This window comes from Boleophthalmus pectinirostris, unplaced genomic scaffold (assembly GCF_026225935.1).
Source record: "Boleophthalmus pectinirostris isolate CB_2022bp ecotype Guang Dong unplaced genomic scaffold, ASM2622593v1 HiC_scaffold_13, whole genome shotgun sequence".
In the NCBI taxonomy this organism is placed as follows: Eukaryota; Metazoa; Chordata; class Actinopteri; order Gobiiformes; family Gobiidae; genus Boleophthalmus; species Boleophthalmus pectinirostris.
In genome coordinates this window covers 28,508,061-28,652,239 of record NW_026571036.1, presented here as the reverse complement: position 1 = coordinate 28,652,239, position 144,179 = coordinate 28,508,061, and the positions used below count along the sequence as shown (strand labels likewise).

Sequence of the window (144,179 nt, the reverse complement as noted above, 5' to 3'; positions counted from 1 at the left end):
CTTCTTTGGTGTCAGCAGAAACACCTGAAGTTTTTGAGGTTTAATCGGAAAGCACCATCTACAGCAACTTCAAACAGTCTAGTAAACACCTGCTTGTATCTGGCTCTGCATCAGTCTGTCTAAATACCACCCAATCTTGTTCCTACACACACAAGAACTGCTCTGGGACATTTGTGGCCATGCTTACATCTCCGACATGAAGAACTAGACTCTGTGGCTCTTAAGGGGGAAACCCAAAGGAAAAGAAGAGAGAGATCAGGTGAGAAGTATGCGGTTTTGGCAAATAAACACAACATTCATGCAGGTGGTCCTTGACAAAAAGACATCTTAGAATCAGAGGTGCAAAAACAATGCAGTGGTATGCTCCTATCTCCTCCTTTAATGATTAATCTGATCACAGGGTCTATCTGTCGACGCCGTTGTTTGAGGACTCATTTGGACAAGTATTAACAAGAGCTGTTGTGTCTCTCGGTCCGACTCAGTCTGTCTCTCACACACTGCTCATATTCCACACAAAAGAAATGGTTTTGCGCTGGAAAGTTATCAAGACTTTTTTGGCATTTTAGGGTAACACTTTGTAATGACTGTAATTAGCCTTATTAAAGCACAGAGAAAGACTTCATTCATAGTGAACAAGTACTGAAATAATACTGTAACCTCAACGTCTACCAAACAAAACCTGAATCATTCTTAAAGGTCATACAGTATATCACGCAAAATTGACTCTTGTGTGCTTTAAACCATGTTGTAATGTTGTTACCTCATTAAAAACATACCTGGAGTTGTGTTTTGTTTCATTCACACATGTCTGAGTAATCCTTTATTATCAGTCTGACTACATCTCCAAAGCTCAGAATGCTTTGTTCCACCTTGTGATGTCATGAAGCGGTACTTTTCAAGTTAACAGCTCCTTTTACCTTTTGTTCACTAGGGATTAGCAGTTCCAGAGATGAAAAGAGCCAAATGAATCCATGTATCATTCGTTCATTCGTTTTTCAAAATAAAACCAAAAATAAGAAAACCAAAAAAAAACAACTATTTGCATTATTTGTCTCCAAAACCAAAATGAAAAAACGGAAAACGATTCAGTTTTCAGTTTTCAATTTTGTGTTTAAATGAACAATGGAAAAAATGGATAACAGCCGTTTCTCGTTTCCGTGACTTAAAATGCTGGACGGAACCAGGACTGGACCAGGACTAAACCGGTCTCAGTCCTCTTCTCAGTCCTGATCACCTGACAATCTATGCAGGCACACCTCCGGGTCCGTCTTGACACTCAGTCCTGGTTCAGTCCTGGTTCAGTCCAGCATCACAGTTTAAGTCACGGAAACGAGAAACTGTTGTTATCCGTTTTTTCCTTTTTTCATTTAAACACAAAACTGAAAACTGAAAAAAAAAAAAAAAAAAAAAAAATCATTATCAGTTTTTTCATTTTGTTTTTGGAGACAAATAATGAAAATAGTTTTTTTCTCCTTTTCTTATTTTTGGTTTTACTTTGAAAAGCCAATGAATGAATGATATACGGATTCTAACGATTCTAGTGAAGGTGTATGGAGTGCAGTGCAGCACTTCCTCTATTCACATGACATAAGTATTTTCAGTTTGAGAAAAGAACTCAGCCTAAATATGCAGGGTTTGTGTGTTTAACATGTGTGAATGAAACAAAACACAATTCCAGGTCTGTTTGTGATGAGAACATAGAGAAAAATCCCACACACCGTCGTGTGAACTGTGAAATTGTGAAATTTATTAGGACATAAACAACGTTTCGGCACTAGGACTTCATCAAGCAGCTGGCTGCTCTCTTTCCTCCACTGCACCCGTTTCAAGAAACTGATGTGTAAAGTTCTCATTCCTTTATAATGTTTGTGATGAGGAAACATTATAACATAGATCAGAATCGCGTAATATGGGCCCTTTAAATAACCCCAACTTCTAACCCTAACATCTTACATAGTTAATAAGTCAGAATCATTCTTAATAAACTATTTGCACATTATAAAAAACTGCATAAAAAGGGCTATAAATAGTATAGTTATTATAAAGTGTCCTGAAAAGTGCAGTTTGGTTGAACAAATTCTAAGTTAGTATTGGGCCAATCCTTCTTTGCTCCTGCTGTTTAAGACTCAGGAAAAAGGAAAGAGAGGAGGAAAGATGTTGAGCTGGTTTGTGAAGCTGCCCGGGGACTGCAGATGGAAATCAGCTTTAGCTAAATCTGGTGTCAAGTACCTCTTCTTTTATAAGATGCCTGTGTTTGCACATGGTCTCTGTTAAAATAAACAAATAAACTAAACTAAACTAAACTAGTTTCATGGTCAGTAGAACCCAGACTGAATATTAGCCTTTTTATTGTACTTTGCAAGCTTGACAAATCTCTCAAAGCACTACACTGAAGTACTTTTATGTTCACTAGTGGTGGGAAGCTTTTTCTATAGCCACAGCTGCCCTGCTCTTACAATCATCAACAATCACTCATGTAAACTCCATAAAGAACGATCCCAAACAGCCCAGAAATCAAACCCAAGTGCTAACTACTTTGCCACTGTGTCACTCACTGGAGAATTGTTGCTGGTTAAAGTACATTTTATTATCCTCATATTGACCCATCAAATTCATTCATTCATTCAGGAGGCGAACCATCCACAAATCTTGAGCTAGACTTGTTCAGAACCATAGACACTCTCGTCACAGTCCCTTAAGGCAGGAGATTTAAGGACAGGAGAATTTGCCCGAATTTGGCTGTGATTTGCTTCTCCCCGAGTTTGAGTCGTTCTTTAAAAGTAAAAAGGCAAGAGTAGCTCCTCACATGTGTCTGTTTACAACCACACAGCACACGGATCGAGGTGAAGCTGCAGATTAGCAATAGTGACTCTACTTCCTGTGGACTTTATCAATCTTTCCAATCTTCCATGCTTTAAAAATCATGTATCTGAAGTATTGCACCACATTTTACAAATAATAATAACAGTTTTGACTTGTATCTAAACTAGAAGTGCAGCGCTCTGATCTTTTGAACACTTAAGAGTCTCAAAGCGAGTGGTTTTACTGTAGACAGGAAACATCTGACACGATCGCGCTCACATCTTTACATCCTGTGGTCCTGCTGCAGTCTTTGCGATCGGAGATTTTAAGTCACATAAGATTCTTCTCGTGTCTGTGGTGTGCGCTTTTTGTCGCACATTTAAAAAACGTTTAAGACTGAAAAATCCTGTAGCGTGTGGCGGCGTTTAGTCCACTTCTTTATACAGTCTATGGTCTGGACTGTCATAGCTGGAGAATTGAACCTATTGTGCATTGTTTAGTACATGGAAAAAACCCACCCACAAACTCCACACAGAAACATCTTGGCAAGAGCCGAACCCACAACCTTCTTGCTGTGAGGCGAGATAGCAAACCACTCAGCCACCGCGCCACGACACATCCTGTTAAATCAGTTTCCAGCTTTTCCTTTTCTTCTCCCTCCTCAAAGCTCCGCTCCTCCATTACAGCTGGGATTGGCAGCTTAGCACTCACTTTTCACTTGTTCCTGTGCAGCTTCTGGGCCTGTTCTGTTTCACCTCTCCCCCCTCTTTCCCTCCTCTTCCTCCTCTCTTCCCCCTCCCCGAAAGGTTCACGTCTAACTCCGCGGACTTCTTTACCGGCTCCACACGAGATATGACATTTCTGCCCAAAAACGCCGCTCTCAGCACTGATGTCTGTTCGGCACGCAGGACCCCAGACGGCGCTGTGAAAGGTGAAACAAAGCCCGGTTTTGTGCTGGTTCTGGGAGGCCGCGTGCTCTTGTCATGTACATGTGAAATTAATTAGGAGGAAATACTAAAACACTTGGGTGGAAATTGCCTTTTACCAGATGTGCTACATATGAGCAGATATGGGTTGGGTAGAGTAGCTAAAAACTGTACTTGAGTATGAAGAGTACTGTTACTTCTAGTGAGAAATAGATCGAAATATGAGCCAATTTTTGCACTTTTTTGAATACTGGCTATCGCATTAAATCTCCAGCACACACCGATATTTTGTTTTGGTCATTTGCTGCTTAAAATATGCACATACACATTTGGTTGGGGGTCCGTCACCTGCTTGTTTCTATGGATATGTCACTGCTCTGCCCAGAAAGTTCCACAGTATGACATTAAACAGCTCTACCTTACCGTCTTTACGGGCTATTAGATGCACTCTTAAGCCTCCAACCCCATCAAAAAACGACCGCACACCCCGCAATCCAGAGCGCCCTATACACGAATCCACTCGGGTGTCCCAGCACGACTTCAGTAAACTACAAAGCCGCACCACCCGCAGCGCACGCAAACACACACGGAGCAGACAGCGACCGCGCGGCGAAACACACCCACAGACACACTCATCACTCCACGCCGACAAGGAATGGAACGGAGGAACGAACCGAAAAAGTGAGTGCAATGTGCCACTCTGAGCCACAACTGAACAACTGAGTCACTGCGAACACGCCGACAATCCAGCGGTCCCAGACAGCACCCTCCCTACACGCCACAACTGAACAAACCCAAGAGTCACCGTAAACACGCCAAACAAAGTCCCACTGACCCATCCAACTGTTGTCTCCTTCAATCCAAGCTCCTCAAAATTCCTGAACTTGTACAATATTATACACTGGTAATTTTATTCAGAGCTTGCAATAATTTACTACCACGTAATATTCAAAGCTTGTTCAAAATGAGAGAGAACATATAATTTTAGAGGGTATGGAAATTTCAAATTGCCTAATGTACGAACTACCCGTAAAAAGTTTCTGTGTGTCTGTATGTGGTGTAAAACTCTGGAACAGTCTGGATACACGTCTCAACCAATGCCAAAATATCCATAAATTCAAGTTGTTATATAAACGTATGGTCTAGTCACAGTATATGGGGAGTGGGTCATAATATTAGCGCTGGTTTATGTTTGTTGTTTTCTTACCATTGCTGGTCTGTGCTGTCCGTTACATTACTTGTATTTGTTGTTTCTTTACCATTGTTGGTGCACTTATGTTATACTACCAAGCTATAACAGTGACTCTTTGTCTGCACTTGTAAATAGTTCATATAGTTTAATTCAAAATGTCTGAAAAACGCAAAAGATAGCTCATTGTGTTAAGATTATGAAGAGTAAGGGTGGGATTAAATAAGTTTTCTTCTTCCCACTCCTTTTTGGGCAAAATAATAATAATAATAATAATAATAATAATGATAATAATAATAGTCTTTCGTTTAAAGTCTGGTGCGGTTTATTTGTGAAAAAAGTTAGAAAATAGACCATTTACTGACAGTGCGCCTTATAATCCAGAGCGCCTAATAGCCTGGAAAATATAGTACATTTAGTCAACTAGTGACAACCCTTGTGAACCCACTGCTCCTGACTGGGTGTCCCCATAGTATTGAAGGATCAGTCAAATGCAGAGGACACATTTCCTACAGGAGCTTAATGTTAGCACTTTTGGGATTCATTCAAGGACAATATTAGACATCAGAAACGTACTTAAAAGATTAATAATTGAGGTTAAACCAGTACTGCACAAAAGGTGAATGGAAAATCACTGTATAAATGCAGAGCCGGCAGAAGATTTACAGATTCCAAGTGTAGCCAGAGATAACTTCAGAAGTTGTCGCTGGCTGAGATTCCAAAAGTTGTTTATGTAAAAAAAAAAAAATCACTCATTTTACCAGATCTTTGGCATTTTTTGCTCTAACAACATGAAACTTGGCAATGCTCACACCCGTCCCATTAGGATGAACCCCTCTGAATTTGAGATCAGTTGGACGAGCGGTAGGAGAGTTATGTGTTTGAACAGACAAACAGACACGCAGACAGACGTTCTTTGCATTAATAGATAGATTATAGGCAGGTTCATAGCTGTACACTGTGACTGTGAACAGGGTCGCCTTTCCACAGATCTGACATGTAACTTGGTCTGGTTTGGTCTCCATGAAGATAGAAAGTTTGAGTACCATATTGTGAAACATACAAAGCAATAACATCTCTACGGAGAAAAGTATCTGAAGTACCATTAACCAGACATGTTACATAATGCACCTTTATAAATCCAATATTACATATTTAGTGCATGCTTTTGAGCATCTAAGATTAAATAAAGGTGTGATTGCTCATTTTACAAATGCACATATTTGAATTATTCACTGTACTGAGCACCAGTCTATGGCCCTCCATCAGCCCTTGATCTGCCTCTGCTTCGTCTGTCTTTTGACACTTGGCCCTTGATGAAAAAAGTTTGGACATCCCTGTTTTGGTGCAAAGAAATAACTGCACATGAAAATTACGAGGTTTTATGTTTGTTCTAATACAGCTCAAAACCAAACCAAAAGCTCAGATTTGCAGCATCGATATTGCTCAAATGAGTATCTAGTTTCGATATTAGTTTTAGTGTCAATTAGTATCTGATTTTAGATGCTTTTGACAACCCTAGTTACTTCAAAATAATACTAATATAAGAAGAAGTAAAAAGTAGTTGTTCAAGAAGAAGTAGTACAGTTGTATTTGGGACAACTACCGGTACATGTTAAGTTGGAGTTATTATAAAAGTAACTGTCAGGAAGTAACATCTGATTTATACTTTGAAGTTAATAAAATTGGAAGGACAAAACAGTAAATAATAGGCAAAATCTGGTAGGACAGACACAAAAATGAGACGCACTAAATCATGTCTGAGGAGTGCTGCAAGAAAAACAAATGTTCAAATCATTTGATATTGTCCTCATAAAGCTTTTGTCACTTTATACTCCCTCACAGTAGGAAGAGGAACCAAAACAATAACTTAAAGGTGCACTCTAACTTTTTAGTTGCTTGTTTCTATGGATGTGTCATTGCTCTGCCTGGAATGTCCCACAGTGTGACATTATACAGCTCTACTTTACTTTACTTTACTTTACATTACAGGTGGTTTTATAGCTCAAAAATACTTAGAAAAACAGGCATTCTGACTGTGAGTGGGGTCGCCTTTCCGCAGATCTGACCTGTAAGTTGGTCTAGTTTGGTCTCCATGGAGATAGAAAGGTTTAAAGGTGCACTCTACAACTTTTCTGGGGAAGGGTCTGTCAAATGCTTCAGATCTTCATGATGAAATGTTTCGTGTATCTCGTCATTCAAGAATTCGTGTATCATTCGTTCATTCGTTTTTCAAAATAGAACCAAAAATAAGAAAACAACAAAAACACTATTTTCTTTATTTGTCTTCAAAACAAGAATGAAGAAATGGACAATGATTCGTTTTTACAGTTTTCAATTTTGTGTTTAAATGAATAATGGAAAAAAAACAATAACGACCGTTTTCCGTTTACGTGACTTAAACTGCGATGCTGGACTGAACCAGGACTAAACAAGGACTAAACCAGGTCTAAACCAGGACTGAGACCGGGACCAGACCAGAACTAAGACCAGGACTGAAATGGGGACTGAGACCGGGACCAGACCGGGACTGAGATCAGAAATGAGACTGGGACTGAGACCAAGACCAAGACCAGGATTGAGACCAGTTTAGTCCTGGTTCAGTCCTGGTTCAGTCCGACATCTCAGTTTAAGTCACGTAAACGGGAAATGGCCGTTATCTGTTTTTTTTATTATTAATTTAAACACAAAATTGAAAACTGAAAAAACAAATCGTTATCCGTTTTTTCATTTTTCGTTTTCTTATTTTTGGTTTTATTTTGAAAAACGATTGAACAAATGATACACGGATTTTTCAGAGTATGGAATTAAACCTTTCCATCTTCATGCAGACTGAACCAGACCAAGTTACAGGTCAGATCTGTGGAGAGGCGAACCCACTCACAGTCAGGATGCCTGTTTTTCTGTGTATTCTTCAGTTATAAAACCACCTGTAATTGAATAAATGTAAAGTAGAGCTGTTTAATGTTACACTGCGGAACATTCCAGGCAGAGCGATGACATATCCATAGAAACAAGCAAGTAATAGACCCTCTACCACAAAAGTTACACAACAAACTGTACACTGTAAAATATAGTACTCGTATAGGGGTACAAGTACGGTGTTATTAAAAAGTTACTAGTAAAATGTGACGGAGTACTACCCACTTCATTTACTTCATATTAAAACCATGTCTGTGTAACTTTTTGGCTTGAAACACAATCACCCACTCAAGGTTGTACGCTACTGTTTCTCCCACTTTATGGACTCTTAGGTAATGTGATGACTTAACCAGGGTCAGGAAAATAGCATGTTTCATTCTGAGGTAGAATTGGACAAGAGACAAGAGACTCAGTGTTCTTCAATGATCCGAGTCTAATTCGAAAAGTAAAAAAGCAAAGAAGCCAAAAAATCACCCATAAATCTCTGTCGGATGTGAGATAGCCATCAAAGCTCAAGTGTGGTGTTGCAGTATAAACAGTTCTGACTAAAGTTTGATGAGGAAAAGGCAGATTTTGAGTCAAACACAATGTCATTTTCAGCACACAATGTATGGTTCTTTCAAGGTGCACTATGTAACTTGCTTTGCTTTCTATATTACACAGTGCAGCATTAAACGTTATCTTTTTGATGTGAAATCATTATAAGAAATCAGAAAATCAAATCCTGCATATGTAGGTGTGTTCTTCTCTCAAACAGAAAGCACTCTGTTCCAACATGAGTGGGAACATGTGGTAGAACAAGAAGTTCTCTACAGTGTTTTTAAAATCCAAACACCTTCACTAGAATATTTGGATTATTTCAGACCTGAATTTTCCAATCTCTACTGATCTAAAGGTAAAAGAAACTGTTAACTTGAAAACTACCACTTCATGACTACAGGATTAGAACATTTTGAGCTTTGGAGATGTAGACAGACTAATAATAAATTACTCAAACATGTGTGAATGAAACAAAACACAACTCCAGGTATGTTCTTGATGAGATAACAACATTATCACCAGGCTTAAAGCTCACAAGAGTCACTGTGGTATAGTCTAGGACCTTTAAAATGATTATTTACCATATTTTTCGGACTATAAGTCTCTCTGCAGTATAAGTCACATCAGCCAAAAAATGCATAATGAAGAAGAAAAAAACATATATAAGTTGCACCGGACTATAAATCGCACTTTTTGGGGGAAATTTATTTTATAAAATCAGAGACTAGGAACTGATATTTCATCTTGAAATGCAAGTTATAATAATAACAACAGAAAAGAGAACAACAGACTGTTAACGTCACATATGAACAGTTCTTCAGATAAACTATAACATAAACAACAGAACAAGTTTACCAAACTCTCCATCTCACTCCAGATCACTAAATCCATTCAATTGTTCATCCTCGGTGTCACTTCTGAGCAACTCCGCGACCTCCGGAGGTAAACATGGAGCGCCACTTCCTCTTGCGTAGCTGTCGTCAGACTCAACATTAGTACTAGTTAGAATTATTCCAGCATTTCTGAATCCCGACTGGATGGTTTCGGTGTCACTGAAGTTCAGGCTTTGTCCATCCATCCAGTGACTTCCAGGAAAGTTACATGGCACACCTGCCCGGTTACCGTGAAGCTGTGTTTTCTATCCCCGCCTTTCTCCAGTCCCTCACAAGTTTCGTGCTCACTCCGAACTTTCTTTCTGCTGCTTGATTATCCTTTTCGGCTGCAGATTTCACTATTTACAGCAGGACAGAGGCTCTTTCTGCAGGAGACATGCACAGTAGAGCCAAGTGACAGAGGTACAGAAGTAATAATTGTAGCAGATACAGACACACAAGACTAGAGCGCCCTCTCGCAGCTGTCAGTGTGAAAAGTTTAATATACAAGTCGCACAAGAGTATAAGTCCATAAGATCAGTATAAGATCAGTCGAGCATAATCTAAGTATAAGCCCACTCAAACCATGAAAAAAGTGTGACTTATATTCCGAAAAAATATGGTAAAAAGATAGTCTCTCCACATTATGAATTAAGTCTTTGTTACTTTATTACGCTGAATTTAAGTGTTTAGTGTGATTTAAAAAACATACCTAGTGTAGTATAGGTTTTTGTCTAACATTAGTATGTTTTGGAGCAGCTGTCTTCTCATGTGCGTTCCATGTGTTTTGAGTGTGCTCTGGAAATGAACCAGGCTCGGCTCAGGTCTGTTTGCGGTCGGCCTTTGCGGATATAAAGTTTTTTAAAATGACAAGGCGGGAGCTGGAGATGAAGGGAGATCACACAGTTTCATTTGGTTCCTTGTGTTTACATTACATCGCTCGACTGCACCGCGTCAAACATGTGAGGAGCGGGGGGACTACAGCACAGCACGCATCACTGCCAGCTAGACATGTTCAGCTTTACTCTGCACTTTTTAAATACTTCTGGACAACTTTGCATTTGGGTTTCATGTATTAAAACCTAAAATAATGTTTATGTACGGAAAAAAAGCCATGGTTTCAGTTTTACCTGCAAGAATCAACATAATTAGCCATACCCAAATTAAAATGCTAAAAAGGTCACATCAGAAACAGATTACTTTAGTTTAGTCAAGTAAAAGAGACATTGGACACTTTTAATCTTCTCCCATTAATTGCAAAGAGTTTTGGCACTTAAAGTTGTATTATGTAACATTTCCAGTGGAGGGCCTGGTTGTCTCCATGGGGAAGTTATTGCTCTGCCTGGAATATTCCACAGTATGGCATCAAATTAATAAACCTTCAACATGCAAAGTTGTATTTTTTTATCACTAAAAAACCTTTAATTGAGTTAATATAAGACAGATCAGTCTAATGCCATACTGTGAAACATTTGAGGCAAAGCAAACATCTCCATAGAAACGGGAAGATCGTAGACATTCTACTAGAATAGCTATATAATGCAGCTTTAATAGAAAGTGTAGGCAATAAATAACTTTAAAGGGCCTATATTCTTCCTCAAAATGTACTCTTGTGAGCTGTAAGGCTTGATCTAATGTTGTTTCCTCCTCAAAAACAGACCTGGAGTTGTGTTTTGTTTCATTCACATGTGTTTGATTAATCCTTCATCTTCAAACCTCAAAATGCTCTGTCCCACCTTGTGATTAGATGTGTGCCAAAATATTGAAATATTGATATATCATATAATTTAATGTGAATATACAGTATTGATATCGTGGGTTGCTGTATTGATATATCACCAAGAGTTTTTTTTTTTGGTATATTTTACAAAATGATTTTGTTACAGGTCTACAGTTTTGTTGCTTGTTTAGAGGAAGGAAACGTGTTTATGAGACACATTTGACATTTTCACTGTTTTGATGATTAAAAGGTTTGTGTTTCATATTAACTTTACACAAAAAGTAGTTTAATAAAGACTTTTAGTTTCATGGCCACAATTGATTTAGCCATTATTTTTAGTGAACCGTATCAAATCCATTTGAAATATATTGTATTGAATTGTATCAAATCATAAGCTCACTGTATAAAGACATATATCGTATCATGGCCTATGTATCAAGGTATGTATCGTATCAACAACTTCTGAATGATACCCAGCCTTATTGTGATGTCATGAAGCGGTAGTTTTCATGTTAACAGTTGCCTTTTACCTTTAGTGGAGATCGGCAATTCCAGGGCTGAAATGATGCGGATGAATCAAGTGAAGGTGTGTGGAGTGGAGCACTTCCTGTATTACCACAAGGTGGAACAGTGTTTTCCAGTCTGAGAGAAAAACACAGCCTAAATACGCAGGATTAAACACGTGAATGAAACAAAACACAACTCCAGGTCTGTTTGTGATGAGAAGAAAACATTATAACAGATCTCAAAAATAGTTCAATATAAGTCCTTTAAATTATATTAGCTACTACAGCTTAGAAAAGTACTATTTAAACTACTCAAGCTCCCTACTATTACCACAGACGTCCTCTCCTAAAGGAAACTGACACGGGAGTGAGAAAAACCTTGTATTTGAATTGCACTGGGTTAATTGACAAACTGCTTAATGTACACGCTTAAATCATCAGGCTAATTCCCCTGTTCCTCTGTCAAAAACGAATACACAAAAAAACGTCAGCTCTCCCCCCACTGGCTTCTGTTTATAGCCAGGAGAATCTGAACCATCTGGATAGTGTTTAGTATATTACAAATGACATATAATGGTTATCTGGCATATGATGAGAGGGGATTTGAATTACAGGCAGGGGGCACGGGCATTAAACTTCATTGGATTTGCTTTAAGGATGCTTAATTTCAGGCTACACTTACTTGATCCACCTGAATATCATTACAGTAAGCAGTATGACACGGGTAAACAAAGGAAACTAGCAATTAGAATGCATTCCAGAAAAGATTGGGGGACTGGCTGTATACAGAGCAGTTAGTTTAGCGACATAAATATTTACGAAAAGTGCCAGGGATTAAGACAAATGATACCAGGAAATAGCTAGCGTCGTGAGGGGCCGAGCGAGGGCTTGTGTTTAAATATATTAGCTGTGTTTGGGTCTGTCTGTGATATTTTTACAGGTCCTATATTACACAAAATGGATTCTTGTGAGCGGTAAGACATGTTATAATGCTGTTAGCGCCTCGAAAACACACCCGGAGTTGTGTTTTGTTTCATTCACACATGTTTTGAGAAATCCTGCATTATAAGTCTGTACATACCCAAAGCTCAAAATGCTCTGTTCCAACTTGTGATGTCATGTAGTGGTAGTTTTTAAGTTCACAGCTATGTTTTAACAGTAGAAATGGGCAATTCCAAGGCTGAAATCATCCAAATAATTCCAATTATGAAGGTGTATGGTGTTTAAAAACATAATGAAGCACTTCCTTGTTTAACACAAAGTTCAAGCTCAAAAAGTTTTGTTAATTCTTCATACGAAAAACATATAAAGAATTAAATAAATGCGTATAAATAAATAATTTGTATTCAAAAGTAATTCAAAGTGCTTTCCAGAATATGAAATACATTAAAATCACAATACAAAATATATATAATCATCAAAAAATTAAAAAGAGAGAAAAAGAGTGTAGAAAGAAAACACAATGAAGCACTTCCTTGTAAAACACAAAGTTCAAGTTCAAAAAGTTTAGTCAATTCTTCATACGAAAAACATGTAATGAATCGAATAAATACGTATAAATAAATAATAAATTTGTACTCAAAGTAATTCAAAGTGCTTTCCAGAATAAGAAATTGATTAAAATCACAATACAAAACATAAATAATCATCATGAAATTAGAAAGAGAGAAGAGTGCAGAATGAAAACCCTTCAGTTACCACATGACATCACAAGGTGGAACAGAGTTTTTTTCTGTTAGAGTCAAAAACTCAGCCTAAATATGCAGGTTTGTGCATTAAACATGTGTGAATGAAACAAAACACAACTCCAGGTCTGTTTGTGATGAAGAAACATTATAACATGGATCAGAAAATAGCATAATATGGGCCCTTGAAAGTTATTTTGAATGACACTTGTAGTGGTTTTCGTTTTGAATGTGGTGATGGGGACAGTGGAGTGTGCCTCCTGTGCACACTGGGAGAGATGGGCGGAGAGATGGCTCGTTGCATCAGACCCTTTCTACACTGCAAAAAAGAAAATGTGCATAGAAGTTAAAGGTGCTATAATATGTAAAACTGCCTTTTGTGAGCTTTAAGTCGTGTTATAATACTGTTACCTCCTCAAAAACAGACCTGGAGTTGTGTTTTCTTTTATTCACACATGTTTTGAGTAACCCTTTATTATTAGTCTGTGTACATCTCCAAAACTCAAAATGCTCTGTTCTACCTTGTGACATCATGTGATGGTAGTTTCCATGTTTTCTAGTTTGAGAGAAGAACTCAGCTTAAACATGCAGGGTTTATGCGTTAAACATGTGTGAATGAAATAAAACACAACTCCAGGTGTGTTTTTGAGGAGGTAACAACATTATAAGACGTCTTAAAGCTCACAAGAGTCTATTTTACGTAATATAGGACCTTTGAGTTATGCATCTACTCCATTTCTGAGTGCAGTGGAGAGTTAAAGATACATACTACATGCAGGGAGGAGATGTCAGTTCAAATGTTTATACAGCTGCTCCCAAGATTATTATTATCATGAAACCACACGGCTATAATGTCATTCTGTTGATGCCAGAGTACAATCAGGTCCTCCCTATAGCCCACTAACCTCCTGTGTTCAGATACATGCAAAAAACTAGAATCAAGTGTAAGGTTATGTGAATAATATGAGAAGGGCTGAACAATAGGCTGTGTAAAGAAGTGGAGTAAGGGAGTATGGCCTTGTGAGCTCCAGTCAAATGAAGCTCACGAGGCTAGTAGTTATAAGAGAGAATTTGGAGCCACTTCTATATTAGGAATAGGAATTTATTTACAGAAAAAAACTGTGAAATAAAAACAGCAGGATAATGTACAACGGGTTAATACGAACAAACTTTGGAGCCAGAGTCAATGGAGCCGGAAGTGCTCAAATGTTCACTTCCTATTGGGTTAGCTATGTCCATTTATATACAATCTATGGGTTGAATGATTTGGGGAAAATATCTTGTTATATTGCAAATTTTGTTACAAGCACTGCGATTGTGAGTAGATTTGTGATTTATGTTTTAATAATGAGATTGTGTTCAAAGTTCACATTTCAAACACATCCAGAAGTGACAAAAAGACAGAAATATGAACGGACAAACTAATACAAGAATCACATTTCAGAACATGTTTGTACAGATATCAACTACAGGGTTAGCCGTTTTACGCAGAAAATATAGGAAAAGAAAGAAACCATGTTAAGGTAAGCCGTGGTGTTAATTGGTAATAATATAATTATCCGGGGCCGGGTCACGGGGGCAGCAGCCTGAGCAGGGACTCCCAGACTTCCTTCTCTACAGACACTTCCTCCAGCTCTTCCGGGGGGATCTGAAGGCGTTCCCAGGCCAGCCCAGAGACAAAGTCCCTCCAGCATGTCCTGGGTCTTCCCCGGGGCCTCTTCCTGGTGGGACATGCCCAGAACAACTCTCCAGTGAGATGTCCAGGAGGCATCCGGAACAGATGCCCAAGCTCCTTACCATATCTCTAAGGGAGCGCCCAGCCCCCCTGCGGAGGAAACTCATTTTGGCCGCTTGTATCCGCGATCTTGTCCTTTCGGTCATTGCCCAAAGTTCATGACTCAGCTCCCTCTTTACCACAACAGTCCAATACAGCGACTGCATCACTGCCAACGCTGCACCGATCCACGCAGCGAAATAGTAGGGTGTCAAAAGTATTCAAAATCAGATACTAATAAAAACTAAAACTACTATCAAAAATAGATACTCATTTGAGCAGGTATCAATACTAAAAAAGTCACATTCACAGGACAAAAATGAAAAATAACACCACATGGGAATGCAAAAAAAGTATTATTACTGTGTCACTTTCTGGTTTCTGCATGTCTTCATGGAAATGTCCCACAGTATGTTATTAAACTTATCTATTTCCATGGAGACAAGCCTGCATGCCTGCAGGCCAAGTTACAGGTCAGATCTGTGAAGAGGTGAGCTCAGTCACTGTAGGACTGCATGTTTTTGTAGTATTTTTGTGCTGTAAAACACCTGTAATGGAATAAATTAATGAATAAATTAGTTTGATGCAACACTGTGAGACTTTTCAGGTAAAACAATAACATCTCCATTAAAAAAAGTTTGTGGCAGACTCAAATCACATTCTATGGTCTAAATAAAGACTATTTATTATGATCATTGTGGTATAAGAAATGTTACCAAAACTGACTTTGAAATGTTAGTATTATGACAACAGTGAGTAATCCTATACAGCTTTGTTGTGTTCCTCTTACTCCTTGTGTTCTAACCTTCTCTGTGTGAAATCACTGTCACCGCTCGGTTTCCTGGGTCATGGTGTGGTCTGATCTCATATCTCCTCTCTGCGGTTGAAATTGTTTTTGTCAAAGTGGCTAACATAAAGGGACAGTGTGCTGTGTTATTGCTTATGGCCTGCCAGAGAAGATGAAATATATACTGTATACTCCAGCTCATTTTGTCCTGAGACCAAATGAAAACCGCCTTCTGTTTGCTCCTTTCAAGGTCACTCCCCCGCTGGGATGCTGACCAATTTGTATATTCTGCATTTAACAACTTTTCACAAAAAATGAGGAAGGCTTTTGAAAAATAAAGTGGAAAAAACGAATAAATTTGTAAAAAAAAAAAACTTGTTGCTTTGACAATAATCTCCCATGTGAATGAATGAATGCACACTGCAGAAAGCCTATATAGATTTATTGCAATAGAAGACTTGTTTTGTGTGTGTTTTTCTCATTACTAAAATCCATCTGTCAATGTTTGCTTAAATTGGCAAAAAATTTATTAAAAACAGACAATAAAACATGAAAAGTAGTGCTTCCTGTTCTTGTTGTAATAGTAAGCAATATTTTGAAGAGTTTTTCCCAGCCAAAAGATATATTTTATTTGAAATTGTTGTTAAATTGTAAAAGCATGTTTTTTTATTCATTTGGGCTGAAAAAACTTGAAGAAATGCATCCTTGCGGTGAGCAGGCTTGCATCTCCACAAACCTGACTCTTATTGTACTGTTAAAGGGACCATATTACACTATTTTCTCTTCTCTGTTTTAGTTTTCTCATTACAAACAGATCTGGAAATGTACTTTATTTTATTCACACATGTTTATTTTAACACACAAATCCTGAGTTCTTCTCTCAAACTGAAAAACTCCCTTCCACCTTGTGATGTCATGTGGTGATACAGGAAATGCTTCACTGTGCTTTTAAACTCCATACACCTTCACTAGAATCATTTGGATCATTTTACCCCTGGAAATGCCAAACTATACTGACCAAAAAGTAAGATGTAGCTGTTAACTTGAAAACTACCACTTCATGACATCACAAGGTGGAACAGAACATTTTGAGAATTGGATTTGTAGACAGACTAATAATAAAAAAGCGTAAATGAAACAAAACACAACTGCAGGTCTGTTTGTGATGAGGTAACAACATGGCTTAAAGTTCACCAAAAGTCAATTTTGCGTAATATTTTCCCTTTAAAAAAATTGCTTTAAAAAAAAAAATCACTCAAATCTAGACTCCTATTCCGAACTCTAGTGATTTTAACAGTTGCAGCTCGTGGGTTTTTGCAGTGCGTAAAGTGTTGTCCTTGCTTCCTCCGCCTGTAAACAGCTGCTTGTGCTTAAGCTGTAAAATGTAAATCTCGAGTTGGCTGTTTACGTAGCCCAGGCTTCTAATCATGCAGACGTATAATTGAGTGACGCGTGGTGTCTTTATGAGTGAAGCTGCATTCAAAGCCCTGATCCCTGTAGTTATGCATCTGCGCTCTCTGCAATGGGAGCACAGTAGCCCCCTTTATCTTGTGTGTTCAGATGATTCATTTTACCACTTAATTTCCCTCGCTGAAAGAATTAGGTTTTTATAGCTTTGCGGTATTTTAACAGTTATGTGCTGCAAAGTAAACACTATAATAGCTAGTGATGTACTGATTATAAAGTACAGGTATAAGAGGTAAAGAATAAAGCCTGTGTTGCTAGATCAAAGATGGGTTTTCACAGGAAATTCAAAGACAAACCAATAAATGCCATGCAAATTTTGCCAAATAGTGCATAGCCTCCAGGATACAATCAAGTCAAATAGTGAGGAGTAAGTAGAACATGCAAAATAGGCTGATCTTACAAACCTAAAGCACTCCTAACCTAGTTTAACCTGGGTCAAATGCAAAAATAATTTCCCTATAATTACAATGCATGGTAACTTTTAGTTGGGGGGCCCGTCACCTGCTTGTTTCTATGGAGATGTCATTGCTTTGCCTAAAATGTTCCACAGTATGACATTAAAAAAAAATCTACTTTACATTTATTCAATTACAGGTGGTTTTATAGCTCAAAAATGCCTATAAAAACAGGCGTTCTGACTATGAGCGGGGTCGCCTTTCCACAGATCTGACCTGTAACTTGGTCTGGTTTGGTCTCCATTAGCATCAAAAGGTTTAATGCCATACTGTGAAACATTCCAGACAAAGCAATAACATCTCCATGGAGGCAAACATTTGACAAACTCACCACCAGAAAAGTTAATAACAGATTTTTAAAGGATGTAACAATAAACAAAATATTGTGATATCATATCGTCAGAGTTCTCTCAATAATATCATGGAGCATCACAATATATCGAATTACAAGTCTCTTTGCTTAAATGAAAAGTTATGGTGCAGCAATAGCTAAAAATAGATAGAGGGAACTACATAGACCATGATCCTTTGCTCCATTTCAGTGCAGACTACAAGAAGAAATAAGAGTTCTGACACTTTTAAATCTTCTTCTTTGGATTAAGTCTCATCAAGGCATTTTAAGAGGAAAACGTAGCATATTAACAGTTTTGTCAGGCTCCACAAAATATCTCAATAAATATTGGACTGTGAGATGTATATTGTGAAAATATCGCACCAAGAGATTTACCGTATTTCCCACACTATAGGACACTCTGGATTATAAGGTGCACTGTCATAGAATGGTCTATTTTCAAACTCACAAATAAACCGCACCGGACTTTAAATGAAACACAGCAGTTAGATGGGTGAGAGGGACTTTGTTTGGCGCGTTCACGGTGACTCTGGGCTTTGTTCAATTGTGGCAGTGTGTTGTGTTCGCAGTGACTCAGCTGTTCAGTTTTGTCTAGAAGTGGCACATTGCACTCACTTTTTTGGTTCGTTCCTCCATTTTGTTCCTCGTCAGTGTGGAGTGATGAGTGTGGCTGTGGGTGTGTTTCGCTGCGTGGTCGCTGTCTGCTCCGTGTGTGTTTGCGTGCGCTGCGGGTGGTGAGGCTTTGTAGTTTACTGAAGTCGTGCTGGGACACTCGAGTGGATTCGTGTATAGGGCGCTCTGGATTGTGGGGCGCGCAGTCATTTTTTGATGGGGTTCAAGGCTTAAGAGCGTGCCCTATAGCCTATTGCATCCCTATTCATGAGCCTCCCCACCGTATCATGAGCTTTCCCACGATATCGCAATAAATATCGCACCGTGAGGTTCAAAGATATCGCATTGTGAGACTTGGATATTGTTACACCCCTACATTTTTATTTTTTTATTTTTTTCATACAGTAAAGTGATTTTTAATTTTTATATTTTGTTATACTTTTTCATCAGTGTATTTATTTTGGTTTCCGTAAATGTAAGATTTGTCATTTCAGTAGCATATTGTAACAGGCATAACAAGGCTTTTATAAGGCTGGGCTCCCGATTTTCAAACCATGAAAGCAGGAAGTAAGTTTTAAAATTACCTAGTCGTGACACAGACAGCCACTTGATCGCTGATTACAATTTACAAGTCTAAAAGTAGTGGAATTAAGCTCTCATTATTTGATCAAAGCTGGTTATTTTCACAGGAAATTCAAACACAAACAAATAAACGTTGTGCCAATTTGCCAAATCGTGCACAGCCTCCTCCACGCATCTGCAGGGAGGACCAACCCCAGTGCACTCAACATTTAAAACACGCAACTAAAAGCCCTGTAGACCCCAGCGTCTGATCTTAGAGAGGCCATATAATCTGTAGGTGGACTTGTTACTCAAATTAGTGGGTACAGAAGTGTGCCACATGTTCAGTATCCATAAATATTGACTCTGGCTTTGGAGCTGGCCGTCGCTGACCTTGGTGGGTTTCCATTTTAGGAGAGACCTATATGAAATGTGTCCCGTTTGGCCACAATCTCTTTTATGCCGCATGTGCACGTGCTCTGCTCTGCCCCGAGTCGTGCTTCTGCTGTCAAACACATGTGGAGTGATGAAGTTCAAACTGGTTTTCAAATTATAAAGACAGCTCCCCGCACACTGGAATTACAGATTCAACCATTAATTGAAATCATGTGTAGGAAGGAATTTGAATGTTCATAATTTTATCAAACTGCAAAAATGAAAATGAAATATGTTGCCTTCATGGGTTTTTTTGTAAACATGGTCAGGGTGCAACGATATCCAAGTCTCACGATACGATATCGTCACGGTATAAACCTCACAGTACGATATTTATTGCAATATTGTGGGAAAGCTCAAGGTATGGTGGGAAGGCTCACGATTAGGGATGTAACGATATCCAAATCTCTCTGTACAATATTTTCACGATATACATCTCACGGTACGATATTTATTACAATATTTGGTGGAGGATAACAAAACTGTTAATATGCTGCTTTTTCCTCTTAAAATGCCTTGACAAGACTTAATCCAAATAACTAAGACTTAAAAGTGCTTAGAACTGTTATTTCTTCTTGTAGTCTACACTGAAATGGAGCAAAGGATCATGGTCTACGTAGTTCCCTTTGTCTTTTTTTAGCTATTGCTGCACCATAACTCGTCGTTTAAGCAAAGAGACTTGTAATTCGACATATTGTGATGGTCCACGATATTATTGTGAGAACTTTTACAATATGATATCACAATATTTTGGCTATTGTTACATCCCTAATACATGGGTTTCATAAAAAGTCTGAAAGCCATCAATTAAAAAAAAATAAAAATAAAATAAAAAAAAAATCTTAGAAAATATCACGATGAAACAAAATGCTCTTTGAAAGTCCTCAAAATGGCACCAACAAATTGTCACCCATGAATTAAACCTACACTTGTTGTTAATACCTATATAGTAGATTTGAATTACTTTGTTTCTACACCTCACTGCCTGGAATATTCCACAGCATGGCATTAAAACATGAAAAACATGAATTCTTACTGTGAGCAATAATACGTGTATCATTCGTTCATTCGTTTTTCAAAATAAAACCAAAAATGAGAAAACAAAAAAAAAAAACTTTTTTCTTCATTATTTGTCTCCAAAACTAAACCAGGACTAAACCAGGACTGAACCAGGACTAAACCAAGACTAAACCAGGACTGAACCAGGACTAAACCAAGACTAAACCACGACTAAACTGGTCTGAGTCCTGGTCTTGGTCCCGGACTCAGTCCCGGTTTCATTTCTGGTCTCAATCCCAGTCTGGTCGTGGTCTCAGTCTCGTCTCAGTCCTGGTCTTAGTTCTGGTCCTGGTCTGGTGCCGGTCTCAGTCCTGGTTTAGTCCTGATTCAGTCCGGCATCTCAGTTTAAGTCACGTAAACAGGAAACGACCGTTATCCGTTTTTTTCCATTATTCATTTAAACACAAAATTGAAAACTGAAAAAAAAATTAAAAAAAATCTGTTTTTTCATTTTTGTTTTGGAGACCAATAAAGAAGAAAATTGTTGTTTTTTCATTTTCTTATTTTCAGTTTTATTTTGAAAAACTAATGAACAAATGACACACGGAGAAGGAATGACATCTCTGTATTTTTTTTATATCACTTGGCCTAGAAGTGATAGAAGCTTGTATGACGCCATACTGTAGAACATTCCAAACACAGTACTAACATCTCCACGGCGACAAGCAGATGACAATTCCTCCACCCGAAAAGTTACATAGTGCATCTTTAAATTGCAATTCATCTCGTCTCTCTTTTCAGTTTAATGCTCTTACATAATAAACATAATAAAATGATAAATTCCAACTCGTGGCTCCAAACTGTTCACTAGTCGAACATCTCTTAGATTACATTCGATTACAGGCGTGTTTGCATGTGTTCAAATACATCTGTCTTGAGCTGGAGGAATGCAGGGCTTGGGTCTGGCCAAGTTACTGTTAACAGCAGGTGAAAGGCTAATGGTTAGATCTGCAGTGTCATCTGAGGCTTCGTCTGCCCCTGACTCCTGGAATGCACTGATGACAAGAGCCGGCCACAGTCCACATCTCCACAAACCCCACAGACCCACGGAGATGCACAAACTCAGGCACGCTCAAAATCACCATGTGCACCACCGCAGTGAAAAGACGATTATAATGTTTTTTTTCTTCCTGTGCACCTATGTATTAACAGGGAAGTAAGTGTTCGCCCACCAATCGGATGGTGACCGGTCTGAGTCTCATTTGAGTGCATGCTAGTAGAACAAAAGAAAATATATTTGTTTATTTTTCCTAAGTAACATTTCTACTATTAGCTTTCTGGAAGAGTCCTGGGTCCTAAGTCTAGGTCATGATAACAATTTTTGAAAAGCACTATAAATCTGATATCAATGTCTCTGTATTTACATTACTATATTTCTATTTTTTACTTTACCTGCACATATACGTTTATGTAATTATGTCTTATTTGACACCAGCCTCTTGCAATTTTTGCAACTTACTTAGAATGTATTATTACCATTTCTCTTTGTAATCATTATATATTGTGATGTGTGAACTACTGTGTTCAAATAATAGTGGACCTATAAAGTTTTTCTATGCCATAGATTTATTGATTTATTTTTTTATTATTTATCAGAATTATTCACAAAAAATGTGCAAGTGTATATGTGCAATATTGTTATATGTTGCTGAGCTGTATAAATAAAATACAAAATGCAAAGATTTGTGTAGTTTTAGTTCATACTGCAACCTTCTTCATTTCCCACTATTACAAAGAAAAACTACCCACAATAAATACAGACCATCTCCAGCTCTAGTCTTGGTTTGGCCTACCTTAGCAGCAGGATTTAGGCGGAAACCACAGTGTCCAGAGGATACCCAACCAGACACAGGGAGAACATGCAAACTCCACTCCACCTATTCAAAAGACAAAAAGTATAGGCAATCATACTGGTACCATGATGTTTCCACATTGGATTTGCCGCCATCAGTCTAATGACCACAACCACCACAACAGTCAAGAGGAGATTTAAACCACAAAAACTATTCTAAATCCATGATATTGTTAAAATATTATGAGCTGCAATACAAAAATAGCAGAATTAAACACTATAATACTGTACTGTATCTGTAATGAGTCATAGAAGTTATTAATCCAAACTTCTCTGGCTCAAATCTCATCATATAACCAAGAAGTAAACAACATTTCCCGGAAGTGCAAATGATAAATATTAACTCCACAAAATATAGTTCCATCGATTCCATATTGAAAGATAAATCAATATTGTAATTATTGTGAGAGGCCTAGTATGGCATCAAACTATTCTCATCAAATACTGAATAATAAATAATACTGTCACATCGCAAAAGTGATAGAACTAGGGCACGGAATCACAGTGTGATTAACACAATACTCAATACATGGCTCACAATATGGCAATACATGCAAAAAAAACTGTATATTGCACATTATAATCTGTGATATATTGCTGTTTCTTAAGTACAAAATACTCCTTAGCAAAATATTTCTTTGTTAAACCACTACTTGTACAAAGTTGATATAAAATACATCTATTTTAATCATCAAAACAGTGAATATGTCAAGTGTACTGCATAAACAAGTTTCCTTCCACTAAATAAGCAAGAAAATTGTAGTGCGGTCACATAAACACATACACAAAAAAAGTTGGAAAAAGTTAAAAGATCCCCCCCAAAAAACAAGATATACAAATACAGCTGCCCACGATAACGATACTGTATCACCAAACGTAGTATAACGATATATCGGTATATCTATATTTTTGCACACCCCTAAATAGAACCAGCACAAGATGGTGGATTTGGGATTGTTGCAGCGGTCTGGACAAAGGATTTCCAAGAAGCAGAGTTTGAGCTGATAAACACAGCCTATAGCTAACCACTGTTGTGAGCCTAAACAGCTGTTCTAATGCACTGTTTTCTTTAGACACGCACAGACTTGAGGCGGTTTTCAGATCAATATTACATTAATAGTGACAGTTAGAGTTCATGACTTTAGCAGCAGATTTAAAAAATAAATCAACAACCTGAAACAAGTCAAAAACAGCAAGCTCATAGGGAATATTATACAGTAGGGTTGTACAAAAATATTGAAATATCATGATAATAAATTTGGTGATACAGAATTGTAGTCACGTATCAATACATCACTATATATATCGAGTATTATTATTGTTTTGTATCTTTTAGCATTTTTTTGTGAACACATTACGGATTTGTTGCGTTTTTGTTGGAAAGAAATGTATGTATGTATGTATTACACTTAAATATTCACTGTTTTGATGATTAAAATAGATGTTTTTCATATTAATTTTGCACACGTAGTGGTTTAACAAAGAAACATTGTTGTTAAAATGTGTTTTGTTCTTAATAAACATTAATATATCACGGAGTATCATGTGCAAAAAAATAAGGACTTTCACATGTATCCCCATATCGTGATAATATTGAGAGCCATGTATCGTGTATTGTATTGAATACTGAGGGACCCTGTGATTCCCAGCCCTACTTTATAGTATAAAAAGGACAAAACAAATGTGGTTACTGTAATAGCATTTATCCAGTCCACTGTCTCTGTTTTTAACTTCACTATTTGCTATTACAAAAAATATATATAACAAATACAATCATACTAAAACATAATAAGTAAAAACAATAAAATTTATTTAAAAAATCTATGGAAAGTGGGCCTTGACAAAAGGTCCTGTATTACGCAATATAGCCTCGTTTTAGTGAGCCATGTTATAATGCTGTTACCTTCTCGAAAAAAACTGGAGTTATGTTTTGTTTCATTCACATGTGTTCAAGATGCTCTGTTCCACTTTGCGATGTCATCAAGTGGTAGGGGTAGTGGTTTTCAAGTTAACGGCTTTTAATTTTAGTTCAGTAAAGATTGTCAATTCCCGGGTTGAAATTATCCAAATGATTCTAGAGAAAATGTGTGGAGTTTAAAAACACAGTGGAGCACTTCCTGTATTACCACATGACATCACAAGATGGAACAGAATGCTTCTGTTTAAGAGAAGAACTCCTAAATATGCACGTTGTGTTTGTGTGTTAAACATGTGTGAATGAAATAAAACAAAACTCAACCCCAGATATGTTTTTGATGAGGAAACAACATTATAAAATAGCTCAGAAAACAGCATAATGGGCTGTTAAATCTCAATTTTCTTAAGTTTAATCGAAAAAACAGTGTAACAAATCACTAATAAAGATTCCAAAGAAAACCACAACATTCTATTACCTTGTCTTGACCTTGGGGTTTTGGCTGTACCTTTCACTACTGTTGAAAGTGTGAATAGGCTGTTTGTGGGTAGACAGGTTTTGCTGACTCAGTATCTAAAGAGCTGTTGATTTCCGTGTCTGGTATCTAAACTTGTACTTTCTTCTTGACCCATCATGTTGTCCTTTCAATCAGAATGTAATTGGATCATCCCTGTTGATAAGATAAGTATTATGTACCTGGTTTAGAACAAAGCTAAATAGTGTATCAAAACCCCGTATGATCTTCTATGGACACTTGGAGAAGCAGCGATAAAGTCCCTCAACAGCTACAGTTAAGACGCATTCCTCAGAGCTGTGCCAAGACATGCACCAAAACAATGTGAATATTATAGATAGTAATATCATAATAAAAGTGTATTCATGTTACATAATCAGTTAATGCAATATCATATAACCAGCATCTATAATGATAAATAGACAAAAGGTTAAAGGGCTCATGTTATGCTATATGATGTTGTTTCTGAATCACAAACAGACCTGGAGTTGTGCTTTTTTTCATTCACACGTTTAACACACAAATCCTTTATATTTAGTTCTTAGTACTTTTCATAAACAGGAAAAACTCCACTTTCCTCCTCCACTTTGTGATGTCGTGGTAATACAGAAAGTACACCATACACCTTCACTAGAATCTAGGGGTGTAATGATATCCAAGTCCCATGACATATCATTACAATATGAACCTCACGAGACGATATTTATTGCGATATTGTGGGAAAGCTCACGATATGGTGGGGAGTTCCACGATTAGGGATGTAACAATATCCAAATCTCTCAGTACAATATTTTCACGATATACTTCTCACGGTACGATATTTATTGTGATATTTTCTGGAGGCAAACAAAACTGTTAATATGCTACTTTTTCCTCAAGACTTAATCCAAACAACTAAGACTTAAAAATGCTTAGAACTGTTATTTCTTCTTGTAGTCTACACTGAAATGGAGCAAAGGATCATGGTCTATGTCAGGGGTATCCAAACTTTTTTCATCAAGGGCCACATATCTAAACACAGATGAAGCAGAGGGCTGATCGAGGGCCGTAGACTGGTGCTCTTTATACAAGCTAAGATCCTTAAAACCACACACTAAATATTAAATATTAGCTTTATCAAGGTAGATTTTCAAAAAACTTGCAGTAAAAAGTAAATTTTTAATTGATGCAACATAATTTGGGCCAATTCATCTGGAAGCCTGAGGGCCAAGAAAAATTTGTCTGAGGGCCGCATTTGGCCCACAGGCCATAGTTTGGACATGCCTGGTCTATGTAGTTTCCTCTGTCTTTTTTTTAGCTATTGCTGCACCATAACTCTTTACTTGTAATTTGATATACTGTGATGGTCCACGATATTATTGTGAGAACTTTGACGATATGATATCACGATATTTCGGTTATTGTTACATCCCTACTAGAATCACTCAGATAATTTCAGCTGTGGAATTGCCAATCTCTACTACATGTTTGAGTAACCCTTTATTTTTATTATTAGTCTGTCTACATCTCCAAAGCTCAAAATGCTCTGTTCCACCTTGTGATGTCATGAAGCAGTACTTTTCATAGTTAAGAGCTACATTTTACCTTTTGTTTAGTAGTGATTGGCAATTCCAGGGTTGACATTATCCAAATAAATTTAATGAAATTGTGCAGAATTTAAAAACACAGCGAAGCACTTCCTGTATTGCCACATGACATCACAAGGTGTACCTCACACCAGCATTTTCCGTCTGAGAGAAGAACTCAATATAAATCTGCAGGGTTTGTGTGTTAAACATGTGCGAATGAAACAAAACACAGCTCCAGGTCTGTTTGTGATCAGGAGACAAGAGTATAACATAGATCAGAAAATATGGGCACTATAAACATAACTTAAAACTAAACAAAAGTAAAAATAGCAACAACTTTTTCATATCTTGCCCCTGTAGTGTATGCGCATGGTTTTATATAGACCTTTCTTCCACCCACATGCATGCACAGTACTGGAGGCGTTCTCTTTCTAATCCTGTGCGTGGGGTAATTAAAGATACTGGCTGCTTATCCCCGAATCTAAACCACGTAAATACTATGTAGCTTTTACCTAGCTTTGGTTTGGCTCATTAGATTAAGCAAGGGCTGTTTTGGCAACATCTGTATCGCAACTGTCACTGGCAAAAATGGAGACCTGATGAGGCAAAGTATAACTATGAAATTATTCTTTATGGCAATGAATGACAAGAAGATTACTGGTTCGAAGCCAAAAAGTATGGGTGGGATTTTTGGGGAAAGACCCATGGACCTTGTACACTATCACTTATGTTAGCGGAGTATAGCCACCTCTGTATTTTAATTCCTAAGTAGATGATCTCGGATAATCCCTCATAAAAATGTTATTGTGCCGACAGAAGACAAAAGTATCTTGTGATCTCCTCTGGATCTAATCTATTACCATCTCTTCAAACCAAAGATAAACAGACTGGCTGCTTTGGCCAAAACACAGCGGCTGCCCCACCATCTTCATTTCATGGAAATCACTACATACTGGCTGAATGGGGTTTTCTTATGCAGATGGGGCAATCATTAATACTGTTGACTACACCCAGGGGCTACAGAAACACAAAGGTACTGGTCAGTGTACGCAGCAAAAAGGACCCCATTAGAACCCTTAAAGGTCTACTGTGTAACCTTTCTGTTTTGGGGTCAGCTCCATGGAGATATTACAGTGCTGTCTAGAATGTTATGCAATTCAGTATTAAAGCAATCGAGCATTTATTCAATTATAGGTGTTGATTGATTTTACTTGCAACTGCTTGTCTACATGGAGATAAACATAGACTGTATAAAAAAGCAAACTGAGGGAGTGTAACGTCACCTACAGCATTCAGCTCCAGTCAAATGAAGCTCATGAGGCTAGCAGTTATAGAAGCAAAATAAACAACAAAATAAAAACCCCAGGATCACGTAGAATGGATTAATACGAACATTTCAAAACTAAAATGACGAGGCTCACTGCACCAGTTACAGAGAGAGGGGTGACCATTTTTCAGTGTAAAAAGTCAATTGGAGTCAGAAGCGCCCCCATGCTCACTTCCTATTTGTAGCACGGTGACTAGTGGCTTAGCTCTGTCCATTTATATATACAGTCTATGGCAGACCTGGGCATTGTGCAGCTCCCCGACTACATACAGCCCTCTGGTTGACTCTGACCGGCCCATTTAAGCTCATTTGGAATCACAAAATAAACATATTTTATCATTTGACCTCATGCATGGACTAAAGCTGCATTGCTTTTATTTTAGAGGTGTTTTTATAATGAAATGTTTTGTAAGTCAACCACACTTTTTCATTGCTTAGTCATAACATAAACTCTTGCCAGTCTTAACAGCTCGTCAAAACAAAACTATTTACTGCTTTTTATAAAGAAATACTGTTAATATTATGCAGAACTGAGTTAAGCATTTTGGTCCGGCCCTCCACAATGTTTTCTGTTTCTCATGTGGCCCCACGGAAAAAATTGTTGCCCACCCCTGGTCTACAGCGATAAATAAGCTTAATGCCATAATGTGGAGCATTTAAAGAAAAGCAATAACACTTTTGTGGAGTCAAGCAGGTGGTGGACCCTTCACCAGAAAAATTACATAGTGCAGCTTTAACATATTTGAGAAAAAAATAAAAGTATTGTTTTGAAGGATGTGTGTCCTAAAAATCACAAATCACAAAACTACGCTGTCATATTCTGTTAGTTTGTCATTTTCTTGTAAATATTTGGGCCCAATGTAAAGAAATAAAGCGTAATCGGGACTGGCCAACAGCACAACAATTTTAAAAGATATAAATGAATAGAAAAATGGTGCCAGATTTGTCAACCAAAAATCTCCATTAATAACTTTGGGAATACCACACATGTACAGCTACATGACTTTTGGAAAAAAATCTCTCTCTATTTTTTCTTCTAAGCGCTGTGATTGCAAATGTAGTGTTCAGTTCAAAGTGAATTTGACATTTCACACATTTGCGAGAAGCCTGAAATATGAACTCCTAAACTAACACTAACACAAGACTCCCGTGCATTTCAGAACATGTTTGTAGAGGTCTAATAACCACTGGGAGAGCAAGTTTTTCACATAATCAGGATACATCACAGGATATTTTGTTGTTTGGAGAGGAAATTATGTAATTGCAACCAACGCGATTTGTTAATAGTAGTTTCAATTAAACAGCAATAAATCTTATCTTGCAGCCCTAAGCACAAGTTATTTGAGTCTTGGGGTAGGTAACTGTATAAAAGTTCAACACACATTTACCACACCTTTTCATCCAATAGTTACAACATAAAAAGGCTCATGTTACGCTTTTTTGGTCAAAGTTATAATGTTGTTTCCTCATTCCTCATGACAAATATATCTGGAGTTGTGTTTTGTTTCACTCCACACAAATCATGCATATTTATAGCCTGATTCATCAGACGGTTTCACTTCGCAGAAACTGTCTGACCTTGCAGTGTTAGAATTTGTTCGCTTGACAGTAGGCGGGTACTTTTTTCACCAAACTTTTCCCAAATCCCATAGGAAGAAGGGCAATAACGTCTTTCCCCTTGATTAAATTCACCAAACATTCTCTTTGTTCCGGCTTCAAATCCTCGATCTCAAGAATCGTTGACAACACAGAATATATGGCTCTTTGCTGATTGGCTGGTGCCCGAACTCGCTCTTCCGGGGTTTTTGCGAACCGTCTAGTGCAGGGGTGGGCAAACTTTTTGACTCGTAGGCCACAAAGGGTTCGAAAATTTGACGGAAGGGCCGGACCAGGAGCAGATGGATCCTCATAAGAGAAAAAAATAACATGGGATATGTAGAAAACATATCAGATCATTGAAAATCATTACAAAGCATCATAATAAAATATCTGTCTTTCAAGTCCCACGGTATTTAATATTTATTGAAATTACTTTAAAAACAATGAAAATTATTATTATTCAAGTTTGGCGGGCCGCATTAAAAAGATTAAAGGGTTGCATATGTACTCCGGGACGTAGTTTGCCCACCCCTGGTCTAGTGTATTCCGATTCCTGACCTAGTCGCTGGAGAGAAATGAAATTGAGCTGAGGCACTAGGTGGCGCCAGCCTGGTTAGCATATTTAGACTGAGTTCTCTCCAAGTGAAAACACTCTGTTCAACCTTGTGATGTCATGCGGTAGTACAGGAAGTTCTCCATTGTGTTTTTAAACTCCATCCACTTTCGTTAGAATCAATTGGATCAGTTCAGCCCTGAAATTGCTAATCTCTATTGAACTAAAAGTAAAATGCAGCTCTAAACTACTGCTTCATGACATCACAAAGTGGAACAGAGCATTTTGAGCTTTAGAGATGTAGACGGACTAATAAAAGGTTACTCAAACATGTGTGAATGAACTAAAACAACTCCAGGCATGTTTTTAAGAAGGCAACAAAATTCTAACACGGCTAAAAGCTCAATTTTATATAACATAGGACTTTTAACTGATCCCAATGTATATACTAGTAGATAAGAGGAGTGCATATGGACCTTGCAAGGAAAGCAGACTTGCAGTAGCTTGGACTTAAAATGAAAAGATTAATCCAGCCACAATAAAGCCTAAATCATCCTGGGTCACACATGCACACACGCCCACACAAGCTGGGGAGGAAGCGCTGGATCATTTGAAATCTGTAACCACAAACGCTAACACCCCAATGCCAATATTAATTACTTCCTACAAGTTCAATGCAAGAATGTATTAGTGAAATTCAAACTTTTTTATAAACAGTTTGACTCAGAGTACTTGTGAAAAGGGTGTAGCGAGATTAGTCAAGGTGTTAAAGGTTTATCCGTTGAAAACCACTAATCTTGATTCTATTACTACTATCTATTGGACTAATAATATAATTGTCAGCTGATTAAAGAGATAAAGTACTATACAATATCAATAATGTTTACTTTACTGAAGATACTAGGCTAGTCTTAAGTGTCATCACAAGAAAGAGAAAGGCAGATAGAGACAGACGGATGGAAAAACAGATATGATCCATATATGAAAAAAATAATAATGTGTGTATTTATGTCTTATTTATTTACTTGCAAAGGGACAGCACATATTAATGAGCATTTAAAGTAAATATGTAAACATTATAGACAATGTGGCTAATTTCCATCTTCAGTACAAAACAACTAATTAGTCTATACCTTATATAAATAAACTGATTTGAAGTGTGGGGTAACAATAAGTTTAGATGTGTTATAAGTGGAAATATGAATTTTGAGTTTTTTCAGTTTCAGTCAGTTCTCATGTAGTTTTGTACTTAAAATAAACTGAAAAATAAAAATTCCTTTCCATAGAAGACGAATGATCCAAAATCCATACACTCTAACAGTGTTAATGTGAATATTTCCGGCAGGGACATGTTTGAAGCCCTTGGTACGGCTTTATAGTGAACACATGATTGACAGCCCCTCGGTGACATCACGGCACGACAAAAAGCAAAGAGGGGGAAGAGAAAGCACCAATCAATTGAGGCACTTCTCCGCTGCGCACAGAGCCGAGGCGCTCCCTGACGCAGACGCACGCACGAGCAACCAGAAGCAGTTTCGCTCAACTTTTGCCAGTCTTTTTGAGGATGTTCAAACAAACTTCTTTATACTTAGACCGCTCCTGCCTACGCAAAGCCGCTTCCTCGTAGACTTAACATTTTTTTCTCTTTACGCGTTGACCAAGACTTAACCCGAAGTGCAGCTGGTGAGAATATGTGCGAGAGGCGAACGGAGCAGGGCACGGGCTGTCTTTGGTCCTTCAGGGAGAAACAGTTTGGACTAAACACGAATTAATGTGGACTTTATCGGAGCCCAAAGGCGGAACGACGACCGGACACAGCGCTTCCTCGTCAGGTAAGTGGGATCTCAAAATGTTTTACCCAAAAGTTTTATATAAGCTACGTGCGTGTGACAACTCTCCAGTCCGAGCGTGCGCTTAAAAGATGTGTTACGCGCAATGTGAACTGTTTAAACAGAGCATAGCTTAGGCTTTTGAAGTTATATGGTAGTGTCCCGGGCTACATCTGGCGCTGGTGCGTACGTCAGATCTAACACCTGCGAGCTTCTTCAAGTAACCCTATCCCTTGTGATTATACATGACCGTCAAAGACTGCAAATAGGCGCTTGTAGCAGTCTGGCTTTAGTTTTGGACTGTGCTTTCAGCTCTTTTCCTCAAATTACTTTGGGATTTCTCTGAAACGGTTCCCTATGGAATGGATATCACTCACAACTTTTATGCTGTAAATAGGCTATTGCCTTGTGTACACTTTTAACTGCAGCCAGTGTATGCAGTTTAGGGCTTTAAATGCGTTTTAAACAACTTTTCCGTGAGACTCTTTTCGCTCATCACTGCTAAGTGTGCTTTATCTCAAACGTCGCCCGCGGCATCGTTATTCACAGAGGCTTTTAGCTGCACTTCAAAGTGGAGGTGTCTTTCCTTTTAACCCGCTCGGTCGCACCGGGGGATCACTCTACCTCATGTCTGAGTATTCACGCCACTTTCTCCGCAGGGACTGACTGATCATGGTCGCCGTGGTCCGCTCTCTTATGGTACTGCTGCTGGCTCAGGTGTTGCTGGGAGGTGCATCGGGACTTATCCCTGAGGTTGGCCGGAGGAAGTACAGTGAATCCGGGAAGCAGAGTCCACAGCAGTCGGAGAACTTTCTAAACGAGTTCGAGCTCCGGCTTCTCAATATGTTTGGACTGAAGCGCAAGCCGAACCCCAGCAAACACGCAGTGGTGCCGCAGTACATGCTGGACCTGTACCATATGCACTCAGCCAACGGAGAGCACGGCACCAAGCGGCCCCGGAGCATGGGGAAGCACGCGGAGAAGGCCGCCAGCAGGGCCAACACGATTAGAAGCTTTCACCATGAAGGTGCGTATTAGTGACATACCTTTAGCTGTCAGCTCTCTCAGACAGCTCTAACCTGTGTTTAATAGTGACTCAGGGCGCTTCACAGCGTTAGTGTTATATGGAGCCTTACTCATTTACCGGTGACACGCGCATAACGTGTTGCTAAGTGTTTAATGTCCGTACCAAACAAGCAGACCAGTGTAATTAAACAAATTGATGGGCACTAATCAGCTGAACTTTATACACGCATTTCCTCGCTGCAGCCACTTGACTTCTCGTAGAGGGGCGGAGGTATCACTCGGGTAATTTGTTACTTAATAATTGATGGTGTTTGCGTGGGCACTGAAAACAGTTTTTCCAGACACGCACCACAGGAGCAGGATAAAGGGCGGTGAGCCTGTGCGCAGGTGATAGTCATCGCTCCATTGCTCCAGAAAACACGACATGACACTAGACCAACAGAACTATGACCAAGTCCCATCAGTTCTGAGTCACTTTTAATAGCAGCCACATTAAAACTAACAGTGGAGAGAGGAGGGGGTTACGTGCAGTATTCTTTCCAAATTGACCCTTTTCAACGTGCTTTGCGCCATTACGCACGTTCCAATAACACCAGAATAGCTCACTTATGCCATGTTTATTGACGCAGAAATTGTTGCTTTAGTTCAGTCACTCTACCTCCCAGGACGAATACGTAACTCCCAAGGATATAATGTTTTAGGCATTGTTTTAAAAATGTTAAATCCATATTATTTCTGTACTTGGGTAAATATAGGTAGTTTATGGCCTTGTGTGTTTATTCATCAACGTCTCCACCTTGAAGCCACATGTAGGCAATTTTTCCATTTAGTATCAGCTGACAGCTACTGCATTGGTCCATAGGCGGTGGGGAGAGAGCTTACAGAGTCCGGAGTGTTTTACTGGGAAGTTTCCACCACCAGGGCTGAGTCAGAGGGCTGGTTGGGTGCTCTCCAGAGACCTAGCGCAATGACACCTAGTGGTTGAACTAACACACTGCAAATTTAGGGATTTTGGGCCCAGTTAGGATTGCCCAGGGGGATAAACCTGGATATGCAGTGTGCCAGCTTAAGCCACTCCACACCTAGACACCTGCAGCTATTAACTCTTAAGTTTTGAGTCTAATCTAAACTCTGATTTAAGTTTTTCAAAATATCATAGTGAATATCTTGGGTTATCAGTGTCATTACAAAGTTATAGAGTTGAGTTCTAGTTAAGTCCTGGTTTAATAATGTTTATACAAGTCCCAAGTCCTGGTTTAGTCCAGATTGGAGACCTGGTTTAGTTCCACATTAAAGTCCCAATAGTCAATGGTTTGGTGTTTTTTAGTTTTGATCAAGTAAGTTCTTGTTCAGACCTGGTTCAAACTTAAATATAGCAAGAACTACTTGTATAGTCCAGATACTATTTGGAGTAAAAAATTTGTGAACAGTGGGCTAGTCTTGTCAGGAAAATTGATAGCAAGTAGTGCATAAAATAAACTTGTTTCCGCACTTGTAAGTTTTACACATCAAAGTCAAAATATTTAATCTTTCATTCAATCTGTCTCGAGGAACTGGCTTTTTTGCAAGTCAATTGGTCTAACTGCAATTTAAATATAAGCGTGTTCTTTGCCAAATAGAACATTTCCACTATTACATACACAGGAAGTGGCGAGCATAGACAGCTCTGTGATGAATGGCCCGGGATTCGGCTTTATCTTTAACTTTGGCATGCAGCGCAAAAAGAAATTAGGAATGTTGATACACTCATATCTGAGGTTCACACGTTTTTGACAAGCTTCGACTTGTCCACGCAGTAGTTTTACGGAGAAAACATAAACGGAGAGAAGAGAGGAGGAGAGAAAGAAGCAAAGGAAAGGGGCGATAGAGAAGGAGGAGAAGAAGAGAACAGAAAAGAGGATTTGGAAGCAACAGAAGAGAGTGGATTTAAGGGACGACTTTAAACTAAAAGAAAGGATTTAGGAAAGAGAAGAGGGAACCAGAGGCAGGGGGCTTTCCCACATCAAATGAGCAGAGATAGGGCTAATTGAGGTCTTTGTGCCTCTGGAGGGAGGTTTAGGATGAGATGGTGGAATTTCCTAAATGCTTCTTTTGAAAGGGCTGAGTTCAAAGTTGTTGTTTATTTGACCACACCAAACAGAGTGTAATGCAGGCCTATACCTCCATGCACTTCAAGGTGGGACTGCTTCAAAGAGCACTGCAGCTATAGGCTATAATATGTGTTAATGCAGTAATGTTACAGATAATGATGTAGTGACAAAATCTGCCACTGTGTGCTATATCTCATCAGTAATATTACCTGTGGCATTTAAAGACATTTAATAAAGGTTAATGCATACAATGTTAAAGTTCATATGATTTGAATATTTCTGTTCAGTCATGTGTAAAAGATGTGTGGAGCAGGGTTGTGTGTTGTTGCTTGTTGGGCAAAGTGGCTTTTGGAATCTGCATGTCTGATCTTATCCATGTAGGTGCACTTTTATGTTTCAGCATAAAAATAAATGTATGAGATTCTGACAGTAGTTTTACATGTCTGTGATCATATTGCAGTAATTATATCTGCTAAACAAAGTGTTGATGTGTGTGGGTCTAAAGTCAGTTTGTCTTAGTTCAAAGATGTTTTGAATAAATGGCTAATACTATGATGTAACTGTGTGTGTGTCTCTTGCAGAGGCCATGGAGGCGCTGGCCAGCCTGAAAAGCAAAACAACTCAACAGTTTTACTTCAACCTGACCTCAGTGCCTGAGGAGGAGCTGATCACGTCTGCAGAACTACGCATCTACAGAAATGAGGTCCAGAGCCCCCCCTCCTCCAACAGCAGCAGTGGGCAGAGCGCCCCCTCCTCCAGCACCAGCAATGGGCTTCACCGCATTAACATTTATGAGCTCTTTGGACACGCGGGCGCAGACCAGCCTCTGGCCCGTCTCCTGGACACTCGCCTGGTGCAGGACTCTGTGAGTCGCTGGGAGAGTTTCGACGTGAGTCCAGCCGTCGCCCAGTGGACTTCTGGGAAAAGTCACAACCGTGGCTTCATGGTGGAGGTGCTTCACCCAGAGGAGGGGGAGGAGCACAGACATAGACATGTAAGGGTGAGCCGGTCCCTGCACCAGGACCAGGACTCATGGGCTCAGGCACGCCCCCTCCTGGTCACATATGGACATGACGGGCGCGGGGACGCTGTGCTGCACAGGCGGGACAAACGCCAGGCCACACTCCGCAAACAGAGGAGGAAACAGAACAAAGCCAGCTGCAGGAGACATGACCTGTACGTGGACTTTAGTGATGTGGGCTGGAACGAGTGGATAGTAGCTCCTCCGGGGTACCACGCCTTCTACTGCCAGGGGGAGTGCCCCTTTCCTTTAGCGGACCATCTGAACTCTACCAATCACGCCATAGTTCAGACTCTGGTGAACTCAGTCAACTCAAACATTCCCAGAGCCTGTTGTGTGCCCACGGACCTCAGCCCCATCTCTCTGCTCTACCTGGACGAGTACGAGAAGGTCATTCTGAAAAACTACCAGGACATGGTGGTGGAGGGCTGTGGCTGCCGGTGAGACTACCATAGACACTAGAGTGGACCTCAGAAAAGACTTTAGGTTAAAATGGACACCCAGTTTCCCAATGAAGACATTTATTTATGAGAAAAACTATACAGAGCTATCAAAGAAGAAATATATATCAATATATTTATGTCTAAATGTAAAGTTGGGAAATTTTTATCAAAGGAATATTCCTTTACTGGTTTTAAAAATGTATTTCAGATGTACATTTTTAAATAGGGTGCAATACCACATGAAGTATATTGCTGAGATTTTTATTTTGTATTTATTTCTATAATAACCACTTTGTAAATAAATGTGTATTTATCATAAGACGCCTTCACTCCAATTAAAAATACACTTTTGTAGTAAAGACCAACGCATCTGTGTCACTGGAACCAGGGCTGAACCATTTCGCAAAAATATCTAAGATTTTTCAGACAAGCACTGAAACTACTATTAGAAATGTGCAATATATGTTTTAACAGTAGGCCAAGTTCAAAGTTCATATTCCAGAAGCATGGACAAAAAGACTGAAATAGGCCTATGAACCAAAACTAATGCAAGAATCATGTATTTCAGAACATGTTTGTACACATCTAAACCACGGGGTCAAACCTTTTTATGCAGAAACATATATTTTGCTGTTTGTGGAAGAAATAATGATCCTTCAAAAATGGCAGCCTTTATGATTTGCTACTTGTACCCATTCAAATTGTGATTTCAATTCAATTCAGTTTAGTTAATCTTACATGGGTCTGTAACAATAACACATTTTGAAGCACAATATATCACTACAGAGATATACAAAATATTGAAACTACTTTATGCCTTTGACACAATAAAAATAATGCACGATAATCCCAGTAAACCATTTTTAAATAGACAGTATCATTAAAAGGCTTGATGTGCAACAAAAGCATAGCAGAGTGAACCAATAATAAGAAATAGAAGTTATTTATTCAAACCTTTACAGCTCAAATCTCCTCACTTTTACAAAGAAATAGTACCCACTCCAAAATATGTGGTTCCATCTTTCATATATTGAACGATAAGATGATATAGTAATTATCGTGACAGGCCTGAACTGGAAACTAACAAAAAGTCAAAGTTTCAAATTAGCTGCAAAAATAACCAAACAAAACAGGACACGAGGCTCATTTTTCTAACTGTGATTACAAACTAAGAGTTACAAAATGAAACCAAATACGAGTGACAACACGAGTGAGGAGAGAGCCGTGACTGGCGGGGTCAAGGTGCCACTGCTGTAATGAACCGTGGTGGGGGATGGGGGGGGCTATAGTGGGGGGGTAGGGTCACTGGATGGCAGAAAGTTACAAGCAGCAAATGTGATCAGCTCCTGTGGGAGGTTTAGAAAAACAACCCAGACTGTTTTCATCCATTACATGTCAGTGCAAAGATCCCTGGGAACTCTTGTGTTTTTCTGTCTATTACAAACACTCTATGCAAAGGTGTAAGTCTGTCAGGAGAATTACTATATCTATTATTTACATAGATATTTTTTTAAAGGTCCCATATTACACTATTTTCTGATCTGTTGTAATGTTGTTTCCTCATCACAAACAGACCTGGAGTTGTGTTTTGTTTCATTCACACAAGTTTAACATAAAAACCCTGCGTATTTAAGTTCTTCTCTCAAGTTTGTGGTAATATACGAAGTGCTCCAGTGTGTTTTGAAACTGCATACACCTCAACTAGAATCATTTGGATAATTTCAGCCCTGGAATTGCCAATCTCTTCTGAATTAAAGGTAACAGATTTTAAATTGAAAATTGCACAAGATGGAACCGTGCATTTTGAGCTTTGAATGAATGAATAAAACAAAACATGACTCAAGGTATGTTTTTGAGCAGGTAACAACATTATAAAATGTCCAACAGCTCACAAGAGTCAATAATAATAATCCTGCTTTAAAGTTAGAAGTTCAATATTCTAATTTATCGTCTATATTTTCTTCAGCTATCGTGACAGGCCTGTGCAAAGGAAAACTTGTGGGCTGTGTTATTGTTTTGCTTCTGGAGGAAAGCATGACATCCCGCCGACTATATTTGTAATGAGATTTGAGCCCATTCAAGAGAGACCAGCCAATAGGCCTGCAGCAAAAAGAAAAAAAAAAGGTTCACTGGCATTTTAATTAAAGAAGACAAACAAACAGCTGCACCTGTCTACACAAGGCACATGCTCCAACACATTCTCCTCACCAGCTCTCCCTTGTAATCTCTGAGTCATCCACCACTGATTTATTTGTGAATTTGAGAGGTTAAAAAAATAAGCTTTAACACGGGACATTAGCAAACAAAACAATCATTAAGAGTGACCTGCAGCATGGATACCCCACCTCTACAAGTTCAGCATTTACTGCACCAAAACCCAGGTCTAAATAAGGGCTAAAATGGGGCTGAACATGGCTGAGCTCGTAGGGCAGGATTGCAATCAAATATAAGCTGACACCACAAACTAGTGCTTATTTGTTTTAAAGTAAATTATAGTTAAAATGGCATTGAAATAGCTTTAATTTAAAGGTCTTATATTACTTAAAATTTACTCTTGTGAGCTTTACGTCATGTTAGAATGTTGTTACTTCTTCAAAAACATTCCTGTAATTGTGTTGTCATTCACATATGTTTGAGTAATCCCACATCTCCAAAGCTCAAAATACTCTTTTCCACCTTGTGATGTTATGAAGTATGTCAGTAGTATTCACGTTAACAGCTACTCTTTATCTTTAGTTCAGTAGAGATTGGCAGTTCCAGGGCTGAAATCATCCAAATGATTCTAGTGAAGGGGTATGGAGTTTAAAAACACAGTGCAGCATACAGTGAAAGAGTGTTTTCTATTCGAGAGAAGAACTCGTCATAAATAAGCAGGATTTGTGTGTTAAACATGTGTTAAGGAAACAAAACACAACAGAAACATTATAACATAAATCAGAAAATAGTGTAATACGGGCCCTTTAAAAGTTAAGTTTATTTACTAAAATTAATGAGATCTCTAATCTGGTGAAGTTAATGCTGGTTTATGCAATCCAGTTTAAGCAGGAAGTAACCATGCCACACTCAATGTCCAAACCAGGACTATTCGAGGACCAAATTGAAGTTCTTGACCTGGATTAACTCAAGAATTCAGTTTTTTTATATATTAAAGAATTATTCACTGCACACTGTTTAAGGTGGAGGATCTACCACCTACTGATCTTTGACTGCAATGTTCTGCTGTATTGCATTAAACTTATCTATCCCAGTAAGCAGGTAACAACCGTGGGCCAATTTAAATGTCAGGTTTGTGGAGCGGTAACCACGCTTACAGTAAGAATGCATGTTTTTAAGAGTAGTTTTGAGCAATAAAAACACCTGTAACTGAATAAACACAAATTATGTACAAAGCAATACATGGCAGACCCCGAACCAGAAAAGTTACATAGTGCACATTTAACTAAAACCGCACTTTCTTTGTGGTGGCATTTCCGGTTAAGTGAGAATCCCATTTACAACCAAAATATAAAATAAAGTAGGTTTATTTGTGTAAAATGTTTAAAGTTCATGTGCACCAACAAGTCAACACCAAACCAATTCTCTGGGAGGCTTTAAAACAGCTTTGTGGTCCAGATAGAACTTATTTACTGTGGAGAAACTGGAGATGGGCAGCCCCATGCAAAACAATACAACCACAATGACGATGGCAGCGCCCACGGCAACCTCCGGAATAAGGTGAATTGTGGTGACTTTTACAGAAGAATACGAGCGGCTTTAAATATTAGAGTGAGCTGACTGGGCCTCTACTGACAAATTGGTGGTGAACCCTAGGGCACACCAGAAAAGTTACACAGTGTAACTTTAAAGGTATTACAATGTTTTTTGATCTATGTTTTAATGCAGTTTCCTCGACACAAACATACCTGGAGTTGTGTTTTGTTTCATTCACACATGTTTAAAACACAGACCCTGCATTTTTAGGTGGAGTTCTTCTCTCAAACTGAAAACACTCCAGCTTGTTCCACCTTGTGATGTCATGTGGTAATACAGGAAGTGCTCCATTGTGTTTTTAAACTCCATACACCTTCACTAGAATGATTTTAGATGATTTAAGAACAGGAATTGCGAAACTCCACAGAACTAAAGGTAAAAGCGTACTTTTTAACTTGAAAACTACCGCAACATGACATCACAAGGTGGAAGAGAGCATTCTGAGCTTTGGACATGTAGACAAACTTGTGTGAATGAAATAAAACACAACTCTAGGTATGTTTTTGACGAGGAAACAATATTATAACACAACTTAAAGTTCACAAGAGTAAATTTAGTATAATATAGGGCCTTTAACTGAAACAAAAGTTATAAAAGCAAAATACAAAGTAAACTAAATACAAGTGGTTTAAAATATTGCAGTGAGGAAAGTGAGCTGAACTGCCTGAGCCTGGCTGTGTTTGCATTAGACAGGGTTTGGAGGGATCACAGGGGCAGCTCAAAAATAGAATGTTTTTTATATGAGTGCACATTGGGACCCAGGAATGTTGGTTTTCAATCTCAGACACATGCATACGCTTGCATGGAAAACCAATGCGGTGGTTGTTTTTTAAATCATCTATTCAAAGGTTTCCCGGTGGGCTTTTTTCTCTTCAAAAACAAATGAACAAAGATCGACTTGTTTCTCGTATAGAAAATGTAAATCAAAACATAAAGAGGCCATCGCATTTTATTCACAACAACTACAACCGAAAAAAGATGTGTTTTGCCACCTGTTTCTGATCAAGTCCTTTTAATGCAATAACAGTTTTAGAAATACAATCACAAGTAAATGAACCATAGATGCCATTAACTGTCATATTTTGAGGATCTATCATATTATATACAGCAAGTAATGGGAAAAATACTTTGACATTGTATTTAGTTACAGAATACTCATTAACCTGCATTAAAATTAATTTGTAACATATACTAGTACATGGTCCAAACAGAGTACTACTGTATTCTGAATACCAGGAATCACATTGAGTCATATTATAGTGTAAAAACATGATATATATAATTACAAACAACTATTTTTGTGGCTATGTGTTAATTTAAGTCTGATTAAAGAAGGAAAAAAATCACACACACTACGGGAGCTGTGTTTTTTCACTAATACTGTGCAGTTCAAAGTACTGCCATGTATTCCTTTGATTTTAGAAAAGTAACTGGACTCAATACCACCAGATAAAAGGGTAACTATACCGGAATACAAGTACTCAAAATTAATATTCAGAGTATGAATTTTCATTACTTCTCAACACTGTATATAGGCTTTTTGGGTATATTCCAAACTGGGTAAAGTTGTATAAGTTCAGATCTGGCAATCCCAAGTAAGGAACTCTTTCTGCTTTCCGATTGGACAACCTGATTCACAGCCACATAAATGATGAGTAGTTATTGTACATAAAGTATTATAATTGTTATTTGTGAAACAGATGGTACCATTAACTGGATCTTTTGGATACAAGTTCTGGCAAACACTAAGTGAAGAGTCAATTCTGCTTTCTAATTGGATAAACTGTTTGAAACCAAAACAACTTTTCACCAACAATTATTAAATGCGAATAAACTGAAAATGAATGGTCCCATATTGAACAAAACTGACTCTTGTGAGCTTTAAGAGAAGTTATAAAGTTGTTACCTCACCAAAAACATATCTGGAGTTGTGTTTTCTTTCATTCACACATGTTTGAGTAAACCTTTATTGTTAGTCTGTCTACATCTCCACAGCTTATAATGCTCTATTCCACCTTGTGAAGTAATGAAGCTGTAGTTTTGAAGCTAACAGCTACCTTTTATTTTATCTTTAAGGGCCTATTTAGAATGCTTCCGGGTAAAAATGACAAAATATTTTATCGGAAGTGCCTTTCGTTTAGACAGTTAATGCATTTTTGGGGGCTTAAAAACACAAAAATCTGAAACCACCCTCCAGAGTGTTGAAAAGTTGAATACGCTCCGCCGTAGCGTTTCCGTCTACACTGCTCAAGACACAAAACTCTGGTCAGATCTCCTCACGTTGCATACGCGTTTACGTCACATACATACAGTACACAGAAACAAACACATCGGATGATATGCATACCCAATCAAATTCCACACACTTTTGCATCACCGTATGCACACAGATTTCCTCCCAAAAACCCTCCTCTAAACGTGGAATAAAAAATGAAGATACAATGCCACTTTTACGTCTTCTATTCAGACCATTATCATATAAACATAGCCTCAGAAGAGATTGTCAAATCCAGGGCTGAAATCATCCAAATAATTCTAGAGAAGGGGTATGGCGTGTAAAAACACAGTGGAGCGCTTCCTGTATTACCACATGGCATCACAAGGAGTGTTTTCTGTTTGAGAGAATATGCAGGATTTGTGCATAAATTAATGTATGTTTTTGATGAGACAACATTAGAACATAGCTCAGAAAATAGCATAATATGGGCCCTTTAACAACACAGTTTACAGCTACTAGGCAGACAGATTGACAATGCTTATGAAAATTCCGACATGTACTTTTACTCTTGGGTTATCACAGCCTGTTGACAGCTTTGCCCTGTGCGCACATGCTCTATTACATCCCAGTTTCAATGATCTGCATCTGCCATTGCTTTTTACCACCCCTCTCCACCCCTTGTTCCCATCTGGTCCTCATTTCTCCGCACACAGGGCAGCACAAACTTAACTTCGCCCTAAAATTCCCTAACGAACTCCGAGCGGAAGCCAGTCTGCTGCTGCACTTAATGACATTTGATAAAACCAAACTTTAAAACATTCAGCATTTCAGGAGTTGATTGAAAACGAGATTCGGTGTTAAAAAGTGTAGGATTTAGTGGCTTGGCTGTGTAGTTCAAGTCTATAAAGCTTTCATTGCTTTGGGTAGAAATATAGCTCCCTGGGTGGGTGACATGGGCAGCGCTCCCCCTATGTGATTTAGCTGCTTTTCCGCCATGTTTTTAGGGGTCTCTGGCAGAAAGGAGGTGCTCTTGTTTCCGCTGGGAGTCATGCTAAACTCCTCGCTAAGGACAAGGGTGAAAGGTCGAAGCAATAAGGAGCTATTACGTCGACCATTACCAACAGAGTAAAGTGAAAAGTGCTGGACCCGGACGCGCGATTCGTGTGGTCACTCATTGGTTTGGACTGAGGCTTTTTATGCTATAATGGAGTCAAAGGCGCACTGTGTAACTTTTGTGATGGAGGGTCCGCCACCAGCTTGTCTCCATGGAGATGTTATTGCTTTGCTACAGTATGAGATTAAGTGTACGTAAATTCTTGAAAACGTTAAGACATGTTATCAAATCACCAAAAACATACCTGGAGTTATGTTTTATTTCATTCACACATGTTTTGAGTAATACTTTATTTTATTGTATTTTATGTCTACATCTCCAAAGCTCTGTTTCACATTGTGATGTCATGAAGCGGTAGTTTTCAAGTTAACAGCTTTAACCTTTTATTCAGTACAGACTGGCAAATGTAGGGCTGAAATCATCCAAATGATTCTGGTGAAGGTGTATGGAGTTTAAAAACACAGTGAAGCACTTCCTGTATTACCACATGACATCACAAGGTGGAACAGTTTTCAGTTTGAGAGAAGAACTCAGCCTAAATATGCAAAGTTTGTGTGTTAAACATGTGTGAATGAAACAAAACACAACTCAAGGTCTATATTTCACAGGGAAACATTTTAACATAGATCAGAAAATAGCGCAATATAACTAATTTAAATTATTTATATCCTCTCAGTGCAATCGATAGTGCTGTAAAGTGAACGTGAAAGTGTGTGTGAAATATAAGGAGACAATACTAAACTTTAAACTATGTCGGTATGAGACAAAACCAGCCCATGTTTGTCATCATGCAACCTCAATAGAAAGAAATGTCATCTTGGCAGCCTGATCTTCACCTGCTCCACAGACCTCTCTCTCTCCGAAGTCACTGCTAAAACAGATTTTCCTTTCCCCGCTCCACGAACATCTGGTGCATGATTTTAAGGTGTCCTTCGATGTCCTTGTTTACGCACAAACACACAACACAGCGGCCGCACAGAGGAGCAGCCTACACCGTGGCACCACTCATTCGTTTGTTTAGTTTGCACCAACCACATTAAACTATCTGCAGCAGCTAACAATTAAAACTGCACAGACCAACTCCAGATTTCTTCTACCCCAAGACTAGCTAGTATTTTGGTGAAACAGGGACTATGGAGATTCTATAGTTTAAAACATCCTATAGCATACAAAATTGATTCTTGTGAGCTTTAAGCCATGTTAGAATGTTGTTACAAAAACAGACCCAAAGTTGTGCTTTGTTTCATTCACACACTTTTGAACAAATCTTTATTCTTAGTCTGTCTACATCTCCAAAGCTCAAAATGTTCTGTTCCAGCTTGTGACATCATAGGTAACAGCTACCAATTACCTTTCATTCAGTAGATATTGGCAAGTCTAGGACTGAAATTACCCAAATAATTCTAGTGAAGGTGGACAGCAGCTAATTAAAGCTGCACAAACTAACTCCAGATTTCTTTTACCCCAAGACTAACTAGTACTTTAATGAAACAGGGACTATAAAGACTCTATGAGAATGAAATATATTAAAATATAAGTTCTCTTACTTTTTGGTAATTTGGTCACATTTTCATAGAATGCAAAGATTAGATAGAAGATAGAATTCATATATATATTCAAAGCTCTTTACATCAAAGAACCACTCACCCATTCACACACACACTCATACACCAGCGTACGCAAAACTGAGGGTGAAATGGGTTAAGTGTCTTGCCCAAGGACACAACAACAGCATTCATCAGTGAGAGTTGGAATCACAACACCAACCTCTGATGTTTATGTCGCGAGTCGAACTGCCAACCTTCGGATCTGTGGACAAATATCAACCAAGCTTCTCTATTGTTACTTATTAGTCTATCTACATTACAAGTTGTATTAGCAGTTCCGGGTTTCATGTATTGTACGATATAGTTAGTAGATATAATAATTAATGGCAGACCAAGCTGTTACTAAATCTAATATTATCCACTAATAGCAAACAGGGTGTGAAAATACTAACATGCCACTACCAAAGATGCACTGATGAGATGCAGAAAACAAAAGTATTCAGAAAGTAGCAATTTGTCAAACTAATGCAGTGTATCCCATTATTACAGAAAAAGAAGGTCATGGGGGACCACTGTAGTTTAAAGGTCCTATATTAGACAAAATTGATTATTGTAAGCTTTAATAAATGTTAGAAAGTTGTTACAAAATAAAAACTGGAGTTGTGTTTTGTTTCATTCACACATGTTTGAGTAATTCTTCAGTATTAGTCTGTTTACAGCCCAAAAGCTCAAAATGCTCTGTTTTACCTTGTGATGTCATTTTGGTTACCGTTAGTTCAGTAGAGACTGGAAAACCTAGGGCTGAAATCATCCAAATGATTCTAGTGAAAGTGAACAGCAGCTAATTCTCTCCAGATTTCTTCTGCTCCAAGACTAGCTAGTATTTTGGTGAAACATAGACTATGAAGACTCTATGAGACAGAAAGCGAATATATAATTTATCTTATTTACTACAGTGTTTCATATTAATAGTAGAGACTCCCCAGTGGTCTAAAAGGAACATGGACTAAACACAGAAATATCAAAATGTCACTTTGTTGCTTCTTGTATTGTCATTAAAGGTGCACAATGTAACTTTTTAGTTCGTTGTCGATCACCTGGTTGTTTCTGTGGATACGCCATTGCTCATTGCTCTGCCTGGAATGTTCCACAGTGTAACATTAAGTTTATATCTACATTATAGTAGTTGTATAATGTAAACAACAACAACAACAACTCACCCTTATGTAATCGATACCCTTCTGTCATGTCACTCACTATTTAATATTTGCACTGTTTCTCCTTACCACCTCTTGTATATAGCTGAGAGATATATTTGTATTACAATATTTTTATGTTTTTTTTTTGTTTTTTACTTGTACATATACATTTATATGATACCTTGCTCTTTGTTATTAAAATATATAGTGACGTGTGAGCTACTATGTCCAAAAAAAATCCTTTGTGGATCAATAAAGTTAAAGGTTTAGGTACACAATGCACCTTTAAAGCCATACTTTGAAACCTTTCCTGAAAAGTAATAATATCTCCATGGAAACAAGACTGTGAAAAGAAAAGTTTTACAGTGTACCTTTAAAAGGTTGTGATACTCAATACCAATTTATGAAATACAAAGAAAATAAAATTAACAAAACTAAACAGCGTACACTCATACCACACATGTGTTTTATAGTTACTCCAACAACATGGCTTTAGCTACAGCCTGTGGCATCTGTGCTCCAGCTCTGAACACATCAAACAGGTATTCACTGATTCTGAGGCAAGGCAAATCTCAAGATGGATTTTCCAGAGGGACTGAATGGACCATAGCCTCCAAGTCTACAACATGTGCCTTATGCGATGGTGCTGTACTAAAAAGAACATGTGCGAATCTTGTAGAATCAAAGCAATACTAATAAAAAACTCTGTTCCTAGGCTTGTCATAACACATTTTGAAGCACAATATATCGCTACGAGAAGTATTGCGATAAATGATAATATTGGAAGTACTTTATGCCTCTTACCAGGCCCATTAACAGAAATTTGGAGGCCCGAGGCAAGAAACCTCACATGGGCTCCCTTCTAATATAAATTAATTAGGAAGAGGGTCCAAAATAAATAATAATCCCAATAAATAGACATATCATTACAAAGTCTGAGCTGCAAGAAATAAATGACAAAATAAAATGATAATTAGCCATTAATGTTATTTATCCTACAAATCCTAAATTATTAGTTACAAAAATCTTACTTTTGCAAATAAAACCCATAAATATTGACCCCAATATATATTTTTCCAGAGTTCACATATAGAACGAGAAGTTGATGTAGTAGTTATCATGACAGGCCTATCTATTCCTGAAACAAATACTATCAATTATAAAAGATGCACCAATGAGATACAAAAAAGATCATTCAGAAGACTGAAATTTGTTAAATTAATGAAGTGTATCTCATTATTAGAGTACAAGAACATTAAGGGGGACCACTATACTTCAAAGGCCTTATATTACACAAAATTGGTTCATGTAAGCTTTAAGTCATGTTAGAATGTTGTTACAAAAACATATCTGGAAGTATCTGGAGTAACCCTTTATTATTACAATGTTTACATCTCCAAAGCTCAAAATGCTGTGTTCTGCTTTGTGGTGTCATAGTGGTAGTTTTTGACTTAACAACAATCTTTCACCTTTAGCTCAGTTGAGACTAGTAATTCCAGGCCTGAAATGATCCAAATAATTCTCGTGAAGGTGTATGGATTATAAAATCACAATGTGTTACCTGTATTACCACTTGACATCACAAGGTGGACTAGAGTGTTTTCTGTTTGAGATAAGAACTTAGCCTACATATGCAGGCTTTGTGTGTTAAACATGTGTGATGAGGAAACAGCATTATAACATAGATCAGTAAATAGCATAATATAGGCCCTTTAAAACTGAACTGGCCAAAGTGGCTGGTGGGACTGAATAGCTGAAATATTAGTAGCCAAACTCTACCAGTAAATGTCCTTTTGCCCCTGTAATGCTGTGTACCTGTTTGCACGGACGACCAGGGTTTGACAGCTCCCATATGCGTCGCAGATGGACTTCTTAAAGACCGGAGAAGGCTGGTCCTGGGTCAGTTTTGCTCCTCTGATGGTTACAGTGGGGTTTTGGGGGGAAGGGCGCGTCCGGCTGGTCCAGGAGCAGTGCCTATGGGCGTCTCCTACAGCCCGGAGTTGAAAGGAGCATTGTGGTAACGGGAGCGGTCCTCATCTGTGTAGCAGGAAGTGCAGACATCAATCACCCAAAAGCTACATGACAAGCTCCAGCCCGCCAGCTAAATAAATGTCACTACAACGCACAGTCAGTCCACAACCATGCACCAGACTATGAACAATACTGAGGCAAAGAGGTGGAAAAATATCTCTGTAATAGTACTACTTTATAATAATTACTAAGGCTGTGCCGATCCAAATTTTCCAGCTTCCATACCGATATCGATACAAAAGGTTGAAGTCTCTGCCGATATTAACCGATACAAGAGTAGGGACTGAAAGGCACTTCCCCCCAAATTATTGCAAATTTGATCCAATTGTGTATTTGTTATTTGTTCGGCAAATATAATGAACAACTTTGTGTGAAGTACAGTAAAGTTCAAACAGTGTGAAATGTCCTAGTCAGTAAAAATAAATAAATAAATTAATTAATTAATTAATCAATCATTGCATTTATATAGCACATTTCACTTAGCAGGTGGTAGGCAGTTGCCCTGGGGCAGACTAAAGGAAGCGAGGCTGCCAATCTGCACCATCTGCCCCGACCACCGCCACAACACTCACACACACTCCCACTTTTTAACTAGGCAATGCAGGTGAAGTGTTTTGCCTAAGTACACAACTACAGTTTTTTGACACCGGCACCGCACTGTGGCACCTGTATTTCCAGTGGTCTACCCAGGCCCTCTAGCTTCTGAGATCTGATGAGGTCAGACTTTGATAAGTAAGTATGGCCACTAGTAGTATATACTCTTATTATATCAGATTAAACCAGGATATCGGCAGCAAAATCCCTGTATCGGTGCCAATATCCGATACCAGTAGCATATGAGAGCATCCCTAATAATTACACTTTGTTTCGCCTTAATAAATGAATTAGAGCTGGACTATCAAAAAAAATGAAGGGATTTGAATGAATGAATCAGTCATGTCTAATCATCAATGATGTTTTTTAACAGAGAGGCTACAGCCAACCCTTTGTCTGTAAAAGCATGTGGTTTGGAGCAGAGTTCAGACTTTAGAAGAAGACGTTAAAGGTACAGTATTAATTAAGTAGTTACTAAGACTGGATCATTCTAAATAAACTATTGTATTGCTGTCAAAGACACTCATACATTGTACAAGTTGATCTTATCTGACCTTTGAAATTTAGCCAGCAGGTGGCAACAATTCATCTCTCTTTATCAGGCTGCACAAAGCCGCTAGTATTTTATAATAAATCTGAATGTTCTGCCAAATCTAACATAACACTAAGTTCAATATAAGTTCAATCAAACTGAAAAAGATATCCATGTCTCTTTACTAGTCAAATATAAACTTAGTCTAAAAATCTAAAAAAGAAAAAAAAAAAAGACAGAAACCTGATTAAATAAGGCTTAAGTGGCAAAAACAGAACTTTATGAACGAACGCTAGAGTGTAGATGTTATATTGTAGAATTAGCGCCATCAGCGTCTTAGAAATTTCTCAGTAACATTATAAGCTTGAGCAGTCATTACAGAACAAGAACTCACAAAATACTTCCTGGTTCATGTATGATAAAAATGCATTTACATTCTAGGTCAAAATTAGGTAGACTAGGTAGAAATTGGGATTCATTTTGACCTTTGAAATGTGTCCATAGTGCAGATACTATTAGGAACTCTTAAAGATGCACTGCGTAACATTTCTAGTAGAGAAGATCCACCACCCGCTTGTCTCTATGGAAATGTTATTGCTTTGTAGGGAGACAGGAACAGGCTACAGCACTACGCTACATTACAATTCACATCTGTGGGCAGTCACCCCCATTCACAGAAGCAATTACTGTATTTTTGACCTATAGAAACACCCCAAATTAATAAATGCTAGATGGATAAGTTTAAAGTCTTGCCAAAAAACATCTCCATGGAGAAAAGTAGGTAGCAATGCACCTTTAAGAGCTGCTAATATATGTTTACTATCGTCAATTTTACTTTATCACATGAAAATAATTGAGTACAGTCCCTACTTTTTTTGTATTATTTGTGTCTGATTCACTTGTGCATTTGTGTAACTTTAACTTCAGCATTTGGAGAAGCTTGAATCCACTGGGCATCTTTGGACCATCTTGGCCATAACACAGGACCTGTAATGATCTGACTTGGTGGTCTATGAGAACAGGCTGGCTCTGAACCTTATGTACTCAAAGCAGATTACCACAGTGTAGCTTCCAGATGCAACGAAGACTGCCTCTACTCCTCTGGGTGGCATGGAGCAGATCTATCACCCATACTTTTCCCATTACTGTAATAAACACGGAATAAAACAATAGATATTTTAGGACCAGGACTCGTAATGGAATCATCAATCAAAACATCTACTCATCCATGCAATGCACATATGTAAAAGTTCAAGTTTAATATATGACACACTGCCTAGGGGGTTGGATGTAGAAATAAAAGAATAGTACATTAAAGGTATATTACGCAAAACTGACTCTTGTGCACTTTAAAACATGTTATAATGTTGTTACCTCCTCAAAAACATACCTGAAGTTGTGTTTTGTTTCATTCCCACATGTCTGAGTAATCCTGGAATAGCCAAACGATTCCTGTGAAGGTTCATAGCGTTTAAAAATACAGTGGACCGCTTCCTGTATTACCACATGACATCACGAGGTGGAACAGAGTGTTTTCTGTTTGAGAGGGGAACTCAGTCTAAATATACTGGATTTGTCTGTTAAACATGTGTGAATGAAACAAAACAAAAGTCCAGGTTTGATTTGATGGGAAAACAACATATAACATAAATCAGAAAAGTGTAATATGGGCCCTTTAATGGAAAATTCCAGGCCTGGTCATAAACAGCTCCACCAGAGAAGTGCACTTTTGAGTAATCGGATTTGTTTTGATGTATTTACTTACAAGCCCTAGAATATATACAGTTTACAAATATTTATCCCTTGTTTCTTCCCCCTATATTTTGTTCTTAATTCATGTGAAATTATCTGCCAGAGGAGTAAGGCAGCTGAAATCTGTTGTAAATTCAAATTTACTGGAAGACCACGGTGGAACAACAAAGAAAATGTAGTAAAGTACTGCGCTTAAAGGTGCATTGTGTAACTTTTCAGATGGAGGGTTTGTCATCTGCTTGTTTTTATGGATATGTCATTGCTGTGCCTGGAATGTTCCACAGTATGACATTAACCAGCTCTACCTTACATTTAGTAAATTACAGGTGGTTTTATAGGCATTCTGCTTTATGTGCTCTTATACTTGTTCTGATTCAGCTCAAGATCATCCTAAAACTATTCAGGAAAGGTTCATTTCTGTCCTGTGAATGTGACTTTTTTAGTATCATACAGGAAGTGCTCCACTGTGTTTTTAAACTCCTTCACTATAATCATTTGGATGGTTGCAGCCCTGGAATTGCCAGTCTCTGAAGCACAAAAGGTAAAGAGTAGCTGTGAACAACTACTCACACTATGACTCATAATAAAGGGTTCCTCAAGCATGTGTGAATGAAAGTGAAACAGAGCACAACTCCAGGTATGTTTTTGAGGAGGTAACAACATTATGGCGTGTCTTAAATTTCACAATAGTCAATTTGACGTACTATAAGGCCTTTAAAATGGAGCGTTCTTTCTCTTTCTTGTAGTTTTCAGCTCCACATATGAAATGACTTTGTGTTTTGCACTAGCACCGCAGACAGTTCGCAGGTATGTTTGTGTTGAATGTGGTCAGTTTTAGGTGTAGCTCTCACCTCTCCCTGTTGCTCCTGTCAGCTCCCCATGACTCACACTTCCTGTCTGGGCCCTGCACCTGCACTCCCCTGGGTGATGTCATGGCCGCTTTCCCCTCTCTCCGCCCGGCTCCCGTCTGCTGTAATCCATCAGTCACTCAGCGAATGGGGGAGTGTGTGGACTTTATTTACCGATGACCTCGTTTACGCGGCTCTGGTTTAGCAAAACAAGAAGGAGTACGGCAAGTCTACTGGGACAAAATAAAGAGGAAAGTGAGTAGCCTCTGTGACCCATGGAGTGATCGTCAAGAGGAAATTTCCAGTGCAGGAAGCGCTCCACTGTGCTTTTAAACTCCATACACCTTCACTAGAATCATTTGTATGAGTTCAGCCTTGGAACTGCCAATCTGCTGTTAATTTGAAAACTAATATTGGAACAGAGCTTTTTGAGGTTGGGAGATGTACATAGACTAATAATAAAGGGTTATTCAAACTTGTATAAATGGAACAAAACCCAACTCCAGGTATGTTTTTGATGAGGGAACAACATTGTAACATGGCTTAAAGTTCACAAGAGGCAATTTCGACCACTGGTTTAGCAAAACAACAAGGACTATGGCAAGTCTACTGGGACAAAATTAAGGGGAAAGTGAGTAGCCTCTATGACCTGTTATTTGGAGTGATCGTCAAAAGGAAATTTCCAATAGTGCAATCTTAAATAATAATGATAAAGTAAAATACACACACCCTGCATATTGAGCCTAAGAAACAGAAAACACTGTTCTACCTGGTAATACAGGAAGTGCTCCACTGTGTTTTTAAACTCCATACACCTTCACTAGAACCATTTGGGTGATGTCAGCCTTGGAATTTCGAGTCTCGACAGAACAAAAGTTAAAATGTAGCTTTTAATTTGAAAAATGACGCTTCATGACATCACAAGGTAGAAAAGAGCATTTTAAGTTTTGGAAATGTAGACAGACTGATAATGAAAGCTTACTCAAACTTGTGTAAATGAAACAAAAAACAACACCAAGCATGTTTTTGAGGAGGTAACAACATTATATCATGGCTTAACGCTCACAAGAGTTAATTTCGTGTAATATAGGCCTTTTAAATAAACCGATATGATGTGTTAGTTGAATTGATAAACTTAACTGCTTCGATCCTAGCAGGTTTATGTTATGTATAATGAACTTCTTGCTACTTCGTATCGCAAATGGAAAGAATTGACATACAATGTGGCATTAGTTTTTTTCATAACATGTTGAAAGTTAAGAATGTAAATAAAGTTCTGTGAAACCCTTGACATCCAGCAGACCAGATGCCCTCTGCTGGTCAACCGAAGCATTACCCTGGGGATGACATATAACTTCTATAATGTAAAACTCAGTAGTCTCTCCTTAGAGCAGCATGTACATTGAAGCCATGAGATCCACCTGGTTTAGATAGTGATTGATGTCAGGCTTTAGAAAGAGCCCAGTGTCATAGCGGCTCCATATTGGGAACAGTATCACACATGTTTTCGAACAGGTTGAAGCGTTGCACAACCTCAGACAAACCTCAGCCCTGAAAGTAGGTGGAGAGGCTCTTTCCATTATTAGCCTGCGCAGTATTTACACAGCCCCAGCGTACGAGCAGTTTACCAACATGCAGGAGTTTACTTTGGAGCCAGCGTCCGTACTGTCACCGTGCTAACAGTGGGCGTTCTGTTGACTGGGACATAAAATAGTGCTGTAGGGTTTTGGGTTTCCAGAGCGGGATCAGGGCTGCAGTATATTGGGTCCATGTGGGGAGTGCGTTTTTAATCTGAGCTTTAGCCACAGTCTTTCCTGTTTCTAATTTGGCGCTGCAGCGGTTTTGTCCCCCGGCCAAAACCCTCTCTTCCACAGAGTGTCTATTTCCTCTGAAGTGAATAGTAGCAGGTGTGCTGGCTCTAGATTCTTGGAGAAGTCTGCTTACGAATGGCCCACATCCTTCGCTTTTCTTGCGTGTTCTTTTTATAAATCCTTTTTTTTTTTTTTTTTTTTTCATTTTTGTCGCGCATTTTTTCACCCTTTTTTCCAACCTTTCTTCTGTGTTATGTCTTGGCTTCATGGTGGTCATTCCATTGTCTTTTTGTCCTTCTATTCGATCTTCTTATGATATATACTTCAAGGTGAGTAGTAGAAGGCGACTTTGATAAGACATGAAAGCAAAACCAACCAGTCTAATCAGATAATGACAGTGAGTACAAAAGATAAAATGATTTAGTTAACAGTTAAACGCAATTCTTCTATTTGAAGTTAGGATAGTAAAGAAAACAAAAAATTGTTCTCCCTTACATGACCATTCATAATTTACAGTTTGATTTTATTTGATATACAAATCATTAAAAAGGCTTCTAAGGGCACACTCACACTAGGACTTTACAGTAAAACCATGCCATACTTAAGAAGAACTGCACAACTTCAATGTCCTGCTCTCACACCATGAATCTATAATAAGAACTGGATAAGACACTCCCCCTCTGTCCCGCTCCAGGTACTGCAGCTCCCAGGAGCTTGGTACCAGAAAGAATTCCCTCATAGAAGCACAAAACATTTTTGGGGGAATTCAAACTACCCGAGTTCGGCTGACAGGGCATCCACAAATTCCACAAAGGTTGGACTTTGTCGGGATTCTTGTCTATTTTCAGAACATTTCAACTGTTCATTTTTTTTTTGGAAATCCTTAAAGCGCCTAAAACTTAGCTTTGTAAGACTTTTAGCCTAGCCCCGCTCTGAGTCTGCGGTAGCTCCAGTCTACTGCTAGCGCTTTGACTGATCAAAACGCTCCAGGTTGTGCAGTTACAGATGTTACACTGGTGGGAGGCACTAGCCCATATTGAGGAAGTAATGCGGAAGGTAAAATTATTTTTGGGCCCATGCGCCAATGAGCACAGGTGATTGAAAACAATACGCCACCTTCCAGATTGTATGATAGTTCCACAACTCACACCTGCACAACAGAACCACAGTCCAATGACGTCAGTACACAACGCTGTTTCTTTACGTATTGTGCAACAGTGTTATCACTTTAGCTAAGAAAACAAGTCCAGCAGCATAAAATTATCTATTAAATGATGAGACAGATATGATATATACATATAAGATAAATTACCTGAACATAAACAAAACTAACTTTTTAATAGCTGCCAATTAAAAACACAAAAAGTCAAACCACATACTTTTACTGACAGGACTGCCTATGGACCCCAAGATTAAAGTGAGACTGTGCAGCTGAATCTTCAATTTAGAGGTCTCAATTTGAAACTTCAGAAAGTCTTCACAACTGGAGTGAGAAGCGAGGATGCAGAGGAGAGAGATAGACCCATGTGATTCACTATTGAGACATTTAAAAAAGAAACACCCCAAAGGAAACAACAAAAACTACAGCTCTCACACATTGTCATCCTCTCACTGTGATCACCAAAAACCCAGGCAGTGCATGAGCGAAGGAGACGAGCTGTCAGCTGCTTCAAAGAGGCACAACAATCGGAATTAACCCCGCGTGACCTCTCTTTCCCCAAAACACACAGACTAATGAGCAGGGCTTTAAAAGGTGAGGTTTTGGCTAGAAGGCAACTAAATCCTATCAGGGCGAAGTCATACTTTCACCCATCTCAGAGGAAAAGAGGCGAAAAGAGGTCGGGTTCAGTGCAAAGAAACATGTACATAAAACTGAATATCCACATCTATTTTAGTTCTGATATCAAGTTTCTTTTTGACCTTTTACTATTTAACTTGCTTTGTGACTTTTTTTTTTTTACTGGTTTCAAAATAACACTGTGGTGGAGGAAGCACTCAAAGTTTTGTACAGTACAGGTACGGGATTAATAAAGTACTCAAGTAAAAGTATCATATGAAAAAAAATCAACTTTTATTATTATTATTAGTATTAGATTACCTATTTAAAAATGTATTAAAGAGTAAAAACTAAATGAAATGCAGTAATGTTGATAAAGATTTGTGCTGAATTAAGTTGAACAGAAACAATTTAGGTCTTAAACCATCACAGAAAAACTTTTGAGTTCTGTTCAAAAATAAAGTGGAGTCGAAAGTACAGATACCTGCTCTCAAATGTAGTGAAGTAAAAGTAAAATGTGTACTTTAAAATCTGCTCAAAAATGTATTCTTAAGTACTGTACCTTGCTACATTTGCTTTATTATGTTCAGTCACTGGAATAAAATAGCAATTTTTTTGTATTATTATTACCATTTTAAATTAAGTAATGGACTTCTTCTAATATTCTCTGGTAGACTTTGTGATCTCAGTGGTGATCTCATTAAAAGGTGGGGTACATGACATTTTTCTTGTTAATGGGCAAAATGTTCTTTTGTCTTATATATTGAATAATACATTATTAAGAAAGGAACTAATTGGATTCATCTGACTGCATGCAAACTTTGAAGAAAGCAGATACTGTTAAAGCCTCATTTACACCATCACATTCCACCATTACTTATGCTTGATTTTTGCATATATTGTCATGATGGAACAATAATTTTTGGAGTCAACATTTATCGAGGGGACTTTGTACTAGTGTACTTTTATACTGTTTATTCTTGGCAGCTATTTTACTTTTACTTTACTTTTTTACTATATTGTACATTTAGAATTGTTTTTGAGATAATCCTGCTTTTTGGTTATTGTGTAAGTGGGATAAGTTTGTTTCAATATTATAATTTAGTGCATATATTGACTTCACCAATATACTGTACTTTTTTTTTTTTAACTAACGTACATTTACATTTATATGATTCACCTTGTTTGACACCAGTCTCTTGTCATTTTTGCTTCTTATTTTGGATTTATTTTTACCATTTATATATTTTTACTGTTTTTTTATTATATTATATTGTGATGTGTGAGCTTCTGGGTCCAAATAATTTATTTTGCAGATCAATAAAGTTTGTCTAAGTCTAATTCCAAGTATTTGAAAATGTGTTATCGTGATAGACCTACTTTTAAGCTGTTGCACACGCATCCAAACTCCATGAAGTGTAGTGAAAAAGTCTGCAAAAGCCTCAAATAGGAGCTTGAATCCGTGTAGTTTTTCCTCTTTCGCAGTGTTGGTGGCCAGTGATTAGTGACTTCACACAGAGGGAAGTACAGCTGCAAAGTCATTAAGGAAATGAGTGCAACCAAAGGCCCGTTAGAACCAAGTACAGGCGCTTAATTATGTTTGTGTTTATCCAAGTGTCTTCTGTATCATTTACAAAAGAGCAATCCCATGTGATGAAGAGGAGGACAAGAGGAGGGGGAGAGGGGGAGGAGGAGGAGGGGAGGAGGAAAGGAGGAGATGAAAAGAATAAGAGGATGAGAAAATAGTAGGGGACAAGGAGGAGATGACGAGGAAAGGAGGAAGAGGGGAGGAGGAGAGGTGCTGGAAAGGAGAAGGAAAAGAGGAAGAGTGGGAGGAGAGGAGGAGGAAAGGAGGAAGAAGAAGAGACGTGGACAAAATGAGGAAAGGAGGAGGAGGAGAAGAGGAGAAACAGGGGAAAAGAACAAGAGGAAAGGAGGAGGAAGAGGAAAGGAGGCTGAGGAGGAGGAAAGAAAGAGGAGAGGAAGAGGAGAGGAAAAAGAGGGAGAGGAAGGAAAGGAGAAGGAGGAAAGGAGACTTAGGAGGAAGAAAAGAGAGGAGGAGGAAAAGAGGAGGACAAGGAAAGGAGGATGAGGAGGAGAGAAGGAGGATAGGAAGGGATCTTTAACACAGGCAGATAGGTGAAAAAAAGTTTATATCTGCACCTTAGTTGAAATGACATGTATTCAGAATAATAATCTTAAAGGTCCAATATTATATAAAATTGACTCTTGTGAGCTTTAATCCATTTAATAATGCTGTTGCCTCCTCAAAAACAGACCTGGAGTTGTGTTTTGTTTCATTCACATGTTTGAGTAACCTTTTATTATTAGTCTGTCTACATCTCCAAAGCTCAAAATGCTCGGTTCCACTTTGTGATGTCATGTAGTGGTAGTCAAGAGTTTCTACTTTACAGCTACAGTTTACCTTTAGAGTTCAGGAGAGATTGTCAATTCCAAGGCTGAAATTATCCAAATGACTCTAATGAAGTTGTATGGAGTTTAAAAAGGTAGTGGAGCACTTCCTGTATCAGTCAGTCAGTTTGAAAGAAGAGCTCAGCTTGAAAAAGAAGGATTTATGTGTTAAACATGTGTGAACGAAACAAAACACAGCTCTAGGTCTGTTTGTGATGAGGAAACAACATTGTAAACAACATAGATCAGAAAATAGCGTAATATCGGTGCACTGTGTAACTTTTCTGGTGGAGGGTCCGCCACCTGCTGGTCTCCATGGAGATATTACTGTTTTGCATTCATTATAGGATGGAAGTAAACTTGGTAATCACAATGGAGACAGATCTATGGAGAAGGACACCTGCACATGGCAAGAATGTCAAAGCCTGATCTCATCAGATCTCAGAGGCTCAGCAGGGCCGGGCCTGGTCAGTACTTGGATGGGAGACCACTGGAAACACAAGGTGCCACAGGGGGGCGCCAGTGTCAAAAACTGTCATTGTGTCCTTAGGCAAGACACTTCACCTACATTGCCTAGTAAGAAAGTGGTGTGTGTGTGATAGTGGTGGTCGGAGGGGCTGATGGCGCAGACTGGCAGCCTCGCTTCTGTCTGTCCCAGGTCAGCTGTGGCTACAATAGCAGCTTAACCACCACTGAGTGTGGCATGAATAAATAATGAACAGTGAAGCGCTTTGGGCGTCTTGAAAGGTGATATATAAATGCTATGATTAATTTTTTAAAAATGCAAGGGCAATGCACTACTGTGGAACAGTTCAGGCAAAGAAATAAGGTCTCCATGGAGACAACCAAGTAGCTTTTGAAGTTACATAATGCATCTTTAAGTAATTTAGACAATTTTTTTCTAGTGTAAATTTACCACAGTTCCATTTAACTATGCATTACTCTACTGTATTAACACATTACAGGCCCTCAAGCAATACAACAATAGATTTTCTTCAGCTCCTGTTCACTCCCTCCTCCCAGATTTTGAATTCAAGCCAAAGTCAACCACGAGCATTTAGGTTTCCCGCCGCAGAGTTTCCGGCATCTGCACACGCTGGTGTTTACACAGGATGTTCGGACTGATGCAGATTAAACAAATCCAATTTAGAGCCAGAGTTCAATCACCTTCTTTATTTCATCTTTAAGTAGATGAAGCTGGGGGCCAGATTCCCATCGGCGTTAACTAAAAGACTGAAATGCGTGCGATCTAAAAAGGTCTGTGTGAAAGTTTAAAGATGATTTAAATTGCTATCTGGTTGTTTTTTATGTGATATTACGTTTTTAATCTAATCTTTGTTCATGTCATGGTGTAAAATAAGTCAAAGCAACTGACGCTTGTGAGCTTTAAGTCATGTTATTATGTTGTTATCTCATCACAAACATATCTTGCATGAGTAACTTTCTTATTAGTCTGTTTACATCTCTATAGAACATGCTCTGTTCCGCCTTGTGATTTCATGTTAACGGCTCCTTTTACCTTTAGTTCAGCAGGGTTTGGCTTGCCTGACAGTGCCATGCCTTCATTTCCTTGTATATTATACAGGAAATATCACTATCCTATCCTAATCCTAATCGCTATTTAGAGATTAGTATGGCATTGTCAGGCAAGAGATTTGACATTTGAAATTATATCCAAATGATTCTAGAGAAGGTGTGGGGGGTTCAAAAACATAATAAGCACATCCTGTATTACCACATGACATCACAAGGTGGAACTGTTTTCTGCTTGACAGAAGAACTCATCCTAAATCTGCAGGGTTTTTGTGTTAAACATGTGTAAATGAAACAAGACACAACTCAAGATATGTTTTAATGTGTTAACAACAGAACAGAGATCACAAAATAGCATAATATGGGCCCTAATTGTGATTTCATCAATTGCAAATATTATTTGAGCGTCTTGCACGTCATTTGTAGCACTGGAATGGAAACTGTTATGAGTTAGGTATATGTATATATGTATATATATATATATATATTTTATTTTATTTTATTTTTTTAACAAAATTAGTATTTTGTTGTAACAGTGTTGATGCTGTATAATTTACAAAAAACATTTTGCAAGTAACTTTTCATTGTAAATAATTTACCAAGACTTTAAAAATGGCACAAACAGCAAAAACATCTAATCCTTTCTGATCATGGTCCCTCTCATTACTCACGTCAGATTTTGCAGTTTTCCTGTCATTTAAATAATCTCAGATTAGAATCAGATTTCAGTGTGCATATAAACAAATCCATTGTTGTGTATTATATTGTATGGGAGCACAACAAAAAACTGTGACCCTGACCTTTTCACAAGCACAAAGCCCTCCTTTGTACCCAGTCATTTGTCAAACAGGAGTTTAATTGCCGTTCATTTCAGATAAAGCCTTGATTTTGGCTGGCGTTTCCTCTCTCACCTGCGCCCTCTTTGGACTGGACCAAATGAGGTCCTCTGACCTCAAATCTTGCACCTGTTTGGCTAACATCCAGGTCATTTACTGGTATCAATACGCCAAACAGAGGCATTCTCAATGGCTGGCTCACTGTTTAATTGTATTACATTCAACTTGCTTTGTTGTAGTGCACCATGGAAGACTAGAGGTGGCCTTGCCTGACCAGCCAGTCCCTTCTACATTCTGTTTGAATCCAGAAGAGACTGGAACTGGATAATAGAGGGTGACAAACTTGGACGAGCCAAACACCGTTGCTAATTTATATCAAGTGTCAATCAAATGACATGAAGACATCTCCACTCCAAAAATCTCATAACGTTCAGAACAAAATATAGAACTTCTTTCACCTGAGATAAGTAATAGTGTGGTGCTTCGATTGTTGATGCCATGCTGTTTCTCAGGCCTTTATTTTTTTCCCTTTTTATGTGTAAACCAGCATGTTTGTTTTTGACATGAACACAGCATGTGTCTCTCTGATTGGTTAATGTCAATCACACCCTCTGAAATCAGGGAGACAGGATACGGCTTCAGGTTCACTTGTCTTTGTGAAGTTTTGTCAAAGCGTGTGGTTCTAACTGCTCAGGTAAGAGGTTGCTAATATGACTGCAAGATTAATCGCAAACTATTTGATATCGCAGTTTGAATGGACACAATTTGTGTTTTATTCACACACGTCTGAGTAATCCTTTATTATTAGTCTGTCTTCATCTCCAAAGCTCAAAATGTTCTGTTCAATCTTGTAATGTCATGTAGTAGTACTTTTCAAGTTAACAGTTACCTTTTACCTTTTGCTTAGTAGAGATAGGGAAGTGGGAAATCATCCAAATGATTCTAGTAAAGGAATATTGACTTTCCTGTACTACAACATGACATCATAAAGTGGAACAGAGTGTTTTCTGTTTGAAAGAAGAACTCAGCCTAAATATGTAGGGTTTGTGTGTTAATGAATGAAACAATACAAAACTTTAGGTATGTTTTGAAGCGGAAACAACATTATAACATAGATCACAAACTGCCATAAGATAGGCCCTTTAATTGTATCACATTCTACTTGCTTTGTCCTAGCGCTCTGTGGCATACTAAAGGTTTCCAGAATCTCATCCGCTACATCAGAGGGGCCCTGTTAACCCCTGACCTCTGCTTGGTGTATGTGGACAGGGTCGATCCTCACACCCAATGTCCAGCCCATTAACACGTCGTCCCACTGCAGAAAAACAGTTTTGACGGGCTGTAATTGGCGCTAAGTGATCCAGGACAAAGGCCCCCTGTGTGCTGGTCACTGGACGGAGCTGGGCTGACCACTCCTGATGCTTCACGCTTGACATTTCCATTCTTACAGAGATGTGAGAGAAGATGAACCAGGAAATGAACCAGGAATGTCCGATCCTGTGTCACTGCCTGCACTGCAAAAATTGAAGCTCCACATCTTAAAATATTGTTTATTTTAAATGGGCATAGCTGACCCACTAGCAGCCGCATTCCAAATAGGAAGTGCTCATGGGGGCGCTTCCTTAGACTTGGACAAACTTTATGTATATATACAAGTAAAAATAAAACATAATAATACAAATATATCCCAGTTATATACAAGTAAAGATGTTGTAACGGTTATGTAGGAAAATATTAATCAATATTTTAATTATTTTATTACATTTACTACTGGCTAAGGGGAGATTCTCTAAAACTTTTGTCTAGTTGAAAGAATTTAATTTCTCCTTTGCCATGGATCCTACCTAGCCTGATTCATCAGCCAGTTTCACTTTGTGGAAACAGTGGCAACAAACCTCACAGCATTCGGATTCGTTCGCTTGACAGTAGGCAGGTACTACTACTACTACTAAGTAATGGCTGGCACAACAGCAAACAAAGCAGAGAATGAACCTGTCTGTCAACGATCATTGTCATTTCTGCAAGATGAACTTGCGAATTAAAGGTGCAATAAAAATGCTAAGCTTGTAATTGACAAAGGAAGTCCAAAGGGGGACAGCATATGCAGTCTGCAAACAGCAACTTGGGTTGGTTCAGCTCACAGCTGATTGGCCGGTGTGCAGTCTACAGCTTTCGGAGTTCTTGCAAACCGTCTAATGTATTCCGATTACTGACCTAGTCGCTGGAGAGAAATGAAACTGAGTGGAGGTACTAGGTGGTGCCAGCCTGGCTAGATCCTACCCGGACTAACTGAGGGATTTTACAAATACATTTACTATTATTTTCTACAACATTTATTCCATCAATTCAGGCTCCAATTGACTTTACATTGGAAAATTGTCAACTCTCTCTGTAACTGCTGCAGTGAGTCTCATAATTTTGGTCTAAAAATGTTTCCATTAATCCGCTCTACATGATCATGGTGTTTTTATTTTGCTATTTTGTTCTTAAACTTCAAACCTTAAACATAAGCCTTAAACTTAATCTTAAACTTAAACGTAATTCTTAAACTTCAACTTCAAACCGCTAGACTCGTGAGCTTCATTTGACTGGAGCTGAACGCTATCGGTGATGTCATACTTCTTCTATCATACTGAGACTTAGACAAATTGTATTGATCGACAAGGGAAATTATTTGGACACAGTAGCTCACAGTATATTTTAATAACAAAGAGAAATTGTCTAATAAATTCTAAATAAGTTGCAGAAATTCCAAGAGACTCATGTCAAATAAGGCATAATTATATAAATGTGTATGTACAAGCTTAATATTAGAATTTTTCCAAAAGTCTATGAGGAAAATGAACGGAAACTGTACTTCCACAGCCAGAGCAAGCGGTCAGCGTTTAGCTGGTCTTTTTTACAGTGCGCTCCACCTCCTCTGCTCCAGCTCAGCCCCTTTGAACATGTGAGATAATGAGGGTCTGGCTGTGAGGGCGTAATGGTTGGAGCAGGACTCATGTGGACGGGTGCGGGCTGATCCATGACGGGCCTTTCAGAGCTGGATTAATTAGTTTATGTTAGAGGCAGAAGGTGAAGGGACGCGTTTGACTGAAGTCTTTGCTTTAAATGCCACAATGGTGCGATGAGCTCCGTGCAGGTGCAGAGAAGCTACTGTAGCTCGCTTTCATGTGCTACGGTTGAGTCTTAAAATGACAAATACAATGAGGTCTTTTAGGTTGGATCACATGGCATTTTGAAACCTGTCTTCGATCATCTCATAGACAAGTAATAATAAATAGTTAGGCCTGTCACAATCAAACGAAACAGAAAACGCACGGCAAAGTCCTTATTAATACTATACCTACTTAAAGGTGCACTGTGTAACTTTTTCGTTGGGGGTCCTTCACCTGGTTGTTTCTATAGATATGTCATTGCTCAGCCTCTGCTAGAATAGTTGCACAATGCACCTTCAGATGGCCGATATCAACTTGGAACTTGGTACTGTGGTCCAAAGCTAAACAAATGATCGGACAAAGGCTTTTTGCCAAAACGTCTAAAATTTTTTATTAAAACACAATATATTGGTACAAAGAAATACTGTGATAAAGGATAATACTGAAACTACTTTATGCCACTGACACAAAGCAGGATAATCCCAGTAAACCGTGTTTCTAATATAGAGTAACATGAAAAGACATGAGCTTCAACAAAATAAATATAAACAACAGAATGAGCCAATAAGTTGATATAGAAGTTATTTATTCTGCCCTCTGCATCACAAGTCTTTCCTTATTACAGAAAAATGGCAAATATTTCCTCACCATTGCAAAAATATTTAGTTCCAGTTTTCATATAATGAACAATAAGTCAATAGTAATTATCGTGAGAGGACTAGAAATGGTCATTGAACAAAAGAAATGTGTTATTAAAAGTGTATGTCATCAGCATTTTCTGATTTCACTTACAATATCTTAAGGGAACTGGATAAATTTAATCTAAAAATACTCTGAGTGAAAGAGAGAGTATGGGAGGGCAGGGGGGAGGGAGAGGGCTCAGAAAAAGTGAAATGTGAGTGTGTGACATTGTATTTGTTTCATGTTTTGATATTTGATTCTGTTGACAATTTCACTCTATTGCTTAATAATCTCACTCTTTTATAGTGACCGGTTTAAAAGTCCTTCTGTGGACTGGTGTTGAAAATGAGTCTATAAACACTGTGATATCTGCGTCAGATTACTGAATTGTTAATCCATGTTTGTTTATCTGTTCCTATTCAAATAAACAACAGAGAAATAAATAACAGATAATTGTCTCTGTTGGAGCCCGTGTCCTTAACACCACCCCAGAGCGTAGCCCGTTTGTGGCGGACAGAGCCGTGTACTTACACAGGTCTAGCTGCCTTCCTCATGCCATGCTCTCATCCCCATATTTACCAGGCTGACGTCAGGCTGCAGCAGCGGAGGCACAGCACAGACTTTAATACTAAATGTGGGCCCCTGTCATTACGGCGAGTGTAACCACCTATCAGAGTCTCTGAGTGATGTGGGAAACCCAGGGCCCCTCAGGCCAGGCCGCCTGCTCTGTCCAAACCAAACTGAAAACTACAGGACAGACTCAGCCCCAAGACTTCAATGAGACACAGTCTTTAGGCCCACTCTGTGGTCCTGAGGACAGCCCTGGATTATAATCCTCCTCCCCACTCGCATGCATTCTTACTCCACACTCTGCAGGGACAGTTTCTAGATATCTTCTTTCAAGGTTTAGTCAAACTTTGAATAATCTGCATATTATAAAGTACAGCTCGTATAACATAAGATAACATAAAGGACTAAATAGCAGTGTACATGTAGCAGCTGGAGACAGGGATCAGTGCAGCTCAGCAGACCATGTGATGTCTTTATGAGGGACACCTGCTCTGGACTTTGTAGAGTCTGAGAGGGACAGAGAGCAGAGCCAAAGGGCCAGACCCAAACGCCTTCACTATCACTCCAGGCCACGGCTGCCTTTGGCGCTGCTAACTGTTCCATGAAATGGGCCCCAGGAACAGTGCAAACCTCCCAGAAACAGGCTGCTCACTGTTAGCCAACAGAGCTCTCTTTGTGTGGGAATTGTCAAAGCCCTTTCCTGTACTGGCCCTGCCTTTCTTTTAAGCCTCAGCTGTGAGCAAACAAAGCCGGCTTAAAAGTTAGCATGATGCTAGCTTAGCCTGGCTCTGATAGTGTCAGGGAGTTTGGGCTCTCTGTTCTGCAGGTGGACATTCAATGGGCCAGTAGAGGGGCCACTCTGGGCAGTCTGATCAGACTGTTCATGAAAGGGAATTGGCTTTTTGGGTTGTTGTTTTACAAATGACTCAACACTATGTGAATTATCTAATGGAGGGTGCATCACCTGTTTTGTCTGATGATGTTATTGCTTTGCCTGGAATGTTTCACAATATGGCATCAAATTTATCTCCATAGAAACAAGCTGGCCTGAGTATTATACCTGCATTCATAATTTCCAAAGCCATAGATATGAAACCTGCTTAAAATATGTGAGTCCATTATTACATCCAGGCGGAGTAGAAAAGCAGTAGCACTTTATGATTCATTTTACATAACTGTTCCCAAGGTTGCTATTTTTTCCAATTTTAAGGATTCTGTGCCAAAGGCTTCCGTTTCTGTCTCCAAGTCAAATATTTGCAGACAGTAATAAACAAGGCTGTATTTTCAAACTCATGGACAATGTAGAAATGTAGTTCCTTTGCTGTACATAGTAAACTGTTTGTGCACTGGAGCTGCAACATCCATCACCATCAAACTGATATCGACATTTGAATGGATGCAATTAGCAAATCAAAAAGGCTGCATCACACATTTCCACCACAAACAAAAAAACATCTAGATCTGTACTTTAGATCTGTATAAACATGCTCTGAAATGGTATAAAAAACATTTCAAAAGAAGTGCTTCCTGGACCTCCAGAGGATAATACACAGTAGATAAAACTCAGTGGTGCTCTTTGGAAAGAGAAGTCAGTTAAAAGATGCCAAAAACCCCCAAGGCACTCACTAGTTAAAATCAAATGCCTTTATTACTTTACAGCATGTCTTAATGGACAACTTACAAAGTCCTGATGCGTTTCAGCCTGTGGCTTTCCTCAGGGGACAAAATGATTGTCCCCTGCCTTGGGTTTTTTTGGCATCCTTTATGTTCTGAAATAGTATTAGATACATTAGATATAGTCATATTTTAATCTTTATGTCACTTCTTCTGGACACATTTAAAATGTGAACTTTAAACAGAATCCTATCATTTAAAGAGTAAAGGGGCAATATTACACTGTTTTCTGATGTATCTTTTCTGATCTATGTTTAGTTCTTCTCTCAAACTGAAAACACTCTGCTCCACTTTATGATGTCATTTGGTAACACATATGAAGTGCTCCATTTTGTTTTTAAACTCCATTCACCTTCACTAGAATCATTTGGATAAATTCAGTCCTGAAATAGCCAATCTCTACTGAACTAAAGGTAAAAGGTAAGTAAGTAAGTTTTTATTTATATAGCGCTTTTCACAGACATATGTCACAAAGATGCTTTACAGACCATTATTCATTCACCCGGTGGTGGTAAGCTACTATTGTAGCCAGAGCTGCACTGGAGCAGACTGAAGGAGACGCGGCTACCAATCTGTGCCATCGGTCCCTCCAACGACCACCATCACTCACACACCACTTTCATACTGTAGCTGTTAACTTGAAAACTAGAACTTCAGGACATCACAAGGTGGAATAGAGCATTTTGAGCTTTAGAGATGTAGACAGACTAATAAAGCAGCGTTACTCACACATCTCAGAATAAGGGAAAGCACAACTCCAGGTATGCTTTTGAGGAGGTAACAACATTATAACATGACTTAAGAGTCAATTTTGCATAATATAGGCCTGCCAAACTCAAATGATCTCTCTATTTTCTACAGATGGATATCAGTCTGGTCGCCACCCCTTACACTGTGTCTCAAGCCAGGTCATACTTTTTTTTTTTCAATGATGCATGAGAAACAAAGGGACTCATTAGTCACCCATAATTTTGAAATAAAATGACCTTTCTCTCATTCCAGATTAATTACATTTATTCAGTTACAGGTGGTTTTATAGCTCAAAAATACCTAGAAAAAGAGGCAGTCTGACTGAGGGGTCGCTTCTCCACAACTCTGAGCTGTTACTTGCCTGGTCAGGTTTGGTCTCCATGAAGATGAAAGGATTTAATGCCATACTGTGAAATATCCCAGACAAATCAGTAACATCTCCATGAAGAAAATTATTTGACAGACCTTCCACCAGAAAAGATAAAAGGTAAAGATAAAGAGGTTTCTTCGCACATCGTATTTCTGAAGCCAGGTTCATATTTCTGAAGCCAGGTTGGAGAGAGCGTGTGTAAAGTTTGTCAAAATCAGAAATAGAAAGAATCCTGCACACTGTCTAACCTGCAAAAAGTGAGCTTTATTATTTCAAGAAACTGCTCAAAATCCTCTATTTAAAACCACGTTTAATGACCTGCTTTTAAATCACGCCTATACATATTTTTTTTTGTCTGATTCTTTATTTTATATGAACTATTTTTAACTGTATTCTTTGTACAGCATCTTTAAGTGTTTAGAAGTGTTAAGAGTGTTTAGAAATATAAATAAAATGATTACATATTATTATTTATACATATTATTTGTTTATTTACTTTGGAGCAAAGTTTCGGCAGCTAGGCCTTCATCATCCTTCTATTCTGGATCCCAGGCTACTGTAATTAAATATTTTATAATCTATTTTAAAAATTTCTCTGTTAAATCATTGTAATATAATTAATGATTATGTTAATTGACTGAAGAAAACAAACTAAATATTTCAATGTTACTATACATAAAAAGTGATCAAATGTGTGTATAGATTTGCATTTCCATAATCTTCTCAAAGTGTTATGGGTAAAAGCACTGTTTACATCTGTTTTGGAACACATGACACAAACAGGAGGCAGCCAGAGTCATTTACAGTTAGTTAATTCCCCACTGAGAGGCCCAGCTAAGCACTTGTTCCAAAAACCTGGCTGCAGGGAAATATTTGCAATGGTTTCCGTCCAGATGTGGGTCACTCGGTTCCACAGGCGCAGGTGAGAGGAGCAGTTTTGTTTGTACGCTCTCTCTCTCTTTCCACACTGAGCTGGAAGAAATGCCACAAACAGATTTCTACAACAAGACGAGTTTTTGTCCAGAGTTTACCACAGTCAAATGACAGTGTGGGCTGCTGCTGCTGTGAGGGCCGAGCAGGTGTCCAGTCTCCACAGTTAAAGTTTGTGCTGTGGTGGCTGGGGATGGTCTAAAATTTGAATACATTTTTTCAGCTTATATGAATTTGACATGTGACTGATTATAGATATTTGTACATGTCAATATATTTTTTTTATTATTACAACATACAGACAATAGACTGTATAAAGAAGTGGACTAAGGGAGTGTTACGTCACCCATAGCATTCGGGCTCCAGTCAAATGAAGTTCACGAAGCTAGAAGTTATACTGTAGGAGTTATACTGTATTTGGATCTGATATTGTTTTATTTTCTTTTTTTCATAACCCTATCCTGGACACATTTATTTATTTTACTAGTTAGGGCTGCACATTTAGTCAAATTTCAATCGAGATTCAGTAATTTCTAATCAGTTACATCACAGTAATCTTGGAACTTTTTAAAAGAAAGGTTGTTTTGTACCAGAGTTTAGACTTTGGAAGAATACCAGTACATTTCATTTTGTTTTTTGTTGTGTTCTATGGCAATGATTAAAAGTTTGTATTGATTATGTTTAATATGGACATGCATTTTATTTGTTTTTAGTAAGACAAAAAAAAAAAAGATAAATTTATTAACCTGTCCTACTATATGTTGTCCGATATGCATATTAGCACTACGGATTTGTACGCAGCTTTTTCAGTTCCGATACCGATTCCAATACTGTGGCTTTAAGTTTTTGTTGTTACCTGATATTAATCCATAACAGCGCACAGATTGAAAATGTTAACATTTATTTCTTCCAAAAAATAAGGAAAATAAAACAAAACTGGTCCAAAAACTGTGTTATATAGCTGTTGTTTATCTCTCAAGTAACACAGCACAGAACAAGTTTGTATAAATGAGCATTTACTTTTGAGATTTTCTGGGCCAACTACAACCAGCAAATAGTGTTATTACATCAATTTATATGTCCAACCTGGCTATTCACTGAACTAATATTTGGAAGCCAATAGAGCAGAATGTTCAGTATCGGCGGCAATGTTCAATACCAGTAACAGATTGGTGCATCAGTTACTAGTACAGATATAGTTGTTTTGCTGTTGTGAGGGCAGTGCAGGTGCCCAGGCCCTCTTCTTGGGTCAGACTCAGGAGGCCCTCAGGAGACTGGACCACTGATGGATCGTCTGATAGAAACTGCCTCTTTCACAGAGTGTGCTTTGGCGCTCTGCTCTGTAATCACAGATGATTCGGCAAAGAACCAAAGAACCCGACTTTACAGCTTAGAGTACTTCTTATTCCTGTCACACTGTCAAAGATATCAACCAACCAATTTTCACAGCAAGATACTGTATATTTTCATCAGAATGACTTCACTGTTTAGTCTCAACATTTGAAAACTTTATCTGATGGTTTCAGACAGATTACAAAATTAGGATTTGGGATAGTAGGGCTGATGTGTAGGGCCGATTTGTATTCTTTTCCACAAATTATGCGATTTAAATACTATTACAACCTCTCCCACAGTCTTTTTCACAACCTTTAAGACAGCAGTAATCATGTTTTGTGCAGCTATCTCTTCATATCAAAGTGTTAATATAAAGTTTGTGTGTATTTTTTAGGCAGCAGATCAACCAAAATAAAATAGCAGACATCGGATACTGGAGATTTAAGGACAACAGACGAAACGCTAAGAAGTCCAAATATGAGCAAACTGATATATTGTCTTATCTCTACTTTATAACCAGAAACACAACTACAACTACACAAAGAAAATATTTCATCTACAAAAATATTTAAGAAGAATGGACTGTGATCGTGGTCTCAGATCCAGATGTGGAGTGAGAGCAGGTGCATCCTCTTACGTTCATTTCTGGAGCTTATGGAAAACATCTGCGCAGGTGGCCCCTCTGCTCTCCACTGCCCAAAAGGCCTGTCACGGTATCACATTTTAAAGTGCCATATATTTCTGTAAATATAGACGATATAAGATGATACTGAAACCAAACCATTTGTTCAAAAGTATTCTAAATGTGCAACACTGTAAAAAATATGAACTGCAATAAATAACAGAATGATCTTGAGCTGTGTCAGAACAAGTATAAGAGCACATAGAATAGTGTACTCCCATGGACCACTATGGAATCTACTATTATTTAATGTTGCATATCACATTCAAGTGTCTAAAGAAAGCGTGTTTTAATTATCATTGTGGTATTGGATTCGGTATCGAGTCTACGCCATGGTATCGAAGTTGAAATTTTAGTATCATGACATTTCTACTAGGGATGTAACAATAACCAAAATATCGTGATATCATATCATCAAAAGTCTCACAATAATATCGTGGGCTGTCACAGTATACCGAATCACAAGTTCCTTTGCTTAAATGCATGGTTTTACAGTAGCAACAGCTTATAAACATCGGGAACTACATATCCCATGATTCATTTCAGCTCAGACAACATGAAGAAATATGTTTTTTACTTGAATTCTTTGGATTATGACAGTACACAATTCACACCAAAATCTTGTTAAGGTATTTTAAAAGCAAAAAAAAGTGTCCCATCTACAATTATATTAGCCTCTTTAATATATCGCAATAAATATCGTATTGTGAGATGCACATCGTGATAATACTGTACCCTGAGATGTGGATATCATTGCAACCCTAATTTCTACCCTTAATCGATTAATCATGACTAGTTTATAAAAATAGTCATAGTCGTATTTTGATAAACATAATATCTGGACAATAGAGACTTTGAAACACAATGGCATTATTAAACCAAAATGTCAAAAAAATAGTAAATAACTTTTATTCTCATCAAAAATACATTCATAATATTCTCTATCCAGGACATTTCATTTAAACATTTATTTGGTTGAAAATGTTTTTTAAAAGTCCTATATTATGCAAAATTTACTCATGAGAGATTTAAGCCATGTTATAATATTGTTACCTCCTCAAAAACAAGTGTGAGTGTTTTGTTAAAGTAATCCTTTATTATTAGTCTGTCTACATCTCCAAAGCTCAAAATGATCTGTTCCATCTTGTGATGTCATGAAGCAGTAGTTTTCAAGTTAACAGCTCCTTTAACATTCTGTTTAGTAGAGACTAGAAAAATTCCAGGGCTGAAGTTGTCCAAATGATTCTAGTGAGGGTGTATGTCATTTAAAAACACAGTGGAGCACTTCCTGTATTACCACATGATATCAGAAGGTGGAACTTGAGTTTTTTCTGTTTCAACGTGAATTAAACAAAACACAACTCAGGATATGCTTCTGATGAGGAAACAGCATTATATAACATCGATCAGAAGCAGCGTAATATGGGCCTTTAAAGTCTCAATATACAATAGAAATTCTTCTTTGACTGCTCTACTAATCGAAACCGTAATCGCAGACTAGTCGACTATGAAAATAATCGTCAGTTGCTGTCCTAGTGCACCGATGAATTCCAAAAAGCCCTGCATATTTCTAGATCCCAGCTGTGAGGTTTACCGAAGCATATTTTTATCGAGAAAAGCCAACAAGGAGGGAGAGCTGTGCACAGCTGCTGGTCTAATTTGCTCTAAGCATGTACAAATAGGACGGCCCACACAGATCATAAAAGTGGAGTGGAGGTTTTGCTCTACGCGGCACTTTTGTCTGACCAAAGAGACAGGGACCGCTTCCAAATCACAAACACAAAAGAAAGAAGAGAAGAAGAAAAGATGCTCACTGTTCCAATTGCAGCTTAAGTCTGGGTGACAGAAAGAGGAGGAATAGTGTTTTCCACAAGTTAGATTTTACGCTAACATAGTGGTGTCATAAGCAACGAAAAATCAGACACCAACCAGCTCTGTTCCACCTTGTGATGTCATGCAGTGGTAGTTAACGGCTACCTTTTAAGGTGTATGGAGTTTAAAAGCACATCTGAATGAAACAAAACACAACTTCAGGTATGTCTCTGATGAGAAAACAACATTATACCATAGATCAGAAAATAGAAAAAAGGCCCTTTAACTATTATCTGTTGAGTGGCTGTCTTGAATAGGTACACCAGGCATGTCCAAACTATGGCCCGTGGGTCAAGGGCAGCCCTCAGACAAATTCTTCTTGGCCCTCAGGCTTCTAGGAGAATTGGCCCAAATTAACTTGTATCAATGAAAAATTTACATTTTATTGCAAGTTTTTTGAAAATCTACCTTGAAAAAGCCAATATTTAATATTTAGTGTGTGGTTTTGAGGATCTTAGCAAAAGTAAAGGACTGATGGCTCATTCTAAAGTGTTAAACATGCACATATTTCAATTATTCACTGTAATGAGCATCAGTCTATGGCCTTCGATCGGCCCTCTGCTCTGTCTGTGTTTAGATATATGGCCCTTGATGAAAAAAGTTTGGACACCCCTGATGTACACAATAAGAATACTAAAACGTCCAGATACTGGACACTAAAACTATCTACTAGTCAAAAGTAGATAGTCATTTGAGCAGGTATTGATACTTGAAAAAAAGTAACATTGACAGGACAGAAATGAATCTTTCCTGAATGTCTTTAGAATGATCTTGAGCTGAATCAGAACAAGTACAAGAGCTCACAGACTAGTATATGCCCATGGAGCACTATGGAACCTACAGTGCCCCTCCTGAGGCTTCTTCCAGTTAAGATCTGAGCAGATGACTAGAACATCTCTTTAAACCATTCCCTTTAAATGTTCTGTGACGGGACAGTCGGCTTTCTCATACACAGCAGTAAAAAACTGGAACATGCTTCCAGCTGACCTTAAAACTTGCACGAAATGGGCTAAAACAATGACTTCTGAGCAGCAGACGTGTCAACATCAGGCTTCTTCAAATGTTTAAACATTCTGACTGATTGTGCTGTAGATGTATTGTGTAGACATAAATGTATTGTGTTGTTGATACATTTTATTTAGGATAATACTGATGAATTTTATGTACATTTTAGAGGATTTTGATGAGAATGACATTTTTAGAAGATAATGATGAATTTGAAATGTATTTATGGAAATTAGAATGAATTAATTTTGCTTGTTTTAAATGTTTAATGATGAATTAATTGGATAGTGGTTATTTTAATTAGACACTTACTGATGAAATGCTGTTGTTAGAGTTGGTTTAATGTAAATAGTTTCTTTTAATGTATGTACCTGCTCAAGGACTGCAGATGGAAAGGAGCTTGTAGCTAAATCTGGCACAGAGCATTTTTTCTCTCTGAGATTAATGTTTTCTGTCCACTCTCCTTATCGTAAATATATAAAAAATAAATAAAATTATACCTGGACGTCTTTACACAGATATAAGACCTAAGAGCTGAAATCACATTCTACTGTCTAAAGAAAGTGTTTTTTGTTTTTTTATCATCATTGTGCTATTGAAATCGGTTTGAGTAGTGAGTTTTTCCTTTGTATCAAAATCAAGTTTAACATTTTAGTATTGCGATTATTCACTACACTACGATACTATTCTTACACAACTACAGCACTGTGGTGTTAAACCTACCTCCATGAAGACAAGCAGGTGATGCCAAGAGGTACAGGTAAGATCTGTGGACAGGCGACATCTCTCACATACAACTGCATGAGGTGTTTTTGAGCTATAATAACACAAAAACATGAAATAAATGCTTTAAATAGATAGACACTTAAATGAAACACTGCGAATCATTACAGTCAAAGCAATAACATCTACAAAGAGCCAAACACATCATGTTCCTTTAAGGAAGCATTAGTCTTAGAATCTACAGAAGCAGTTTCTTATTAAGTTCATTTCTGTATTATTTATTATTCTCCAAAGTTCAAAATGCTCTTTTCTACCTTGAGATGTCATGAACCTGTAGTTTTTGTTTGAGAAAAAGAACTCAGTCTAATGCAGGGTTTGTGTGTTGAAACAAAACACATCTCCAGGTCTGTCTTTGATGAGGAAACAACATTATGAAATATGACAAAAAATTACATAATATGGGCCCTTTAAGTGTCTTGCCCAAAGACACAAAGTAATCAAAGAAATAACATTTATTTTTGCAAGTATAATTAACACATAGCTCTTCACAAATGTCTTCTTTATTATGTTTTGTTAAATAATGCATTAAATTCTATTCATAGCCATGCCTCAAGGTAAATACACAATTTTTTTATAACTCCGAGGTTGTTTCCGATGTTAAACGCTGCCAATAGTCTTCTTGTTCCGTCTCTGTACATGTATTTTATGGCACGTGGGATTTTTTATTTGCATTTGAGCAATTTGCACTGGAAACCCCCAGTCTGTCCCAGGAGCCCCGTACGCTGGAGCTGCTGCACTTTACATTACCTGCTTCACCACATGGAGATTAAAGCCTGTGTGTGGGTACTTATCACATTATGGGGACTAAATCAGTATATACTCTCAGGCAATGGGGACCTGACTCTCTCATATTTTCTCATCTATGCTACAATGTTGTTTCCTCATCACTAGGGCTGGTATGATACAATACCTACCTCGATACATAGGCCACAATACGACACATATAGCGCGCTTTCGGTTGGATATGATATATTTCAAATCAATTTGATACGGTTAAAACAATAATAATGGCTGTGATACTAAAAGTCTTTGTTAAACCACATCTTGTGCAAAGTTAATATGAAAACATTTTAATCATCAAAAAAGTGAATATGTCAAATGTGCTGCATAAACAAATTTCCTTCCTTGAAACAAACAACAAAACTGTAGCTCTGTAACAAAATTATTTAGTAAAGTATACCAAAAAATACTCTTGGCGATATATATCGATACAGCAGTCCCCGATATTGATACTGTATCATCACATTAAACAATATGATATATGGATATTCCAATATTTCTGCACACCCCTACTCATCACAAACATACCTGGAGTTGGGTTTGGTTTGATTCATTCCTAAACAGAAAACAATCTGTTCCACCTTGTGATGTCAAGTGGTAATACAGCAAGGGCTCCACTGTGTTTTGAACTCCACACACCTTCCTTAGAATCATTTGGATAATCTCAGCCCTGTAATTGCCAATATTTACTGAACTAAAGGTCAAACGTAGCTGTTAACTTGAAAACTACCGCTTCATCGTATTCCAAGATTGAACAGAGAATTTTCGGGTTCTGGAGATGTAGCCAGACTAAATAAGGATTACTCGGACATGTGTGAATGAAACAAAACACAACTCCAGGTCTGTTTTTGACGAGGAAACAACATTATAACATACATCAGAAGATGGCATAATATGGGCCCTTTAAGCTTAGGGAAGTTGTTACTATGCCTAAGGTTAAGATATACATAATACATGAAATCAAGTGCAATGTGTATGTATGAAAAAGAAGTTGTTGTGCATAAAAGTGAAGATTTTTGTTTGCAATTGATTAATATTTGTGATTGAAATTAAATGTATTGATTTGGCATGTTTCAAAGTAACCATCAGCATTAATGCAGTTTCTGGAAAAGGGGTACATAACTTTTACTCTTAGATACTCTTCTTTCTGCTCCTTTTCATTCATTTCTTCTTACGTTATGACACTGTTAATGTCTTTTTATGCTTTATGAATGAAATAAATAAAAAAAATAGCAAAGCCCAGTCTCCAGGAAATGAATTCAAGTCAATGTAATGTCCTCAAGAAGCACGGAAACCCAACATCTGTGCGTGCATGTATATGTGTGTGTGTAACTCTCATACTTACCTGGTGTCAAAGTGGGGTTTCCCTTTAGACAGCGGATAAACAGGGGACTTCAAACACTAAACTAGGTGCAAATGAACGAAGTACTGACAGCTTTTACTTTCTGTCTCACAATGAGCCCATTCACATGACCTTCACCGTGGAAAGTGTTGCTAAAGTAATCCGGCTACAGTTTAAGCAACCTTTTTCACTCTATGTATGTCTTTTTCCCTTAGGTCTTTAAGCCAGTGCCAATACCAACACAAGGCATCAGCTGATATAGAGAGAGTGAGCGCAGATTTGCATGATTTAAAAATGGCGTCTTTTCAGAGCGAGGGGTTTAATTGAGGAGGTGAGGAAAGGAAAACCCAACCAACTTCCTCTTACCTGTTTGGGTTTAAGGTTGCAGTGCTGTTTTTTCCGGGGTCATTTTATATAAGACTCCGAGGTGCAGGTGAGATGAATCTGGGTGTCTATAGGGGCCGTCAAAAAGGTTTTGAAGGAAATCTGCAAAAGAACAAAAAATTATATAGAACTCAAAGTGAAACTACAGATGTTGTATCCGCCATATAGTCTCTTAAAGGTGCACTGTGTATCTTTTCTGTCTCCAAGGAAATGTTATTGCTGTGGAGTGACCTTGCTTACAGAAGGAATAGGTGTTTTCTTTAGTGTTTTTGAGCAATAAAACATCTGCAATTGAATAAATGTAAGACAGATAAGTTTAGTGCCATAGTTGTGACAGACTCTCCCATCAGAGAAGTTACACACTGCACCTTGAATAGGTTATGGAAGATTAAAGTATGTGATATTTCAAACTAGCAATTCCCAATAGCAATTCTTCATATCGACATGGTTAACAGTCGGGGTGTGCAAAAATATTGAAATATTGATATATCGTATTGTTTAATATGAAAATACAGCATCAACATCATGGGCTGCTGTATCGATATTTCACCAAGAGTATTTTTTGGTATATTTTACTAAATTATTTTGTTACAGTGCTACAGTTTTGTTGCTTGTTGAGAGGAAAGAAACTGGTTCCTGCAACACATTTGACATTTTTCGATGATTAAAATGTTTGTGTTTCATATGAACAAGAAGTGGTTTAACAAAGACTTTTAGCATCGCAGCCACAATTTAGCCTTTATTTTCATTGAACTGTATCGAACTGATTTGAAATATATCATATTGGATCATAAGTTCACTGTACTGAGATGTGTATCATATCATGGCCTATGTATAGAGGTATTTATCATATCAGCAACTTCTTAATGTTACCCAGCCACAGTCAACAGCACAGCAGACCTTGGGAATGGCCGTTTTACACCATTTCCAAATGGGCTGGGTACACAAACTCACAAGCAGAAACAAGAAACAAGAAGGTGGTCCTATGTTACACAAAATGATTCTTGTGAGCTTTAAACCATGTTAGAATTTTGTTACCTCATTAAAAACAGACCTGGAGTCTTATTTTGTTTCATTCACATATTTCAGTTAAACTGCATTATGAGTCTGTCTACGTCTCCAAAGCTCAGAATGCGCTGTTCCATCTTGTGATGTCATGTTAACAACTACCTTTTACCTTTAGTTCTGTAGAGATAAGTGGAACCAGGTCTGAAATTATCCAAATGATTCTGGTGAAGGTGTATAAAGTTTAAAAACACAGTGAAGCACTTCCTGTATTACCACATTACAACGTGTGCTTTCCATTTGAGAGTTGAACTCAACCTAAATCTGCCGGATTAGTGTGTTAAACATGTGTGAATGAAACAAAACCCAACTCCAGGTCTGTTTGTGATGAGGAAACAACATTATAACATAGACCCGAAAATAGTGTAATATGGGCCCTTTAAATAATGGATCTTAAAGTCCTCAATAAATGAAAACTAGTGAATCCTGGAGGTTCATTTTAAATTACTTTGGACAGTTCAGAGTAAAATACATCAGTAACATGTAAAGTTATACTCTGCGATGGAGGTGGTTTTACACAGTAGTCACTTGTCAGAAATATGCTCTAAAACATGTGATACCCCATTCCCAAAGCAGGGGTCACCCGGTGCTGACGGGCCTGTATTTACGGTTATCTGAGTTGACACCATGAAAAGTTTTATTTCTATCAGATGTTGCCAGGTAAAAGAAAGGTAAATAAAAAGACGGGAAATCATACTTGGCAACATGGAAGCGGATATTCAAATCACAAAGTTGTTTTAAGTTTAAGCCTTTTGAGTTCACTGCATCTTCGTCCTCGCTGTAACATATTTTTATCAGAGTAAACATCGACAACTGGAGCCAAAGACGCCATTCTCCCAAAAAGATCTTGTAAAAATAAGTTTAGATATAAAGCAGGCTCTATACTTCACCCTTAGTTTGTTTATCTCCAATGCAATCTGTAATATTTTAGGAAATGCATAAGGACATCTCTACATACATTTTAAGTATGCTTTGGAAGAAGAGCCCAAAACACTTAAAAATATATTGGAAAATCAGTGTGTTGTAAAGCAGATAAACCAAAAGTTAGAACAAAAAATTATATAAAACCAAGAAAGTAATCAATCAAAATTAGGCAGTGTAGTTAGCTTCCTCAAGGATTTTTTGTTAAAAGTGCACTATGTAACTTTTTGATTGGGGGTCCTTCACCTCCTTGTTTCTAAGGAAATGTCATTGCTCTGCCTGGAATGTTCCACAGTATGACATTAAACAGCTCTACCTTACATTTATTCAGTTACAGGTGGCTTTATAACTCAAAAATACCCAGAAAAACAGGCATTCTAACTGTGAGCGGGGTCACTTCTCCACAGATCTGACCTGTAACTTCATCTGGTCTCCATGAAGATAGAAAGGTTTAATGCCATACTGTGAAACATTCCAGACAAAACAATAACATCTCCATGGAGAAAAGCATTAGCTGGACCCACCATCAGAAAAGTTACACAATGCACCTTTAAATTACTTAATTTCAGCATATCAGTCATGACTCGTGTTGTTTGAACAAAGATTTGCCAAAAACTATTATCAGACTTGATTTGACTTGTTTAAAGTGACTATGATAACTATTTTAACAAGCTGAGTTGCTTAATAATGCAGGGAATTGTACTTAAAATACTGGAGATGTTATTGCTTTGACAAGAATGTTGCACAGTATGGCATTAAACATATGTTTTTACATGTAGACAAGCAGGTGACACCAGAGAGTCAAAGTTACAGGTCAGAGCTGTGGAGAGACAACCACAGCTCACAGTAAGAATAAATGTTTTTCCAAGGCATTTTTTAGCAATTGAAAAATAAGTAATTAAGTTCATTCAAGTTTTAAGCAGGTCAGGTCGGTCCACGGAGAAATTATTATGTATATATGTGTATGAAATGCAGATGATTCTTGTACTAGTTCAGCTGTACAGTTTTCAGTTGGACTTCTCTGAGATGTACTCAGAACATCTTTAAAATGTGAGCAAAATTCTGAAAAATTTCTAATTAGAAACATTTCCAGAATCCTGCAGCTCTATTTCACACAGCCTGACATGGAGCTGAGAATCAGAGGGTTCAATACAATATTCAGTGGCTCACGAAATGATATTATCACGATATGGTGATATATGGAATAAATAAAAGAAAAAGAAATAAATAAAAAGAAAGAAAGAAAGAAAAGAAAAAAAATCTCTATATATGTTTACTTGATATTCTGCAACAATAATCTCTATTTATTTACATAATATTCTTCAGTATAGCACTATTTTTCAGAACCAAAAACAGTATTTCTTTGTCAAACCACGACTTGTGGACAATGGAATAAACCAGCTGTAACCATTTAAACAATGAATATGTCAACTGTATTGCATTAAAAAGTTTCCTTTCTCTGAACAAACATCACAATTGTAGCAAAAACACAAAATAATTTAGTAAAATATACCATAAAATATGCAATATATCATTACGGCAGCCCACAAAAACGAAATTTTGATATTTTAGCACACCCCTATTCTGAAGTCAACTGACACCACGACAGAGCCTTGGTCCCATGTCTGTCTCTCTTTCTCTGTCTCTCCTTTCCTCTCCCTCTTTTTTTCTTTCTCTCTCCCCACCTCAGGCCCAAAGCAGGGACTCAAAACTCATGAATGGAGCATTGTGATGGTTCTGTACCACGGCAGCGAATGTTTTCACTTCCATTTGATCCGTGGACGAGGCTGCTAATTGGGTAAGCGTGTTCCCAGGTCACCCCGAGGTTTCTCTTTCCGTAAATACAGGAATTCTGCAGCAAAAGGGCTATTACAATTCCCAACCAGGTTTAAGCCAGCTTCAGGCAGTAGATGTAATTTATTCCCTGTAAACCACAGCCTAAAACGCTCCTCCTTTCTCTCCTCATCACTCTTTACAGTGTATTTTATCATTCTCACAGGTGCTGTAGTAAAGTAAATATGTCTTTATGGAAGTAATACTTTCACTTGTACTTGATTCATATCTTATTAAAGAAACAGTTTTGTTATTGGAGTAAAAACTTTGGGTAGTCAGCCCACTGTGAGTAGCTCTATAAGTGAAAAAGCACTATGTTGACAATATTGCATAACTTGATTTTTTTTTTTCTTGCCCCTTGCCTTAGGACACTGTATGGCTGTATGATTTAGTGTATTCTTCTCATCTTGTTCTGTCTGTTTTTTACTGTACTGTATTTATAACTCACAAATCATAAATACAAGTTGCTTCCAAATATAATCATTTTCACTTACATTTGTACAGCCCTCTACATATTTGACAAGCCTCTTACTTGCTTAGACACTTCAATCATCAATCATCATTCATTCACTCATTCATTCATTCATTCATTCAAAGGCAAGGTGACTGACGCGTCTTGCCCAAGAACACAACAGCACACAATGATTAGAGCAGGGTTCAATGCTTGGACCTTCAAGTACTCCAGTGTTTCCCATTAAAAAGGGGAGACTATAGTGCTCCGCCACAGTCCCATAGCCTAAAAACTGGAAAAAAAGAAAGAAAAATGGTGATATATGAAATTTTATGCTTCTAGTATTATCATAAGCATTGAACTATAGTCAGTCTGTAATTAATATTTTTAATCAGTACTTTGGACCATGTCCGTGTCCATCTAATGAGAGAAATACTTTATTGATCCCAAAGGAAATTCAAGTTTTGCTGCAACAAACTTGCAGTTTTATTTTTATATTTTTATTTACATTTTTTTTTTTTAAAGGTGCACTATGTAACTTTTTGGTTGGGGTCCATCACCTGCTTGTTTCTATGGATATGTCATTGCTCTGCCTGGAATGTTCCACAGTATGACATTATGCAGCTCTACCTCACATTTATTCAATTGTAGGTGTTTTAAAGTTCAAAAATATCTACAAAAACAACTGGCTGTTAGCGGGGTTGCCTCTTCACAGATCTGACCTGTAACTTGGTCCGGTTTGCTCTCCATTAAGATAGAAAGGTTTAATATCATACTGTGAAACATTCCAGGCCATGCAATAACATCTCCACCGAGAAAAGCATTTGACAGACCCTCCACTAGAAAAGTTACACAATGCACCTTTAATAATAAGTTTTGGTCAAGTAAGACACCATCAACCAATTCATTGACTAAAGAATTACAGGTTTACAGCCCTAATAGTCTCAGTAAAAACCTGTGGGAAACTCTGTCCTTTACTCTAGCACGTGTTTGGCCTCCTCACCCCCCTGTGCTTTTTTCCTTGTTGCCGTGGGAGCCGCAGGTGTCACGGTGACTCTGAACCGTGTCCAGGTCTGTCAGGTCTGAATGAGCTTATTTTCCACATCTCTGCAGTGACACTTTATGAGGTTCTGGCTTTATTTGTTTGTTTTTGTCATGGAATTTACATTTCCTCTATTGCACAAGAGGCCAAGACAACCCCAAGTGCCAGCTGCAAGTGCACTGCAAAAAGAAAATCTACTTGGGTTAAAATTATTGTCAGGGGAGTAAGAAATGTTTATGCACTATGTACCTATGACTGAGATGTTATAGCTTGTCTTGAAAGTTCTACAATATAGCATTAAAGTTACCTATCTTGCAATTGTTTATTTTCAGGTATTTTTATTGCTCAAAGATACCACAGAAAACATGCATTCTTGATATAAGTAGTTTAGCCTCTCCACAGATCTCACCTGTAACTTGGCCTGGTTCCGCCACTTATGTGTCTCAATGGAGATATACCAGTTTTATGCCATATTGTGGAACAAAGCCATAAAATCTTTATGGAGACAAAAAGGTGACTGATCCCACATCAGAAAAGCTATACAGTGCACCCTTTAAATGGTCACATCTTATCTTATGTTATATACTACTACTTAAATGTGAAAAAAATCTGACTCCAAGGACAGATGCTTTTGATTGAAACTAGAAAACATATTAAAACTGGTCAAAAATATCTTGAAACAATTCCAAAAGTATAGTCCTACAAACTGAATTAATCTAACCTAATCAAAATGACTCAAATCAAGATTAATCTTCTGAATTCAAGTGATTTTAACACACAGTAATCTTCAGATTTTGCAGTGTACTGGGCTGTAACAGAGAGCTTAGACGACTGTCAGGCATGTTTGTCTAACTTAATCTGCAGGGTGTGGTCAGAATGGTCAAGCGGTCAGAGTAACTGTCTTTTAAGGTTAAGGCTCTTATTTTGGTGAGGTTTCGTATCCTGAAAACTTACCATCTTAGACTGCCTTGCACTGGAGTCAAATGTTGTTTCTTCTTTCTGGATGGGAAAAGTAAAAATAATACACTCATCCACTAGTACATCATAAATCTTTTTATATTTCTATGTTTAATCATCAAACTAAGTGGTAAGTTATTTGGTTTTAGTCTGAAAAGCAACAGCAGCAAGTGGTAGCCTGAAAACTTGGCTAAATACAAGGTGAGATTTTTAAAGCTTGTTCCAGGGGACAACTTAGTGTTTTTATGAAATGAACTAACACAACATAATAATATCCATAACTCTATCCAGAGACTGGGGGTTGGAGCTGTGCAAAAACAGGTTGCAACCATGTGCTGCTGGGACTTTTCTGCTCACAGCAAAGACCAATACTGCCCCTGTGTGGTAAGTACAGGTTACAACATCTGCTTACATCCAGTGAAAATTAGTTGCAATGAATAGGATTTTGTATTGTTATATTTTTTAAAGTAGCCTAAAGTAGGGTGACCAGATGTTCCTATTTACCTGGGACAGTCCCAATTTTGAGCCCTGTGTTCCCTGTCATTGCAGATTTATCCAAAACCATTGATTTGTCCCAGTTTTATACAAGAAATGTCCCATGTATCCCTATTTTGACCAATTTGATCGAAACCTAAGGTCACCAGACGTCCCTATTTACTCTGGACAGTCCCAGTTTTGATCCCTGCATCCCCTATCCCAGCAACCATTAATTTATCCCAGTTTTATACAAGATTTGTACCAGGTGTCCCTATTTTTGACCAATCTAATATCTGCCAACAGTAAAGAGAGGCATACATTGTCATTGAAATTCTGGTTACCCTAGCTTAAAACAACAAAACAGGACTTCAATTCTCTATTGTTAAATCGTCCATTAGTTTAATTCACCTATAGTGTCTATATATGATAAATATAATGTAGTTATATGTAGTTTGTGTTCATACCAGTAAAGTCCAGCTGGGGTCAGGCTTTCAACACTGGTCATCTTGGCAAACATCGGTCTCTGTAATACAAAACAAATACTTTACCTCAATTACATATCCGCCTGCTTTATAATAAATACAAACTGCTTGGCCATTTTTTGTTATCAGATTGACACATTCACATTAGAAATTTGACTGTTTCTGTAAAAGTGGAAATATAAATTATTAGCCTATATTTGAATAATTTTCTAACATTTAACAACATTTAATTCAGTAAAGTTCTGATTTCTGCACATTAAAAATACATACGTGATAAAACCATAGTTGCTCTTTAAACAAGCTTGCATGTTAGCATATGCCAATTTAGTACACTTCACTATTTTATTTCGGTATTATTTCAATTGCTACCTTAAAAATGCAAAGAAAATTGAACAAATATATGATTTAACATTAGGTGGATACGTTTGTACAGGTTTGTTATTGTTATTTTACCAAGAAATACGCGTGTGACATAAATAAGGTAAGCTAATCACAAAGCTAACCTAATATCGTAAATCCGCGCTTCCTGTTATGCTCCTCCCACTTCCGGCCGACCGACTCCCACCTGAACCGTGCCCAGGGGAGACTACCTGCGAGCTGGGTGTGTTTTTGCCGCTGTTCCGCTCCTGACCTACTTCTTCCACAGATATTTCAAGAATTTGGATACTTGATAGTTGCCATTATTAGCAAGGTAAGACTATTTTAGCATTTTATTTTACAGAAAACTTAAGATCTCCAATATTATGCAGTCAGTCTATTACCATGCCATTGCTCTGGTGTTAATGAGACATGCCATTCATTGTATTGGCTGTATTTGTAATCAATCTATCAAATTAATGTTTACTTTTTCATTAACTTTAGCACTTATAGTTGATATGCCCTACTTCTTTCTTGATGACTGATAGCTGATCAAATTTACTTCACCAACAGGGCCAATAAATGTCATAAGATACTAGTAAATTATTAATGCATTGCAGTTTTAGTCGTTTGTCCCAGCGGATTTATCCAAAACAGTGATTTGTCCCAGTTTTATACAAAAAAAAATAGTCCTTGTTTTGACCAATTTAAGAATATATTGTCATTTCTTTAGCTAAAATACAGACCATGCTTGAAAATGACCATAAAGAAAATAAATGCAATGACAAAAGATTCTCAGATTATATACTGACACACAAATCGTCGATAATGGACAATGTTACATGCTATTTTCACAATTTTATTTATACTAATCTCAATCCCATCCCAAATCTGGTCACCCCATATTAAAACAAATGTAATTATCTAGAATACAAATAAGGCATGTTGTTTTACATACTATAAGACTAATTTTACACCCTATGGTCTAGTTTATTATAATTATGTTGTTTTTGTAAAAGTAGTTGCCCATTGTGTCATTAATCTTACATAAATATTGCATTTCAGGTTCAATTTTTGTTTTTTCTTATGCACACTCATACTTTCTGTAGCCTGCAGCTGTATTAAGTTGAACTACTGTTCCAGCTTTTTAAGTATACCGCCTGGCTATATTATACATTCTCTATGGCCTACCATCATCATGAATAATGTAATAAGTTTTAAAGTTTGTCTCTGCGCAAACTTTTTCACAGTCAGTTCAGCATTTGTGACGAGGGGATTTGAAGGATCTTTGCGTGGTCTTCTTTGCTCCAAAATCGTGTCTGAGCTCGCCACACATTCCTCACCTGAAACCTCCCTTCTCTCCTCAACTTTATTACACCTACTCCCCACTCCTGTTCGCCCCATCTAATCAATCTGATCTATAGCCAATTGCATACTATTTAAAGGTCCCAAATTACACTCTTTTCTGATATATATTACAATGTTAACTCCTCACAAACATACCTAGAGTTGTGTTTTGTTTCATTCACATTTTAAACACACAAACCTGTATGTTTAGGCTGTTTTCTACTCTCAAACAGAAAACATTTTGTTCCACCTTGTGATGTGATGTGGTAATACAGGAAGCGCTCCACAGTGTTTTTAAACTCCATACACCTTCACTAGAATCATTAGGATGATGATGGAATTGCCAATCTCTATTAAACAAAAGGTAAAATCTGTCAGTTTGAAAACTACCACTTCATGGCATCACAAGGTGGAACAGAGCCTTTTGAGTTTTGGAAATGTAGACAGACTAATAATAAAGGATTACTCAAACATATGTGAATGAAACAAAACACAAGACCAGGACACAGGTATGTTTTGAGGACATAACAATATTTACAGCTCTCAAGAGTCAATTTTATATAAGATCGGACCTTTATTATAACTTAAAATGTTTTTCAATGTCTAATTATAGTGTTGTCATTGCAATGTGAAGAATCTTTGCTAGATTTTGCAACTGACATGTGAAAGTGTGTGCCAGTTATGTTAACAGGCACAGTGTAACTTTTCTGGTACAGAGTATGCCACTTGCTTGTTTTCACCGAAGTGCTATTTCTTTCCCTAGAATATCTCACAGTAAACTTAGATTTATTCAGTTGAGTTCAAGTGTTTTATCCACCAAATGATACTTTGAAAAACATGGATTCTTACTGTGAACAGGGCTGCCTTTCCACAGATCTGACCTGTAACTTGTCACCTGCACCTTTCAAACGTAATTTGTATACTAAGGAATAGACTCAATACTCAACGGTAATAAAAAAGCATTCTTTATTTAGACAATATAATGTGATTTTCAATATTAAATAATAGTACTGTGTTTTATATTACGTTGAGTTATATCCATGAGTGTATACTAGTCCATCTGGTCTTATTCCACATTCAGGAAAGATTCATTTCTTTCCTATGAATGGGACTTTTTTAATATCAATACCTTCTCAACTGAATGTCTATTTTTAATAGTTGAAATATTGATTAGTATTTGATTTTGAATACTTTGGATAACTTTAGTATCCACATGAAAAGGTAGGCCTAGAGGGAATATCACAATATACAATTTTTATCAAGTCAATGAACTCCCTAATTGATTTCATAACTTCATCTGTTGCGTTACACTTATCTATTCTGTGTTTCAGTTTTAGTCCTGTCTTATAATGACCTATATCATGATTCATTAGTTGTGACAGATTACAAATAAACTGTAACCAATATAAAGAGAAGGCATTTTTGTGGTGGTTGCAAAAGTGATATTTCCCCTAGGATATTATTCACTGACTCATGGACTGATTTAACTTGTCCCTCAGAAGAAAGTGCTTCATAGTTTTTGTTCTTCACATTTTTACTGTACGTATATTTTATGTACTTTTGAACAGGATCATGCTCTCTGGAGATACATCATGGGAGCTGTCCATTCAGGTGGACCTAAGAGAAGGAGAGATGGAGTCCATGAAATTTAAGCTTCGAGTCAAAGGAGATCTACACATCGGTGGTCTAATGCTCAAAATGGTTGAAAAGATAAGTAAGTAATACTATTGTTTTTACTTGTATTTTAGTGCAGATTTAAGATACTGATCTGTGGTATTGAAACTAGTTACAGTCCTGGTTTACTCTTGGATTAGGTTTTGTAAATCATAGTTGAGACTGAATGAAATGAAACCTACAATTAAGGGTGAATTCACACTCTTTATTTGGGAGTGGTTTAAGTCCAGTTCAGTGGTGGAATGTAACAAAGTAAAAATAGTTAAGTGCTGTACCTAGGAATACATTTTGAGTGTCTGTATTTTACTTAAGTAGATTTTAAAGGTGATACATTTTACTTTCACTACATTTGAGAGCAGGTATCTTACTTACTTTTTCGAACAGGACTGAAAAGTAAAAGTATTTTTATTACTGTTTGAGACCTGGTGAAAAGTCTAAGGGTTTGTTTGAGCAAACAAAGCTATATAAATAAAAACAGCTAGGAAATGTTTTAAATGGTTTCTACTGAACAAAATTCACAACAAATCTTTATCAAAATCAGTACATTTGAAGTTTTATAAGACCTCCAAAAACGTGTGAAATACTTTCACTTTTTACTCCTTAAGTACATCTTTTACTTGAGTGGATTTTTTTCATTTTTGCTCTGGTGTCTTATGTAACCAAATCAAGTACTTCTTTCACCAATGGTCCAGTTTAGTCCTGATGGCTTGGTCCTGTTCTAGTTTTGTTTTAGTCTTAGTTTAGTTCCTGGTTCAGTCCTTGTTTTTATGTGTTGTGTGAGCAAGTGTGAACTCATCTGCAAGCTGAACTAGAGCAGGACTAGACCAGGACTAGTACAGCACCACATCAAAACAAAGTCTGGTTCCAGGGTAAAACCAAGATCCACAAAAAACCTGGACTGATAAGTAACACTTTCGTTTTCATTTAGTGCTGGTTTAGTTCTTTAGTCCTGTCTAGACCTGGTTTAGTACAGTTGCTCTAGTTTTAGTAGTTATTTGATAGACCTCATGTATTCCTGGTTTGGTTTAGAGACATTAACATGGTGGTGGTATTAACTTGTACAGCATATTTTCTGTAGAAAATATTCTAGTCCTGGTTTAGTTCTGGTTTCATCCTGGATTAGTCCTTGTTAAGTCTCAGTTTTGATGTGGTGATTGTGCAAGTGTGAACGCACCCTGAACGTAAATATAATGAAGAATATACTCTATCACAAAAAGGAAACGTTAATTTTACAGGAATACGCCGATGCAGCTTTTTCAATTCTGATATCAATTCCGATACTACAGTTTTAAGCATCTGCTGATACCCAATATAAACAAATACCAGAGCTGAGACTGAAAACAGCATTTATTTCCTTAAAACAAAAAATAAAATGAGACAGAACAGCTCCAAATGTGGTATGTACAGCTCTGTTATCTGTCTCTTACGTAACCACAGAACAGACTTTTGTAAATAAAACTTTGAGCTATTTGAAACAATGTTCAAGCATAATAACATTAAAGAAGAAATACAAAGAAATGGCATTGATGAAATATGAAAATAGAGAAAAATGCTAATTCTAATGCTCTTTTTTTTTTCTCTTCTGTTAGTAAGTCATGTACACTAACCTATAACACAAAACCGAAAGTTTGAAGTTATAATTATGAAAAGGGGTGGGATTAAAGATTTCAGATTTATAGTTTGCATGTTTAAAATAAAATAAAAAATAAAATAAACATTACAAGATCTTCTGGGCCAACAGCGAACTGTAAATAGTCTTATTACTTCAATATGTATGTCCAACTCCGATATCGACTGAACCCATATTTAGAAGTCGATATCCAATCCAGCAAATTGTTAAGTATTGACAGCGATAGCTAATATTCAATAATCAGTATTACATCGGTGTATTCCTAATGATTTTACTATTTACCTGAATGAATGAAATGGATAAATGCATATCAACTTTGGCAGACAGGCTTACATTGCTTAGCTGATATAAAACCACTCACTCACTGGCCTATAAACATATTAACTACTTAAAAAGTCTCCCCATGAGCCACACCTTTATTTGCCTTTACTTTGCTCCACGTGGTCTCTTTGTTTTACTATAATGCTTCAGCTCCACTCGCCCTAAGGTCCAAAGTTCAGTTAAGATCAGATCTGTTTGAAGTGCCTTTTTCAACTCAATGGATATTGCCAGTGTTTCAAACAACTGTGGTGAAATCCATCATCATAATATTGAAATGTGATGAATGAATGCTGTGGTTACTGTCAGTTAGTAGGCCAGTACTAGTTTTTGCTTATAAAACTTGCTATAATGCATTTTTGTTTATATATTACAGACATTTTACTCCAAGAAAATGTTTCAATTACCAGTGCCTTCTTAGATTCATAACTTCACATACAGTATTAAAAAAAAGTTTATATATCTTGACTGATTTAGGCTAAATTATGGACCAATTTGAGTCCTGATGTAGTTTTTGTTTGATCCGGTTCTAGTTCTGCTTTAGTCTTGGTCTTGTCATGGTTTAGTCCTGGTATAGTCATGGTTTAGTCCTGGTTTAGTCCTGGTCTAGTCATGATTTAGTCATGGTCTTGTCATGGTTTTAGTCCTGGTTTAGTCCTGGTCTTGTCATAGTTTAGTCCTAGTATAGTCCTGGTCTAGTCATGGTTTAGTCATGGTTTAGTCCTGGTCTTGTCATAGTTTAGTCATGGTTTAGTCCTGGTCTTGTCATAGTTTAGTCATGGTTTAGTCCTGGTTTTGTCATAGTTTAGTCCTAGTATAGTCCTGGTCTAGTCATGGTTTAGTCCTGTTTCAGTCCTGGTCTAGTCATGGTTTAGTCCTTGTATAGTCCTGGTCTAGTCCTGGTTTAGTTCTGGTTTAGTCCTGACCTAGTCAAGGTTTAGTCCTGGTTCAGTCCTGGTCTAGTCATGGATTAGTACTGGTTTAATTCCACTTTAGTGTAGATTTGATGTGTTGATGTTGCAAGTATGAATGATCCTTAAATGTAAAATAATGTAATGTAATATAGAGTAAAATATGTTTTTTTCTTTTTTTGTGTGTGTGTACAGTAAATTCAATTTGTCAACTAGACATAAGTTTATTTGGTCCAATATATTTTGCACCCCATCCAAGCTGCTTCTTCAGTTCTGGTCAGACGCTGATGGACACTGTCTTATATCTGTCTGAAGGGAGGAGCTAACTACACTGAAACTACTCTGAAACTAACACCCTACTTGTTTACAGTTTCTGTTCGTTAGCTGTGCCTACTGAGCTGCACTGTGTGGGGTCATATTAGCATAATCATTCAGGGCCATCATGAGGGCTTTCACACCTTTGGGCCTGACCTGGCTATCGCTATTGTTTTCTTTGTTTGTTTTGATTTAGGTTTGAGATTCCGGTTTAAGATTTGATTTCTATGAATGAAATGAATTAATGCATGTACCAACATTGGCACACTTGTTTACATTGCTTGAGCCATAATAAATGACTAATAGCTTGTCACCAGCAGACGGATTTCAGATCGGCGTCACTAAATGATGTCAGGCTCTCACATAAAACCAGTTTAATACGACTTCGCCATATCAGGGCAGAGGAAGTGATTGTTGGTTGTGATGCATGTGATCCCTGCCTTAAGGCCATGAAAAGCCCAGTAATTTTGTGTTTTAATTGTCTTTGAACTATAATAAAAAAGGCAATGGCTTGACTAATAAAATCTGTTTTCAGAGGCACCCCAGGACTGGTCCGATCACGCCCTGTGGTGGGAACAAAGGAAATGCTGGCTCCTGAAAACTCACTGGACCCTGGATAAATATGGCATTCAGGTATCGGGGTTCACGGCAATTTGGAAATCTCAACATTATATAGATAAAATTGCATAATACGGGCCCTTTATATTGCTTTTTCAAACACAGACTTATTCAAAGATTGTCATTTTTCCCTATGTTTTGTCCCATAGGCCGATGCACACCTGCACTACACTCCTCAACACAAGCCTCTGTTACTGCAGCTCCCAAACATGAAAACCGTCAGAATGACTGTCAGTTTCTCCAATGTGGTCTTCAAAGCTGTGTCCGAGATCTGTCAAATCCTAAGTGAGTCCTGCCTTTTTATTTTAGTTTATTTAGTCCTGGATAACAGTCTACCACTTTTTAAACAATACCTTACCGTTTCATTGCTTCAGCAGTGACTTTATCAGTATTTATGTTTTTAAAGATCCATAAAACCGACCAAGAATGCAAATATGATTTCAGACTATTTCCTGAATTCTAAGGTGTGTGTTAATACCTGTAGTTTTTGTTTTTGCTTATGCTGGGTCAACCAAATAACTTTATATAACATTGTAATGCAGTTTCAAGTTAAACTCTGTAGCCACCTGGTTTTGTATGGAGATGTTATTGTCTCCTACTATGTTCCACAGTATGAATATGTTTCTATATTTGTATGTTTTTTGAGGGTGAAAAACATGTATTCTTACTATGAGTGGGGTTGCTACTTGACAGGTTTGGTGGCTTCACCTGCTTGTCTCTGTGGGGAAATAAAAGTTCAGTGTCAACTCCCCATCATAAAAGTTACATAGTGCACCTTTTAAATAAAACTATTGTAAATTTTTGTTCAATATCACAGAGGCTTATTTAGCTGCTGAGTAATTAAACAGAAGACCAACTTTTTTTCTTTTTTGACCCATTTCAGACATAAGAAGATCAGAGGAGCTGTCCCTCCTGAGGCCTCCTGAAGACAAGAAAAAGAAGAAGAAAGACAAAAACTCAGCACTGGAGGAGCTCTGGGACATAGATGTGCTCACGAAAGGGGCAGGAGGCTCAGGTACCATTCTGAAATGCACTTTAGAATGGAAATCTTCAAAATCTAAAAGAAATATTTAATACTGGTTTAACCAATGCATGCTGTTTCTTCTTGTGTTTTAATTTTGGGTTATCACATTTTTGATACATTAATGATTTTTAACTTCATTATATTTCATACCAGGTCCCATGTACAGTAAAACCATGACAGCCACATATGACCCAGAGAATGGGATGCCCCTCTCCGCCACCAGTCTGTGGTTCGGAGAAAACCCTCTCGCTGAAAGTCAACCTAACCTGCCCCCCGCTGAGCTCGCCAAGATATACCAGCCCCTCTCTCTGGTGGACAAGGCCCACAACAACGCAGGGTAATATATTTCACAATACAGGCATATTGTGAAACATAATAATTAGCTGTGAAGGTCATCATACTAAAATGTGCAATAACTTTTCCACTTGATTGTCTCCATGGAGATATTATTGCTTTGCGTGGAATGTTTCATAGTTTGGCATTGATGCCACTAGACCAGTTTACCAGTTTAATCTCCATATTAAACCCCCCTCACAATAGAATGTATGCTTTTAAAGGTCTCACAATAGAATGTATGCTTTTAAAGGTCCTATATTACACAACATCGACTCTTATGAGCTTTAACACACGTTATAATGCAATTATCTCCTCAAAAACAAACCCTGTGTTTTGGTTCATTCACATATGTTTGAGTAATCCTTCATTATTAGTCTGTCTACATTTCCAAAGCTCAAAATGCTCTATTCCACCTTGTGATGTCATGTAGTAGCAGTTTTCAATAGAACAGCCGCCATTTACCTTTAGTTGAGTTCAGTAGAGCAATTCCAGGGCTGATTCTAGTGAAGATATACGGAGTATAAAAACACAGTGGAGCACGTCCTGTATTACCACCTGGCATCACAAGGTGGAACAGTGTTCCATATTAGGCTGAGAAGAAATATAAAGTTAAAGTTACAGATTATAGCTTTGAAGGTGCCTGCAAAGGTCACTGTACAACAAAATAAAACTGTGATATTAAAAAGTTTTTTATAATTTCTAGTTGGCTGGACTCCTCTCGTTCTCTGATGGAGCAGGATGTTTTTGAAGATGACAAGATGCTACTTCGTTTCAAGTACAATGTCTTCTTTGATCTTAATCCCAAAGTAAGTGCCAAATATTTAATTCCATCACAAAAAGTGTAATTATAATCCCATTTTAATGAGAAATTTTTCATGTTTTTCAGTATGATGCGGTGAGGATTACCCAGCTCTATGAACAGGCTCGCTGGTCCATTCTGCTTGAAGAGATAGACTGCACTGAAGAAGAAATGCTGATGTTTGCTTCTTTACAGGTTAGAATGCAAATACTCAAACATCAAAGTGTACATATTATGTTATTTCATGATCTATTCTAATATTATAATGTTGTTTCCTCATCACAAACATACCTGGAATTGTGTTTTGTAATAATAATAAAGTATTACTCAAACATGTGTGAGTGAAACAAAACTCCAGGTATGTTTTTGAGGAGCTAACAACGTTATAACATGGCTGACAGATCACAATAATATGTTTTGTGTAATATGGGACTTTTAAGGTATTAAACAGCAATATTATGTTATTGTTTTATACACTTGATCCATCCTGGAATGAGACTAGAGTTAATTTTTTTTAATAATTGGAGGCAGATATAAGAATTGTATTAGAAGTACCTCTCTGCAATAATAATAGTTTGCTTAACTTAATTATTCATTCATTCCATACTCTGGCCACCAATCGTATACTCAATTACCAAATGTGTAGGTAAGGTGGGTGAAGTGTCTTGCCTAAGGACATAACTATAGTATACATTACTAGAGCCACTGTTCCCACACTTGCCTACTTTGCATTGTTTTAGTTTTGAGAATAGAACTTGAACTTTCTTGCTGTGAGGAAGTATGATTTTATACAGTGATAGTCTCTACATAAATACATTATTATTTAGTTATGGCATAATTTACAGTAAATAATAACAAACCGAGATCCAGACTTAACTTATTAGGCGCCCAAGAGCATAGTAACAAAGTTTATATAATACTAAGTGCATATGTAGAAGTTTTGAAATTCCTATTGTTATCTAACTGGAAAAGAAGTGCAGAAGGTATTTCACTGTGTGCATGGACTTGCCAGAGCTTGAAAAGGGGGTTGGGAGCTGAGGAAAGGAGCACAGAAAGCAGAATCCATATAAATACAAATTAAGTCATTGGCAGTACTAGAGATGGTAGATACGTGTTGCTTTCAAGGTAATAGCCAGATTTTTTGTTATTATATATGCAAAAAAGATATGCCATTATATCAATTTAGAAAGCTGTCAAAAAGAGTAGATTTTGTACACTGGTTTATTTCTATTTTTGAGTAAGAAAGTAACTAAAAAAACTAGTGCGCAAATATTTTAAAGTTGCATTATGTAACTTTTCTGGTAGGGGGTTCATCACTTGCTTATCTTCATGGAGATGTTATTGCTTTGTGTAGAATATTCCACAGTAGGACATTAAACCTGTACGTAGCTGAAATGTATTTTGCAACTATTTCAATGTGATTCAGAATACGACTGATTCACAGGGAGATTTTGTGTACTCACCTAAACAAAGAACTTTACAATCTCTATGACTCATACTTAATCCTTAACCTTATCATTTTAAAACATGCATCACCAACAGTAGCAAAATACACGATACTGCAAAGCTTTAAATATATACTGTACATCTTACTATTAATTTCTAACCTTCAAAGTACCTTTAGAGCAATCTTGCATTTATGTACTTCAGTATTAGTTTTATTGCTCAAAAATGCCCTGAAAAACAGATGAGCTGTCTCCATGGAGACAAAACAGTGTAACCAAAAAGTTACACAGTGCACTTTTAAATTTAAAACATCAAAACATACGAGTATTTCATTTGTCTTAATTTTGTCTTTTATTACACAGAATTCACTCTTGTGAACTTTAATTCATGTTAAATTTCTATACCCGGGGTCTTATTTTTTCTTTCTGATTAGTCTGTCTACATCTCCAGAGCTCAGAATGCTCTGCTCCACCTTGTGATGTCATGTAGTGGTAGTTTTCAAGTTAACAACTCCTTTTGCCATTAATTCAGTAGAGATTGGCAATTCCAGGGCTGACATCATCCACATGATTTTATTGAAGGTGTGTGCAGTTTAAAAACACAGTGGAGTGCTTCCTGTATTACCATATGACATCACAAGGTGGATCTGAGTGTTTTCATTTTGAGAAAAGAACTCAGCCTAAATATTGTGGGTTTGTGTGTTAAACATGTGAATGAAATAAAACACTACTCCAGTTCTGTTTGTGATGAGGAAATAACATTTTAACATAGAAAAAGAGTATTATGTGTCCTTTAATGTACTGTAGTTGAAATGTATTTTGCAACTATTTTATCTGATTCACAGGGAGATTTTGTAATGTACTCACCTACACAAAGATCTTACTGCACACTCTCTATGACTCATACTTAATACTTAACCTTATCATTTCAAAACATGCCTCACCAACAGTCGCAAAATGCATTATACTTAAAAGCTTTAAATATCTAAGTCTTACTATTAATTTCTAACCTTCAAAATACCTTTAGTGCAATCACAGTCTGTGTAAAGACTGAAGTGCTTTTAAGTGGTTTCATGTTTTCCTTTTACTTTTGATATTGGGACACTTAATTACGTCATTAGATAAAGCACCTTTATATCCTGCCCGACCCCCACAGGCTTAATTCAAGGGCGCCACCTGCAGGTCAGTTAGATGCCATACAGTTTGGCTTTGACAGGAGCTGAAAGCAGGAAGTAGCACTTTTTTCACCTTTAACGACCTGCATTTTTACCAGTGCATGTGACAAATGTTCAGGTCAGATCTGTGGAGAAGCAGCCCCACTCACAGTAACAGCATGTTTTTCAAATTATTTTAGAGCTATAAAAACACATTTTAAGGAAAGACAAGTTTATTTGTATATTTGTACAGTGTATTTATTCATACAGAAAGTAATTCAAAGTGCTTTACGGAATAAGAAAGTCATTAAAATAACAATACAAACAAATCAAAACATAAATAATCATCATAAGAGAAGAGAGAAGAGTGTAGAATGAAAACCTTTCAGTCATATGGAATTGAAAAAGAAAAACTAATGAGATAGATAAGTTTAATATGAAATTGTGGAAAATTGTGAATTAGCTCCATGGAGACAAGTAGGAGATCAGAAAAATTACATAATGCGCCTTTAAAAACATCCACAATAACACAGTCAAACTTTTTATTTTCCTAGTATCACATTTGTAAGATGGCCATGACAGGCCAAGATATTCATGCCACAAAGCCCAAACCAATAACGTCTCCATGGATACAAGCAGATAACGGATCATCCACTAGAAAAGTTACATAATGTGCCTTTAAAGACATTAACAATAACACAATATGCCTTTTTATTTTCCCAGTATCACATTTGTAAGATGACCATGACAAGTCAGGATTGATAGTTTTAAGCCCAAACCAATAACATCTCCACAGACACAAGCAGACAGACCATCCTCTAGTAAAGTTACATAATCCATCTTTAAAAACAACAACAGTAACACAGTCTACCTTTTAATTTTTCACAGTATCACATTTGTAAGCTGACCATGACAAGTGAACCACAAGACAATTCAGATGAACCTGAAATTGACGAAGTTGAAGCTGCTTTGTCCAACCTGGAGGTGACTCTGGAGGGAGGACACGCAGACAGGATCCTGGTAAACACATTTTAAAATTGCTTTGAATCCAGGTTTGTTACAGTGAGACAGCTGTTTCTGAGCAAAGGTTAGGGTTAGTGAGCAGAGCTTAAATAATAATATGTTTGAAAGCTAAAGAATTACTCACACAGTTGTTTGTCCCACTTTCAGGAAGACATCACGGACATACCAGAGCTGGCAGATACCCTCCGGCTGTTTAAGTAATAACACTTTTATTCCTACTATAGAGTTAATAATTATTTTAGTATTGGTGGTTTTCAGATACTAGAATATAATGATGATGTCATACCCTCATATAATAATGCCTCATAAGAGACAGATTTTCCTGTTGATTACATTGTACTTTATCATGAAATCTGTAAAAGGTAAATTCACAAATATTGAACCTGGTATTTTAAATTATTAACTAAGCCTAAGAACTCACTGTATTTGAGCTGCTGTATTCATTAATATTGTCCTATAGAATGCTGTGATGTCATCTGAAAGCCAGCACTTATCTACAACTGTGCTGCAAAGTTCTATGATTGAATTCAGGATATTAATCAATTAACTTTATATATATTTTTATGTATTAGCTATTGGTATGTATGGATTTAGCTTTTTCTGTTCTGATACCAATGTTGATACTTACACTTTGAGTATCTGCTGACACCTGATATCAACCAATACTTGGGCAAAGACTGAAAATATAGTTTATTTCCTTTAAACACAAACTGTGTATGGTGAAAATATCCAAATGTGTTTTGTAATTACAGAACAGCTATGTAAAACATAATAATAATATCATATGTTTTGGGCCAACATTGGCTTGTACATCATCTTATTATACCAATTTATGTGCCTTTCAGCTAAACCAGTTCCAAATATGTTGAAAAGCGATTGTGAGTGAAGATTAATATTCCAAAAATCTTAAGGTGCATTATGCAACTTTACAGGTCTGCCATCTGTTTTGTTATGGCTTTTCCAGCTGATGTTAAAGTATGGCATTAAACTATTATCTATCTTGCTTTTATTAAATTACAGGTGTTTTTATACCCAATAAAACCCTCAAAAAACATCCACGTTCCAGTGGAAAAATTATATAGTGCACCTTTAACTTAAGTGGATATTGTGGTGGCTTCTGTGGTGTTTGGTTTGTGTTTTTAAAATATATATGTTTTAAAGATATATTTGTGTTTATGTTTAGACCAAAAAGACTGACCCTTAAGCCATACAAAGATTACTGGTTTGTGTTCAAAGACACCACTATCTCCTATTACAAGAACAAGGAAGCAGCACAGGGAGAACCCATAGACCAACTGCATTTACGAGGTACTTTTTTTTTGTCTCATCATTACATTATATTGGTAAAACTAACTAACTAAAAGGCTGAAAGTCCTTAAAAGTCCTATATTACACAAAAAAAACATTCAAACATATCTGGGGTTGTGTTTTGTTTCATTCACACATGTTTGAGTAAGACTGCATCATTAATCTGTCTACATCTCCAAAGCTCAAAATGCTCTGTTCCACCTTGTGATGTCATGAAGCTGTAGTTTTCAAGTTAACCTTTTATCTTTAGCTGAGATTGGTAGTTTAGGTGTAAAATTATTCAAATGATTGTAGTGAAGGTGCATGGCTTTCAAAAACACAATGGAGCACTTTCTGTATCTCCACATGACATCACAAGGTGTAACAGAGTGTTTTCATTTTGAGAGAAGAACTCAGCCTAAATCTGCAGGGTTTGTGTGTTAAACATGTGTGAATGAAACAAAACACAACTCCAGGTCTGGTTGTGATGAGGAAACAGCATTATAACAGATGAGAAAATAGCATAATATGGGCCCTTTTCTGTTTCAGGCTGTGAGGTGGTTCCTGATGTAAATGTGACAGATAAGAAGTTTGGTATAAAGCTGCTGCTCCCAGTGGCTGATGGGATGAACGAGGTATACATCAGGTGTGACAATGTAAGTTCTGCCTTTTATGCCAAGTAAACAAAAAAGTTAGGTTTCTACTTAGAGTTTGAGATTAGAAACTTCAGCTATAAATACTGTAAAATGTACATCTAAGAAAGCCCCTTCAGAGTAGCTGCAGTATTTCGTTTTTAAGGGGGGCCATAAAGCTGCTGTTAAGGATTTTAGCCACTTTAATTTTTAATTTTCAGAAATTCTCCAGCTTTGGAATATTATTAGACTTTAATAAAACATTCAAATGAAAAATTCAAAAATTCAAATTGATTTATGATTTTAAATGATTTTTTTCTCTCTTTTATGTCTAGAGACTGAAGGTGGCAAGATTGTTAGTAATCTTGCTGTAACAAGGCACAGACATATTACAAACATACTGTGATGGTCAATGTTTTTATATGCATTCTCCTTGATAGATAAATAAACAAATAAACTCATCTAAACTAATCTATAAAATAATGCTATTCTTTACAATTATATATATATATATATGTATATATATATATATATATATATGTTTATGAGTGGTGGTATAGGCTATTAAATCTAATGACCTTATATAGAGGCAAAACAGCAACAAATTTGAATCATATGGATAAAATGTGTTGAAAATCCAATTGGTCAATCCAAGTGGCTAAATTAACTTAAAAAGTAGACAAAATATAAGCCAATCTAGATTCAGTCATGTTAATGTAAAGCCTTATTTCTATTTGTTTGAATGAAAAAGTCACCAAAGCAATGACTATCTTCTCTTTTTTTATCCAGGAAAACCAGTATGCAAAGTGGAAAGCTGCGTGCATTCTCGCGTCCAAAGGAAAGACGATGGCCTACAGCTCGTACAAGTCAGAAGTGAAGAATATTCAGTCCTTTTTACAAATGAAGAGTCTAGCGCCACCTCCTGGTCAAGAAGCTCCTGATGTTGAGGCCATGGACATGAATGCAGAATGTTTTGTTTCTCCACGTTATGCCAAGAAGCACAAAACTAAACAGGTGTGTTACACAAGCATATAGTGTACAATGTACTATACCAGGGGTCGGCAACCCAAAATGTTCAAAGAGCCATATTGGCCCAAAAAAACAAAAACCATGCCTGCCTGGAGCCGCAAAAAATTAAAAGCCTTATATAAGCCTAATATGAAGGCAACATAGGCTGTCAGTAAATTTATAAACCGACTATTAAAATGACTAAGTCGGCTACAAATACAAAATGAGAATTCATGATACACAAACCCCTTTTGCGACCCTCTCATACTCGGTGCGCCGTCTGTAGCCACTGAAATCAGGTGGTTAGTGTTGATTCCTTTGTCATTTAGGCCCCGTTTACACGTACACGGGTATTTTTAAAAACAGAGACATTTCCCTTCGTTTGTTCACATCGTTTACACGCAAACGGAGAATTCGCCTCTGAAAACGAATCTTTCTAAAAACTCCGGCTAGAGTGGAGATTTTGGAAAACTCCGGTTTCACGTTTGCGTGTAAACTAAAATAAACGGAGTTTTAGGAGCTGACGCGCTGAAAGTGCGACCGACGTTTACCTGTTGCTTTGACGACGATGATGGAAGCATTCAGAGCAGCAGTCGCATTTCTTCTGATCGTGCATAGGAGCACTCAGAAAACAGCAGCATGTAGAACTTTGTACGCAACATCAGCCCGGAGCAGAAGCTCTGAGCTCGGGCAGCAGCACTAAACACACGGGAGCAGTCAGCGCGCAGCCCCTTAAGACGGGGCTGTGGGTCCAGTGTTGGTCAGATTATCCGGGGGCTTCGTCCTCCATGTCCTGGCTCCAGACCTGGGCACGCAAAGGACTGGGTCCGAGTGCTTCAGTGCAGTCATCTGTGCGCTGGTTCCGTGCGGGAAAAGCGAGAATGCGCTGTGGATCACAGGTCCGGGTGGGCTGCTCTGGTCCTCCGCGCTCGGCTGGTTCCGAGGGGGTGCAAAGCATCCGGACAGAAGCGTGAATCCCGTTTGGTTTGTTATATGTTGTTCTGAGCGTCCGTCTGCACACATGTTTTTTTGTTTTTTTGCTTTTTCAGGGAAAGCGCTTCTCAGGTGGAGGCACTGGACACCACCCCCGCTTCAGCTCATCTATTTGTTTCATGTGTTTCATTTGCACACAGCTGATGGATCAGATCCATGACCAGAGATGAATGAGGGTTTTACCCCTAAAGAAACCACATTAAAACAACAACCAAAAAAAGCATTCCTTTTCCATTTTCACTAATTTTTGAAAAAGCTCCAGGGAGCCACTAGGAGAGTGCTAAAGAGCCCCATGTGGCTCCGGAGCCGCGGGTTGCCGACCCCTGTACTATACTATATATCAGTTTAAAAGTCATAGAACATTACCTTTAAAGTGCCAGTTTAAAGTGACAGGATACTGATTTTACTAAAATGGTTAAGATCCTTATATTTAAGATTTTTGCAAAAACATTCACACTTATTTTCCCAATTTGGCCATTTTTTTGGTTTAAAATTCTGTGACATCACACTATTGAATTCCATAGCTGTTACTTAACAAAACTCCTCTAATGTACACAGAAATTATTATCTGGCAAATACAAATATAAGAAAAAAGCTTTATTTTGTTGAAATCATGCATAAAGTATCAGAAAAAAAATAGTTCCTCATGTGCAAATTGTGCTAAAGTTTTGGGTAGAAATCTCCCCATGTATTGTCATCAATATGTTTTCAAACTCTCCTTTTCATTTTCAACTTTTCTTCACAAACGGCTTTTTCAATGGTATAAAACTACAATTTATATTTACAACAAGTATTAACCCACCAAATTAAGTAAAAATTAGAGAATCATACAAATCTGTCATACACACTTTAATACCATTAATTGAAAGAGTATCCTTTTTGCAAGCAGTAAGTCTGTTTATTTCTTATATTTATGATGACTGAAAGTACTGCTCGAATAAAGAAATAAAAATATGTTGGAAAAAATATATTATTATCTCAACACAGACATTCGCCGCCCCATAAACTAACCACTAAAAGGTGCATTGGCAATAACTTTCAGCTGTAAACTTGGATCATTTGTTTCCTTTTGTGCTTAGTAATACAGTTTAGATTATCAGGGTACACTGTGCCAAGAATATAATATTATATTTTCTATTTAAAGTGCACTGTGTAACTTTTCTAGTGGAGGGTCTGTCATCTGTTTGGCTGCATGAAGATGTTGTTGCTAGGTGTGAATTGTTCCATTGTTCTTAACAGATACAATATTTTTACTGCAATACTTTGGAACATAGTAGGCAAAACTATAACATCGTCATGGAGGCAAGGAGGTAGCAAAGTATCTCTCTTTTTCTCGAACCCTTCACCAGAAAAGTTATATTGTGTGCCTTTAACTAATAACATAATTGCCAGTTGTCTATTTTTTTTCCTTTTGTAAGCTTGTCAACCTCATTTGCATTTTTGTGTATTTTGCAGCTGACGACTCGACTGTTGGAGGCTCATCAAAACATTGCGCGTCTGTCGCTAATGGACGCCAAGATGCGCTTCATTCAGGCCTGGCAGTCGCTCCCAGAGTTTGGCATCAACTACTACATCGTCAGGTAGTACTGGCTTGGCATTGTATGCTGGCCTTATGAGATAGGGAAGTGTTTGTGTGTTGTTTTGTATTTGTAAAAGAGAACAGTACATATCAAAAGTGCATTGTGTAACTTTTCTGGTGGTGGGCCCGTCACCTGCTTGTTTCTGCGCATGTGTCACTGCTCTGCTTGGAATGTTCTGCCTTACATTTATTGCATTACAGCTGGTTTTATAGCTCAAAAATACCTAGAAAAACAGGCTTTCTGACTGTGATTGGGTCACCTCTCCACAGATCTGACCTGTAACTTGGTCTAGTTTAGTCTCCATGAAGATAGAAAGGCTTAATGCCATACTGTGAAACATTCCCTACAAAGAAATAACATCTCTATGGAGAAAAGCAGTTGACAGACCCTCCACCAGAAAAGAAGTTACACAATGCGCCTTTAATAATGAGCAATGGAATATGTTATATTGGGTTTTTTTTGTTTTTATTGCTTTTTTGTGCACATAAAGTAGGTGACACAGAGAAAAACTATTCATAATAATACAAAATTACTTGTTACGAATTTAAAAGATCAGACATTTTTCAGGGGTGTTAGTCATCTGAAAATACTAGGGATGCACCAGCTTTTTCAGTTCCAATACTAATATCAGTCTTTTGACTTTAAGTTTATGACGATATCCAATATAACCTGATACCACTGTAGAGAAGGAAAACTTTTGTTATTTCTAATATTCCTACAAACACAGCTTACTTATTAAACAAGAGATCAAATTGTGTTTTGTAACTGTTATTTATTCTTCAGGTCACTACTGAAGAAATTTGTATGAATAAAAGTTGAAACACTATGAGACATTCCAGGATAAAATTGGCCTGTAAATATTCTTATTATAGTCTTATTACATCTAATTAAAGGCCCAATCAGGGCATTTGCTTAACCGATATCATAGAACAATACCTGATCCAGCTAATTTTACAGTAGTGGTGTCTATATTTGATATATTTGAACATCATATCAGTGCATCCCTACAAAATACCATGTAACTGATATAAAAACACTGGCTCCACTGCCCCCATAATCAATGGACTTTCTACACTCTTATAAGTAGACTGAGATAAACTGTATTGATCCACAAGCGAAGTTATTTGGACACAGTAGCTCGCACATCACAATAAAATATAATAACACAAAGTAAAAATATAAATGATAACAATAAATCCTAAATAAGCAATAGCAAAAATAGCATGAGGCTGGTGCCAAATAAGGCATATAATTATGTCCACGCTGAAACCAACCAATGCATTTTTCCTTGTTCTTCATTCTTACCTTGCAGTCACCCCATAGCATGTGCTCACCATCTGTTTACATTATCAGACTATAATATTTTATGTGTGTGCATGTTTTAGATTTAAAGGATGCAGGAAGGATGAAATCTTGGGCATCTCGTACAACCGGATGATTCGAATCGACATGTCCTCCGGGCTGCCTGTCACAACATGGAGGTTTGCCAACATGAAGCAGTGGAACGTTAACTGGGAAATCAGACAGGTGAGAGGAGACCGGGGCATCTGAAGTAAATTTTAAAATCTTAAATAAAGTAAAAACTGTTATAGCCGTTCATGTGTGGAGTTTGCATGTGGATGGGCGGTCTGTCTTGCTTATCAACCTAAAATATGCACAAAAGACAGATCCTCTAATGGTGGTTTTCAGATGCTAGAATGCGATGATGTCATACTCCCAGATGAGGGCAAGAGACAGTTTTTCTTACAGTTTTTGTACTCTGCCACGAAATATCCAAAAAGTAAATGTCCAAATGCTGAACCTGATCATTTATTATTATAATTATTTAGTTATTTATTTCATTCATAAAGTATAAAAAGACATCAACAGTGTCACAACATCGAAGATATAAGAAATAAATGAAAAGGAGCAGAAAGAAGAGTCGTCTTATGTTCTCTGCCCCTTTTCAAGACAAAACATCAACACTGATAGTCACTTTAAAACATTTCAAATCAGTACATTTCTCTTAAGTCACAATTATGAATCAATTGCAAACAGAAATCTTCACCATTATGCATTAACAGCTTAGTTTTCTTTTTCAAACATAAACATTGCATTCGATTTTATGTGTTTTTTAAATGCCGTCATTGTACTTGATTCTTTTATATCTTTGTCAAAACTATTCCATAAGTGAACTCCTTTCACAGGGATGCTTCGCTCCATAACCTTGGTTCTGAATCTGGGTTTTTTAAACATTTTATTTGTGATGAGACCCAAGAACTCACGGTATCACAACAAAAGTCTGTTCTTTTTTTTTTCTTGTTGTCCTGCATTAAATATATCTGCGCTATAGAATCTTGTGAGTCATCTTAGATCCAATTTGGTTGTCATGACTAAAGTTTGAGTTTTCACATTCACTATAATTCATAACCTTTTTTGGCTTGTGCTGATACCTCGAGTCTGCACAACTTTTGGTACAGACCAGAGTGTAGATTTTCCAACAAAAACTTTAATAAAACTTTATTATAGATAATTTCTAAAAAGATATCAACATATAATTCAGAGAAATCTATATAGTTTGGATTAGCATAATGTGGTTTCGCTCATTGGCTAAAACTCATCTGAAAGTTATTCCCCTGCATAAAAAATTTAAACTGGTGTCATTCTAGATCGATATTACAAACTAACTTTATTAAAACTATAATATCGAACCAAGTAAAGTCCTGACCAAGCCTTGCTCAATATCTGGAGGTGGGACCACAGAGACTGCATTGTCTTCACCCACTGTTCCTGATGAGTTGCCCTAATGGCATTTAATGGATTGGGGCAAATGCAGAGAACAAATTTGCAAAACATGTAAATATAGGTACTAATGAGTCCTTTACTGCGACTATACTCAGTTACATTTAATCAAGTCATTTCCTGTAATAAATTATAGTCTGTAATACTATGTTAAAAGCAAACACAGAATACAATTTCAGTGTACAAACCATACACTGTATAAAGACGTGGACTAAAGGAGTGTGACATAATCCATAGCAGTCAAATGAAGCTCATCAGGGCTGGCAGTTATAGGGTTAATTTGGAGCCAGGTCCATATTAGGAATAGGAATTTATTTATAGACAAAATTGCGAAATAAAAACACCAGGATCATGTGGAGCAGGTTAATACAAACATTTTAAGACCAAATGACGAGGCTCCCAATTTTTCAATGTAAAGTCAATGTGAGCCAGAGTCGATGGAGCCAGAAGTGCCCCCTTGCTCACTTCCTATTTGAAACATGGCGACTTGCAGGTTAGCTCTGTCTATACATGCATCCCGAATTTCGGACTTCCGGTCATCACGCAATGCATATTGGGAAGGATCCTCCGAAAAAGTGAGCATCAAACCGCCATGTTTGATTTCACATTGGGATGCGTCTATTGTCAGAGCCAATCTTTTCTCGTCATTTGAACTGTATCGCTTTTGTTTCTGATTGTGATATTGTCATATTTTAATTCATGGGATTTGGACATCGTAATTGTGTGGTTGTTGGATGTCCTAACAGCGGAAAAGGAGCTTCTGAAGTTTGCGAACTTCATAACTGCAAAAGGGAATCAGATGTGTGTGACTGCATACCTCTGTTCAAACTGTTTCCCTTCCCAATGGAATTGAAAAATAGTGAAAGGTGAAGGCGATGGGCAGGATTGATACACAGGAAGGATGAAAAACTAAGCCTCTGACTGCCTAAGAAATCATCCCGAGTTTGCAAGCGAACATTTTGTATGTGGAGCGACATCAAAGCAAAATCCCGTTTGTTAAGTGAGAGGTGCAGAAGACAAACAGGCTGAGCTCGCACTTTCTTGTTCAACTGACTTTACAGCAACATTACGTCTTGGTCGCTTTATAGTGGAAGGTGTTTCTAGGCGAACAGCTGGTGCCTTTTGCTTTGCCGTTGACTTTTTAAATTTGTAACCAAGGTTGATCGAGGGATCAGGATTTTGCTTTGATGGTGCTCCACATACAAAATTTTTCAATTCTTCGGGAAGGGAAACTGAATAGAGATTTGCAGTCACACAGATTTGATTCCCTTTTACAGTTATGGAGTTTGCAAACTTCCGAAGTCCATTTCTCAAGCTGTTTTCCGCTGTTAGGATATCCAGTAACTACACAATTACGACGTCTGAATCCCATAATTAAAATATGACAGTATCAGAATCAGAAACAAAAGTGATATGGTTCAAAAGACTTGAAAAGATCAGATTTGGTCGAAATTTGGGATGCATGTATTTATATATACGGTTTATGGTTCACACTTTAGCCAATTATGGCCAATTATGGCTGTAAAGTAAATAAACTATCTAATGCTAACTTATTTATGCATGTGTTGTTACAGGTGACCATAGAATTTGACCAGAATGTGTCGATAGCGTTTTGCTGTGTGAGCTGCGACTGCAAAGTGGTCCATGAGTTCATCGGAGGATATATTTCCTCTCCACACGATCCAAAGACCAGAATGAAACTCTAGACGAAGAACTGTTCCATAAACTCACTGGGGGTCAAGAATGAGGAGACACAGCCTAACTTCTGTCTGAGCTGATGCCACTGTGGCTCAAAATGCATGTATAATAGAAATGCATTAGTTTTATATTAGCCTCTGTGCCCAATAGCGTCCAGAAACATCACTGTTAGCGTCACTACTTCCTGTCCAGGTTTGAGGTTTTTGCTGAGTCAAGCTAAAATGAATAAATATTTAAAGATAAAGCAGTGAACATGGAGCTGGGTGGATGTCACTGACAACCTGTTAAAAAGTACACAAATGAAATGAATACTGCAGCAGAGGACACTTCAGTGTTTAGAAAGACAGAATTGTGTGTCTCAGTGCTAATGCTAATGCTAATTTTGAGGCACAAGACCACACTCGCAAGACTGAAGTGCCACAGTGTACATATATGACAAAATTATCTTGTGAGATTTTTATTTTTATGCGTTTACATTTGAATTGGATTAAAAAAAAAAGGGTGAATTGGTGGCGAGTGTGTTACATCGCTTGAGAAGTATTAGTTATAAGTCAAGCAAAAATAGTGAAGCCAGAATTGTACTGAACCACAAAATTTATTCATTTTAAGTTATCAAATCTTGTTTTATGTTTTGTTTTGTTTTTTCTCACGGACCCAATCTTGTGTCTTGTCCCATCCCTACTCATAATATTTTTTATAGACAATGTCACTTTACATTTTGGTGCATTCTTCATTCACTTTTCACCAGCTAAACCATCACGCAGTCACAGTAGCAGATTTATACAGCAAGGTGGGTGAAGTGTCTTGCTATAACAGAACACATTGCTAGTGGGTATTGAACTGCCAACTTCTACCAACAGATCAACATCTGCCCTAAGTCAAAGTCCAAAAGCATTTCATTTCCTGCAATCATGAACTCCAATTGTTGCTTTTATTTGAATTTTATACCAGTGTTAATGTCATTTTTTCTAACAGGACTAATGTAAATACGTCTCTCACTTCATGCATTGCTGACATTTTGTGAAGACTTTTTTTGGTGCAAACATTAAAGTGTTTTTATAACTTGTTTTTAATTATACTTCTTGTTTTTGTCTTAATTCGTCCTACCCCTGCTTTTATCTGTTTTGTTATAGGCTACTTAGAAATTAGCATTTTGCAAATACAAATCTAAAATGAGGGTGGCTGGGTGCTCCCTTAGAGATAGGGTGAGGAGCTCAGTCACATGGGAGGAGCTCAGAGTAGAGCCGCTGCTCCTCCACGTCGAGGGGAGCCAGCTGAGGTGGCTCGGGCATCTGTTCCGGATGCCTCCTGGGCGCCTCCCTCTGGAGGTGTTCCAGGCATGTCCCACTGGAAGGAGGCCCTGGGGAAGACCCAGGACACGCTGGAGGGACTATGTCTCTCGGCTGGCCTGAGAACGCCTCGGGATTCCCCCGGAGGAGCTGGAGGACGTGTCTGGGGTGAAGGAAGTCTGGGAGTCCCTGCTTAGACTGCTGCCCCCACAACCCAGCCCCAGATAAGCTGAAGAAAATGGATGGATGGGAATCTAAAATGAATCAATTAAATATTTAATTGCGATTAATCTCATGAATATCATAGTTAACTCACAATTAATTGCACATTTTTGTCCCTTAAATCATCATTTTAACTCTTATCAACATAGAAAAGTGTAAAGGGTTGCTTTGTGCAAATGTCTTTTTATTGCAAACCATAACAATTATCAGTGAGACAACTTTGTGTTCGATGTTCCACTCTCATATTACGCTTTCATGAAGTGCTCTGCAACAGTGGCAGTGAAGTGCCTCTCTTCTGTCTTCGTAACAATCAAAGTGACTGAAGTTCTCACTGTGAAATAATGTGTTGTGACCCCAAGATAGCTCTCATTACTTAGGGACGTCCAGTAATCTCCAGTTAGCACGATTGTCTTTGTCTGCCCCAATGCCTGCAGAGCTATCGCTTTTACTGTATCTGTTATAATCTAAGCAAATTGCAAGCTCTCACTGAGGTGTGAAAAACCTGAATTTACTATAGACTATTTTTCACATTTTTCTCCATACAGGCTGACAATATTTCAGAAGATCTAGTTACTGGTATTGGGAATATCTAATAATTACAATACCTGAAAGAGTGATTACACCGGCAAGTGTAATCACTCTTTATTTTTTATTATATATATATATATATATATATATATATATATATATATATATATATATATATATATATATATATATATATATATATATATATATATATATATATATATATATATATATATATATGCTGCTATTATCATCTCAAATATATATCTTCTTCCTATGTTTTGTTCATGCCATAATGTATTTATGTTAACTATCCGATTTTTTTTCTTTCTCTTTAAATGAAATGGCATGAGCAATAAATAAATAAATAAATAAATACATGAAAACGTGCTTCAAATTTCGTCCAAAATAAACGAGCTTTCTTTTTAGCGATAATCCGCTTGTTTGGTCTACCTTCAGTGTATCTGCGATCGTTTAGCCGTCCTGTGTTGCTACGGAAGTGATGGCTAACACGTGGAAGTAGTTGCAGCTTGTGTTTTCCTTTAATTTCAGGGCTTAACAGTGCCTTTTTTCATCGTGCCTTACTTGATACACATTTATTTACGTTCTCCTTTATTTTTTACTTTGAAAAGCTGCTGTATTATGGCAGACAACGGGGACGATGACTCCCAGTACAGAATGAAAGAAGGGGACTACGTAGTGCTAAAGAGAGGAGATATCTTCAAAGCTGCTCAAATCGTAGCAAAAAAGTAAGTCTCACCGCCACAAAAAATATCTTTAACTGGCTACTCTGATTTTGCATTATTATGCCTTCAGCTATTCTTAGAAGTATTGTTTGTTTAGTTTAGTATTAGCCAGCTTTTTCAAGTCAGATGGTTAGAAAAGTTGAGATAAAAAATTATTTTGTTAGTTAAATGTGCATTGCGTAACATTTCTACTGGAGGGTCCGCCACCTGCTTGTCTCCATGGAAATCCACACTATAGATTAAACCTCTCTATCACGAGACAAGCAGGTTACAACACTACACTACATTACAGTTCAGATCTGTGGAGAGTCACCCTTATTCACAGAAGGAATTATTGTATTTTTGAGAAATGGAAACATAATAATAGAATAAAATGACTGGATCTTTTTAAAGTCATGCCATGGGACATTTCAGGCAAAGCAATAACATTTCCATGGAGACAAGCAGGTGGCAGTTGCATAGTTCACCTTTGACAGTCAAACATCCCAGACTATATTGTGTAAAAACTCCCAGGTATCACATATTTTAACAAATGATGTTAATCTTCAAGTCAAGATTTTTTCCAGGACTATTTAATTTATAACTAAAATCACACATCCTTTGACTGCTTTACTTGGTTATATTAATGCACACAATTTCCAAGTGTTTGCCTTGTTTTTCTGTTCTTTAGAATAGGAAGACAGGACTCAAAATTGTCTCTCAATCAAATTAATGTAACCTGATGATTGTGCACTTACAGGAAGGTGATCTTTGAGAAGCAGTGGTTCTTTCTTGAAAATGCTGTGGGACATTTGTACAACTCCACTTTTGAGATCCATGGTGGACACCTCCAGCTAAAGAAGACAAGTGATACAGGGAGCTCAGCTGGTATGTTGCGGTGGTTGATTTTAGAAAATGTCTAACGAATTATGATTTTTCTGGTAAGCATTACAACTGTGAGTAGATTTGTAATAATCTATTGTTAAAGGTCTTATATATTACGTAAAATTAACTGGAGTGAGCCTCAAGAATGTTACCTACTCAAAAAATACTTTTTGAGGAGATAACTTTTTTTCATTCATTCATTATATGTTATGTTTTGTAACCCTTTATTATTAGTATGTCTACATTTTCAAAGCTCAAAATACTCTGCTCCACCTTGTGATGTCATGAAGCGGTAGTTTTCAAGTTAACATTTCCTTTTTCCGTTGGCTTAGTAGAGATTTGAAATTCCACAGCTGAAATTATCCGAATGATTCTAGTGAGGATTTATGGTGTTTAAAATGCACTGCAACTCTTCCTGTATTACTGTTTTGTTTTATTGTTTTTTTTTACATTTGTGTTGTGTGTTGTTTTCAGATTCAAAGGAGGTGGCAGGTGTCGATAACAGAAATATTGTAGATGATGGAAAATCACAGAAGCTGACCAGGGATGATATAGAGATGCTCAAGGAGAAAGGACTAAAGGGACAGGTACATTTCTATATATATTTGAACATTTGAATTGTTCATTTGTGATTATGAATTAAAACTAAACTTCTAAACTAAGAACTAAAATGCAAGTTGGCTAATATACCATTTTGGTTGATATTATTACTAGGAGATCATCCAGCAGCTTATAGACAACAGCTCCACTTTCAAGGACAAGACTGAATATGCACAAGACAAGTACATCAAGAAGAAAAAGAAGAAGTAAGTTAGATGTATTGTTCTGTACCACCAGTATATTGTCATTTTATGTGTACTGTTAACAAAAGAAAATCTCTCACAGAAGCGTTACATATGTATTTCTAATTCCTCTTATTTCTTTTCTACAGATATGAAAACAGTGTGACTCTTTTAAAACCCTCTTGTCGCATCTTAGCTATGATGTACCATGGCAGAGAACCTGGAAAGATCTGGTCAGTCACTTCAGCAATGTCATTTTCAATATTGTAGAATTATAGTGAAAGCAGATGTGGTATGAATATGTGTGTTTTATTGCAGTCACCTTCGATACGACACACTGGCCCAGATGTTGACACTGGCGAACATTCACGCTGGAAGCAAAGTTGTGGTGTTTGAAACTTGTGCTGGTTTAGTTCTGGGAGCTGTTATGGAGAGGATGGGAGGTATGGTTTACTGATGTTTTTCCTGTGTCAAGCTTACTATATTTTAATGTTGATTGACCTTAAAAGTATACCTGAACTGTTGATTTTTTTTAATCAATACATGTTAAAGGGCTCATATTAAGCTATTTTCTGATCTATGTTATAATGTTGTTTCCTCATCATAAACATACCTGGAGTTGATCTTTGTTTCCTTCACACAAGTTAGTTTAACACACAAATCCTGCATATTTAGGCTTTTTTCTTCAATCAAGCAGAAAAAGTAGCTGTTAATGTCAAATTGTGTGATGTAGTGGTACAGCTATCTTTTACCTTTAGTTCGGTAGAGAATAGCAGTTCCAGGGCTGAAATCATCCAAATGATTCTAGTAAAGGTGTATGGAGTTTAAAAACACAATGGAAAAGGTGGAAGAGAAGAACAAAGTCTAAATATGCAGAATTTGTGTGTGAATCAAACACAATACGACACCAAGTATGTTTGTAATGAGGAAACATAACACAGATCAGAAAATAGTGGGCCCTTGAAGTTAAGTTGTAAAATGTCAACAAAGCAGTCTCTGAAAGTATTTGAAAGTCTTTGCAGTGCCCTTTGCCTGACAGCTGTATTACTCTGATCCAGGCTTCGGCTCAGTGGTTCAGATGTACCCAGGGGGAGGGCCTGTTCGCGCGGGGGTCGACAGTTTTGGCTTCCCCGCTCATTTCCACAACACACTGCATGAGTTTCCCCTCTGCCGAGTGAACGCTCTGCTCAATGGGACTCTGGAGGCTGCAGGCAAAGACCCAAGCGCTGGTGAGAGAATAATTGTCCAAGTTTTAGAGATGAGACAAGATACGGGACTGGGTCCACAAGAAAGAGACATGACGAGATTTTGGCCTCATAATTTATTTATTTTATGTAATATTTTTGTTTACATTCTAGTATTGCTTGGAATTGTAAGAGATAATAACTAAACTTGTGGCACGAGATCTTGTCCCAGTCCTACCAAGTTATCTTTTCTCTATAATTAAGGTGCACTACGTAACTTTCTTGTTGGTCATCCGTCGCCTGCTCACTTCTATGGATATGTTACGACTCTGCCTGGAATGTTCCATAGTATGACATTAAACTCCTCTTCTTTATAGTTATTCAGTTACAGGTGTTTTGTATAGCTCAGAAATACCTAGAAAAACAGACATTCTGACGATGAGCAGGGTTGCCTCTCCACAGGTCTCCATGAAGATAGAAAGGTGTAATGCCATACTGTGAAACATTCCAGACAAAGGAATAACATCTCATGGAGGAAAGCATTTGACGGACCCTCCACCAGAAAAGTTACATAATGCACCATTAACACAGTGATATTTTTGTATTACACACTTCCTGTCAAAAGTTTGGACTCATCCTCTCATTCAATTCTCATTCAGTGTTTGTTTTTTTTGTAGTATATTTTTACTATGTTCTACATTTTATATACACACAGAAGAGACACATATTTTACGACTAAATCCTCAAATTTGTCACTTTTGCTTTGTCAAATATTATTTAGTAGAGTTATTTTACTTTATTTCTTTACTACATAGTTCCGTATATCTTGCTTCATATATTTGATGTCTTCTGTATGTATATAAAATGTAGAACATAGTAAAAATATACTACAAAAAAAAAAAACATTGAACGAGAGGGTCAGTCCAAACTTCTGGTAGTTTACCTTTCACAGTTTTCAATGGGGCTGTGCTAAAATATCGAAATACCAGTATATCGTGATACTTAATTTGGTGATACAGCCTGCCCATGATAATGATACTGTATCGATATATCACCAAGAATAGTAATTATTTCGTGACAGTGCTACAGTTTTTGTTTGTTCAGAGAAAGTAAACTTGTTTATTTAATATACACAGTTTCTTTTTTTAATATGAAAGTTTGTGGAGCCAATCGCTAACTAATAATCTTTATATTCTGTATTTGTGGATCTGTGCATACATTTAGTTAGTTCCTTCATAAAGAGTGAATATAGAAGTACAAAGGCTCATTCCCTCCCTGTGAAATTATGACATTATTAAATTTTAGAACAGAACGCAACCTATTGTATGGCATAGATTATACAAAATTAAAAGTACCAAGTCTGTGCATTTATGCTTTGGATAAATGCAGTATTTGTTTTTTTGTTTTTTTTGTTTTTTTAACTTTTATTAAAACCAATCCTTGACAAATCACACACCCATTAACATATTTCAGACATTTCAATCCACATCTTTGAGCCTATTGTTCTAGTGTTGGGGGGTACGGCATGAGCCAGTTGGTGGTGATGACTAAAGGCAGTATTTGTGTCTAGAATGTAAATGCCAAGTGAAGTTCTTGTGTTTTTGCTTCTCTCTGTACAGATGAGCAAGCTGCTAATGTGGAGGAAGAGCAGAGGGAACCTGAAGCAGAACAGCAGGGCAGTCCAGAGGAGCTCAGGATGGAGACAAGTGCTGATGTGACTGAGAGGCCAGAGCCAGAGGAACCAGAGGAGAGGGAGAAGGAGAAGCGGAAGGAAGCTAAAGTAACTACATAACTACACTGTACACACAAGAAGGCTTCATGACCATTTTATTACCCTTTGCTTTACCCTTTAAAGAGTCTATATTACACAGAATTGACTCTTTTGAGCGTCAATATATGTTATAATGTTTTAGTAGCTGAACATACGTAGAACTAGTCCTGTCCGATCATACATTTTGAAGCATATTATTGTGATAAACTATAATATTGTAACTACTTTATGCCACTGACACAATTAAATGTCCTATATTACTCAAAATTGACTGTTGTCAGCTTTAATCCATGTGTGAGAATGTTGTTACATCCTCAAAAACATATCTCCAGTTGTGTTTTGTTTCCTTCACACATGTTTGAGTAATTCTTTATTACATTTCCAAAGCTCAAATTGCTCTGTTGAAATGTTTGTACAAGGGAAAACATGTTTATTTTGCTCTTGTTTTGAATCTAAGGAGCAGGAGAAGAAGCAGAGACTAGACGAGAAGCGAAAGAAACTGGCTGCTGCTGCTGCGGTGCTGGAGGGGAGGAACGCCGATGGGTGAGTCTCAACTTTAGACACTGGACTGGCCTCACACTCAGACATTGTCACATTTGTATTTACCATAAATCCCGGACTATACGCCACTACTTTTTTCTCACACTTTGAACCCTGTGGCTAATAAAACAATGTGGCTAATATATGGACGGATTCTTAGTTTGGCACATTGTCCATTCATTTATACGCTCTGTGGTTTGGCAACACAGCAGATATGCGCAGCCTGAGTGCAGAAAACGCCGCTGTCTGTGCGGTTTACACATGTATCTAGTGTTAACATGAAGTTGCTACACTAGCTCGTGATATTGTCAGCGCACTCAAATAGTTTATCGCCGTATGATAAAATTAGTTATGATTCTAAATGAACATTAGTGAGGGGGATACATCTTACCTGTTTGTGTAAAAGACAAGAATAAACGTCTCAAAACTTCAGTAACCGAACATCCACTGATACCTGATCAACACAACTAGCCCCGCTCCCGAGAGAGTCTGAAATCTGCTGCAATCCTCCAAGACACTGACATGATACAGACAAGACAGAGGCTCTTTCTGCAGGAGACATGCGCAGTAGAGCACAGGGAGAGATGGGGGGTGATGCGCCAAGGAAGATTCTTGTTTGATTGTGTTTTAAACAGTTATTTTGTACTTCATACACACACCCTCCTCATGGAAAACATACAAAGAAATGCAGATGGTGCAGCTTTTAAGTTAACTGCAATTGATGTGGCTGTGGAATAAGGAAACAGAGCTGCTGCCCGTGAGCTCGGCATCAGTGAGTCGATGGTGAGATTTTGGCGACAGCAGCGTGACGAACTGACTCAATGCAAAAAGATGACAAAATCTTTCAGAGGCGATAAAAGCAGACGACCCAAACTTGAAAACGTTCTTGAAGACGTGGACACCTGCGGCTTATATTCAGGTGTGGCTGATAGTGCGAAAAATACGGTATTCATTTATTTGACAAAGACAAAGTAATTTTCAGCTTCTGTCCCAGGTCAGGCTTGTCCTGCACTAAACAGAAAGGCAACATCATATACTGTTCTTAAATAAGTGCAGCATTTCATTTTAAAGGGTTCTTGCACTACACTGTCTAAGTGTTAAAGGAGGACTTTGTAACTTTTCTGGTGGAGGGTCCTTCACCTGCTTTTCTCCATGGTCATATTGCCAGGAATGTTCCACAGTATGGCTTTACGCTTGTTTATCTCTACAGAGACAGCAGGTGTAACCAAAGGGCCAAGTTACATGTCAGATCAGTGGATAGGCACGCGCACTTACAGTAAGAATGCAAGTTTTAGGGCAATAAAAAACAGTGTTATTGAGTAAATGTAAGATGAATATGTTTAATGCCATACCGGAACATTTCAGACAAAACAGTAACATTTCCATCGAGACGAGCAGATGAAATTAGCAGTTTAAAAGCAGTTTAAAAATCTATTATGTATTAATATCTGCAGCATTAAATAAATAAATGGACAACAAAAATTATATTATCATTGTCTTTTAATGACCAATCACAGCCAACTGTCCCTTTGGAGCATACTATCTAGTACCAACCTTATATCATCCCTTTGTCGCTGCAGTCTGACATGATGTTTAGTGCCCTTACAAGGACAAGAAAGTGATGCCTTTGCACTTCTACGTCAAATGAAATGAAATACCTGCTTCATATTGCAATATTCTGATGGATGGACAAAGGCCTCCAAAGCCAGCGCTGTATATTGACTTCCTCTGCATGATAGCACACCTCCCATAAAGAGCACCAGCGTAACGCAATTTCCCAGGGCGCCGTAAATCAAGCAATTTTATGAACTCTCATTCAGCAACATAAAACAAGGGATTAATCTCAAGAAGAGGCCTTAAATCTGTGCACCTCTCAGAATCACTCACACACCATACATTAGACTGTCCAATAGTGCAGACCAGCCATTTCCAAAAATAAAGACGATGTTGACCGTATATGTTATGTTTTGTGTCGTGCTGTGTTATGTCAGGTAAGGTAAGGGTGGGCAGAACAGAGAAGGGGGTTTCCCAATAATGCTACTAGCTAATAATTTTTAAAGTCCCATATTATACCATTTTCTGATCTATGTTATAATTATGTTTTTCATCACAAACACGCCTGGAGTTGTGTTTTGTTTTTATTTACATGTTTTATTGCACACAAACCCTGCATATTTTGGCTGAGTTCTCCTCTCAAACTAAAAACACTCCCTTCTACCTTGTGATGTCATGTGGCAATACAGGAAGTGCTCCAATCCTTTATTGTTAGTCTGTCTACACCTTGTGATTTCATGAAGCAGTAGTTTTCAAGTTAAAAGCTACCTTTTACCTTTAGTTTAGCAGAGATGGGCAATTCCAGGTCTGAAATAATCCAAATGATCCTAGTGAAGGTGTATGGGGTTTAAAAACACAGTGGAACACTTCATGTATACATGCATCACGAATTTCGGACTTCCAGTCATCGGTCCGGTCTTTGATGGCACTCCTCATACAAAATGTTCGCTGCAAACTTTGGATGATTTCTTTGGCAGCCAAAGGTTTTCTTTTTCGTCCTTCCCATGCATCAATATTGCCCATCGCCTTCGCCTTTCACTATTTTTCTATTCCATTGGGAAGGGAAACAATTTGAATGAAGGTTTGCAGTCACACAGATCTGATTCCCCTTTTGCAGTTATGGAGTTCGCAAATTTCCGAAAGCCCATTTTCCGCTGTTAGGACATCTAACAACCACACAATTATGATGTCCGCATCCCATAACTAAAATATGACAATATCAGAACCAGAAACAAAAGCGATATGGTTCAAAAGACTTGAAAAGATCGACTTTGACAATAGACACATCCCACTGGGAAATCAAACATGGCAGTTTGATGCTCACTTTTTCGGAAGATCCTTCCCAGTATGCATTGCGCGATGACCGGAAGTCCAAAATTGTGATGCATGTATTGGTGGTTTTAATAATGTCATAGGCTCAGATGGGGGGCAAGGGACTATTTTCCCTGTTGATTACATTGTACTTTGTCATGAAATATTCAAAAGGTAAATTCATAAATGTTGAACCTGGTATTTTCTATCACTAACTAAGCCCTAGAACTCACTTATTACAACATCATTGTACATTTTAACAATAAAATTTTAGCTGTCCCCAATCTGTATTAAATAATATTGGCCAATAGAGTGTTATGATGTCATCTGAAGGTGGAAGACAGTGTTTTCAGTTTGAGAGAAGACCTCAGCCTAAATAAGCAGGGTTTGTGTGTTAGACAAAACATAACTCTAGGTCTGTTTGTGATGAGGAAACAACATTATAACATAGATCAGAAAACAGTGCAAAACAGGCTCTTTAAATCTGCATAATCTGTCATTTGTCCAGTAATGATCCATAGTAGCTGGTTTCAAAAGTAGCCAACTGAACAATGTGTTTGAAATCGAAATCTCGCCCCTCAGACTGATAATGACTTCTGGATCTCACTCGCACCATATCAATTCACAACACAACACTCACCGTACTGTTGATAATTGCATCTATCGCCCTCTAGCGACTGTTTCTTTGATCGTCTCTTTGTCTTGTGCGCAGGTTGGTCATTGCCAGTCGATTTCACCCATGTCCTGTTCTGATGGGCCTGCTCCCTCTCCTCGCCCCCTCCAGGCCTTTTGTGGTGTACTCCCAATACAAAGAGGTGAGACCAGAGCTGTAATTTACTGGAACAATAACAACAGTATTAGAGCGCTTAGTTACTGTCGACTCAGGGCATCTCTCATTAGCTGCAGTGGCTTTTATAGCTTACAGCTCCACTGGGATATCTCCATCTATACTGCACCATTCGTGTCACTGTCAATGATAATTCTACCCTTGTAAATACTTAGCATATCTTAGCTTTGTGGTTTCCTATTTTACATTTTAAAGATACACTGTGTAACTGTTTAAGTGAAAGCTCCACCACATCTTGTCCCCATAAAGTTGCTTTTGTTGTTTATTGTGTTTTGTTTCATTCACACGTTTAACACACAAACCCTGCAAATTTAGGCTGAGTTCATCTCTCTCTCTCTTTCTGTTCCACCTTGTGATGTCATGTGGTAATACAGGAAGTGCTCCACTGTGTTTTTAAACTCCACCTTTAAACTCCACCTTCACTAGAATCATTTGGATCATTTCAGCTGTGGAATTCCCACTCTCTACAAATTTTAAAGTAAAAGGCAGATGTTTGAAATTAGTTCTTCATAATATCAAAAGGTTGAACAGACTATTTTGGGCTTGTAGAAATGTAGACAGTAGGGTTGGATAGTATCCAAATTTTTATACTGTTAAACCTTCTCAGGATTTTCCCGGGGTATATGGTATTACTGTATTACCAAAATGTTTTAGTACGACTTTAGTAAGATACAAAGCCGCACCGCTGTACGAGCTATGCCCTTCAGACTTATAATCTCTGAAAAGTTTCACATAAACCATCTCCAACACGATACACACACAGAACAGACTCACCGTCAGAAGCACATCCTCTGTCACAGAAAGAATACACATATTCCACTGAGTCGTGTCCTTTAGTCCAACAGAAGCTGAACCGCATCAGTGACACAAAGAGCGCTTATAGTTTATGCAAATGAACCATGTGGTTTTAAGTTTCGTTTCTGTAAAATGTAAACAAATCTGCGCCTGAATCCAAAATGCTGCAAATAGTAGAAGTACTAGTTTGTTTTTTTTGGTATAAACTCGCTTGCGGCCGAATTTGACATCTTGTTTTGGTCTCGTTATGAGCATCACGTGACAGTGGCACGAAACTAATCGAACGTCATCTCCCCACGTGGTTAAAAGAAACATTATAGACACTATTAGTTTTAAATTGTGATAACATTAAATTGAAACTACAACCACACATTCATTTGTGCTGAGCAAACAAATGTAGGGATCAGTAAATTATAACATTATATCAGGTCCTTATGCACTGCAGATTTTTTTTATGACGGTAATGAAACTGATATCGTTGCTACTTTTTGATACCGCGGGATACCCTAATACCGTATTACCGCCCAACCCTAGTAGACTAATAATGCAGGATTACTCAAACATTTGTGGATGAAACAGAAGGTTTTTGATGAGGTAACAACATTCTCATATGGTTTAAAGCTGTCAGTTTTTGAGAAATATAGGGCCTTTAATTGTGTACTTTGCATAAAATAGTTTCAGTATTATTGTTTATCACAATATTTATCTGTAGCCATATATCATGCTTCAAAATGTCTTTTTGTGACAGGCCTAGTTTTATGTGTGATTTAGATTCTAAAATGGCAGCTTGATTGTCTCTGTGTTGACTCTGCATCTCTCATAATGAGCTGTTCCCTCTGCAGCCGCTGGTCGAGTGCTACACTAAACTCAAGGAACAAGGAGGAACTGTCAACCTCCAGCTCACAAACACCTGGCTCCGACACTATCAGGTAAATGTTGTTTTTATTATTCATATATCCTACTATTCCTACATGTATTTGACTTAAAGAAGACCTATTGTGTTGGTGTCTGCTATATAATTATATATCACCAGTGGATCACTAGTTGCAATTTTTGAAGTTTTCTTGAAGCTTTGAAAACATGCAAATTATAATATTCATTCAAAACGACTTAATAAAGAAACAAGTCCACAAAATTTTGCTTTAGAAAATAACAGTGCCCAATGGGACCAGACATCACCATAAATGTCATCACAACAAAGCACTGTGCAGCTGTTGGTACTGCCAATGAATAGCTGCATATCACACTAGAGAGCCACACATTTTATTTACTTTGTACCAAAATGATTACACTATACGCAGACAAATCGCAGATTCAGAAAATAAAATTGGAGAACAATGTTCAGAGCAGTGGGTGTGTAACGGTGATGTTGAAAACAGTGGTTATCAGCAAAATGCCATATTGAAAATAGGCAATAAAAAAATTACTCAAACATGCACCTTCCAGAGGGTAAATGAGAAGGAGGAACATGTATAACATACTTAAAAGCTCTGAAAAGTTAATTTTACATAATAGGTTTGCTTTAAATTACCATGTGTTGGAACTATAAATGTTCAAACTTTGTAATATTTAATAACAATTTGGTTTTAGATATTTGAAAGATTTTGTTTTTTTCATTTGTTTTACTTAAATGCTGGTTTGCATCTAAAACAAAGCGTGCCCATCCATAAAGAAGGAAGCATTGCCTATGTAAAGTACCGTATTTTCTGGGCTATTAGACGCGCTCTTAAGCATCTAACCCCATCAAAAAAGGATTGCAAGCCAGAGCGCCCTATACATGAATCCACTCGGGTGTCCCAGCACGACTTCAGTAAACTACCAAGCCGCACCACCCGCAGCGCACGCAAACACACACGGAGCAGATAGCGACCGCGCGGCGAAAAACACCCGCAGCAACACTCATCACTCAACGCCGACGAGGAACAGAACGGAGGAACGAACCAAAAAAGCGAGTACAATGTGCCACTTCTAGACACAACTGAACAACTGAGTCACTGCGAACACGCCGACAATCCAGCGGTCCCAGACAGCACCCTCCCTACATGCCACAACTGAACAATGCCCAGAGTCACCGTGAACGTGCCAAACAAAGTCCCACTGACCCATCCAACTGTTGTGTTTCGTTTAAAGTCCAGTGTGGTTTATTTGTGAAAAAGTTAGAAAATAGACCATTTAATGATAGTGTGTTTTATAATCCAGAGCGCCTAATAACCCGTAAAATATGGTAGATTTCTTAAATTACTACTATTGTATTTTCAAAGCACTTTTATTTATCTTTCATGTATATTTTTTACATAGAAATGCAGGTCGTTTTAAAAGTTATATATTTTTAAACACCTTGCTCAGGTAACAGTTGTCTTATATCTTACTTTTCCTAGATGCTTTCAACTTAAACTCACATGGTTTCACAGCTACAAATTCAAAATGTTTTAATCAGTTTTCTAATCCTGCCTTGGCTCCAACACACGGGCGCATATCCAGGAACAGGGAATATAATGCCTATTTCAAGTAGAGTTCTTAAGTTACTCCAGTTTTATTAGACTTTCAGATCTTTTTTATCTTTTCAAAACCACATTCAGCACCAAAGAACATTACTGTTTTCAAGTCAATAAAAATATGAAACACTATATTCCCTTTATTTTTATCTTCTGTAGTTTATTGCAAAATCTTTGTGTTTGCTCCTTTTTATTTTGTATTTTTCGTTTTGCATCACATCACTAGAAGCTGTCTTGCAAAGCAGAAAACATTTACTTGTAACAAAACCCAGATTTTTCTTATTTGGATTTTTATGTTTACTATGCCCAAGGCTGCAGTTTTTTTGAAGTACCATAATTTCCTCTACAAACTAAATCTCCTGAAAAGTGATTCTTGTTTTAGTTTGTCAGTTCATATTTCAGTCTTTGTCAATTCTCCAGGACATGTTTAAAGGGCCTCTATTACACAAATTTGACTCTTGTGAGCTTTAAGCCATGTTATAATACTATCATCAAAAACATACCTGGAGTTGTGTTTTGTTTCATTCACACGTTTGAATAATCCTTTATTATTAGTCCGTCTACATCTCCAAAGCTCAAAACGCTCTGTTCCACCATGTGAAGTCATGAAGCGTTAGTCTTTAAATTAATAGCTACATTTTACATTTTGTTTAATAGAGATTGGCAGTTTCATGGCTGAAATTATCCAAACGATTGTAATTAAGGTGTGTGGAGTTTCAAAACACAAGGTGGAACAGAGTGTTTTCAGTTTGAGAGAAGAAAACAGCCTAAATATAGAGAGTGTGTGTGTTGATGTGTGTGTGAATGAAACAAAACACAACTAGGTTAATGTAAAAATTGTGCGCTGTCCCTGTCTCATTAAATAAATAAATAAATAAATAGACTCCAGGTATGTTTGTGATGAGGAAACAACATGTATCAGAAAATAGCTAAATATGGTCCTTTTTTCTATCTGAACTTTGAGCAAAATCCTATTATTAAAATGTAAATTGTAAGTCTAATCATCTTTGCAAAGCTTGTCAAAAAAATATGCAATTATCGCAATTTTTCCCATACCATTCAGCCCTATTTTTTTTCCGAAGTGTTTTTTTTTTTTATTGAGCATTCACTTAGATATACACATTACATAAACATATTGCAGTTATATTTTTTTTCCCATTCAACCCTAATTCTCATCTCATCTTATATTTTTTCCAGGTGTTGCCCAATCGGACCCATCCCGTGCTGCTCATGAGTGGAGGCGGCGGCTATCTTCTCTCAGGGACGACAGTTGCTTCTGGCCAATCCAATCCGGGCCAGTCTAAACCAGTGCAAACTAAACCAGGCAAGTCTAAAGCAGCTGAAGAGGAGCCTGCAGCAAAGAGAGTGAAAAGCACGGACACTGACGCATGAGTGGGAGATTGGTCTAAGGGCTCCACTGGCTCCTGTGCCTGGGATGTTGAATTGACTTGACAGGAATAAATAAGAGGGAAGACTGTCTGGTTTGAATACATCAGATGTATAACTCGAGTACAGTGGTTCTCAAACTGTCGGACATGTACTAGAAGGACTGTCACAATAACAACAGTTGAAACGAGCATGTTCTCAAATTCATGGTATTCTGGTGTTAGTTTATGATATATGATAAAATTCAGGATTGACTCTAGCAATGCAGGTTTTAATCCAGGTTTTTCAGATACCGATTTTGATACTTTGGCTTCAAGTATCTGCCAGTACCCGATGTCAAAGAATACCAGAGCAGAGACTAAAAACGTATTTATTTCCTTTAAACACAAACGGCATAAGGTAAAAAAATGATCCAAATGTATTTTCTAACTACAGAACAACTTTGTAAAGACACTATTATGAGTATTGTTCTACCAACATTGGCCAGTAATCTTCTATTACACCAATTTATAGACCAAAATGAGATATCGCCTGAGTCAAGATTGATATCCGATCCACCAAAAATTTCAGTATCGGTGGCGATATCTGATACCAGTGTCAGATCAGTGCATCCTAGTCTAGTTGCTTTTTTATGTTGCAAGTTTAATTGCAATACTTTTTTTTTTTCTTTTCAAAGATTTTTGACTGACCTGATTTAGGATGGTCAAGTTTTGCTATTGTCATTATTTAGACTGGTTTAGTCCTGGTTTAGTCCTGGTTTAGTCCTGGTTTAGTCCTGGTTTAGATCTGGTTTATTCTTGGTTCAATCCTGGTTTAGTCATGGTTTAGACCTGGTTTAGATCCGGTTTAGTCCTGGTTTAGAGGTGGTTTAGATCTGGTTTAGAGCTGGTTTAGATCTGGTTTAGTCCTGGTTTAGAGCTAGTTTTGACCCGGTTTAGAACTAGTTTAGTCCTGGTTCAATCCTGATTTAGTCCTGGTTTAGCTCTGGTTTACCCTTGCTTTTATCCTGGTTTAGTCTTGGTTTAGACCTGGTTTAGCCTTGGTTTTATCCTGGGTTAGTCCTGGTTTAGACCTGGTTTTGACCCGGTTTAGAACTAGTTTAGTCCTGGTTCAATCCTGATTTAGCCTTGGATTTATCCTAGTTTAGTCTTGGTTTAGACCTGGTTTAGCCTTGGTTTTATCCTGGGTTAGTCCTGGTTTAGACCTGGTTTATTTCTTAATCTGAACACTTTGAGAATCACTGTACTTCATCATTACATTCAAATTTTACATTCAATTCTAAAGCGTTACTGCTGTGACTGTGAGCGAGCTATGATAGTTCTTAGTGTTAGATCTCTTATTTTGAAAAGCTTTGCTCTCAGAAATCATTTGGCAAAGCAATATGTGCCCATATTTTTTTTAATTTAGGAAATATTTTAGTTTATTTATTTGTCCTGTGCCATAATTTGTTTACCATTCACACTTGTTTATTATATTTGCACAGAAATAAAACTACAGTAACATTTGGTCCCCGAATATTTTTTTATTGAGAGACAAGTAAACGGGACTTAATTGTACATTTACAGTGTTTCAACAGATTGCCTTAGACATTTTCATATATTATTTTCTCTATACAAACATTCCCATGCAGAATATATCTATAATATCACTGATACAATATATGCAAAACATAAAGGCTCCAGGAATGTTATTTTTATGATCTTTTTTTTCCATTCTAAGCACAATATATGGACAAACACAGTTAGATCTGAACTAAGACATGTTTATGTAGCCGAGGGTTTATGAAGAGTTGTCATGCAACTTTCCCGCTATCTTCTGTAACTCCAAGTCCATCGCTGCAAGGTTTTCCATCTGCGCATCCTGGAAGAAAAGAAAAGAAAGAACAAAGGCCCATATTATGCCATTTTGTCTGATCTTTACTCAAAACATAGAGTTGTGCTGTGTTTTATTCACAAACCCTGCATATAAAGGTTCTTCTCTCAAACAGATAGATGTCATTGTGGTAATAAAGGAAGTGCTCCACAGTGTTTTTAAACTCCATACACCTTCACTAGAATCAATTGCTGATCTCTGCTGAACAAAAGATAAAATAGTAGCTGCTAACTTGAAAACTATCGCGTCATGACAACACAAGCTGGAACAGAGCATTTTGAACTTTGGAGATGTAGACAAACTAATAATAAAGGATTAGTCAAACATGTGTGAATAAAACAAAACACAACTCCAGGTATTTTTACTATGAGGAAACAACATGATAAAATGGATTAAAAAATAGCGTGGGCCCTTTAAGAGACAGAGTAACCCAGATCTCATAAACCGTTATATATGGTCTTTATGTATTTGTCCAAGAAGAGGTAGTTTTTGATTTGCATGTTCAGTTCTGGAGGTTCATTGCAGACATATCCAATGCACTTTCCATTATTTTCCAAATGGCATTGTGCAGCGGTGCAATAAGACGTGATATGTGGCTGCACCAGGTCATCTGAATAATGATAACACAACAGTAACTCATGGTGCATTGTAGAGCTCGAGTACAGGGCGACAAGGAGCACTGTTTGAATGAAGCCACCTTGCTAAGAATGAACAAATTCCAGTTATTTATGTAACAAGATGTCTTTTTATGCGTCAAAACCCCTAAGCTTATAGTGATGGATCTGTTCATTTCAAAGAGCTTTTAAAAATGATTACTATTTTTAATAATTATAAATGTGACAGAAGCCAGTGCCATTATCAATATCCTTATCCACTTTATTTTAGACCTGGTTTAGTCCCATGTTAAACCGCAATTTAGACCTAATATAGTCAAGGTTTAGATCTGGTGGTAAAGCAAAATATCATCTTGGGTTGTACTTATTGTGAAGAGTTTAAAAGCTAATGGTATACTATAAAGTAATGCATTTGTTTTATATAGGGCTTTTCTATATTAATAATTAATTCACACAACAACAGCAGTGCTAATCTAAAACTAAAACTTTAACACTGTGATCCAAAGAAAAAGTAGGCTCTGTCCAAAACATAATCAGAAAATAATGCAATGTTTTCAACTTCTGAATCTTTAGCCACAGCTGCCCCTGGAAGAACTCATAGTAGTGGCTGCCAATATGCTCCAATATACAATGTGAGAACTCAAATTCAAACAGAGAGGGAGTGTGTTTACTCTTTGAAATGATGTGTAATCTAAAGCCATTTTGTAAAACTTGTTATGCTGACATTATCAAAATACTGGGTGTAGATTCCAAGTTCAGTAGATGTTTCTATTTCACAAGTAAACAATTACTACTATTACTATAATTATTACTAAACACATGCTTTTCTTTAACATTACCTTTTATTTTGATACGATCATAAATGATACATTTTGTGCCTTCTTTATCATTATTATTAGTTTGTACGATCATAAATGAAAACAAAACTGGCACTTTAAAAATTAAGAAAAAAAAGAAAGTGATCGTATTTCTGTTAGACGGGTTAGTATATGGAACAGTCTCAGTGATGATTTTTAAAAAGTCTAACGCTGTAGAAGAAAAAAGAGTATAAAGCTTTATGTTTTTTATAAGATATAGGGCTCTGGAATGAATGAATTATGCATTAAATTTCGTTTTGTTTTAGTTTATAATTTGTTTCTTATATACACAGTAAGTCGTAAGTGAAATTGTAAATGCAAACTTGTTCATTCGATGCTTTTCTTTCTTGGAATTCTGTCACTGTTTAAAAGGGTTAGGCATTAGTATTTCAATCATATAAGCACTTAATCTTACAATTTGGGGCAGTTTTCAGTCATACAGCAACAGTGGTGCAAAACTACCACAGACTGTTTATATAAATGGACTTGGTTCCAAATTCATTCCACATAAGAAGTAAACATGGGGGCGCTTCTGGCTCCATCGACTTTGGTTCCAGTTGACTTTACGTTAAAAAATTGTCTCCTCTCTCTTTCACTGCTGCTGTTTGCCTCGTTATTTTGGTCTTAAAGTGTTCGTATTAACCCCCTCTAACATGATCCTTGTGTTTTTATTTCGCGATTTTGTCCGTAGGTAAGTTCATGGGTCTTGGCTCCAAATTCACTCCTATAACTGCTTGCCTCATGAGCTTCATTTGACTGGAGCTGAACACTATGGATGACGTCACACCCCCTTCAAAATGGTCTTTATATAGTCTATGAAAACAACTTTTTTGGCCTTATACTTTATATTTAAAGTCTAATTTCAATACTACTCAATGGTATTTTTCCAAACTTCTTCACAGCTAGTTTTTATCACTATTATCAACATAACACTTTAAATTGACAACGTGAGGTCCCATGCGCAGTCAGGTACCAACATTACAATGATATTATCTGCAAATTCATTGAAGCCTCTTTGATAATGGCAGGTTTTATATTCTACTATTGGACTTGGGTAATTAAATAAACTTGGCTTCGAATTGTCCTGGTCTATTTCTAATTTCAACACGTGCCTCCTGTGGGGTAAGAGTTCTGTGAAGCGTGCTTGTTATGGCTCCATCTTGATTAAAATGATTAGAATGGTGGACCAGATGGTTTGTTTTATAAGTTAACAATCCTGTCACCATCTGTGCACAATTACAAGATTAGAGAGTGGAGAAAATGGCTGAATGATCTCTATATTTAGAAGTTTAAATTGCAGTGTTTTTTACCTTGCTAGGAGCTGCAGAATCTGGACTTCTCTTGTACCAGGCGGGATGGTAATAGCCTCTGTAAATCCATGGGTTACGTTTCTCCACCAGGTATCTGAGACAAAATAATAATAAAAAACACACATTTATAAATATAGATCAATAGTAGGAGTGGGATGAGATACAATTTCCACAAGACGAGACGAGACACAAAATTGGATGACATTATTTAGACTCAGTATTTTTTATTTCCTTAATTTAATATTTCTAATGTTGTAGCTCTGCTTTTTGGGACTATGTATTCTCAAAAATTGTAAGTCACCAGTACTCACTTTTTTCAATCAAAACATAAAAACATGAAAACTAAAATCTCACAAGATCATTTTTCACATGTGTGCACAATCTCGTGGCAATTTGGTAGCACGAGATCTTGTCCCATCCCTAATAGATACACACTTTATTTATCGAGAAGCAAATTAATTATATGTGAAATTCATCATATGTGGAGCCATTGTTCAATTTTATATGCTGCTTGATAATACTGTTAGCATTTTGTCTCCATTGTGGGATAAATAAAAGGTTTCTTGTCATATACTACCTCATCAACTCATACATAAATGTAAACTGTCTATTGAAATGATTGGAATTATTTGATTGTTATTTTACTATATCTCATATCCATATCTTTTGTGGTGTCCTTTGACAAATTTAAAGGTCTTATATTCCACAAACTTGACTCTTGTGAGCATTAGGCCATGTAGTGTTGTTACTTACTCAAAAACAAACCAGGAATTATGTTTTGTTTCATTCACACATGTTTGAGTAATCCTTTATTGTTAGTTAGTCTCTCCAAAGTTATAGTTATCTCCAAAACCCAAAATGCTCTATTCTACCTTGTGATGCCATGTAGTGGTAGTTTTCAAGTTAACAGCTACCTTTTACCTTTTGTTTAGAAGAGATTGGTAGGGCTGAAATTGTTCAAATGATTGTAGTGAAGGTCTGTTTGAGATGAGGAAACCTTATAACAGATTAGAGAATACTGTAGTGTAATATGGGCCACTTAAGAAGTAGAAGTACTAGAAGTATTTTAATAATTGATTTTTATGGACAATGTTATGAAAATGTTCTAATATCATTTTACTACTTTGCAATTGCTACCTCAGTAAGTATTGGCTGCAACTTATTGTAAAGTTGGTACTTTATAGTATAATAAAGGTGCATATAATTTTATGATGATATTGTTTTGTGTAGAATGTCCCACAATATAGCTTTAAACATGGCTATCTTACACTTATTGCTAAAGAATCCCTTGATTACTATGCATTATTATTGTGAGCAAACATGCATCTCCACAGATCAAACCTGTAACTCTAAGCTGCTATTCTGTGGAACATTCAAGACACTAACCTCACCTTGGAAATATGCAGGTGTCTTGCCCTTCTACAGAAATGTTACAGAATGCACCTTTAAATAGTTTTATTTTAATGTTTTGTGACCCTACCATAGACTGTATATATAAATGTCCATAGTTAACCCGCTAGCCGCCGCGTTCTAAATAGGAAGTGAGTTTGGGGGCGCATCGACTCTGGCTCTAATAAGTAGTTTAGTAGTAGCAGCTTATTTTCTTCAGTCATGTACTTAATCATGTTGTTACGACCCCAGCTTTGGTCTGTATTTTGTGGGTGCATGTTTGTGCTGTTGCTGGCTCTCTCCCCCCTCCCTTCCAGATTCCAGAGAGTGGGAGGGCCAACCCAATGAGCTACACCTGATTGTGGGTGTGGCATACCACCTGTAAAAGCTGGCTGATGGAGACTGCCCTCTCTCTTCTCTCCTCTCCACCATGCAGCCACAACTTCATTAGCACCTTGTTTTTAAATAAATATCAATTTTTTTCTACTCTTTTTAAACATGTGTGGACTCCCTCTTGTTCAAACCCTGAGCCAGTTCATAACACACGTACTTAATACACCATAACCAAAAATACTATGGCCAAAGGGGTTTAGTAAAATAACAGTACTCATAAGTTCAGTACAGCAGTTCTTTTGATTTAACTCTATTCCACTTCCTACATTTAAGAAAAAAAACACTTCCATCGTCAACATTCATCTATACACTAACCTGCTTCTGTAGCCTACAGAATTTACATTATTATCTTATTGTCTCTTTATGTAGTAAGAGTATGTCTTTAAAACATTCTAGCTATCTGTCTACAGAATTAAATTTGTAATAAAAAAAAAATGCCTTTATTGATGTTGATCCTTTTGGCTTACATTGTAATATTGTCGCCCCCTTCCTCTTTAACTGCTGCAGTGAGACTTGTCATTTTGATCATAAAATTTTCGTATTAACCCGCTCTACATGATCTTGTTTTTATTTCACCATTTTCTACATTAATACATTCTTATTCCTAAAATTGAACTGGCTTCCTAATATAGAAATTGGTTCCTATAACTTCTAGCCTCATGAGCTTCATTTGACTGGAGCCGAAAGCTTTGGGTGCCGTCACACTCCACTTATTTATACCATCTATGGACCCTACCCATATATATCAAGGGTTTTAACGTTACGTAAGTGCACTGTATTTTGTATTGTATTTTATGAGTTTAGAAAAAGTACCTCAAAACTTCAGTGTTGTCTGCAGGTGCTTCAGCGTCACTGGCCTCCTCTTCCTCTGCGGACCCTCCATCGCGCTTGTGCAGCCTCTTTTTGTGATGGTACCTGTGCGTTGGCTTCCAGATCCTCTTTTCTATCTCTTCTCCCTCCTCTTCCACCCCCTCTTCATCCCTCTTGTCCAGGCCCCAGTATTCTTGGCTGCGTTCCCCTTCCTCTTCCTCTCCGCGCTTGTGTCTTCTCTGGTGGTACCTCCCGGGTCTCCAGTCCCTCTTGTCCAAGTCAAAATCCCAGTATTCTTGGCTCCGATAGTTGTCAGGTTCAGTGAACTCTTCATCGCGTTTGTGTCTCCTCTGGTGGTATCTGTAAAAGTTCATATTTTTAAAAGCTGTATCATTTTCAAAGTTTAAAGATACATTGTGTAACATTTTGTCTGGGTGCTTGTTTCTCTGGATATGTCATTGCTCTGCCTGGAATGTTCCTGGAATGTTCCACAGTATCACAATAAACAGCTCTACCTTACATTTATTCAATTACAGGTGGTTTTATAGCTCAAAAATACCTAGAAAAACTGACATTGTGACTGTGAGCGGGGTCGCCTCTCCACAGATCTGACCTGTATCTTGGTCTGGTTTGGTCTTCATTAAAATAGAAAGTAAGTAAGTAAGTAAGTCTTTATTTATATAGCGCTTTCACAGAAAGGTTTAATACAACACTGTAAAACATTCCAGATAAGCATTTGACAGATTATTTTATATTTTTCACTCCAACTTGTAAAAACGGAAGCTTTAAAGGTGGACTCTGTAACTTTTCTGGTAGTGTTTGCTACCCACTTGTCTCCATGGAGATGGTCTTGCTCTCCCTGGATTGTTCCACAGTATAGCATTAGATTATCTACTTATGTAATCCTAACTTCGTCCAGCTGTCATCTGCCTCCATAGAGACAAGCAGGTGGCACACCAGGTGAAGTTACAGTAAGAAGAAAGAAAAACTTTTCATTGATCCTCAGTCAGTTTGTGTCTTCTCCACTTTCACATGGTTATTTTTTTATAGTCTGAGTTTTGTACAATAACATAACATCACAGATAGTAGTAGTAGCAGGAATAGTAGTAGTAGTTATAGTAGTAGTCGTCATAGGAGTAGTAGTAGTAGTAGTAGTAATGGTAGCAGTAGTTAGAGCAGCAGTAGTAGTCACAGTAGTATCTCATGTTTTTTTGTGATAAACAGTCTACACTTAATTGTTGAATTTGATTACAAGCTTAATACATTCTTCCCACTTACTTCATAACTGTATGTATTAAGAGTTGTTTTAAGTGTAGTAGTAGTAGTAGTAGTAGTAGTAGTAGTAGTAGTAGTAGTAGTAGTAGTAGTAGTGATGGGAGTAGAATGGCTATTCTGTTCTATTGGCTATTCTACAGTCACAAATGGTGGTAGTAGTAGCAGTAGCAGCAGTTGCAATAGTAGTAGTACTAGTACTAACAGTTGCAGTAGTGGCTGTAGTAATAGTAGTAGTAGTAGTACTAGTAGTAGCAGTTGCAGAAGTAGTAGTAGTAGTAGTAGTAGTAGTAGTAGTAGTAGCAGTAGTAGTAGTTTCAGAAGTAGTAATAGTAGTAGCAGTTGCAGCAGCTGCAGCTGTAGTAGTAATAATAGTAGGAGTTGCAGCAGTAGTAGTAGTAGCAGTAGTAATAGTAATAGTAGTAGCAATTGCAGCTGTAGCAGCAGTAGCAGTAGTAGTAGTAGTAGTCGCAGTAGTAGTAGTAGCAGTCGTAGTAGTAGTCGTCTAATCTCATATTTTTACAAAACTTCTTTGAATTTGATTACATGCTTTGTGTACATTGTACATGTTGCAGTGGCAGTAGTAGAAATAGTGGTAGTAGTATTAATAGTAGTACTCTTTTGTAATGGTAATTGCAGTAGAATTGGTAGTACTCCTCTCTTACCTCCCTGCTCTCCACTCTCTTTTGTCCCTGGGGTCAATGTCCCAGTATTCCTGGCTTCGTTCCTCATCTGGCTCCTCTCTGGCCTCCTCAGATAACTCTTCATCTCTCCTCTGCCTCGTCTGGTGAAATCTTCCAGGTCTCCATTTCCTTTTTTCACGTTCATCTTCCAGTTCGTCCTCTGAAATCTCCTCATCCCTCCTTTGCCTCGTCTGGTGAATTCTTCCGGGTCTCCATCTCCTTTTATCGCGTTCTTCGTCCAAACCCCATGACTCCTGGCTCCTCTCTCCGTCATCTTCCTCGTCTTCGTCTCCACGTTTTGAGCGCAGTCTCTTCTTGTGGTGGTAGCGGTGAGTGGGTTTCCAGATGCGTTTGTCCACATCCCAAGATTCCTGGCTGCGTTCATCGTCTCCGTCCAGTGGCCCCAAAGATTCCTCATCGCGCTTGGGTTTCTGGTATCTGAGCAGCAGAGATGTTCAAAATTAAAGGTCATATTACAAATAATTGACTATTGTTATAATATGGTTACCTCCACAAAAACAGAGCTGGAATTGTGTTTTCTTTCATTCACACGTCTTTTACATTTTGTTCAGTAGAGATTGGCAATTCCATGACTGAAATTATCCAAATGATTCTAGTGAAGATGTATGAAGTTTAGAAATACAGTGGTGCACTTCTTGTATTACCACATGACATCACAAGTTGGTATTTTCGGTTCGAGAGAAAAACTCAAATTCTGCAGGGTTTGTGTGTTAAAGGTGTAAATCAAACAAAACAAAACTCCAGGTCATTTGTGATGAGGAAACAACATTATAATCAGAAAATAGCGTAATATGGGCTGACGGGCTAATATGGTAATACAGAAAGAGCTCCACTGTGTTTTTAAACTCACTGGATTCATTTGAATCATTTCAGCCCAGGAATTGTCAATCTCTTCTAAACTCAAGGTAACAGGAGCTGTTAAAGGGACAGTCTGGAATTTTGGACATAGGACCTTGTTTCCTAGTGATCCAGAGTGTTGGAGACGTGTGGAGACACTTTTTGAAATATTCCATCCAGTCCTTGTATTTGCAGAGGTCGCTGGTGCTAGACTAGTGCATGTCAATGGCCATAGTTATCCTGCCAATAAAAACAGTCTTACCCACTCCACAAAACACCCGAAACAAATCTATTATTACAACAGACTGTCCATGTAAATGTCTGTGTTGATAGAATAAGGATTTATGTCTGAGCAGCAGCGAGTTGTTAGCCAGGCTGGTGACACCTAGTGCATCCACTCAATTTCATTTCTTTCCAGCGACTAGGTCAGGAATCAGAATACACTACACGGTTTGCAAGAACCCCGCAAGCGCAAGTTCGGGCACCAGCCAATCAGTGAAGAGCTATACATTCTGTGTTGGTAACGATTCCCGAGATTGAGGATTTAAAGCCAAAACCAAGAGAATGTTTGGTGAAATTTATCAAGGTGAAAGACGTTATTGTCCTTCTTCCTACAGGATTTGGGAAAAGCTTAATATACCAGTTAGCCAAATAGCAGCAACTGGTTAAATAAAAAAAAAAGTACTGTTGAGCGAACAAATCCAAATGCTCCGAGGTCAGACAGTTTCCATGAAGTGAAACTGGCTGATGAATCAGGCTAGCGAGTTGTACTTCCTGATAGAAAGCTCGGTCGTGGCAGACCTGAGCACCTATCTTAAGGGCAAAGTAAAATTCCACTGCTACTGAGAAAACAGTCCCTCAACATCCGACAGTTCATGCGATGCAAGGTTAGTTTTATTTCAAACATTGTTCTATCAACACAGACATTCACATGGACAGACTGTTGTAATAATAGATTTGTTTCGGGTGTTTTGTGGAGTGGGTAAGACTGTTTTTAGTGGCAGGAGAACTATGGCCATTGACATGCACTAGTCTAGCACCAGCGACCTCTGCAAATACAAGGACTGGATGGAATATTTCAAAAAGTGTCTCCACAAGTCTCCAACACTCTGGCTCACTAGGAAATGAGGTCCTATGTCCAAAATGTCAGACTGTCCCTTTAACTTGAAAACTTTAATGAAATCAAAGGTGGAACAGAGAGTTTGAGATTTGGAGATGTAGACAGACTAATAATAAAGGTTTACTCAAACATGTGTGAATGAAACAAAACACAAGTCTGGGTCTGTTTTTGAGGAGGAAACAGCATTATAACATGGCCTAAAGCTCACAAGAGTCCATTTTGCATAATATAAGACCTTTAATAAATGTCAACCCTGACTGACCTACAGGCTTGTTATGCCTTTTTAGAAAATAACATTTTTCAGTATTGTGTGGCGCTACAAAATCTGGCATTATCATTATTATTATTATTATAATACATAATTCAGATATTTATACTTTGTTAAACATGATTGAAAGTGAACGTGCATCTCTTTACCTTGGTCTCCAGCTTGCTCTCTTCTCTACCTCCTCGTCCTCCTCTTCTTCTCCTCTTTTATCCAGTCCCCAGCTCTCCTGACTGCGATCGAAGTCCTCTGCCTCCTCGCGCTTGCTTTTTGTCTGGTGAAATCTTCCGGGCCTCCACTTGCTCCTCTTCTCTCTCTCTCCTCCTTCGTCTCCCAAACTCCACGATTCCTGACTGCGTTCATCTTCCGGATTCTCTCTCTTCTCTCCCACTGTTTTCAGCAGGTTTTCGATATCTTTTACATCTGCTCCGTTCGTTCCTGGGACTTCAGCCTGACCTCCTGCTTGAGCCAGCGTGCCATCGCTGCTTTTCTTGTCCACTGTTGGAGCATGTTTAACGCCTGTGGGCCAGTGCACAATAAATGCTTCAACAAAGTGCTAATAGAGTCACATTTTATTTAGTAATAATATATACGAATTATTTTATGGAAAATCTTGTTCAGTTTAATTAACGCTGACTTGTACAACTTTTCTAGTGGAAGATTTGCTGCATACTTGTCTCCATGGAGATGTTATTGCTTTACATGGAATGTTCCATGGTATGACATTAAACATATCCATCTAACATTTATTCATTGTAGATGTTTCTGTTGCTCAAAAATACAATAATTCCTTCTGTGAATAGGGGCACCTCTCCACAGATCTGACCTGTAATGTAGTGTAGTGTTAAAACCTGCTCATCTCCCTCGTGACAGTTTTAATCTATATGGTGGAACATTCTAGACCAAACATGTCAGACTCAGGCCTGGGGGCCAAATTTGGCCCACAATACAATTATATTTGGCCCGTGAGATCATATCAAATATGTATTAGAGCTGCCTGCTGGCTACAGATAGGCTATAGAGACATGATTTATTTAACTTTTTTATTATTTTATATTCTGCTTGTTCTGGATTCAATGTTTAAGCAAAACTATTATTAAACTTTAAATTTAATAAGAAAAGATTTAATATTACATATCTCGAAAGAAGAGAAAACATGCAGATGTTGTTGAAATTTTTCAATAAGTATTTAGTTTGGCCCACGACTTAGTCCCAGTTTTTAATTCTGGCTCTCTGTGAATTTGAGTTTGACACCCCTGCTGTAGACAACACAACAGCATCTCCAAGCAGGTGGTGAACCCTCCACTAAAAATGTTACGCAGTGCATCTTTAAATTCATACTTATCTAGTCATCTCATTTTATATAATATGATGAAACAAGGGCAGTACTTTTTCAAGGATTATTCTGAGTGAAATTGTTATCCTATCTACCAGGTTTTTTTTTTCTTAGTTTCATTATTTCTATTATATTATATTATGTTTTGCTGTTTTTTCAGCTTTTATTGCAGAAAAAAACTGTGAGATTTCTTACATATTCAAACTGCAGATATATTTGGCAAACGCCCAAAATCGAACTCAAAATCTTGTGACAAAATTAGTTGTACAAGAGAAGTATATTTTTACCAACAAATCAAAAGTTTGCATATGTAATCTGGCCTTTTTTTTTACATGTTGCATAATAAAAGTCAGTCTGTAACATTTGTTTTTGTGTTAAGTTAATTACTAGAATGAGCCACTAATGAACGCTCTAATAATTGTATTCATAATTGTCTTACTTTTTTCATATCTTGGACTACAAATAAACTACTGCAAAACTTCCAAAACCTCACTATATTGCACGTTAGGTCTAAAAATATTATACACACCGGCGTAAATGATGTCTTTACACTCCTGGTCGAGTTGAGAGTCCGGTTTAGACAGCGCTTTGGACAGGACTTCCACCAAACAGCGCGTAACCTGCAGCGAGCAAAATCAACGCAACATTAAACGGTTAAATCAACACTCAGTCAATTTTTATGATCTGCATTAAGTGTTACCACGTCCTCTCTTTGCCCTTCTTTGCCCACGGGAAGCGCTTGATTCTCTGCGGTAAAAACACAAACTCCATTAACGCCATTAAGCGGGAAAGTGTGCAGTAAAGCGTGCGTTATAGCGTCAACCTCTGTCCATGGTCCTGAACTAATCCCGCTAACTTTAATGCGTAATTTGCAGCGTTGTACTCACCGGATAGGAGGCTGGCGACTGTAGCGAGCACGATTAGAAGTCTCATGTTGGTTGTTGGTTGTTTTTTATCCGGTGAAATATAGAAAAAAGTCCCCGCAACCAACTCCCATGAGCGGGGAGTGTGCTGCGCTCACGGTGCGCTGACTGCTGTGAGGACTGGAGCTCCGGGTCGCCTCAAATACAGAGCGGAGTGGGCTGGAAAAGCGCGTGGGAGGAAGGCTCAAGGCTCATTTAATGTCATGACTCATTAGCCCTGATATTTGGGGAATGCAATCGCACCAAGAGCCTGTCGATATGTGATTGGAAACAATAATATAATCATGTGTTTAGTGTCAGTGGTGTGTCCCAGTGCAGATGCGGAGAGGGGAGACGATTGGCCGAGAAGTGTCTAATTGGAAGTGCGCGTGGATCAGGGCGCGTGATTGAGGTTGAATGTCACGAAGAGCCCCCGGACTCAGGGGCCTCAGGGGGCGGAGGCAAAACATCACGAAGAGACGAATCGTGCGTGACTTTGTAAACAGCGCGTTACTGCTGCTGCTCTGCGAACTCCTACGTCTTTTTAACACACTAAACTTTTGTCTTTATACTCAGTGCAATAGAAAGCCATTATTCGTAGAAGTCTGTTCATTTTGCTCATGACTGCTTTTATTCAATTGTTTAAAAAATTAATAAATTAAAAATAAACTTAACCCATACATTTTAACGTATTAGGCTTATTTGCTAAATGAATTCATTCTACGTACAGTAAATACATACATACATATATAAAGAAAATTCTAATTAATTAATTAATTAATCATTGCACTTATATATCGCCTTTCAGGACATCCAAAGCACTTTACAGTTCATTATTCATTCACTCCACACTCAATAGTAGTCTACTGGTAGTAGACTACTATTGTAGCCACAGCTACCCTGGGGCAGACAGCCGTAAGAGAGGCTGCCAGTCTGCAGTATAGGTCCCTCCGACCACCACCATCACTCACACACACACCACTTTCATACTAGGCAATGTGGGTGAAGTGTCCTGCCTAGGGACACAACGACAGTTTTTGCTGCTGGCACCCCCCTGTGGCACCTGGAATTCCCAGAGGTCTCCCTCCAAGTACTAATCAGCTTCTGAGATCTGATGAGATTAGGTTTTGACAAGCAGGTATAGCCTCGATGAAAAAAAAAAAAAAAAACAAAAAACAAAAACAAAAACAAAAAAAAAAAAACGGCGTAATCTCTCTGTCATTCAGGTGGTTTCATTCCAAAAGAAAACAAAAAAAACAAAAAAAAAGAAATAAACTTTTGTCTTGTTAACTACATTAGAATTTCTTTTGAGATAAATGATAAAATCTGCTTAATTATATGAACAATTACTGTAGGACTATGTATATGAGTAAAAAAAAAAAGATTTCTATTAATAATGTATTTCTATTGTGTGCTATTGTATTTCCTCTGTGTTATAAGAGTTAGTAATTAAAGTTTGTCTCAGTCTAATTGGGACCTAAACTTTACAGATGTTTATGTCATGTATACTGCTGTCAGTAAACCGTTTGATGAACATTCGTCATCTCTCCTGCCCCCATCTCACTCAAACATGTCATGTACACCCACCATGTTCAGATCTGTGGTGACCGGCCTCATACTGTATTTTCTTTGATGAAAAATGTACTCTGAAGTTTTATGTAATCCTTGTGCTCTACTTTAACTTTTCTGATGCCAACAAACTCATTTTACTGTGGTCTTCCATTTCATGGCTCAAGTCCAGTTTTGTTTAAAAAAAAAAAGTAAGGCATTTTATTATATTCATCATAACAAACCAGACATTTTTTGATGAAGGAAAACATACTCACTGTACAAAAATAATCTTGAAAATCATAAGCTTGGCTAGATTAAAGGACTTTAGACAAATATCAAGATTAATATAGATTGATGTATAACTAATTCCTGGAAATTCCTCATTTCTTGGTTGGGCATTTTCTTAAAAAAAAAAAAACAACAACAAAAAATCAGTGAAAAATAATGGCCCCTGCCCTCCAGTTAAAATTATAGCATATAGTCTATTTATACATATTTAATCGATATATTTGACTATATTTGAGTCACATTATAGATGGTGAATGTACTTCGTACTTTCTGTGTTTATCAGTACAAATGTATTGATACAGTGGCATCACGCTGGGGGTGTTCTACGTGCCTTTCTATGGCAGAATGTTCAGCAGTTACCATGGCGACACACATTAGCAAACACAGCCAAAAACCGAAAACTCAAGCCTTTATTACTCAATTTAGGCTCAATGAAAAAGGTGAGAGTGACTAACAGAAAAAAAAGCTAGCACGTGACTGTAATTTTATGTGTGAGAGACTTGTTTAACACCTGTTGTAGTTACAGCTAAGTCAGTTTTCTGGTCAGACTGTGTTAAAACAAAGCTCAGATTAAGTCTAACTTGAGTAACAGAGCTTCAGACAGAGCAGTGCCTCGAGTTAGCATCACTCCCCCAAGGAATGTTGACGACAGCTGAAAGTATCAATAAAAGTCTAACATTACAATTTGGTTCATACCTTTTAACCTCAACGCATCTCTTTGCATTTTAATAGATGTTTTTGGAGTAAATCCTGTGTATTTTTCTTTTCTTTTCAGGCAGTCCGGTTTGTGTTCACTGGTCTCTTAACTCCAGTGTATTCTCTGCTCTTAAAATATTCATTAGCCTCAGAGCGATATCAGCGAGGCCACAATATAGTCACACTTGTGTCCAGTCGATAAACAGCAAACCAAAACACTCTCGTGGAAGTCAGGGTTGACACGTTAATACTGGAGGCTACACTAGTACATGTGTCCTGAAGCTAAAGGGACACACATTTCACTTATATGGAAAAAAAATACAACTGACAACTGTACAGACACTCTTTTCTAACTGAAGGCATCAACATTCAGGGTGATGCTAACTGTAGGCACTGCTCTGTCTGAAGCTCTGTTACTCAAGTTAGACTTAGTCTGAGCTTTATTTTGAATCCATTTTGTGTTTTGTCTTGAATTTTCAGGTCTTAAAATCATGGCAGCAAATGAACATTCCACCATAGACATACATGCAAAACACCCTGTACATGATGTCACGCCAAAGTACTTTTTAGTTAGTTTAAAAATGCACTATGTAACTTTTCTTGTGGGGGTTTGTCTCCTGGTGGTTCTCGTGGAGATGTTTATTGTTTTGTCTGAAAAATTCGCAGTGTGGTATTAAACTCTAGACACGACGAGGCAAAGTTACAAAGTTTCGTTTTATTATTTCAGTTGTTTTGCTGTTTTTTTTTTTCAGCTTTTATTACAGAAAGAAAACAGTGAGATTTCTTAGATACTAAAACTGCTGATATATTTGGCAAACACCCAGAACTGAACTTTATATCTTGAGACAAAGTTATAGTTGTACAAGATAAGCTTATATTTATCAACAAATTAAAGGTTTGCATGTGTAATATAATATATATATATATATATTATTTTTACATGTTACATAATAAAAGTCTGTAAAATTTCTTTTTGTGTTAAGTTAATTACTAGAATGAGCTAATCATGGTAGCAACTGAACATTCCACTTTAGACATACATGTATAACACCCCCAGCACGATGTCACGCCAAAGTTTGTTTAAACATGCACTATGTAACTTTTCTTGTGGTGGGTTTATCTCCTGGTGGTTTCCATGGAGATGTTTATTGTTTTGTCTGGAACAATAAACATCTCACTGAATATCCCACCATAGACATACATACAGAACACATCCAGCATGATGTCACGCCAAAGTCAATATGCACTTTTTAGTTTGTATAAAGGTGCACTATGTAACTTTTCTTGTGGGGGGTTTGTCTCCTGGTGGTTTCCGTGGAGATGTGTATTGTTTTGTCTGGAAAATCTGCATTGTGGCATTAAATTGTCAGTAGACACTACAAGACAGTTACAAGTCAGATCTGTGGCAAGGTACTTGATTATTGAGCAATATTGATGATTGAGCAATAAAGATAAATATCTGTAATTGAATACAAAATAGAGCGGTTTAATGCCATACTGTGGAACATTTGCTGGAGTAGCTGACTGTGAAAGCTCTTTTAGTTGCTATTGAGTCTATTGTGTCAACTACTGAGATAAGAAAGGAAGGAAACAATTTGTGCCACTCAGAGGCAGAACACTATATATCTCATGATCCCAAAGGTTAGTAGTTGAATCTCAGTTCTTTTACCAGCACATATTGTCATTGTGCCCTTGAGCAATGCATTTCACACCTAGTCTATGAATGTGTTGGTGACTGGTAGCAGTTAGAGGGGCCATAATGCAGAACAGGATGCAATTTTCTGCCGGTTCACTCCAGGACAGCTGTGGTTCTACAGAAAGTAGTTTACCACCACTAACTATGAGGAGTGAAAGAATTATATCAATCTTTTCTTGCCTTGAATATCTTAAAATGCTCCCTATTTCTTTATTTTAGTAGACTAGATAAAGACAAAAAAGAGGAATCACTGAATCTAAGCATTAACACATGATGAAATTTCAAGACTTCTAGGAATGTTAATGTTAAATAAAGACACATCTACGTATAAAAATACAATCCTTTCTTTCTGTGCACATCTCATAATATCTGTTATCATTTTATAAACTCCAGGAGTGAGTGTAGTCTCCTTTGGGACGCCATCCAAGCTTCAAACCCCTGCAGTGCTTGGAGAAAATAGAAAACTTCCAGCTACATAAAACAGCTCCTCTCTTTTTCTGTCTCCCTCTCACTCTTTTTCTCTCCCCCTCTCTCCATCTTCCTCTCTCCTTACCTCTCTCTCTCTTTCTTTCGGTCCCTCTCCTCAAATCGATCGCTCTGAAAACTATAGTGATGTTGCTGACCAGTAATTGTTTCACACACCGTCAACCTACTGCATCGGTTACAAAGACGGATGGTTAAGAGAAGAAGAGCAGACTTCAGTGCGGGAGGAAGCGGGGAGGAAGAGGGGAGGGAGAGGAGAGGGAGAGAGGAAGGAGAGGAGAGGGAGACAGGAGGGAGAGGAGAGGGAGAGAGGTAGAAGAGGGGAAAGAGAGGGAAAGAAGAGGAGAAGAGAGGAGGGAGAGGGGAAGGAGAGGCGGAGGAGAGAGAGGGGAGGAAGAGGGAGAGTAAAGGGGAGGAGGGAGAGGGGAAGGAGAGGAGAGAGAGAGGGAGAGCAGGGAGAAGGGAAGGAGAGGGGAGGGAGAGAGGAGGAAGAGGAGAGGGAGAGAGGAGGGAGTGGACAGGAGCGGGAGAGAAGAGGAAGTCGGGAAGGAGAGGAGAGGGAGAGGAAAGAGAAGGGAAAGAAAGAAGGAGAAAAAGAAGGAGAGGAGAGAGATAAACAGAGAGAGGGAGAGGGAGAAGATACAGAGGGAGACAGAGGGGGAGGGTGGAGAAAGAGGGAGAGGAAAGAGAGAGAAAGAGAGGGAGAGAGAAAGGGAAAGGAAAGGGAGAGGGGAAGGAGAGGAGAGAAAGGGGGGCAGAGGGGAGGGAGAGGAGAGACGGAGGAGAGGCATAGGGTAGGCAAAGGGGAGAGAAAGAGAGAGAGTAAGAGGGAAACGAGAGACACACACACAGAAAGAGAGAAAGAGATAGAGTGAAAGAGCGAAGAGGCAGAGGGGAGACAGAGGGCAGATATACAGAGCATGTTCCAGTACATTTTGCTTGCAGCTGTTGCAGTTTTCAGCCTGCGGTTTTTCTGAGACATGATTGAATTTGAATGTTTCTTGCCGTATAGAAAGAGCAGGCTGCTTGCACAAACATAAATGGTAAAACGTAATGTTAGTCTACAGTGTGAAACCTACGCTTAAGGGGTAGTTTAAAGCTGCACTGCGCAACTTTTCCTGTTAAGGTTACACTAATGTATATTTGCACTTTGCCTTGGTTAGGTTTGGCAAGAAAGGAAAAAATATCTAGTCAATTAGATCTGGTTTTATTGCTCAAAAATACATTGAAAAACTTGCATTCTTACTTTAGGCTAGGCTTGCCTCACCACAGATCTTACTCACAGATCTTAGTGGCATTGCTTGTCTCCATGGAGACAGAGAAGTTAAATACCACATGGTTGAACATTAAGGCAAGAAAAGTTATGCACCTTTAAAGCGATGCAGAGAAGAGAGCAAATTGAGTTTAAAAAAGCTTCTAAAAATAAACTTTCTGTAGTCCAGCATGAGTCCCCGAGCTCCTGGATGCGATGCCTGATGTTTGCGCGACTGTTGTGGTTTTGAAGAACGTATTTTGAAAGAGCATCAGAAGTTTATTTTGACACCATGTGCTTCTTATTTCTTATTTCGTCTTCCCCCTGCAAAATAAAAAATAAATAAAATTGGAGACGCTCTGCTGATGCTGAAAAATTAGAACTCCAAACTGCGCTTAGACAATATTACTGCTTTTGTGTAAATTGAGGGTTACAGGTCAGATCTGTGGAGAGGCGACCCTGCTCACAGGCAGAATTTCTGTTTTTCTAGGTATTTTTGAGTTATAAAACCACCTGTATTTGAATAAATGTAAATTAAAGGTCACACAGGCAAAGCAATGACATCTCCATAGAAACAAGCAGGTGACGGACCCCAAATCAAAAGGTTACACAGTGCATCTTTAATGAATGAAGACAAAAACAAACTCAAATCCTCTTGATCCCGTTGTATTGATCTCAGTTGCCATTAAGCAGTTTTCCTGTATTGGTGCTGAGACAAAGGTTTGTCCGTGGGGAAATGGCCTTGGATAAGCTGAAGGCTGCATGTATAATTGAACAGTCCCCATGGCTGTCTGGATCTCCACTCTGCCAAATCTTTCACTGCTGGATACACAGTAAATGCGTCATCGATTAAGCCATGTTTACTCAATATTAAGATACATTTGTGTTTCATCGATTGAGACGAAATTCAATTAAGCAAGGGTTTTAGATGTTGGGGTTTTCTATAATATGATAACATCGTTTCCATAGATTTTAGTTAAACAATTTAAAATAAACAAATATTTCTTTTGAACAATGAAAACTTTCCCATACATATACTTTGCAGTGACATCACAACGGGGGTTACCATGGTGACACAATGCACACACGAGCAAACACGGTCAAAAAGTTTTAAGATACTTTCAGCTAAGTCAGATTGTTATAGATACTACTGCTGTCTGTTATTATTTTAATTTTAATTTTTATTATGTAATTTAATACATTTTCCAGGACAAGGAGAATACTTTTCACATTTAATATCAAAGATGAACATCCATTTACATGTAACCGACCTTTTGCATGCTTGTATAAGAACTACAGACAATGATGCAATATACAGGTGTGAGTACAGAAGCTGCTTGTATAAGTTTGAAAAAAGAACCTTGACGATGAAATGACTATACAATATATTCA

The 144,179-nt window shown here is 37.6% G+C and overlaps 3 protein-coding genes and 1 long non-coding RNA gene across 4 annotated transcripts; 3 read left to right on the top strand and 1 right to left on the bottom strand.

Moving 5' to 3' along the window:
* The first annotated feature begins 31,464 nt into the window (after positions 1-31,464).
* bmp2b (bone morphogenetic protein 2b) lies at positions 31,465-36,699 on the top strand. The gene is made up of 3 exons (XM_020933684.2): positions 31,465-31,824; positions 32,481-32,848; positions 35,519-36,699. Exons 2-3 carry the CDS (start codon positions 32,494-32,496, stop codon positions 36,400-36,402), a joined length of 1,239 nt encoding a protein of 412 aa, XP_020789343.1. The 5' UTR covers positions 31,465-31,824; positions 32,481-32,493; the 3' UTR covers positions 36,403-36,699.
* A 37,412-nt stretch (positions 36,700-74,111) lies between these two features.
* On the bottom strand, positions 74,112-84,463 carry LOC129407666 (uncharacterized). Its single transcript, XR_008631653.1, has 5 exons — positions 84,400-84,463; positions 83,879-83,937; positions 82,935-82,979; positions 76,651-76,770; positions 74,112-74,196 (listed from the first exon to the last, which is right to left on the bottom strand). It is a non-coding gene; the product is annotated as an uncharacterized LOC129407666 (long non-coding RNA).
* fermt1 (FERM domain containing kindlin 1) lies at positions 84,453-107,904 on the top strand. The gene is given in 17 exon segments (XM_055149395.1): positions 84,453-84,587; positions 87,169-87,314; positions 90,984-91,081; positions 91,216-91,351; positions 91,950-92,081; positions 92,244-92,427; positions 93,130-93,232; positions 93,313-93,420; positions 96,713-96,844; positions 96,995-97,044; positions 98,031-98,155; positions 98,684-98,790; positions 99,556-99,780; positions 102,223-102,347; positions 103,733-103,874; positions 106,703-106,790; positions 106,793-107,904. Coding segments are annotated over 16 exon segments (1,980 nt in total). The 5' UTR covers positions 84,453-84,587; positions 87,169-87,172; the 3' UTR covers positions 106,876-107,904.
* A 1,440-nt stretch (positions 107,905-109,344) lies between these two features.
* Positions 109,345-124,646, top strand: trmt6 (tRNA methyltransferase 6 non-catalytic subunit). Its single transcript, XM_020933726.2, has 12 exons — positions 109,345-109,614; positions 110,351-110,478; positions 110,950-111,062; positions 111,190-111,281; positions 111,407-111,490; positions 111,576-111,700; positions 112,316-112,486; positions 114,061-114,221; positions 114,670-114,755; positions 118,330-118,432; positions 120,102-120,188; positions 122,952-124,646. Exons 1-12 carry the CDS (start codon positions 109,508-109,510, stop codon positions 123,144-123,146), a joined length of 1,452 nt encoding a protein of 483 aa, XP_020789385.2. The 5' UTR covers positions 109,345-109,507; the 3' UTR covers positions 123,147-124,646.
* Positions 124,647-144,179: the final 19,533 nt, after the last annotated feature.

Coding starts and splice junctions, on each gene's coding strand:
- trmt6 (XM_020933726.2), top strand. CDS start 109,508: ATGGCAGACAACGGGGACGATGACTCCCAGTACAGAATGAAAGAAGGG. Junction 111,282..111,406: donor ATCAAGAAGAAAAAGAAGAA/GTAAGTTAGATG, acceptor TCTTTTCTACAG/ATATGAAAACAGTGTGACTC. Junction 112,487..114,060: donor AGGCAAAGACCCAAGCGCTG/GTGAGAGAATAA, acceptor CTCTCTGTACAG/ATGAGCAAGCTGCTAATGTG.
- bmp2b (XM_020933684.2), top strand. CDS start 32,494: ATGGTCGCCGTGGTCCGCTCTCTTATGGTACTGCTGCTGGCTCAGGTG. Junction 32,849..35,518: donor TAGAAGCTTTCACCATGAAG/GTGCGTATTAGT, acceptor TGTCTCTTGCAG/AGGCCATGGAGGCGCTGGCC.